The sequence below is a fragment of the Telmatherina bonti genome (genome assembly GCF_933228915.1).
Source record: "Telmatherina bonti genome assembly, chromosome: 2".
In the NCBI taxonomy this organism is placed as follows: Eukaryota; Metazoa; Chordata; class Actinopteri; order Atheriniformes; family Telmatherinidae; genus Telmatherina; species Telmatherina bonti.
This window is the reverse complement of record NC_136620.1, coordinates 12,159,153-12,281,048: the sequence shown is the minus strand read 5'-3', so window position 1 is coordinate 12,281,048 and position 121,896 is coordinate 12,159,153. Positions and strand designations below refer to the sequence as shown.

Here is a 121,896-nt window from a genome sequence, read left to right as displayed (position 1 = left end):
AGATTACATACCCTGTTTAGTAAATCTGGGCCTAAAGGTGCTGCACAGAGACATTGCAGAGCACAAGAGGAACGCTGTGTTTCCTCTCGGTTCCTGTGACAAGCCGCCATATTATGTTTAATAGACAAAAGCACAGTTTACTTGTTGGGTGAGAGCACATCCTTGTTTGTCTGTTGCAGCCTGGATGCTTTTATAACTACAAACCCCTGAAATTGCTTTAAGACTTTTAAAACTGATGGTGGGTTTTATAGTCTGTTCCTCAAATTTTTAAAGTAAATAAACCTCAAGAAGTACCAAATGTATTTCAATTTTGTTTTCTTTGCTAAATCCATAACATTTGTTTCTTGTTTTTATTCCATTGTTCACATTCAGAGAATACCAAAGCTACCAAAAGAGAGAGCATAGCCGTCTTTTCCCCGTAGAACGTACCCACATACATAGTTGGGTTTATGTTGGTTTGCTTCTCCGTCTCTTCTTCCAGTCCTTCCAACTAGTAGAGGTATTTGGTGAAGGAAATATGTATATATTATATTTACTCTGTTGTATTATTGTATTAATCAGTTTTTCATTTCACATGTGAAATGTTCTTGTGATGAGTCTCTCTTCACAGTAAAGGTTGCAGGTTCCTGATGAGTACAAACCAACACAGGCTGGACTGGAAATGCTCAGCTTTTTAAATCAGACTGATAAAAACTTCTTTTTCAGCTCAGCCAGCTTCACTCCCTTCTATCTGAAGGATGTGAAGTTCCTGCAAGACACAGCGTCCTTCAGTCTACTATCAGATAGAGGTCTATCAGTCCTCTCTCTCTTCACCCTTTGACCCTTTGCCTCCTTCTTGTTGAATGTCTTTATTGTCATTGCACGATTACAACGAAATTGGAAAAAGTGCAAACCGCAATAAGGTGCAACAAAAATATAAAATATCAAAAGTATAAAGGTATAAAAAACAGAGGTAAAATAGATACAAACATATAAGATTATTAACAAATAAAAATATAAAAATTAGTAGTAATAAATAGAAGAATGGAAGAGCATGCAGGACTTTCCACCCATCCAGCCACGCAGACATTGCATCTGATGGAGTTTGCCCCGTAATGAGCTCTGAGTTCATGACTGCAGCGTTTAATACCTTGATGGCATTGGCATAAAAAACATTTCTGAGTCTATGTGTCTTTGTTTTTAGTGTCTTGCAGTGTTTACCAGAAGGTAGCAGCTCAAAAGGTTTTTGTCCAGGGTGAGTTGGATCCCTGAGGATCTGTTTAGTCCTCCCAAGGCAGTGCTGGCTGTGCAGATCCTCCAGAGACGGTACAGAACAGCCAATGGTACAATACCAGCTGCGGAGACAACCCTCTGGAGCGCCTTCCTGTCTGCAGCTGGAGAACCACGCCCTGATGCGGAAGGTGAAGATGCTCTGGATGGAGCATCTGTAGAAGGACTCCAGCAGAGACTGGGACAGGTGGTTGTTCCTCAGGAGCTTTAGGAAAAAGAGTCACTGCTGGGCCTTCTTGATGGTGGCTCTGGTGTGGACACTCCACATGTACGTCCAGGATTCGGAGACTCTCTCCACACACTCTCCACCAATGAGCAGTGGCTGCAGGGCCATCCTGCCCCCTCCTGAAGTCCACGGTAAATGGACTGGTACTTATATAGTGCTTTTCTAGTCATGCAGACCACTCAAAGCGCTTTACACTACTTGTCACATTCACCCAATCACATGCACACTCATACAACACACTCATACCTCGAAAGACACATCGGAGGACAGCTTGGGGTTCAGTGTCTTGCCCCAGGACACTTCAGCATGGAATCGACCTCCCAACTTTCCAGTTGAAGGACGACTGCTCTTCCTCCTGAGCTACAGCCGCCCACAATGACCTCCTTGGTCTTAGAGGTGTTGAGGAGGAGGTTATTTTCCATGCACCACTTGTGCAGGCGCTCCACCTCCCTCCGATATGGAGCCTCATCCCCTCCTGAGATGAGCCCCACCACCGTTTTGTCATCTGCAAACTGCATTATGCGAGTGCTGCACCGAGTGGGTGGAGGAGGTGCACTCATGAGTGTAGAGGTTAAAGAGTAGGGGGCTCAGCACACAGCCCTGTGGAGAGCTGGTGGTGGAGGTGGAGGAAACGTGGAGGCCTACTCTCACTCTCTGGGGACGATCCATCAGGAAGTCTCTGATCCAGTATCTATCCTTACTGTTAGGTAAACCAGCTGCAGGGGGGGAGGACCACAGATCCTTTTTACACATTCTATAAAAGGGTTTGAGGGACATGTAGTCTGGGTTCAGACTTCAGACTGCCTGAGCTGACCCACTTCTGCCTGCAACACGGAGAGGAACTCTGAATCCCGATCTGTAGTTGCATTTTTCTCAACTTGCTAATAAATATTTTAACCTTAAACACGGGTGTGTGAGTACTCATTGCCAATACAAATTATCTTACTCAGAATAGGCCGAGGCCATGGCAATTTCTCAACAGTGGCCAGCATCCTTTAAGTCTTCCCCTGCTTGAGATGAGTGTAAATAAAAGTTTCCTACACTTTCAGACCACCTCTTACACACAAGGAACAAAGGAAACTAAACATCTAATGCAGTCAGTTTGATTCACAGCTATTCAGCTTCTTGGGGTGTTGATAAATATGAATGAGAATAGGCACTTCAAGTAACAACACGATTCAAAAAACATTTTTAGAATAATCCCCCCACATTGAAGGTTATAGGTAACATGATGCAACAGTTGCTGCGAGGCAAACTGTTTCATGAGCTGCTGTGGAAGCAAGTTGTTGAGGCCGTGGCTGCTTGCTTAGGAGGGAGGAAGGGGGATCAGGTCCACAGTTAAGAGCTGGGAAACTGATCTATACTGAAGGAAGACTTTTATTGACTTTGTGGGTTTTCCTCGAGTGCTTGACACCAAAACCTTCTGGGCATGTGGCGGAGGAGAGTGAGCGCACAAGACTGGTGGTTATGGACAAGTTTTCAATAAATTTAATAAATACAAAATCCAAACTCAGAACAATGGCAGGTGATGTAAACAGAGGATTTGGAAGAGGTAGTGACGGTCCTCAGACACCAGAGGCTCTGATGCACGTGCCGTAGTTTATGTAGTTCAAAGTTCATAGTCTTAATTTCTTAGTTCACAATTAAATCACATTTATAGACATATGAATGCAAAAACAGTCATTTTAAAGCATTTTTCTCTTTTTCTTAAAACTGTGGAGCCACAGTGTTCCCTGATTTGTTTGACACCAGAGGTTTGGTTGTATTTTTGCATACTCCCCAGCCACCTGAGATGTTCTACCTATGACTTTTCTTGCAGCTCTCAGCTCTTTCTAAGCATCAGCAAGGTTGTTCCTGGACAAAGCTCCCAGACAGCTGGCCATGAAAACAGCATTTCTAATTCTTTCACCATTTCTTGTCGCACAGTTTCATCACACATTACTGCATTCTCCTTCGTTCAACTTGTTTCTTTTGAAAGAAAAATCTACTGAAACTGTGTTTTCTTCAGTCAATGCAGTTATTATGTGGAGCTTAACCTTATTAACATACATGGGAGTCTCAGGGTTTAACTGCTGGGATGCTGGGATGCAACCTCAGCTTCTGTAGGCGTACAGACTTTCTGAGCTTGGATTCTAACAAACCTCAGTGGAAATGAAGAATTAAAATAAATCAACGTTTACCAAGCTTCTATGATGTTATGTGAGATTTGAGTTTCATGGTGGAAAAGGTTGATCATATCATGGAACATAAAACTGTCCTGTGTGGTCAAACAGCACATGCAAGAAGCATCTAATCCAGCATTGACCAAAGACACCATCACTCTCAGCCACAGAAACACAGTCGCTGGCAGAAAATTATTATTATAAATAAATTCATAATACCTTACACAACAGCAGTTTGTTGGTTGCCAAGGTTACGAGTCAGTGGGAGGTTTTACTTGCTCTTCATATCATTGCACCAGAAGCTGTATTCTGACATCATGACCACTTGTCTCATATCATGCAGGGTAGTTGCAAGTTCAGCAGTAAATCCTTTGGCCTGATTTGGATGGTATGTTTGGACCCGTCTCACCTCCCACATCTATCAGGTCTCATCAGACTGGGAGTCATGTGAACCTCTTGGACTTGTTCTTTGAGGCTTTTTCTGAGCAGCCCCTTCCAGAGTCAGTGTGATCCAGCTGTCTAAAGACATGGTGCAGACATTTTCGGTGTTAGCTGCATGGCTATCATGGTATAGGGTTTTTGTGAAGTCTTTAGTTCTTGTTTCCTGTCTTAATTTGTAGTTTTTCCTGTTTGGCTCCTGTGTGTATCCTTTCCTGTTTTGCTTCTTATTCTTTAGCTCATGGTTTGACTTAATCATTTACTTCACCTTTTTCTTATTAGTTCCTTAGTGTATTTATCCTCCTTGGTTCTCAGTTTCCTTTGTCAGATCATCACCTATCATTTTCCTCCGTCCTGGTTCATTCTATTTTGGATTATATGTTGAATTAAAACCACTATTTTTGTATTCCGTCTGCCTCCTGCCTCTCTGTCCTGCATTTCGTCCACACATCTCGCAAACCCTGGTTTCATTTTGCATCCAGTCACATAGTGGCATAGTAATTTGGTGACACTGGGCAGTAGAGGGTCAAAAGTAAAACCGATGTAAAAGTGCCAGAAATTGCAGTCCCAAGCAATTTTCACAATGTTGCGGGGGGCAAGGGGCCCCCTGGATCACTCTGGGCCCAGGGCCTTGTGCACCTGTAATCCGGCCCTGGTAATAATGACCTGCCAGGCAAAGAAGACCCAGAACAGGGACACCCTCCCAGGATGTCATTAACCCAGGCTTTCCACCAGATAATACCTGAAAAAAGGGTAATAAGAGGGACAAATGGATTTATAAAGTTAGAGAAGCTGAAGGTGACAAAGAGGAAGAGGGAGAATGAAGAGATGAGGGTGAGAGAAGGAGCTGAGATATAGCAGGGATGGATTAATAAGAAGGCTGAATAAATGAGGGATGAGAACAGGAATAGGTAAGGAAGTGAAAGAGACTCAGTAGAGGAAGTGAAGCAGGTATATGGTAGCTCACCTGGTGATTAGAGGCGTGGTCCTGCTTCCACACCTAAGTAACCTGTACCTTGTTATTCATGCTTGACATAAGTGACTTGGAGTCATTTTTGTAGCGTATAGTTGTTCATTAATGTCATATGAAACTGCTGTGATTATGATGCTTAAATAAACAACATTTTAAACAATTTGTAATATTTTGAAAGGCAGATAGAAGTTTTTATATTGTCACACATGACAAGTGTCTACACCACTAACATTGCATGTGTACTGAATATTCACATTATTGGATTATTTGGGAATAGTGAGAACTTCACTTACAGTTTGAAAAGTGATTCATAAAAAAACTGAACTTTTTTATTTCAGATGTTGGAAACTATGTCAGCAGTGAAGTTAATAAAAACCTGCTAATGCTTTATTTGATGCTGATAAAAACCTCCAGACTGATAGATGGTTAGGAAAGGTTCAAGGAGCCTCTCTGACTGCTTCATCTTCATTGTAAAAGGAAAATTACCTCAGATTTTTATACTTGCATCTCCATTTCTCACATCTCACATCCTGCTGTCAAATGCCAATGCCTTCAAAGACTCGCTTGTTTGCCCAGCCAGCGCCTTCGTTCCTGCCCCGCTTTCAACACTACCTCTCTGTTCTCCTCCTTCGTCTTTTCCCTCCTTCCTTCGCCCCTCTTTCTACTGCACTATTCAAATTTAATCCATTTTCTTTGCCAACCTCGCAAGAGATGCAGCAGGAACAGATTAAATAAAAACATTGCAAATAAGAGAATTAAGAGGAATCTGCTTCCACTCCACCCACATTGATCTGACAGAAAGTAGCTCCTTTTAAAACTTATTTCCATTGAAACTACACGACTGACATGTTTTTGTAAAGGCTCTGAATGCACAGTGTTTAAGACTGCGCGGCTGGGCTGTTCATCTGATTAAATATGCAGATCTTGCAGAATGTTTCACCCCCAGATTTTGCTTTATTTCTTGAATAGATTATCTTTATGTGAGTTAATGTAATTTGCGCTGTGACTTTGTTCTTTATTAACTTTTAGGGTGATGAAGAGCAGCTCTAACACAACTTCATGATGTGGACTGTCCACATATATATATATATATATATATATATATATATATATATATATATATATATATATATATATGTATAAAAGGACTCTTTAACCCTATAAAGCCAAACGTATCATATTTGATACACAAAGTTTCTGAGACATTATGCATCACTTTATGGTAAAAACTTTTGTGGTGTAAAATCACATTGAACACAATCAGTCACACCAGGAAGCACTAAACCCCATAATCATTTATACATACCACATATTAATTAATGGTAAAACCTCTTTCAGCCTCCCCCCAAAGAAATGATTAATTTCTTCGTAACATTAAGTAAAAGGAGCAAATAAAGACCTCATTCATTCATTCATTATTCTGACCGCTTAATCCGATGAGGGGTTGCAGGGAAGCTGGAACCTATCCCAGCAGTCTTTTGGGCGAAGGGCGGGGTACACCCTGGACGGGTTGCCAGTCCATCACAGGGAATAAAGACCTCAATTTTAAAAAATATTTTCTTACGATTTTTTTATGGGTCAGCCTTTAAAAAGTTAAGTTGTCTTTGAAAAAGACTTAATGTTTAAATAGTTACATTTTAGCAACCTATAAAAGTTGTATGAGGAATCAGAAATGATGTGTTAACCCTCCTGTTACGCCCGTTTCTCAGGAACAGCAAAAATGTTCCTGGGTCAGTATGACAGTATAGCTACCCAAATGTGTCAAAAACCAAACAGAAGTCTAAAAAACATACTTTATATCTTGTTATCAACTCTATTACTTACCGTTTTAATAAGTATTTAGAGGAGTGGTGTTCTTTACTTCTCACAAATCAAGGCTGAAAGAGTGTAATTCATTTGTTTTTGTTTTTTTATGCAAGTTAAAAACTTTTCTTTGGAAAGACTGACACATAAAACACAATTGTTTTCAATTTTATTTTTCTTTTTTAAAAATGTTATATTTATATATATTTTTAAATGTAGTTTTTATATCGTTACGGTCACGTTATCTTAAAATCAAGACAAATGACTTTTAAGAATTTGTTTTTGTCACTTTTCCTGCTGCATTTATGGGGATGCCCACCGTTTTTCCTGTTTTTATCACACAGGGAAGCGAAAAGCTGTTTCTTAACTTTCTTCATAACCTGAATCTTCAGACTCAGAATTGACCTCAAGATTGTCTTCATCTTCAGACATGTCCTCAACTATTTCACAAGATGAATGAAATCCTTTAGTAGAGCCATGACTTCCATTCAGAGGATTTTGAAAAGCTCGTTCCTCCTGCAACATCAGTTCCAGCTCCAGCCGTCGTCAGTCAGGGCAGGAGATGTTGGTTGATCCCACCCAGGCTTACCATCAGTCAGAACTGCCTATTAATGAAGAATGTGGATGGAAACATGTAAAACATTAAAAATACTGCAACATGTTGTAGGCGTCTGTTCAGATTTGGCCAGGGAACATTTCCTGTTTATTTTTCTACTGCTTTCTAGACATTACAGAGCTCGAGTTTATGACGAGTTTACAACAAATGTTTGTTATTTGATTCAGTCGTCCACTCAAATCTATAAAAACCAAAGAATTATGTTTTATTGGCTTACAATTAAAATGCTATTAATGGAGATGAATTACTTACAAGGCCTCTAATTGGATTAATTAATAATACATATGAAGTCATATTTCATGGTGAAACTTTCTGCTTTAATAAATATTATTCAAGAAATTTTCTCTGTTTCAGTTTGCCTTAAAAACTTTGAAAACTCTGGTAATTAAAGGGTTAATATGAGCATCTCTGCTTGAATATTAAGTTTAAAGTTTTGATCTCTTTGAAGATGAAAGTCGTAGTGACAAATCCTTCGACCTCAGTCGGGGCTTGCAGTGTGGACGGCGCTCTGAACACAGCGGCTGGTGTGGAGGCTGAACAGAAGCCTTCAGTTCCTCTGAGGCAGCTGGGCTGGCTCCCAGCCCCGACTGCATCGCCCCAACTAATGCTAAATCAAACTCACCTCACATCTACAAGATGCTCTGGCACAGCACAGAGCAACACACACACACACACACACACACACACACACACACACACACACACACACACACACACACACAGGTGTGCTGGTGCATTCATGTGTACACCTGAAATAAACAGTCAGAGACACTTCTTGGATATGAACAAAGAATGTGCACAGAGAAGCAAACAAACAGGAGCACAGGCACCCACACACACTCCCACACACACAAATGAACTGAGCAGAGAAGAGCAGAGCTTCGATATGCACAACAATAGCTTTTTGATCGTGTTCTGATAATCTGAAAGATGCTAAGAACTGAAGATAAAAGCCTGATTTGGCTTTTAGCAAACAAAAAACCTGTTTGCTGCATGAAGTTTTACAACTCATCATGTCTTTTAACTCCTATTAATGCCATTAGCGTGTGTATGTGTGTGTAAGTGTGTGTTGCCAGAATGGGTCACAGATAATTGTTTAAAGAAAACAACAAAAATGACTGACCTCATTTTCCATAAAACCACATCTCCACTTTACAGGTCAGCACCGCCACTTAGCTTAATAATGGTTCATCTTGACACAAAGCCTCACCTATAATAGATTTTATGATATAAAAACATTTTCTTTGATTGTGAAAAGATAACGCCATTGTGTTTCCATCAGGAAAAGCCTCCTGGGTTGGTGAGCTGCAAATATATCAGGTTTCTGACAAGCTCTTTGTGGGTGTGATGAGATGTGGAAACAGTTTCTGTTATTCCTCACCCAGAATCTGGGTTCATTTCAGGTCAGGGTCATGCCCCCCCCCCCCCCCCCCCCCCGTTTCAGACAGAACACATCACATAGCGTCTGTTCGGCCATTAAAGAAAGATATACAGAGCTGCACTGCTCAGATGCTTTTAAAGAAGTCTCTGATATGATTTCATTCCAGAGGTGAGCTTCTCTGCAGGAACATATTTCTTCTCGTGTCCAGTCAGAGCTGCACCGATGCTGATGCCACAGCGGACCACAGACCTCAGCCTCCTTAAAATCTGTAAAATCTCCCCTGAAATCTAACTGAGGGAAGACGGTTGCTGCCTTTTCATGCATTCGTTTTCTCAACCTCTTAGTCTAAAATGGCTTTCTACTTGCAGCGGAGGATTTGCCACAGCTTTTCGAAGCCCTTCTACCTAATTTTCCTTTCTAATTCATAAACTCTGCATTTCATGGTTGTTCTGAAAATGAACCAGTCACATGACCCCATAAATCATGTCCAGAATGCTTTAATGCAAAAACGGTGTTACCATTACACTTTTACAAAATACATTTATATAAAAACAAAAACACCTCATAAGAGCGCAAAATTTTTTTGTGCAATATTGAGGTTTTTCAAAATGTAGCTGTTTCCATCACCAATTTATTATTCCAATATTTAGGTTTTGAATAATTCTAGGTTTAATGGAAGCACAGCTGATATCATAGCCAGACTGTGGACTAACATTTAGGACATGTTCACATCAGCCTTTTTGATTTGAATCCGAGTCCGTTTGCTTGGAAAGTCCGCTTCATTCAGGGAAATGTGACGGCGCCAAACGGAGTTTGATTTGGATCAAAGAAGCAGTCCGCCAACAAACGCAAGTCTTGGTTCGTATCAAGCAGACCAAATACAGGAAGCGGACCAAAAAAACAATCACTTCTTGCATCTGGCTTAGTATTGCATTGTGGGTAAATACATAGCGATAGCATTATAGATGCCTTGTCTGTTGTTCATACTGCATCCATTGTTGCAGCGTATTTCTGAGGAAATACTTGCATAAGACACAATAAAAAACCCAAAAACAGCGATAGTTTTGTCTCAATGTTTAGTTCTCATGTGGAGGAAACAGTTTTCTTCTTTACACGGGTCTTGTCCACTTTTTTTAGTGGGAATGGAAATATATTATTCTCATGGTTTGGCTCGTTTGACTAAAGCGCAGCGTGAACACGATCTCAGTCTGCATGTATACAACCTCCTACAACTGATCCGAGTCCCCACTCGGACCGAGTCTGAATGCATCCTGTCATGAGGTTATGTTTTGCTGTGTCCTTTGATCCTGGTTTCCTGTTTTATTTCGTCGGTTGTTCCTGTTTTGCCTTTGTTTGTGTTCAGTAGTTCACCTGGGTTCATTCAGTTAATCCGTTTCACCTGCGTCTCGTTGTGTTCTGTGTATTTATACCCCTCAGTTTTTGTCTTGAGTTGCTTGATCATTGTGTTAGTCCCCTGAGTTCCTTTGGTTGGAATAAATCAGTCTTGAATCTGCATCCCTGTTTGCTCGTCTCTGCATTTGGGTCCACACCACATCCCCACTGCCACCGCGACAAAAACCACCTGAAATGTGACAAGGTCTCTGCAGTCTTTATTCATGTTGCATCCTGTTTACTGTACATACTGTAACATCATCCTGCTGTAATCATGTATAAACACTACAGATCCTTCCCAGTAACATCACATTGTTTATGCCACCATGATGGGTGGTAAAAGGTTTGCTGGTATTCTGCTCCTGCTACAGCGACTGTTAACTAGCTGTTAACTCATCCTAGACGGTTCAAACAGACTCAGACGAATATAATTAACAAGTGAATTGACAGCAAAATGAATGGTTTACAAATGGTTATTGGCTTATAAATATGTGTTGAAAGTATCCCAAACAAAGTATTTCATCTTTGTGTAAAGGGTGAGGAAGAAAGCAGCAGTTACAGTAATGTACCAGTTAGGGTGTGTTCAGACCAAACCAAGCGTTTTGAGCGTCAGTAGAGATATGGCATTGTTTTATTAAATAAATAAAGGTAGAGAATGTTGTCATAGGGCAGTTAGTCAGTGTTAATGCAACAAGAGCCGCACTCAGCAGAGAGCCGCCGCCGCCCCCAAAGCGTTGCTAGGCAACGTATCCTGCTACGTTGCCAAATCAGTAACATTCAGCTTTTTAGCAAGGAATGGTTATCCTAAATATTGAACGGAGTAATGGCATCTCAGCCCCGTGTCTGGGTTCACCACAGGAATCCTCCAGGAGCTGCGAATCCTCCAAGAGCAATCGCTCTGATTGGTTGACGCCCCGCGTCGAGCAGCCAAAGTTCAGCTTTGTCCACCTCTGGCTTTTGACGCGCGAAACGCCAACGCCCAAAACACTAAAAAAAAAAAATTCAGATGTCACTACAGATGTCTGATAATATATCACTTTTTCAGTAACATCACCTTTATGCAAGATGCACATATTATATATCAAACTCTTCAGCTAAGTCTCATCTAACACAAAATGACAAAATATAAGACATATAATGTTTTGCAGTTAATTTAGTTTGTTGATATTGGTATTGAAAATCAAGAGTTGGACCTAATTGGTAAATCATATATAGGTATAAAAAAAAAAAAAAAAAAAAAGAAGCCAAGATCGAACACACCGAGATGTTACATTAGAATTATTGTTATTAAACTGTTTTATGACAGTTTTGTTAATTGGCACCACAAAAGAAAATATAAGTATAACTTTTGATTAATACTGAAAATTGTTTCAAACTTAAGATGGGGATGAAAAGTTGCTGCATTTTTCTACTTAAGGAAAGACTAAATAGACCTCAGTTAGATGTCTGTCTGTATGTTAACAACAGACTGATGTGATGTCTACTCTGTTTTGCAGTGTTTAAGTAACACATTGTCTTTTCTTTTTAATAGATAAATGGATTAAAAATGAGACCAGCTCACCAAAATTATTCTTAGAGTACAAAACAAAATTTGCAAGAAACTTACCACCATCACAGCTGAGAGCGCTCCACCAGCTTCCAGTTATCTGGTGTGATGGCAACAAGGGACTTAGCCGTCATTCAGGGTCAGTGTGAAGTCTGGAAAAGGACCATTTGGACCCTCTACAATCCACAGGCCACTGTATTTTTTTTTTACAGTGTATTTTATTTATTTATTTAGTTTAATGTGTACCTTGTAGCATAAATGTTGTTTGTCCGTTTGAACGCCTCTTGTCGACTTGGTAGAACACACAAGAGACAAAAAACTAGTATTTTTGTACATACTTGACATACAAAACCTGTTTCTAATTCTTTGTCCATGTCTGCAGATGTGTTTTAGCTCTCCTCACTTGTGTGAAAATTCTTTTGAAAAGTAACCGTATCTATTAAAACGACATTTGGAGGATTGAGTTGCAACATGAAGCCACATGCATGACCCTTTCTCCAAACTCCTGACATTTCAGATACGTTTAATTTTAGTTGCTGTTTTCTTGTGCTTTCAGGGAAATTTCTCGTTTTAGGTAAAGAAAACATCATTTGTGTTAAACTAGAGAGGTTTGACAAACAGTTACAAAAAGTTATTATATGATAATAACAATCATTTTCTGCATAACAAGCGGTCAACTCTCACTAAACTGATAAAACATGGACAGTGTGTTACAGCTGGTTGTACAGATAATGTCATCCCAACTCGACATCCAGGAGGAATATTTGATTCTGATCTTAGTTATTCTGCTGCGGTGTCATTCAGTCGTTCCAGCTCAAGACAATCACTGAAACCATGTCGTTTCTGTCAGCTGCTCACTTACGAAGGTCATGTTGTCGATTCTCACCTCGTCTGCTGTGACTCATTGTACCCAGGTGTCAGTCACAGCTCCATCCACCATCTTGGATAGAATCGACTACAGCAGCAGCCACTGTAGTGTGAGGACATGTCTGATGTCCTGCTGATGGCGGCAGGTGTCTGTGACCTCATCAGCGCTCAGTCTGCTTTGTTTTGTAAGAAATAAACAGAAAAGAACATGTTTTGTCTCTTAGTTTAAAGTGGCATTTACTATGTCTGAGATTGTTTGTGTACACTGTAAAAAATATTTTCCTAACTTCAGGTGAGCACACAGCTGCAAGGTGAACGTTTACAACGGCTTGATGCCACCCACGTCTCCGAGTCTCCATGTCAGCTGAAAGTAAAAGTCAAAGTGGTCAAAATGTTATGAGAAACAGAACTGCAGACACAACGCTGATGGCGTCACAGTTTTCAGGAGAAACCATCCAGTTTGATCAAGCAGAGCTGAAGCACAATGATGCATTTGATATGAGGGAACTTTAATGTCACACATTTACTGCAAAAACAGATCAAGCCCAGGATTCCCAGAACAGAACAACCTCCATCCTCTACTATATCTTACTGGTTTTCCTCTACTTCACAGAGTTTTGGGATATTTCTGCAGGTGTTTTTACCACAAGCACAAACAAAAGCAACCCAACTCCCACATGGTGGGGGGGAGGGGGTCTTTACGTCTAACCCCAAAATCACTAATCCTGCTCTTAACATACTAGACTCTGGTCACTTCGTGATTTACTTGTATATTTATTCTGTCAAAAAGATGGATATTATATTGCAATGTTTGCATATTTACACACATTTAAACCATTTTAGAAATTCTAACCCTTTCATAGACATTTATGTTCATGTACTGATTGTTAAAGAATCATAAAGTTGCAATGAAACATTTGAGTCGCTGCTCTGGAAGCACACACACCAGTCACTTCAGGTTTACCTTGTTGGTAGCAGGTTAGACCCCTTTTCCCTCCAGAACGGCCTCCATCCTGGGTGTCACAGATTCAGAAACATGTTGGAAACATTCCACTGATGTTTTGCTCCATGTAAACACAGTAGGCGTCGGCTGTGCATCCATGTAGAGAAGCTCCAGTTCCACCGCATCCCGAAGCTGCTCTGTTGGGTTGAGACCTGGTGACTGTTGAGGTCATTAGAGCAGCGTTATTCAACCACTGTGCCGTGACACACTAGTGTGCCGTGAGAGATCATCAGGTGTGAGAAATTGTCCAATTTCACCTGATTGGTCTAAAAAGCAGCTCTGTCTTCATCCAAAGAGGCCCAGGTGAAAGAAAATAAAATTCTTTTTTTTTTTGTGTTTATCTTATTTCTATTCAAGACACTTTGACAAGATGACTTTTTATTAATAATAGAAAGAAAAAAAAATACATGAAAAAAGAAAAGTAAAAAAAACATTTTGGTTTGTGGTGTGCCTTGACTGTATTCAGTGAAAAAAGTTGTGCCTTGGCTGAAAAAAGGTTGAAAAACACTGCATTAGAGTACAGTAAAGGCAATCCTTTTGCAATCATTTCGCTTCATTGTTGATTATTTCATGTATTTATTATCATCTTCCAACAACTTAAGTAGCACTCTCTGACACGTTGCACGTGAATATAGACTGCTGTTACAAAGTGATTTGTTCATATGGGATAAAAAAAGTTTAACCCCAAATCTGAATCTAACTCAGGTGAGTTCACTTTAGCGACACTCACACTGCAGGTCTTATAGCTAAGTCCTGACTTCCTGTTCGTATTACATTTAAATGTGACCCGCCTGAAGTGATGCGTATGCGTAGTTAAACAATGACGTCAAGCAGAGAACAGTGTTTACGGAAACAAACATGGAGGTAATGTCGTCTACAGGCTTCTGTGTGTAAGGCGGGAGTTGTATAATTTGTGCAGGTCCTGGTAAAAAGGCTGAAGAGGAGAAGGTTGCTGTGATGTCCCACCTCGGATGCGGCGTCAGAGTCAGGAGTGGTGGGATCAGGATGCGAGTGGTGTCACGCGGCTGGAACTCTTCCAAAACTTTAGAAGGTCATGAAATACCTTTCACACATATGTCAACATATCGTCTTAAGACTTTTAAAGTGCGCCGCGTCGATCAGGATGAATCTGGAGAAGTAAGTTCAGGAGGGGGCGGTGCTGCTTGGCAACAGGGGCGGGTTACCGCAGTTTGGTGAAACTATTTGGCATCGCCAAATCCTGTTTGCTCTGAAGTCCATGCCTTTAGCAGAGCTGTGCATCATGTCTTTAAAGCTATATGCCCAACTGCCTCCAGGTAAACCATCTCCAGGAGCTCCAGAATGACTAAATCGCATAGAATGCGAGCAAAGATCAGATACGTATGGGCTTAGGAAAACATCGCCAAGCGACCTGGGGCGCATTTGAAAACAATCAGATTTATGTTGTTTAGACAGTCATAAAACAATCAGAAAAAAGATGCATAGGGGGAAAAAATCTGATTCAGGTCACTTCAGTCTGAACGTTGGTGTGTTTGTTTTTCCTCTTTTCCTTCAGCTTATGTGTTTTTTTTTTTGTTTTTTTTTGTTTTTTTTTTAAACTTCCCCAGATATCTGTCAGTTTTCTGTAATTGGAGATGCTGCAGGTGGTGTTTAGTTTCCTCACACCTGTAGCAGCTGTTTGCTTGTTTTTAAAGATTAAATGTCGTCTACTGTTGATTTTTACCTGTATGTCTGGTTTCTGTAATGAATTATTGTGAGGACCTGGAAGTTCAGCCACACACAAGGAGCTGTAAACGATAACCAGTTTATTTGTGAATAAGGAATGTGAGATGAGACTTAGAGGATCAATCCAGGTGAATGAGCAGCTGTTAGAGTCCAGGCTTCAGAGACAGGGTCAGGATGGAGGCAGGAGGTGAAGATTGTCATGATTTGGGTTTTTCCTGTGCTTTGTTTTTGGGCTTCCTGTTTTATTTTGTAGTTTTTCCTGTCTTGGTTCTTGGTTAGCTTCTTAGATTTCCTGTTCATTGATTTGGTTCACCTGGGTTCATTTAGTTCATTTGTTTCACCTGTTTCTCGTTCGGTTTTTCCTGTGTATTTATACCACTCATGTTCACTCATTGTTGGCTGGATCATTTTGTACCTCAGTTTAGTTTGTCTGTTCTGAGTTCCCTGGGTTCCTCTGAGGAGAATAAATCTGTCTGAGTTCTGCATACCGGCTTCCCTCATCTCTGCAATTGGGTCCACACCACATCCCCACTGCTTCCGTGACAGAAGATTATGGCAAAGTACTTATCCAGGATGAAAGACAAAGCTCGGGGATCCAAAGACAAAGCAAGGGTCTGTGACCAGAAAATCCAAGAAACTAGAGGTGCCCGTTGTGGGCAAGGAGAGTAATCCTGGGACGTGAAGCAGTAGGTCGGCAACTGGAGACGATCCGTAGAACGCTGGAAAACAACTAGACATGAATCTGCTGCTAATCTGGCAGAGAGGAAGAGATTGGAAAGAGTTTAAGGAGGTTGTGAGACATGAAAACCAGGTGAACTGAATGAAACTGATGAGAACAGCAGAGGCAAGTAGGAAGCTACAGGTGGATGGAGTTTCCACTGATGAGAGCCAGCAGATCAGGGAAAAAGTTTCTCCCTTTTCCTTCTTCTTTCTTTTTTTTTTCTTTCCCGTTTACGTTCTTTTCTTTGTCCCTAATGATGGACGACCCTCTTGTCCATCATTAATATCCTGCAAATAAAAAACTAAAGAATAATGCTTACATTTTCAAGAGAAGCTCAGTATAATAAAGCTCGTCTTGGTAAAGCAAATTTGTTCGGCACAACACCGGAGCCAGACCAGCATTCTGCCTGCAAAGATGCTGAACACGAGAAGAAAAACAAAAAAAAAAAAAAAAAATAAACGTGTTGCTGAAAGCAGCTGAATAAAAGTCTGACAGCTCGGTGCTGTTTGTTGATGTCTAAAGGTCCTCTCCTAATATGTGAGACAGCGCTGCACTGAGGAGGGAAGCCTTTATTACCCCCTTCATTGGGGCTTTCATGTGACATTTATCAGTCCTTCTTGCCCTTCATTACTTCCCTGGTAAAAGGTCAGGCAGGCTGGTGAGGGTCCTCTCAGGTGTCCCCCCCCCCAGCTCGACCTGAAACATCTGCTACCCAGCAGCACATGGGGATAGAGCTTCATTACCTGTGTGCTTACATGCTGAGAAATCTTTGTCTTCCACTCAGAAGACACTGGAGAGAAGGGCGAGGATGAAATGAGGAATTTCACGCTTTTTTTTTTTTTTTTTTTTTTTTGTTGCTCAGGAAGACGTGACGCACAGATCTATCTGGTTCCTCACAGAGGACTTCTCACTGAGGTGGGGAGGCTGATGCCCGGATAGCTTGGTGGTGGAAGTGGAGAGGGGGGTGATGGTGATGGAGGCTGAACTTCCTGTCTGTCTCTGCATCCCAGTGCATTGAGAAATAACTGAGCGCAGTGAAAGCCGCGCATTCATGCAGGGACCTTGGCTGGCGCTGCTGAAGCCTGGAGGCTGATTCTGCAGCATCACTTAGCTGCAAGCAGGAGACACAATAGGAAGAGAGAGAAAAAACAGGAAACAAAAGCAGAGAAGGAAGGAGGGAAATAGCGAGTGACGCGCGCAGATCTGGAGTCGGTTTAATTCCTTCCCAGCAGAACCAGCGCATGTGGATGCTTTTTTTTCTTCTTTAAACCAATTTAAAACTTTCAACTTTTAGTCTTAAAGCTCCTGCTTTCATTGAAAACTCCATAAAAACTTGGGTAAAATAGACTTTTTAGCGGCTGGTTTGCGTGCGTCGGGCGCACGGGAAGTATCCAGGGGTGTAGCCGCGGTGCTCGCGCTGGAGACGTTGTGTGTTGTGTTGAGCGATCTCGTGAGTGCGTGAGAGCGTGCGTGTGGCAGAGGGAGGTGGAGGATCAGCCGGAGTGGCCGACTATTCAGAAGGATGCTGGAGGGCAATGCCTGCAGAAAGAGAGGATGAGATTTGTCGAAAGGCGCTGGAACTGCTCTCCGACCTGTGCTCCAAGGGGGAGGTGCAGGACGACAACTGCCTGGATTTCATCTACTACTTCAGGGACCTGGCCAGACCGCGATACACGGACTCAGGTTAGTCTCCACGCTTCTCCCAGCAGAGTTGTGCCGTCTTCAAACCGCGCTCCAGATGTGGATGAACAACTTTTTGGTTTCAGAGAAGCAGTGAGTAGACTTTAAATACAAAGGGGAACCAACTTAAATTAATCTACCACTGCAGAAGAAGCACAGAAAATGTTATAAAATACTGAAGACGCGCAAGTTTTGCGCCAAACTGAATGCACTATTGTGCTTTCATAACTGAGCAACAAAAAGTATTTGGATCTTTAAAGAAGCTTTGCATCAAAGGGTGTGTAATTTCAACCATCCATTCGTGTATTAGTGGCAATTCTGGCAGTAAAATGAAAGAAAACCCATTTTTTCTGCTGGTGAAAGTGCACAAACATCCTGTTTAACATGTTTCAGCTTCACTGGAAATCTAAAAGGAGAAGGAACTTGTTGCTTGTGTCCATTAGCACCAGAGAAGCTCACAAAGCGCTCCAGATCCATATGTTTGTTTGGTCCATTCACAACCCAGACTGAATGGGAGTGCTGGTTTAATTTCTCTTTTTCACTTAGGCAGCCAGAGAGAGAGAGAGAGAGAGAGAGAGAGAGAGGGAAAGTGATAGAGAGCCCCACCCATTATTCCTCCTAACTCTCAGAGCTGTGCAGACATAGATGTGGAAACAAACCAAAGACAGATGAGCTCTGTATTATCATTGATTTTAGACTTCAGGTCTGGAACAGCTGCTTGAAGTTTCTACATATGGAAATTGTAGAAAAAGGCATCACCTGTAAAACTAGAGAAAGAATCCGAACCATGAAGATCACATGGATATTACCAAAGGAAGGTTCATAGATGGTTTTCTATCTCCTGTGGTTCCATTAAGCCACTCCTCTTCTCTCTTCTGGGATCAAATGTTCCGTTTAATGTTCACATGTGGAAGCAGTCATATCAGCATATATAGGTTATCAGCATATAGTCACCATGTAGATGCATGTAAATTCTGTAAAAAAGAAAGTAGTTTCCGTTCTCTTTTTCACCGCTACATGAATGTAGACATTTTTGGTGAATAGCCGGAACCTCCAAACATGTTACAATCCATTATTAAACATGTATGATGAAGAGGAGATTCATGCTCCCAGATTAGTTCCCCAGAGATGCTGTGACCCACTTTTGACTACTATAAATGCACATACATACAGTTTGATTCACGAGAACCAACTGTCCCTCCGAACACTGCGGGGGAGGCTGGAGCTTTTGATTATCAAAGTTTTCACATTTTGGCAGCTTCATAGTGTACATCCGGCCGACTCCCAAACAAGTGGCACACAGGCAAAAGGCGTCACAGGAGAAGCTGCTTTTTCCATTTGCGCTATATAATTGACCCATGTGAGATAATGATCCGTGCGGTTTATTATCATTTAAATCAGCCATTATCATCAATCTTGAATCAATTACAGAATTTCCGGTACATTATAGAAATCACTTGCTTCTGTACATTACATGACATTATAATCTCCACTCTGGATGTGGGCGGCAGGTCGGTACAGGGGTCAAGATGTCTCCACCCATCACGCTGATAATGAAACAAATGTAAGATATTTAAAACAAAAAGGCTTATTTAACAGATGTTCAATGAAATATTCTGATTTCGGCTCTGTGATGGTCTGGCAACCTGAGCAGAGTGTATCTGCTTCTAGCCCAATGATTGCTGGGATAGGTTCCAGCTTCTCACAACCCTTAATTAGATGAAGTGGTTAAGAAAAAGGATGGAGGAATGGAGGAAGGGACGAACGGAGGAATAGACAGATAGATGGAAAGGTGATAGATGGATGGATGGATGAATGGACAGATGGTAGGATGGACGGACAGATGGATGGATGGATGGATGGACAGACGGACAGATAGAGGGATGGACGGACGGATGAATGGATGGTTGGACAGATGGATGGATAGATGGATGGATGGATGGATGGATGGATAGATGGCCAGATGGATAGATGGATGGATGGATGGAAGTATGGATGGATGGATGGATGGACAGATGGATGGATATATGGATGGATGGCCAGATGGATGGATAGATGGATGGATGGATGGATGGATAGATGAATAGATGGATGGATGGGTGGATAGATGGATAGATGGATGGATGGACAGATGGATAGATGGACAGATGGATGGATGGATGGATGGATAGATGGACAGATGGATGGATGGATGGATGCATGTATGGATGTATGGATGGATGTTATAGAAAATGAATGGATGGATGAATATTCTGGTCTGAAAGTCAACTCTTCTAAAGGTTAAGTCATGAAAACTGTGCAGAAGTTCTGGCCTGTAACTATAAATGCAGGGGCGATCAAAGCTGATCAAAGCAGCTGACTTACAGGTTTCCTTGTGTCCTGCTCCAACTCACATGGCTTCCATTAAATGGATCCAAAAGGTAATGGAGTGCTGCACTTTTGAGGCAGTTGTGCTGCAGCAGGGAAACATAGAAAAGCAGCAGGTTTGTGTCCCTCAAGGACCCAAGCTCGACACCCCTAAACTCATGCATTGCCATTTATAACTTATCAATTGTTCAAATTTCCCCCTTAAACAAGCGATGAAATAACAACACCTGCCATTAATGTCGTCATTTTGATCATGTTAAATGTTATAAAGTCAACAATGTAATAAGTTGACAAAAATTGGTTTTTTTTCAAACTTTCCTTTCCATTTAGATCAGAACAAACAGCAGGGGTTTCTTCAACAAGGATGATTTTACAAATTTCAACACACTAAAAAGTTATGGTAAAGACTGGGTCCGGAAACGAAAAATATACTTTGTCAACCCAGCTGTTGGAGACAAGTAAATGTACCAATTTTTAAAATTGGTACATTTTGTGCCTTCTTCACTACTTTTATAAGAACAGTTCTGCATCACTTTGAAGAAAAAAAAACTGTCTAGTTCTGGTACAGAAATACTCTTAAATCCTGCATGGAAATGTAGAATGGTGGGAGGAAAATGGTGGGTCTGGAGAAAACCCAGGTGGTCACGGAGAAAGAGCACCTGTGAAAATCTCACCAAATACCTACTTGTTGCAAAGGGGACAATTAAATCCATCAGCATGCAGCAGGGACCTACCTGTTCTCACTTTCACCCATCTTATATGCCTCAAAATCGAAGGAAGGTGTTTATGTAAAGTACAATTTCCTGTTGGTCTAGCAAATGGATGACTGAATACATTTCCAAACAAGCTATTTTCAGCAATAAAATGTGACCTTCTACCACAGTCGCCCCTTTTTTCTGCTCATAGATTGCAGCAGAGGCTTTGGTATTTCAGTAATTTGCAATCTGTCATGGTGCTGCTCCCTTCATAAAATCTGACACAACATCAGGAACAGCTAAGAACTCAAAACGATCTTAGATGATGAAATTTCAATGTCAACAGACGGCACAATGACGGCTAATTTCTATTGTTCCAGAAGCATGGACCTATTTCAGCCTTATGTCTTCATTTCCAATGAGGTGCTTGTCATACGATGCATTCAGCTGGACATGTGGTGTCTTTATTCATTTTGTCTGATAGCTTTAGTCCTATAAAGTCAAACGTAGCATCATTGATACGCAAAGTTTCAGAGATGTTTTGCATCACTTAATGATAAAAATTTTGCTCAAAATCCTGTTGAACATAATCTGATACTTGTTTCTGCCCCCGAATGGAGACCAGGAAGCACAAGATTACACTATAATTTAATTTTATCATTTGATTTATTTATTTCAAACACAGCTCTGCACAACCTCACATCACAACAAAACAAAGTATTTAAAAACCCATCTTAGTGCACCGCCATGATAGAAAAGGAAGCATGAAAACTATAATCTAATCTAATCTAATCTAATCTAATCTAATCTAATCTAATCTAATATAATATAATATAAATCAATTAAATATAAGATGATAATTTTGTCATGTCATATGGTAATAAATGAGAAAAAAATCTGACCAAAAAATTGGTTACATTTTTTTAAGGCCCATGTAAAAACCTCACATTCAAAAATCTGGACTTTTCTTACCAATATTTCTTGGGTTGGACTTTGAAGGGTTAAGCTAGCTTACCATGCAGTATACTGGTGTTTGCAATGGTCTAACTGGAAAGCATGACTGCTACACTGATTTGTGTTGTTGGGGGACACTCAGCAGAAATTGTTTGTGTGTTCATGACAAGCAGTTTCCTCCAATAGCAACTGCTGTTTTTCTTCTTTTTTTTTTATCAACATTTTTTTTTTTTTTTTTTTTAAAGCACAGACCATTTTCTAAACAGTTTCTTCAGAGGACTTCCCCAAAACACACAATAAGGTTCCAATAACTAGAGACCAAAGCAACTAAAGTTATATTTTCTCCTAGCAGTATCAGATTTATACTGGTTTACCAAGACTTTTAGAAAATACAGCAAAATTATTAATGATACTAGTGATATGTTAACTGTACCACTTACTTACCATTAATGATGCCCTGAACTGAATGAAACAGTTGCAGTCAGTAAAAACTGATATACAACTCCCTTAAAAGACTGGATCCAATCATAAAATTAATCCAAAGGATAAATAATGGATTTTTATATGAAAACAATCATGCTTTACTCCTCCTGCACCACTGTTTAAGTGGCCTACTGGCTTCACCATGAGCCCCCCAGGTGTGGGTGCTATATTGCTAAAACAACCACAAAGCCTAGTTTTTGGAATAATATTTAATTTAATCAAAACAATTATTTTCTAGAGCCTCTCTCGATAAAAATCCTTTCAGATTTAAAATAGTTTTTTTTTTCAGATGTCAGGGATTTAGGTCAGTGATTCCATGAATTTGACCAAAACAAGCTGGTGGTTCTTCCTGTGCGCTGCAGATGTAAATGCAAAATTATTGTAATATCATGCAAAGAAAGCGCCGTGTGTATTTCTCCAGGTGGCTCACAGCCGTTTTTGTCAGTCTTTCTCTGCCAGAACAGGTTTGCTATAAATACATTCATGTTCTATGTTAAATTCCAGACCCTAAAAGGTTTAGTCACCCACGGGTGAGGAATGTAATTATCTTACTAAATCATCTGAAACAATGTGCCTGATTATCTACTGCAGCTTCATTCAGCATGATAATATGCAAAGCGGATTATATACTTATTTCCATAAATCTTTACAAATATGGAATAAAGTAATAAATTGCATTCTTTTAAATTTTATTTCTTTTTTGTTAGCTTTTACAGACTTTCTTTTGTTCTTCCTTACAGGAGGAAATGTTCCTAAACTTCCTAAAATGCATAATTTATTAATTTCATACCAATAATGATACTTAGGTATCAACCTGTAGGTTCAGGCATCTGCTGATATGAGTATCAATCCAATACCTGTGTTATTGTATTAAGATGTCTATTAAATTGATCATTTCAATAAATTATATTTTATAGCCTTTTCAAATGGCCGGAACCCATGCTAGGTTAAAATATAAAACATCAAATATAAATAAGTCCCATTGAGTGGGACTCAAAACTTACTAGATAAATAAAGAAATAAAAAACATAGTAAAAAGAGATTTTGATCTATGTAATGTTGATTAACCACATTTTAATTGCACAACAATAGTTGCCCCAAAATCAGCATTTATTAAGTTTAAATGTATTTTACTTGACGGCTAAATCAGGTAAGAGACACAGACAGTAACAAGCTCCAGTAATGTCTGGGAAGATGCCTTTAATTGTGTTTCGGTTCAAAACTGTAGAAAAAGAGTAAAAACACTCTGAACCAGAGGTGAAGAGACCTAAAAGTTAAAGTGCCATTTGAAGTGCTTTCCTCCGACAGTTCCAGCTGTTACGACATGTTAGAGCACTTTAAACCTTTTCATCCTCTCTCTTCATTAATACGTGTTGACATGTGACAGTAAACCAGGGAGGCATCAGTCTGCGGCAACTCTGAACATTTCCTTTTTAGTTTAGTTTCCTTTCCTTTCTCCAGCTCTGCCTGCAGCTGTGAGCGCTTCCAGATGGGGGAGAGGACTATGGAAGCAACCGCTGCAGAATATGTAACTCTTTCCTCACCCACCCTCCAGGTGGGTGTTCATCTCAAGCTGGGCTTTTCTAACAAGAGTCGTGAGCTTGAGAGTCTGATGTCATATCTTAGCTGTTGGTAGGACTGCGTTGAAGATGTCTGATGTTTCTCGAGGTGGAACCACTAACCCAATGTGGGGATCATGGCCCCCAGTGCTTCAATGATTACTGGTACTGCTGTTGCCTTCAACTTGCAGGCTTTCTCCCATTCTTCTGAGTCTGTAGTGTCTAACAGAAAGCCTTAGTTTGATGCTCCAATCCCTCGTAATGCACACCAAAAAAGCCAAAAAGAAAAAAAAAAACAAAACTCCACAGTATCCACGGGATTCAGGTGAATATTAAATTAACTAGTCTAAACAAGTTATCTTCAGTTCAAATAAAAATTAAATGACATGCATTCCAAATACATCAAAAACAAACACAAAGTGCCGATATTCACAACTTAAATTCTTAATACAAAAGATTGTATTTAGGCTCCTACAGAATCCTTAGTATTTCTCCAGTTTCTTGTGTTCCTTTTTCCTGACATCGCCATGGCTACACTGAAAACTACAGCATTCCTTTGCTGTTTATCCATGACCAAGTCCGGTTGGTTGGCCACCACCATTTTTTTTTTTTTTATTTGAAAGTCCCACATGAGCTTAGCTCTCTCCTTCTCCACCACTTTGGAAAGATGGCTTAGGGGTCTCAAGGCTAGATCTACTTTCTTATAGCGTTCCATGCAATTTTTTTTATTTACAGTATCTATCTGTAAACGTACCATTAAACAATGTTTATTCTGTTCTTTTAATTGTCCTGTTTGCTCTTGTGTACTTGCAGTTATTGGCACTTTAGTTACTTGTTAAATTACTTTACTGAAATTCAAATTACTTCACATACGTACATGTGGACGTGGGCACACAAAACGCTCTCTGGCACACCTCTTCTGACAACCTCACCTTTGTCTACAAACCTACATATAAACAGGATAAAGTATCCTGCAGGGCTACAGCACCGTTTGCAGCATCTTTAGTTTATCCAGATCAGCTGCTGAAACTTGTTTGCTTGTAGAATTAGCAGGATTTCCCTGCTGGAGGCTGCATGATTTGCATGAACGGCACTGAGCAGAACCTTTATTCTGAAATGTAAAACACTGGAAAAGGAAGTGCTCATTAATTTTCAGGGTTGACACACGTTTTGTAGCACGAAGCAGAGATGTTGAGTAGATTTAAATAAAAATAACCAGTGAATCCCATCAGTTCCTGCACGGCTTGAGTGCATGGATTATCTAAACAGAGCCAGTTGTAGTAGAAGCTGTCCATCACGTCCTGTCTTTAGAGGAGGGCGGCTCACTGAGCTACCTGTACAGTATCGCAGATGGTATTTTACACGCAACAGACTTTGCGTCTAAACGTGGTAACTTCAGCAGTAGTTTAAAAAAAAAAGACCTCAGCCTTGTCCAGAAAAATAAGTTTGAGAATTTTAAAGCTAAACTGTCTATGTAAAAGACCCATTCATTTCTGCTGGAGAACCACAACCTGCATCACCTCCTCAACCCATGCAGACCTTCGTGAGTTAATTGCATGTAAAGACATACAAGCAGATTCTGGTCAAAAATATTTACAACATTTCTCATTTTCCCAGAAAATGCTCAAAGTTCTTGCTGACGGCATCTAGCATGCTTTGGTGTCGGACAGCAATGTGTTTTGTATTGTAGACCAGATGAGTTTGATCCAAAGCATAGTCATGGGAACACTTCAGTTTGAAAGTTGAAATGAAGGAAGTACTTTCATCTCTTGGTGCCTTAAGTTGAGGAATTGATTAGATGTCAGGAGAACTATGTTAGGTTTCATTACACCCTTGATTGTATTTCCGAGGTATTGTTGCTGAGCAACATAACATTATTAGATATTTGGTTTAGAAATCTTTGAGCCTCTAGTGATATTCTTGAGTGAGCTCCATAAAGTTAATGAGTTCTCTTCTTTTCTTCCTTTTCCATGTACCCTCAGTCCTTTGAAAATTGTGCCTGCAGGATATTTTTGCCACTCATGGACCCTCAAACTCTCATTCCCTTTAACCTCAGTCACTGTCTAATTGTTTCTTATTGACCCAGGGCTGACTTAGATGTCGCCGCTGAGAGAACTGAACTCGGCTCTCTGGAGAAAGGTCAACTGAACATACAACTGTTTAATGAGATGGCCCCAGGCTGCCTGTAGCAAGCCTCACACTCAGCAAAAAAAAAAAAAAAAAAAAAAAAATTCAGTAATCCTGTCCGATCATTGGAGCACTCTGCCTCTGCTGGCATTATGTTTGCAACAGGAGGGTTTGCAGGTAATGCGAGGGCTTCTGTGCAATGATGTCAGTATGACCAGAGGTTGTGGTTTAAACTGAAACTGACATGTTTACAGTTTGACTTTGTGTAAATGTAACAGTGAAGGGTGAAGGATCTCCACTTAAGGTCAAACATCCATCTGAGCATTTTCTGTAGCTGCTCTATTCCATTCAGGAAGCGAGAGAGCTTGGAAGAGAGGCGGGGTATAACCTGGACAAGCTGCCAATTGACCCTAAGAGGCTATCGACAAAAGTACGGACATTTAGAAGATCCACCTCATTAAAATGACACAAGCAAGGAAACAAGGGAAAAGAAAAACCTAAAGTTGACTTTCCAACCTGATTTCTTAGTTGGATACATGTATTGCTTGTGCTTAGGAGTTCAATAATAAAGTCATATGTTGTTATTGGATCCTTTTCTTTTAAGTGTGCAGCAATATGAAGAAAAATGCTGCAAGTTTTAGTTTACTAAACTTAAAATCAGTAAGTTTGATTTTAACAGTAACTTATTCCCTGTACACAGTAGTAGTTCAAATATTTATCATAATTCTCCAATTAAATAGCCTAATAATGTAGTGAATTGAGATCTTTTAACAGAGGAAGATGAACATTTCAGGATTTATTTGGGAAAAGGAAACAAGTCAGCACTATAAACCTGAAAGCTGTGTGATCCTGTTTACGCTCTGAACACAGTCGACAATATTTGATTTCACTAGGAATGTTCAATTTTGTTTTTTTTAATTTTTTTTACTGATATCCGATACACCGATTTTGTCCAACTCTTAATTTCCAATACCAATGTCAGCCAATACCAATATTTTTGGAGTGAGTTGAACCAAACAAACAAAAATATCTTAAAAACTATCCATGAAATCTTTTTTTTTTGTTCTTTTGAGTTAGAGGAGATGTAGCTTTAAGAGTTTGATATTCAAGATATGCATCTTGTGTCTTTAAAAATCTAAAAATCACCACAGCTAATTTCCGATCTTGCATTTCATTACTGATTTTGACTGATAATATTGGTAGACCTATAATATCAACCAGCTCTAATTTTCAGCATAAGTAAGCAAGAACTTGTCCGGCCCTAATAGGTAAATTGGTTCAAATCCAGTTTGTCAAACCAGAGAACTGACTATGTAATATTGTACAGCTTGAATATTCACTGAACCTGCCTGTTGTTGACTTTGTGTTTCTAGATGTTAACCTTGTTCACCTGTGATGTCTTTCAAGTATAAATGTATCCAAATATTGTGTAATTTTAAGACTTTTATATTTTACAAACCAAAAATAGCTGGTTATGTGTTATAAATTTTGTGTAAACCATCCATTCAATGCTTTTTTTTTTTTTTACTAAACAACTGGCTTCACATATGTTTGTCAGCTTTGAACTGAGACACTATGTTCATTTGAACAAACATATGAGGGCTAGGTCGTCTTTTAAAATCACAAATGTATTTGTGAAATACGTCTTAGGTTATAAGGCATTAAAAAATAGAAAATTCTTATATGTTGGATAAAACAACTAAAGATCAGGCTGTGTTAGTGATGTTTAAGCGAGTACTGCAGGTTATTAACTCAATAGCCTTTCTGGAAATGAACAGAAATAAACTGAGTGTCTTTGATCGGAGTCCACCAGCTCAGAGATGCGTCTAATGGGCACTTAATGAATCTTCTTCAGAGGCAGAGGGACTTATGTATCTAGTCATCAGCAGTGATACCTGCCTCCACAGAATTTAATAGAGAAAGAACTAAAATAAAACAAGCCTATAGGCCAAACCAACAAGTAAAACCAACAAATAATAGAGCTCCTTCCAGCCAACTTCAGCTGCTGTGATGTTTGTGTGGGTATTATGATGATGTATTAGGTCAATAATAAGAAATAAAAGGAAGCAGAGAGCATGCAGAACACTTAACAGCAATCCAGGGAATAGTGTGGCCTAAAGGCAGAGCAGATGGGTTTCAGTTGTACAGTTGTTTTCAACTTTCATGGATGAGACACTCACAGACATTATATCAGTGCTGGTTTTTATATTTTCACAAAAAAATTTCTTGCTGTATTGAACATAACGTCAGATAGAGACAGACAAATAACTATTTCAATTTTGGTCATCATTGTGACTTCCTGCTTGTTGTGTTGTAAATATAAATTACACCCTTCCATCACAGCAACATGCGTCACACACAAAACTTAGTTATATTTATCTAGATTTTTTTATTGTTATACATTACAGTTTATGATATTTTGTTTTTATGTTATACTCTTTAAGGAGGTAAGTCCTAAATCCATGACTACAGACAGATGAATTTGACTTGCAGTTTATATAGAAAACTGTGGTGGCCCAGAAATGTCACAGCAATAAAAACCACAACACAACATAATTAGCCACAACACAATAGATGCAGCAGAAGTTACACCACATTAAATGAGCAACAGCCAAACACTAGAAGAAGTGAGTGGCAACAGAAGTAATCAGCTCCAACCAACAATAGCACTTTATTTACACATCACAGTTAACATTTATAATAGCACCAAAAACTTTTTTATTCATCACTTCTTTTTTATTTTACTGACTTCGCAAGGGTTTTTCAAAATTATCTCACTTTTCATCCATTCGGGCTAAACTTCCAACAAAAAACAAAAAATGTCATTTTTATTTTTGTAGGGTTTTTTGTTTGGTGTGGCTAACTGTGCAGTATTGTGATTAACTGTCTAGTGTTGAGGCTAACTGTGCATAGTTGTGGCTAATTGTGTAGTGTTGAGGCTAGTTGTGTAGTGCTGTGGCTAAAAGAGCTGTGTTATAGCTAACTGTGCAGTGTTGTGATTAACTGGTTAGTATTGAGGCTAACTATGTAGTATTGTGGCTTTAGTATTGTGGTTTAACTGTTGCCAACTGGTTTACTGTGGCCTGGTTAACTGTGGCTGGTTATTGATTGTTACTGAAGGTGTAGTGTTGTGGCTAACAATGTATTGTTATTGCTAACTGTGCAATGTTGTAGTGTTGTGTCTAACAATGTATTATTATGGCTAACTGTGCAGTGTTGTGGTTAACAGTTTGGTGTTGAGGCTAATCGTGTAGCGTTGTGGCTAATTTTGTGTTGTGGACAACTTTTCAGAGTTTGACTAACTGTGTAGCGTTGTGGTGAACAATGTGGTGAGATAGCTAACAGTGCAGATATGTTGTCAGTTGTGTAGTGTTGAGGCTAATTGTGTAGTATTGTGGCTAACAATGTATTGTTTTGGCTAACTGTGCAGTGTTGTGGCTAACTATGTATTGTTATGGCTAACTGTGCAGTGTTGTGGTTAACTGTTTAGTGTTGTGGCTAATTGTGTAGTCAGGTAGTTAAGTGTGGTACTATGGTTTTTGTATTTTTGTGACATTTCTGGGCCTCTGTAGAAATAAGAAACAGTAATCACAACTAACTCAGGGCGACCAGCTGAACTTGGACTAAAAAAAGGACACAACACAAGCAAAAGCACAGAATGGATTGAATCACTGATAAAAATCAAAGAGAGTCACAATGAACAAAACAATAGTCTGGCACTCAACAAAGGAAACCTGGAGCACTGTGGGATTAATGATGAATGAGGAGCAGATGTGACAACCAGCAACTGGGGACCAGGTGTGACAGAGGGACAATAAACACAATGGATTGTCTAGGATATAAACTCTAAATAATAAAGGAAGTAAAAGTTAAGTAGAATACAAACTAAACCAGAATAAGATAAGGAAAGAATTGTGACTCAACAAAACAAATTTGCTCAGAATCTGACATTAATGTCATACTCAGCCAACCTCTCATTAACAGCTCACCATATTCTGTATTTCAATCAAGAGCTCTTTACGTCAGTTTAAAGCAGTAATATCTACACAGAGCTTTACATCTGTATATTGTCAGGTATCCTGCAGTGGCTCTGCTGCACCGTTAGTAAATGGCCTGGAAAACATAACATCATCATTTTCCGTAATAAAGATGGCTAGTTAAACATGGCTAGAAGAGGCTAAAAGAGCGAAATGGAGTAGATACAGGATTTTAGAAAGTTATAAAAACAAAGCATATATTTGTCACTCACCCCTACAAACTAAGCTGTCTTTAGTTAATTATCTCATTGGATCCCACAACATCTTTAATGGGACCAGGCACATCTTCTACGTCTTAAGGCTTCATATACATTTTAGCTTCCCAACTGTAAATTCTTTTTTAACTTCATCTGGCAGCAGAGGGTTAATGATTTTTTTTTTTTTTTTTAAATGACCACAGGCACATTTATACATGTGCATGCAAAATGTAAGCAGTAATAGTTACTGCAGCTGCTTATTAAAAGAAGACTTGCAGCGCACCAAGAAGACTTGCACTCCACAAGAAGATAATCCTTCTCATCCTGTAGATATGCGTCAATGAATGGAAAGACATCTGATAGGAATCGTGCCTGAAGGTGCTGCACCACTATGTCACTGCAAATCTTCACAGAGCACAGAGGAGGCAGAAAGATCACAAAGTAAATCAGTAGCTGTAGAAGCGAAGAATGCAAATGATTTGACGAGCTACACGGCTGAGGACTAGACACGAGAAAGGTTTGCATGTACTGGAGTGGCCTTTGTGCACCGATACAATCTTTAAAAAACAGAAGTCAATCCTGTTTACTGCTCAGGTAGACCGGAGTTAATAGCTGTCTGGAAGCAAAGCTCATGTGAAGGACTTCTTCAATTAATAACTTCCAGCATGGCGAGTTCAAGAATTATTAGAAAATACCTGGAAAGAACAAACATCACATATAAAATACAATGTGGCTAATCATTTCTTTATCTATCAAAGGTTGTCTTCAACCAGTCAAAGACTGGTTTAAATAAAGGTATTCATTTAGAAATTTAGAGTAATTTTTTTTTTTTTTTTTTTTGGGGAAAGGTCTTTATTGTTTTTCTGTAGTGTTTTAGAGGCATTACTCTCATGCAGAGCTGCCCCCAGCCACGTTTGGTGACAGAGGTGGGATTATAGTTTGGTAACTATAATCCCATGATATTGTTTGGCACAATTAGGTTTTCTATAATGTTTAAAAGTTTGGCAAATTTATTGTTATTGTGTTCCAGTTAGACAAAGAGAAAAGAACATTCTGGATGAGTAGACCAAGGTGAGCTGCATGTGGGTCTGATGTGAATATCTGATGGGATTTTATCCAAAATATGTCTGGATTTGATCATATAAATATTAGCTTGACTGCTGCAAACAAATATATAACTCACCTGTTTACCGCTGTTGTTCATCTGCTGCTGTTGGCTGGGCGACTTGTAGCTCAAAGCTACAGAACATCTACAACAGGGGTGTCTAAAGTCGGTCCTCGAGAGCCGCTGCCCCGGAGGTTTCAGTGCATCACTGCATTAACACACCTGAATAGATCCAACAGTCTTTGAAGTTCTGCATAATGACTTATTCATTCAGTCTGAGCAGGGATACATGGAAAACCTGCAGGATTGTGGCCCTTGTGGACCGGAGCTGGACACCCCTGATTTACAAAGTTACACCACTGCGTTTAGCTTGTTGTGTCATTTCATATAAAGTGGCATAAACTGTATTTTAACTATGACTTTTATTCACTGATATAATAACCGGGTTTAACTGTAACATTTAGTAATAATTTTATCATCAAATTAATGATTACTAATAATGATAATGACGATATGAAAAGCAGTGATATGACAAATAAATGGCTAAACATTCATTTTTCATCAAGTGCTGAAGATATGAGTAAAAAAAAAAAACCTCTGCAGCTGCTTCTAGAAACTTCTAAAGTACTTTCTTGGTGAATATGGAGAGATGTAAAGATCTACCTGCTGCTGAGGAGTACGCGCAAAACATGTAGCTGCAGTACACACACCAAAACTTAATGAAACTTAATAAATCATCATACTTTTGAGATTCTGCATCACTAATATATGAGGCTGAACCACAGTTTTACAGTTGTACAGCAGCATTAGGAGGAAACTCTGCTTTATTTCAGCTCAGCTAGCCTGCAGTTGGAACCAAATGACAAGTTAAACAGTATTTTAACATTAAACAACATTCCTCCACACTGAGGCTTTTCTTCTTTACTCTATAAAAGCCAATCCTTAGCTTATGAACAACTTGTTGATGTCTGTCGATACAGTATATCTGTTTCCACCCGAGATGCGGCCTCAAGACTGTTGTCACACTCAAAGTCAACTTATAGCTGCTGTTGTTGAATGATGCAGACAGCTCTGCAACAAATCAGCTCCTGCCATGAAAACAAAGATTAGAGTCTGCAAAGAATAGATTACGACTGTGAGCGCTGATTTCTCCAGGGAATCTGTTGACCAATCACAGAAGCAACATTCCTGCTGCAGACAAAGCGAGAAAAACGGCAAAGTACAGATTATGTTAATGAATGAAATATTCAGTATCATTGCCATGTTATCAAAACACGAGAAGAGATAATTTATAACTGTGTTTAATGAAATGTGTGTGTTTCAGGTTTATGCGTAAGGAGAAATATTGTTGTGTCAGAAGCAGCACTGGTTGTAATATATTTGCTCCAAAACATGACAGCAAATCAAACCAGTCAGTAAATTTCAAAGTTAATTTCAAGTCGTCGAGACTGAAAATGTAATATTTAATTTTCAATTAATTTTAAAAGCATTTTCTAAGATGTGTGTTACAATAAAAACATATAGACATCCTTTGATTGCAGTTTTATCGTAGTCGATGCTGGTTTTACATTGAACACTGACATGCTGCTAACAACATACAAGACAGGAAAGATTGAATCTTGACTATTCCTTTTTATAGTGTAAAAATAAAAGGTAATGTAAATGATATTTTGTTTATAAAACAAATTGGCAGCAGCAGCAGATGTGGCATTTATGTGCCTTCAATGATCTTTTAACTTTTCATTTTTCAAATTTCTTTTATAGTTGGCATTCTTTTGTCATTTCTTCGTAACAAGGCTTGTTTTACAGTATCGGTAACAGTTTAACAGTAATAACAGCAGGAACGCGTCACTGAAAGAGTTGTGTTTAAAAGATTAAACATGTGGAAGTGACAGGAATAATTAGCTTCCACCAAGGGTGCAGTGGCCTCTCTTTCTGCCGACGTTGCTACCCATCCCATCTAAAGAAAGCTTTTACAAACATCAGCTAGCTGAGGGCATGTTGTTTGTTTAGGCAGCGTCTCATCAAAGGGAGATTTAGTCCAAATCAATCGAAGAAGTTATCTCTCTCAGTTGACTTTGGGGTTATAAGCTTGAGGTGATTCAGAGGAAGGACAATCCATTCCAACTGGTGGACAATGAAAATTGGCCTCCGATTTCTTCTACACGTGTTCCACGTGATGAAACGCACACATGACTGCGCTTGAAATGCTTACTGAAATTCCTTCTAAGATGTTCTTTTGCTATTGACCCTTTTTTCCTGCCCTCTCCACCACAACCAGCTGAGGTAGATTTGTTCAAATGTGCCACGCTTACTCCAGATGGGGAGTAACGGGGTTAAACTGAACAAGCTAAGGAACAACATAACATAAATCCCGATGCCAGGAGTTTGATTATTACTGTATGTCGTATGTAATAAGATCCCTCTATGTGCAGTTTATTAACTTTTTAAATCTTTCTTGCATGTGAGTAGGTGTTACAAACCCCCAGCTTGCCAGTGAAAAAGCGGAGAGGTTTGTAAGCATTAAACCTACAAATAAGTTCTTTTAAATAAAACATGTTTATTTGCAGGCATTGAATTTACCCGTGACAAGGCAGGAATGAAGGACCAAAAAAAAAAAAAAAGTTGTAACACGCTTTACCTGCTACAAGTCACAACTACTATGTCACCCAGAACAACAAGTCAAGTTACAACAAGTAACCACAGATCCTTGAGACAGGCTACAAAACACCCCTACTGGGCTTACAAACACAAAGATACAAAGTACAAATCTCTACTACACCACAAAACCACTTTCCAGGCTGACAACCAAGGCAAAGTGAGGCAAAGCAATCAACTCTCAGCTGCCCTGATTGTTAGCCAGCCTGCTCCTTAAATAGGGCCGACGAGCTGGGCCCAGCTGGAGAGGATGAAAAGTCAGCCAATCCTGGACAGGGGATGGTACAGCCAGCCAACCACAGGAACGGAGCGGTGCAACCAGTCGCAGGAAGGAGTTAGAGCCGCTGGCCAATGGCCTAGATGGAATCACACAGTCAGTTTTGCATGAGGTGGTTGAGGGACGTAACAGTAGGACCTGATCGATATATTTGACCCATGACTGTAATACACACAATAAAGTATTATGTCAATAATTTATCATAACTGTGGTATTTAGTCTTGTAATTTGGAAGTACCAACATATCCATGGACCCCAAAGAGGTCAAAGATACAGTAGATAAGATTACTGACTTCTAGTGCTAAAAATAGCTATAGAAAAATTTTGCAGTATGGAGTTTGCCAAGCACAGATGTTAATGGTCGTCACTGGCTACTGTCACCGGTGGCAACCCAGAAAGCAAGTTATGATGAAACTTTGAGCATGTTAACCTTGACTTGAGGGAATCTTGGTCAAGTCATAAGAAAAGTCCTCATCACATCGCACTCTGCTATTGGCTTCTCCCAGCCGACAGTAGCTCAGCTTCCATTATTTCTTTTTCACAAAATAAAAGGGATATTTGTAAAATTTCTACAAACTACAATTGTGAGTTTCAATGTTGTTTTGTACATAAGAAGAAATTCTAAAACACGGTTATTTGGACGAGATTTTACGAGAATTCCAGTTCGCCAGGCTACCATTTAGCATTGTTTCAGGGTTTTCCACTTGCTGATGTCCTAAGGCTTGTTTATAGCCCGTTTCCTTCCTCTTTCATTGGGAAACTCTGCATTTAACTGATGATTGCTGTCAAAGAGGATGGTTACATTTACTCTTTATTCATTCATTCATTCATTCATTTTCTGAACCGCTTAATCCAATTCTGGGTCGCGGGGAAGCTGGAGCCCATCCCAGCTGGCTTTGGGCGACAGGCAGGGTACACCCTGGACAGCTCGCCAGTCCATCGCAGATTTACTCTTTAATCACTTGTAAAAATATTTCCATCTACTCTCTCCATACCACACTATCTTTACCTGATATAATCTGATCACATATCCTGCTGCTATACATTACATCTGGAGACACGTAAACGTAAAATAAGTGATTCCATTACACTTTTGCAATATACTTTTATATCAAAACGTCTGACAAACCACCTCATGAGAGCATAAAAGGTTTTAGAAAGATTTGAAAGGTTTTTTAAATGTAGGTGTTTTCTTTACCAGTTTGTTATCGTGATATTTTGATTTTGAACAATTTTAAGGGTAATGGAAGCACAGCTAGTGTCTCCTCACACCCCATGTGTTTTTTCCCACTGAGACTGAACCTAGATAAAACTGAGAAGTTAAAATATTCAGTCAGTAGACCAGTGGATTTCAACTTCCACATGAACTCAGACAGCCGTTTTCCTCCACAGTGCTTCTCCTTAGCAGCAGCAGGAATGCTCCTTTCCTTAAATACCTACGCTTCATTAAGAAGCTCAAACTTCTGGCTTCAGTCGAGTAAAATAACTAGCTTTTTGTCAGCAGTTGCCATGGTGATTCCAGGTGTCAGTTGTCTATTGATGATGGTTTTTTGTTGAGGGCTCTGGGCAGAGATGTTTGGACTACATTGAACCAACTCAGAGCAGCTGAAAACGCAGTTTCTCAGCTCAGAGTGAGTTAACCCAGAGTTTCCTTTTAGACTCAGAGTAAGTTGACCCTCCTGTCTGAAACAGGCCCCTGGTAATTACTTCAATATATTGGAAATGTGTGCTGTCTTCTTCTATGAGCCTTTTAAGGTGTTACCTATTCCAAACGGTGGTTTGGCACCTTTCAAACAAAGCTGGTACTGCAGTTTTAACGTCCCCAGGGTTCTTACCTCACACAGTTACATGTCCATCCAGCGACACCATTGCAAAGGTGGTGGCACCATGTATGCCGACCCAGAACAAGTCAATGTAAATGGCCCTTTCTAAGAGACTAAAAAAAATGTTATTTCAGTAAATTGATCAGATACCATTAGAACCACAGTTTTTAATTATATATGAATAAATTCATGATTCTGCAGTTATGGCATATGTGTGACCATGATTGCAGATGCAGCCTTAGTGGTGCTAAATGGGAATTAGTCAAAAACAAGACCAACATTGATCAGTTACAAGGGTTTATCTCTTCACACCATTTGGTTGTTTGGATGAAATCATTGGAATATATTTGGTACTATTTGCAACCCATCAGTTCAAGTTTAGCACAGTCCGTCAGTGAAAGTCTGCACCTTTCTGTCATCAGTGACATCAAAAGGATGTGTGTCTCCCTAAAAGTGATTTCTCTCAAGGCCATTTGCTCTTTTGTCACAATCCGCACGCCACCAACAAGAATGGGCAGAACCCAGTTCAGGGAGGGCATCCATCTGCCTGGACTGGTTGGGATTAAGAGGGCAGGGTAGAGAGACCAGCATGCACTGCAACTTTTATCCATGAAGACCTGCAGAAAGAGGAGAAACACAATATTGATGCAATACTGTTGTATGTTTCCACATGGAAGATAAGGAGCAGAATGATGAAAAGAAAGTGCTCAATGCATCATGGGACATCCCTCAGCAGGCTAAGTCTATGGCAGCATAACTTAGGAATGGTTAGACCCCCGCCCCCCAACTATAAGACTTATCAAAAAGGAAGGTCACTGATGCATTTTGGACCATTTAGAGCTTCATACACCAGTAACAGAACCACAAGTCTATTCTCTGACGGACAGCAGCCAGAGTAAAGACCTCAGAACTGCACTTATGTGGTCCACTTTCTTGGTCTTTGAGAGGAATCGAGCAGCAGAGTCGTGAATCAGCTGCAGGTGTCTAATAGATTTAATTAGATAGCCCTATAAAACACAGTTACAGTAATCAAGCTTAAAAAGATGATATCATAGACCAGGTAGAAAATCCAGTTTCACAGTACAGGTCTCAGGGATGACAAAGAAACAGGAAGTAATCACAAAAAACAAACCAACAAAAAAAAAAAAACTAAAGAAATACAAACTAAACCAGAGTAGGAAAAAAAAAAATCATGACTCGGTAGATAGATTTTTGTAAATTTAATCAAATCATAAAATGTTTCAGTTCTTTCAGTGATTTGCACACATTCATACAGCCTTTCTGAGTCAAAAAATTCTTTATTTTCCACCTACTGCAAACAGATGAATGCATGCCAGGGTCTCGCTCAAGACACTCTGGCATGTGGACTGGGGAGACCAGGGATCCAACCATGTACCCTCAGACAACAGCTCCTCCTCCAGAGCGACATGATGCTTTCAAAAGGATGAAAATCAACCACAAAGCGGAGAACTGATTTTAAATAGTCTTTTTTTTTTTAATCCGCAAACTGCTTAAATGCCAAGAACATTCCAGGCTGACGAAACATTTGCCACTTAGTTAGAATACAGTCTTATTGACTAATTCTGCTTCAAAGATATGACAATAAATTCATTAAACTTTCTACTTTCACCACTTTTCCATGCATACTTGCATAAAGAACAACCTGCCCCACAGCAGACAGTTGTACTCATTAAAACCTTCCTGACCTTTTTTTTTAATTATAATTGTTGACTTCCTTCAGTGAGGAGTGAGCTTTCTGATTAACAGAATCCAATTAACTGGCGCTGGCTCTGTAGAGTACAGCTCTCGCCGTCTTGATTGCACCATGCAAAAGGAACTGAGCAGAAACACCCAGTGGCTTTAAAAAGGCGCCATAAAAAGGCGTTCTCTGCTCATTTTATGAACCAAGATTAGCAAAGGGGGAACAACAGTACTTTTGCCTTTTTTTAAAAAAATTTAAATAAGAGGAAGTTGAATGCAAACAAGAAAACACAGAGTTGTTTTTATTTCCACACAAAAGCTGTGCCAGCTGAAAACACCAGCGGCGATACTGTACTGGGACACACCGCAGATCATTTCTGAAATGAATTCATCAGCAGATCCTTCCCAAAGCAGAGATGTGCTCTAGAACAGCGAAGCTGTCTCATTTCACCAATCACAGTGCTGACTGTGCTGTAATTATGACAAGCATATAACGTGGCCCTTCGTTGACATATTCACACTTTTAGGGGTTTTCTCATTTTATTTACCATAAATCTGTTCACGTCGCTTTGATATAAAAAAGAAAAAAAGAACTAAATGTAGGGATTGCCTGCTATGAAGTGAAAAATAAATGTGAATAATGAAAAGTACAAGTTTACATTTCTATCTTTTAATGAGATTTAATCTCAGAAAATAATAAACATTAAATAAATTAAGTTCCATCTTATGGACATTTTTACTTAAATGAAATTATAATTTAAACTGTTAACATGGATTACAACTGTGCACATCATATTACTATATTCATAATTTAGTTTTATCACTACTGAGCTACAAGCTGTAATTATTTTAAGATCCTTAATGTTTTCTTAGTTGTCTTCATGACCACCTGATTCAGTAGTCTGTGTTAAAAAGTATTAAATCAAAGACTGTGTTGTAAAAGATGCAGCATGTGCTTATATTTGTCAACACTGATCTCAAAACCACTAGTGATTTGTCCCAGTATGTGTTTATAGATAGCATGATGGTTTCCTGGAAACAGAAGTGCGGTATATCAGGGTGCCGTATGGGAAGCCAGTCTCACTTCATGTGCTGAACTTTCCCAGTCGAGTTGTTGTGTGAAAGACAAAACTGTGAGTTCAGAGTGTTGCAAGTGACATGTCCTGATGTTAGGTAAGCATGGTCATTACATGGCACTTGTGACAACATACTCTTTTCAACTTGTTTTAAATCAACGGACTGACTTGTCTAAAAATGAACTTTTACTTTAAGCTGATTGAATTCGGGTCCCATATGAATAGTAACTGGCAGGAAATAGACCCAAAAGCAGCACCAGAGGTTTAGTCGAGTTAACAGTTCCTGAAAGCAGCACAGGAGATCCAGGCAAATTAACAGTCTTTATTAGATTTGCTTTGAGTTGAATGTTTTGTGTTGGGGTTGAACTCTGGTTTCCAGCGTGCCAAGCAGAGTAAATATCCTCTAGGCTTCCTGAGTAGGCAAGAAGCAAAAGTGGTGTCAGAGAAGAAAACCACTAACTCACAGGTGGTGGTCCTCCAGGACAGAAATCCAGAAGACTCTGGAGTGCAGGTTCCATTGGTGAGACAAAGGACGTTAGTCACGATCAGGACGGTAACAGGCAGGCAGTTCAGGATAGAGTGCATGAAGGTCAGGCATGAACGCAATGAGTGAGTGGGGGAGGCTGCATATATTGTCATAAATGTTACATGTTCGTATGTCAAACCTTGGACTAGCTGGCTTGAACCTTGAATTTCCCCTCAGGGATGAATAAAGTATCTTTGATTTGATATAAATAGGCTAAACTGGTGATGAACATGTGGCAGTGGCAGGTGAGGGCAGGTAACTGATGAGAGGTGTGGCTTAGCAGCAAAGCAGAAAGAGGCAGGGCTAGTTGTGACAATAAATGGTGAGGACATTTTGACCAGATCTATTAGGATCCCAGTTTGCAAATAATAATTGGCATGTGCAATATAGAATTTTGCATGTGGGACTGAACCACAGTTTGCAGGTGATTTACTAAGAGGGATTGTGTAGATGGTTGGAAGATGCGAGCCTGTTGGAGGCATGGTTTGTAGCATGGGGAGTTTGAAAAAAAAATTCAATCCTGTAAAATTGGAGAATAAATAAATAAATAAATGAATAAGAAAAATAAATAAATAAATTCATAAATAAATAAATCATCCACTGACCCAAAATATTTTGCCACAAGCTTGGTAATTATGCCTTTGTTGTCACAGACATGCGGCACACTCAGCAAATGTTTTATGATTTCTACCCATGCTCAGTGTCTGTGGGGGGACAAGCTGCAGTTCAGTCACCTGCCCCTGTTGATCTGGACAATCCAGTTGCAGCAACAAAATAAAAAAAAAGGAAAACAAAAAAAAAAGAGTGCGAGGAAATCTATAACCGGCCATCTGACGACATATTGCATGTCTCTTACAACACATCTGAAAAACAGGATTGGGAGATCCCAGATTTGACAACTATGATACTCTGTAATGATGCAGATGCAAAGAAAAAGTGCAGACTTGTGTGCAGTTTTTTCATTGTAGTTAGACTTGACTCTTCTTCCTCCTGGCTCCAAATCCATCCTGATTTCCTCCAGAAACTCCAAAATGCTGGATAAGCCATACGTTTGGAGTATTGTTTTCTCATTCCTCCTAAACATACTCACACAGGGGTAAACAATACATTCTTTGTGTGTATTTGCTTCATTTTGTTGTATCCTTCTTCTGACAATGACCACAGACCTGTGCATAATTAGCCACACTGTTTGCTTGACCTCTTGAAACGTGTTAAATACAGGCGCAGTTTCAATCGGCAAAATCGCTCTTGGGTTTCATAATCACATTGCAGGTGCCAAATTAATATATTTACATGAAGAATAATGTGTATATTTATTGTGGCAGATGTACCGACTGGATTGAAAGATTTTGAAAGACGCACCCTCGGTGCAGGCTGTTAGTGAATCAGTTTGCAGACGTTTCGGCCTAGTGTTGGCCTCGATGTGCTCATTGTTGCACCTTTTTGACATGTAGTTGCTCGACTGATTGCGAGAACTTTCCAGCCTTGATGACTACAACCGGTTCAGACCTGATATTAGCTGATGTGGAGTTTAAAAGTTAATCAATACGTTTCAGTTGTAAACTTTCGGAGTCAAGAGTTCAGAATGATGAAAACTGAACTTTAATCCAAACCTGCTGCGTTTTTCTTTTTTTTTTCCTGTTATCTTAAAAGGCTAATGTGTGATATATAGCAGATCAAATATGTATCATAACCTGAGAAAATAGGCTTTTTTTTTGGATCACTGGGCAGGACGGATGCTATATTGTTGACATGTTCAGTATCTAGAAATGACGACCTTACTGTCTTTACTGTCAAGTGCAACATGGGCAAAAACATGAATCAAACAAGTGGAAATGGATTCTGGACACACTGCATTCATGTTCACAGCCACCTGCTTTACTGAAGACGCCAATGATAGTTGTTGCCATGGAGACCGTTCAGCTCTGTAATCTCCGCATCTTGTGCCATTTGATTACAAGGTGCATATCACTGCTAGATATAGATGATTATTGGCATGTTCAGCATATACTGTACCGGTGTACAAGGAACCTCCTGAAATAATCAGACTGTTTTACTCAACAGTTTTACTTTGTGAAAAAAATAATGCGTTCTTCAAAATAACGTAAAATTAAAAAGTGTCTTAATATCGTCTACATTTAAAAGATTCAATACCTTTTATTTTTAAACTGAGTTGTTCATTTGTTTTGTCTGTTTGTTTTGGTCTTTGCAGCACTTTGACTTGCATGTTTGCACAACAGATATTAAAACGATTTAGCTCCGTTAGTTTCTCCATAAAGTGTCCTGTGTTTTTCTTGTGTGCTTAAAATTTCTATCCAATCAATTCACGTGAGCTGCTTTTGTCTCACAGAGTACCGATGTCCTGTTATTGTGTTGAAATGTCTAATTTAACACGGTGTGGGATGTTAGAAGTATTTATAATTATGACTATCAGAGGAATTACACAATTTACAAAACACCAAAAACAATCATTTGTTATTTTTTGACGGCAGAATTAGGTGGGAAAAGTCTTTTTTTCTTGAACCTCTTAGACAGAACACTAATGGCATCCATAAATTATCTGATCTCACACGGGGCTAAGCACTCTCTGCGCTACCATTAGGGGAAGCTCTCAGCTATTTTCAGACAAACAATAAACATTGTAAAGAAGAATTCTGCCTAAACGAAAGCCAACACAAACATGATGTGTGAAAACACATTTAGGCGTCATCATGTCATGAGTAAATAACCTTCCTTCGACATGGTGAAAGCTCAATATTTCACTGGTAAAGTCTGTTTTATGGCATGTGCTAAAATATTCAGACATTTTGTCTTTTGGCTCTAATGCAGAATGACAAGCGGCAAAGAAAGATGTGGTTACAGAGAACACTGTCGTTGCTCCGAAAACATCATCTTACCTAAGCAGATAGCCAAAGTTTTCTGAAAGGCTGTCTCCCATGAAGGAGCATTACGTGTCTGACACGGCTGTGCTTTTACCCAGCAGTCAGAGAGAAGCCCCTCCTCTGCTCATGGAAAAACAACACTCTTCTGCATTGATCCTAAATATCCATCAATCTTTGAGTCTGCTTCTGAATATATTAATGTAGAGGCTAAAACGATTCATCATAACGTATAACAGAATGTACAAAATCAAAGTGTTTTTTTGCTATCAAAAACAATTTGCATGTTTCCACCTCAAACCTGGTGGTTTTGTAACCTTTTCAACCCATTTGTCTATTTGAAATCTCACATCAATGCTAAAGTATTTTAATTAGTTCTTATTTCTTGTTGCTGCACAACATTCCCCACTCTTTTCTTTCCATATTAGTGTTAATGGTGCATAATCCTTAGAAATACTGTGGAGCAAACTGTGTTTTTCCATCAAAATGAATGTTGTACAGTGTGTGTCTGCAAGTGCATCAGATTCTTTTGCATGATGCAGTACCTGTGTGAAAACATTAACCTGTGGACGTGGAAACAACTACAGGACTGTAGGTTCTGTTGTCCATGTAAACATTTACATCAGTGTTCCTCATCGCATGCGGTTCACTGACTCTTGACTTGTGGCTCATGAAGCAGCCACTGGCTTTTTGAAAATACGATCTAAACAAGTCATAATGATCCTCACCGGTGCAGTTCTCTCCACTAACAAGAGCTGCAGGCTGCTTGCAGAAACCTTGCTGTCGTAACGGCCCTAACTGACCCTGTCAGAGTTGCCAGTTTTGGCTAATTTCAGCTGCAACTAACTCTGCCAAAGAGCTGCTCCATTGGTAGCTCCGTATATATAATGAAAAAGAAACACCCACATTCTGGAGGCATTATTGTATTTTCACCATATACTGTTGCATAAGAATGTCGTTACTCCGTGCAATATTTAGGATAACGGTTCCTTGCTAAAAAGCTGAATGTTACTGATTTGGCAACGTAGTTGGATACGTAGTGTGGGAACCAAGCGGCAACCTCCAGTGGTTAAAAGTGAAGCCTATGTGGAAGTGCATAAAACTGCAGTTCCCCCTTCATCCACTAGGGGCTGCAAAACAGAGCAAATCCCCATAGACTCCCATGTTAAAAAGACCAACTTCACAGCAGAAATAAACATGTTTACAACCTGGTTAAAAAATACATTTTCGGTTTATAGGTCAGGTTTACCTTCATGACAACTGTGGGGGGAGTGAAGTTTTTTCTAACTCGCCCATTGTAAAGTAATTTAATCTCGAAGTTCGGCAAATTTAGGAGCGTATCCTTTTGATTGACAGGTACCAATCTCCGGCCTCAAGTCAGAAGAACATAGAACAACCGCGGTTTTAAGCCGGTTAACAACGTGACTTAGCTTTAGCCGGCTTACCTCCGTTAGCTGGTTAGACCCTGTTATCTCGGGGTTAGCTCGGTTAGTTCTTAGCTACAGAAAGCTCAGAGTTCGCTCGATGTCAATCATCCACCATGACGGTCACGGCTGCCCTCTCATCTCCACCTCTTTGCCCATATTTGTATTTTCCGTGTGAGACGACACGCATGACGCTGCCAACATGGCATGGTATTAGTATATTGAGTGCGTCTCTTGTCAAACTAACAGTGAGCATCACTGGTTTAGAGTATCATGTTGTATAAGATTTGCAGCCAGAGGAAGGTATGCTACGCTATCACCAACAAGTTGTTACTGCGTACTTTACAATTTGTGATGATCACACCAAGCAGAATTACTGTGTTTGTGCAGCAAATGACTAAGAAACTCCTTTTGGTCTTCCCGCTAACTGCATCACATGAAAATGTCCTTGTCTGAGATTGATGGTTGTCAATTCCCTCTCATTTTGCTGTAACTATTGTGCTTTTTTCTGTGAAACAGGGATTGAAGAGAATGACCACAGTTTCAGAGGCTTGATCTGATGTCAGAGCTTTAGACACACAGCTATTGGTCACATAGATGATTCCTTCTCAGACTGCCACTGTAGAGATCTGGAGAATAATCTAAAAAGAATTTGAAAGTCTGTAACTTTCTTTTCTGTAATCTCCTTAAGCAAGTCCTACGAAGCTTTGACAGACACAGAAAATTGCAAAACTTTAGTGGTGAATTTATTTTCGGAGATTCATAATAAATACAGCCTATCCTTACAGGAGCTCTACTGTAAGTTTGTCTGTTCCATCATTCTCCCGCTGACCACCTGCCTTCTCTCTCCAGATGTATCGGTGAGCCTGTTGTCCCTGCTGGTGACCACCTGTGGTCTGGCGCTCTTCAGCGTCTCCCTCTTTGTTTCATGGAAGTTGTGCTGGGTGCCACTCAGCGGCCGTTTCCTCCCCGATGTCCTCAAGGGGGCACACTTCTTGGGAGGAGACCAACAACCTGTCCTCACAGAGGTAAGAATGACTTCACAAGCACTGGTATCTAGGATTTAGAGTTTTATGGTGCTACATTCCTAAATAATCCTGTAAAAACAGCTTTGATCTTGTAGCAGTGTAGCAGTAAGTACTGATCTGTGGTCTGTTTGCGTCAAAAGTCTGCCTTCTTTCCATGCAACATATTTGGGCTCATACAGTGCATGATATCACCCTTACACTCTGTTTGTGTCTGACCTGCGAAGTCACATGACACCTAAAGGCCATTTCTTAATCAAGACGATTCTGATGTTCGACCAAGGCTAATATAACCTGCTAAATTCTCGTTTTTATTGTGCTTCATCATGAGCAAAGAAAAGTACGTTTAGCAAGCACATCAGTTACATTTTGAGCAAAATCTTTTTCCACTGTGAGCAACATCTAATCTGAGCAAACTAAGTCCATTCCGTGCACACAGCACTCACGTTTGTGTGCAGTCACACGCGCACACACACACACACACACACACACACACACACACAATGCAGCGTATGTGCTCAGTGCTATCAACACACTCTATCAACACAGTGTAGCGCTAGTAATGTGTCACAACTCCAACCAATCACAAGCCTCAGATAGAGTCGTCCTGATTGGCTACTTCGCAGCGTCCCGACTACTCTGTGAAAGGTGTCATCCTTTTCTGATGGCGGTCGCTCAAGTCAGTTTTCCTGCCTGTCTGCTCAGAGTATACGGCACTGAGACAGCCAACACGAGGAGAAATATTCATTGTATATTATATATAACATACACTTTAGAAAATTGGATAAAAAAAATATAAAACTAACCAAACATGTGACAACATGACCAACTTCTCATGACTCCCTCCGTCTTAGTTATGGAACAAATTCTATTTAAACTAAATGTCAGGACGGCGGTGAAGGTGTGGTCCCAAACGCAGAGATGATGGAACAGGGATGTAGGTTTAAGACTGATTTTAATTTAAACAGAGGAACTCAGGGGACTAACACAATAAAAATGATCCAGCACCTGGGAACTGAAAACCAGGAGTATATATACAGACAACATATGAGACACAGGTATAATGACTTAGCTGAAGACCAGGTGATCTAATGAACAGAAACAAAGGTTAAACAAGAAACAAGACAAGTGAACTAAACAGGGATACTACAAAATAAAACAGGAAACCAGAAACGAGGACATACAAAGAGTCCAAACCCTGACACTAAAAGCCACTCCTGGAGGTTTGTGCACATCTACCACACACTGTTCGTACATCCAGCAAATACAATAAGTATAATTCATCATTTCTTCAAGAAAACCTTCCCTCAAAAAACAGAAATATATTAAACATGTCTGTTGTACTTGCAGATATTTAATGTTGTTTTTATTGCATGCACTGTTATCTGGCTAATGTGCCGCAACCAGAAACCACAGGTTGCAAAAACTGACCAGTACTGATAGAACAGATCAATAGATTTAACTTTTCACTGCAGGTTGCCTGGAAACATTAATGATAACATGTTAGAATAGCTGTAGGAGCCAACAGTTTATTGTTTTGAGTGTTTTTCAGTGTAAATGAGTCATTTTTCTGCAAGAATATTCCTAGCAGCATAAACTGTAATATGTGTTGTCCAGGTGGATGGGGAAGAAAGGGAGTACAGCGAGGATGGCTGTGTGAAGGAGCCGTCAGGCCCCCTGTCGGCTGTGGCTGTTCCAGAGTCTGCTCTAAAGATAAGCCACACATCACCTGACATCCCGCTGGAGACCCAGACCAAGGTGGAGAAAAACCAGATTCACACTCTGGCCAGGGACAGGGTTCAAAGGCAGATTACGGAGCCCACGTCATCTGTACGGTTGGTACACCACTCCCCTAGGGTTCTGTCTGCTTTTTGATGTTGTTGGGGGGATTAAGTGCAGATAGGAGCACAGATGGGTTTCAGAGATGCTTTATCGGGAAGTTGGCATCCACAACACATCAGGCCTCAGGGGATCCAGTTGCCATTTCACCAAATGTAATTCAAGTTTAGCGAATTATGAATGGAAGCTGCTTTATATCCAATGTTTTATAAAATCAAATGACTTTTATTTTACAGGCACAACTCCATCCGCCGTCAGTTGAACTTGTCCAATCCTGACTTCAATCCTGCCCAGTTCCAGCGCCAAGACTCTCTCTCCGGTTTGGGCCGGATCAAGCCAGAACTGTATAAGCAGCGGTCAATGGACGCAGAAGACGGCCGACGGGCCGACAGCTGTGGGCGTCTTCACTTCATCCTGAAGTTTGACTTTGACCTGGAACAGCTGATTGTGAAGGTCCACAAGGCCCAGGATCTTCCAGCCAAGGACTTCTCAGGAACTTCCGATCCTTATGTCAAGATCTACCTGCTGCCTGACCGCAAAACCAAGCACCAGACCAAGGTGCACCGCAAGACTCTCAACCCTGTGTTTGACGAGGTGTTCCTCTTTCCTGTGGCGTACTCCGAGCTGTCAAACCGCAAGCTGCACTTCAGCGTTTATGACTTTGACAGGTTCTCCCGCCATGATTTGATCGGCCAAGTGGTGGTGGACAACTTCCTGGATCTGGCTGACTTTCCCCGGGAGACAAAGCTGTGCCGTGACATAGATTATGTAACCTCGGTGAGAACTTTATTCCATTTCCTTTGATTCTATCTCCTTCTCTACATGACTGGATTTTTATGATTACCAAACAGGTTTCAAAGGTTCCATCCAACTAATCTGCTAAACTATACCAATATCTATTTAGTCTTAATAACATTTTTTTCCACACAAACAATTAGAAAGACCACCAGCAGTGTGGAAAATGCATCAGCAGTGTTATATCTCATTTGCTCTCCAAGTGGAATTCATCTGTGATTTTGAGAGGCAGAGACATAAAAATATACTTAGACACAGTTAATGTTTGATGAAAGCAGTAGGAAACACTTGGGGGTGCTGACCCAGATCTAGACTCACATAAGACTGGGATTGGCTTGACAGAGCTACAGCGACACTGTCTATATTACATTATTCACTTGGATAGATCTATGGAGCCGGAGGTTAGATCCTCCTGCCAGGATGTCCCTCATGGTTTGCGGATTGCATTTAGGCGCGACTCATTTATCGGCTGTTGGCATAAGATCCCCATCCTGAGGAATCATGAATATGTTTACCTATAATCTGTTTAACAAGTAAAAAATGTTGTAAATAAGGTTGATTATTTTGCACATTGAGTAAATCTTGTGTCAAGAATCACAAAAAGGGTTTCATATATCATAATGCAGCTGCTCCTTACCACAAGCGTTGCTCTGGTGCACAAAGAAGCTTGAAAATCAAGTACTTTTAAAAACCTTGATATATTTATGAGTACTTCTTTTTCTAATGAAGTTCCATCTGATTTTGTTGAGCTTCTACCAAACTAACATCACTTCTACCTTCGGGTGCAGGAATGCATGAAAGTGTTATACTGTACTACTAATAATGTACTAGACTTGACACTTCACCGCTTTCCTGTGTGTTCACCCCTCAGCCATGGAAATTAATCATTTCAGATTCTTTTTTCCAAACAAAAATGCACTAGTGAGAGTAATAAGGCCATTTGAAAGTACATATGCTTAAATGGGGAACATAACTGAGTCAAGGATACTGAATAGATATGTTTTCAGTTAACAGCACTTTGTTTCTTGTGCTTTGTGCATGTTGAATTGCTTTTGCAGCTTCATTTGCCGTTTGTCATTCTGGTTTCACTGAAGGCTGAATTGGGTGGCTGTCTCTTTTATTTATTTATTTTTTTATGGCGGCAGTGTATTCATTGTTACAGCATCATAGTCATAGTGGATTCATCTTCTTGATTATTCCCTCCAACTAGACTAGACTAAAGTCAGATGAACAGAAATGACAGACAATTAATTAAAGAGTCATGGACATCAGCAAGTGCAACATGCATTAATAAGTTCCAAATTAAATTGCCTGACATTTATGAGAAAATTACCAGACAGACAATTTTACACAACAATGCTAAACAATAGTTATCTCGGCACTGGTGGGGGGGGGGGGGGGGGGGTCGTTGTTGAGAGCTGACACTTTTCAAAGTCATTCAATTCCCTCACCTACAAGTCTTCCAACGCTGTGAAAACAAAATGTGATGTTGTAACCATAGAAACAGAGCAGTATAAGAGCAATATAAGAGCGTGCTGTCAATGATGCGTACCTCTCATTTAGAAGCACAATGTTGTGTGGAGGTCCTGCTATGGACTGCCGACCTGTTGGGGTTTTACCCTGCCTCCCGCCCAGTGATGGCTGGGATCGGCTCCAGCTTCCAAGCGGCCCGTAATTGGAACAAACAGAGAGGAAAATAGATGGATATCGTGTGGCATGCATGTTGCATGTGTTGTTAGGAAACAGTGAAATAGAAAAGTGTTGATGTCATGAGGGGAAATTAGTTGGTAGTTTGTGGTCTATAACAGCATGGACTCGGGCTGGTTGTAGAAGTAGGAGCTAACATGTGGAAATTGGCCCAGCTCAGTTCCAATCCTGTTCTCAGGCAGGTAAGCAGTGTTGAACCTTTGTCTCTTAGCTTGAGCGATCCTGTAACAAACCTACTTTTATATATTTAGTAAAATTAAAGATTTTCTTAAGCCTTACTTATATTTCTCTGTCTATCTGTGTCGTTTATGTAAAACAATAGAAGTGGAAATATGTTTTGAAAAGGCACTTTGAAACGGTTATTTAGCTACATTTAGCTTCAAACTTTTAAACTATCAATATATGTGTTACAGTCATATAAATATTCACTCCTAAAGGATTTTCTCTTTATATTTTCCTCTTTTGGTGATCATTGTACACTTTGGTGGATATACTCAACATGGACTTTTGCCATATTCTTTTGAATTAACTTAGTTTGTTACCAGCTAAAGCAAACTATTTAGGTTCATTTTATTTTCAGTGCAGGTACAATATTTTGTGCAGATTGACTTTTAATAAAGGAGCACATACATACGCCTTTATAAAGAATGAAAAAAACGAAGAGAAATGCACTTTTTCTCATATTTTTCTTGCATTTTTCTGGCTTATTGTTCTTTCACTGCTACAGAGTTGTGCCGCTGGGGATTAAAGGACAAATGTAAGGCAGAGGCTTATTTATTTTATTTTTAAGAGGATTTGAGACATGCATTTACAACACGGCTGTTCCTCGAAAGTAATTTTGTTCAACACAGATGTTTGTTTGCAAACATTGTTTTAACTTCATTAAGACTCAGTTTCCAATCACATCTAAATGAGGTCAGTATGAGGCATAACATGTGAAGTCTAGTCCTGTCTCCTGCATCCAAGTCAGACAAGTCCAATATCTAAATATAATGTCTTATTTCACCACAAATTGCAATCAAGTTGGCTCCAGCTTGGCATGTGCAACTTTAGCTAGTCTGATCTTTTACATTTTCAGTCAAAGTAATGTCAGACACATTTCTTAATTTTTTTTGTTACATTTTAAAAAAAATCCTTATTCTTTTTGATTGGAATCCAAGTCTGTTTGCAAGGAAAGCTCACTTCGTTGGAGGAAATGTGAATGTGCAAAACAAATTGATTTGGATTAAAGAAGTGGACTCAGCCCACCTACAAAAGCAGGTCTCGGTCCATTTCAAACTGCCCAAATGCAGGAAGTGGACCACAAAACAAAGTGCATTGTGGGTGTAGCAGACAATCTGGGTTGCTTAAATCCAGTCCTTAAGCTCTACTATCCTCCAAGACACCTTAAACAAATGGCTAAATTTCTCCATCCGCATGTCATTCAGCCTCAATACGAGCCATTCACTTGATCCAATCAAAGGATGGCTTAGCCAAAGTAGTGTTGCTGCTAGCTAAGTGAACAAACTGTTTGTACAGTGGTTTACTAAATATGAAACTGAGGCATCAAAATACAAGCATCACCAGATTTTTGTTTTGTGTTGTGTGTTTGTAAATTTGCATCAGGCGTCGTTTTTCTGTTTAGAACGTTTGGCGTGTTTGGAAAGCTGACATTGCACAGCAGAGTTCTGATGCACATGAAGAAGTGGATTCAGGAAGCAGCGTAGAAATTATGTGGCAGACATGGAAACTGTTCTTGATAAATGAGAAAGTTTTCTTCTTCATTGTTTGCCTCGCCTTCTCTTTCAGTAATCCTTACTGCAGTGCCACTTCAGGCGAGGAGGTTTTAACGTTATTCATTAGGTTCAGTTTATCTGACTCACTTAAGCGCAGTGTGAAAGCAGACTTGGACCAGAGGAATGTTGTAATGTTTGCTTTAAGTACCCAGTCGTATCAAACTAGTAGACTTTTAGGTATGAAAATGACTTTACATTAGTGTTGATTGATTTTTCAGAGATCTTTTTTCTATAATAATAACTTCACTCATTATTGCTTTTCCTGCTTGGTTGCTGAGTTTTGGTCACCTAGTAGTTTGGTGGATTAGGAGTATATATACTAGGGCTGCATGATTCTGGATAAAATGAGAATCCTGATTTTTTTTTTTTTTTGCTTAGAATTGAGATCACAATTCTCTTAGGATTTTTTTCCAACATGAATATTTATTGCACATATTACCGGCACATTAACTTTGCAACAGCTGACACTGAACATGAAAACAATAAATGTCTCTCTTGTCTTCTCTTACACACACAACCTTTGAATAATTTTAATAGTTACAATTTTGAACAATATTTTTTTCTGTGCATAGGGTGATGAGAGGTCGGTATGTTTCCTGAAATATAAAGAATAGGAGGGTCAGACATGAAGCTAGAAATTTCACACAGCCATCCTTTGGTTATATGTAATATTCTGACATTTAACAATGGAGGACAAAAGTGATTTATGCAATGTGGGTCTAAAGGTATTTAAAATCTACTTTTTTAAAGTGATAGTCTATTTCAATGGCAAAAAAAAAAACTTTAAAAAAAAAAACCCAACAGAGCAGAGCTTATTCATCGTGCTAAACATATTTAGGGTGGTTTTAACTCACCTTTTATTTCTCCCACAACATTATTCCTCTCTCCTACAACGTCCATTACATTACACGCATATGGCCAATTATGCAAATTAGGCAATGATGTCATTCAGCGACTTTTAGAATGGCCAATAGCTACTTTCTTTACTTTAGACCAGCAAAGTGACCCAAAAGAGACACTTTGGCAGAGTTACTTCTTTTTGTTGTTGTTTATTTGTTTGTTTTTTGTAGTTTTCTTACTTTTGGTTTATTTTTAGTCAAAGTAAAACATGAATGTTTTTGGCAAAAGCATAACTTTTTTAACTACTTACTGGACAGACAGTTTAAACTGGACATTAACCATCTAAATGGACCAAACAGAGACAACAGAAATGATGTTAGTTTACATCCCACTCTGTTAACCAGGGTGGGATCAGCGGTGGATTTGCACATGCACTATTCATTTTGACTGTGCACGTAGACTTGTGCAGGTGTCCTCTCTGCTCCTCTGACTGGCTCGGAGTGCTTTATGACGGGACGGGCTTCTGTTGCTCATTCGTGACAGTCACTGCTAAACAATATGTGCTTTCAAGTCAGTCGCCAAAACACCAGAAACGTCTCCAATAACTCCAGTAAAAGTCGGTAGATTTGTCGCTGGTCGCTTTTAACAAAAAAAAGTCGCCAAGGGGGTTTGGGAAGTCGCCAGATTTAGCGAGAAAGTCGGACAGTTTTTTTTCCTACCAGCTGGCATCTGAGTCCTGTGGTTTAAGGATCCACCATTGTCATTTGTTGAGGGAAAAAGAGGGTGCGCTTGTTTTGATGCAGGTAATGTCCCAGTTCAAAATGCGGTACATTCGTGGTCTTTTTTTTTTTTTTTTATAATCGTCTTCATTGGAAAACGAGATAGTATACAAGTATGAATCGAGGTCGCGATTTTTTAACAATTAATTGTGCAGCTCTAATATATACTATATACTGCTATTGTTTGAAACATAAATTGCACTCATATTGACTTTTGTGCATACTGTATGTCTATTGTATAAAATGCTAAAACATATCCGAGTACAGTACAGGTTGTATTGTCAGAAAATGAAAGAGGATTAGGAAATCGGCTCTGTGTAGTGTTACACTGAAAACGCTAAAGCCATCGCTTTGTGCTGATTTATGATTCAAAATGAAAAAATGAACAATAAGGTTGATGTTTGTAGTTTTCTTGCAGATGTTTGATGTCTCAAGATATAGATCTGTTACGGTGACTTAAAGAAATATGTAAATGTGAAGTTCCTCTTCTCACTCTCTCACTGTCCCCAGCAGAACTGGGTTACCTCCCTTGGGATTACAGGGAAGGACCCCGGCTGGTCCACTCCTTAGTATCTGTGCATGCATATTAATCATGGCTCCTGGCACGGAGCAAGCTGCTGCCCATTTCTGGCCATATGCACCATGTTGTAATGTATGTATATTTCTTAATTACATGCACAAAAAAAAAGAAAGGAAATTGGGTTAATCTTCTAAGGGTAGAGTATTCATTATCACATCAGTCATGGGAGCACAGTGTTGTACAAACATTGAACTTCATTTAAAGCTGGGATAGGTATCTTGCTTGGAGACATTTTTTTTTTTTTTTACTCTGGGTGAAGTGGTTCCTTGTTCTAATAGTTGTCTAGACATTTTGCATTCATTAACAATAAGAAATCTAGTTAGATCCCTCAGTTTACTGTGAATCTGTAAAGACTCTGACCAATCCAAACGTTTGGACCGAAATGAAGTTGTTTCATTTCTTATATCTCGTAAGCTTCTTATCCTGGCTCCCCTCCTCCCCCTCCCACAGCGCATACCTGATAGCCACACCCTGCATATAAATACCGTGTTCGGATGAAAACACAAAGTAATGAAGAAGAAACTCGGAAGGCAAACATGGCTGAGAAAATGCAGGAAGGATTTCCCGACCCGGCTCGGTTTATTTGCCTCCTCCTGCTAAACAGCCGAGAAAGAGAAAGTTGTTGGTGGAAAAAGCTGAAAACTAGAAAAACACTGGGAGAGAGCAAACCTCTGCCAAGAGCTTTAAAAAATTCCTGGATCCAAACAATGATCTGGATCACCACCAAAATTAAATCAGTTCTCCCTTTTCAGATTTCCAACTATTCCTGAAAATGCATTTAAAATCCATCCATAACTTTTTGACTTATCTTGAACACAAACAGATAAACGCTGGTAAAAACATAACCTCCTTGGTGGAGGTAAGAACAAAGCCTTGGATCACACAAGAAGTGAAACCAGAGGGGGAGGAGCCGAGAGAGGGTGCCACTTTTACATCTTGCTAGCTCCCCAACATTACCTACCCCAGCTTTAAGTACTGAAGTAAAAAAAATTGTGTCAAGCACCAGGCCATGTGTCCAGAAAGAGCTTAAACCTATTACCGCTGGGTGGCAGACGTGTGAATTGTCCGTCAAGAGTTGGCCATTGTTCGTCAATAATCAACCACAACACAACCAACTGCCACTTCAAAGCAAAGTGAAAAACTGGGGAAATTACACACATATAATCAGCTCTCACCCCCCTCCCATCTCCTCTGGGTAGTGCGGGTGTTCATCTTGAGGACCCAAACTCAAACGTTTGGGTCCTCTACCAGAGTCCTGAGAGCTTGAGGGTCCTACCCAGTATCTTAGCTGTTCCTAGGACTGCAGTCCTCTGGATGGAGATGTCTGATATTGATGTTTCTCCAGGTATTTGTTAGAGCCACTTCTCCAGTGTGGGGGACACGTCCACACTACGGTTACCACTGTGGCTTTCACCTTTCAGGCCTTCTCCAGTTCCAGTTGAGGCCTTTGTACTTCTCCAGTTTCTCGTGTTCCTTTTTCCTGAACATTGGGGATGGATATATCAATCATTACAGCTTTTCTCTGCTGCTTTGGCATAATAACTAGTGGCAGCTTGGTTGACCATCACCATTTTGTGAGTCAGAATCTGGAAGTCCAACAGGAACTTACCCCTTTCATTCTCCACCATCTTGGAAGGTGTTTTCCACTGGGCCTTAGGGGTCTCCAGTCCATATTCTGCATATGTGTTTCTATACCGTCTGTATGTGGTGAGTTCCATGTATTCTACTCCACCAGTATCTTTCCCTTATGGTGAGGTGCTGGATTGTTCCAGGGGTCCTGCCTAGTATGGTAACTCTGGGCCTGTTGGTTTGTTGTGGTATGTTTCTGTTTTCCTTTTCAGCACATTTTATGCCAGATGCACTTGTTTTACACATGTTTTATGCCCTGCAAAGAAGCAGGGTACATCCTGGATCGGTCACCAGTCCATCAGAGGGTCCACAGAGAACCAAACAACCTCCTAGGAAGAATTTACAGTGAACAAGACATGCATGTTAGGTTAATTGGTGCATGCATCCACACAGAAAGGACCCCCATCCCCTGGCTGAGCCTGAAAGTAGCTCTGTCTGCAAGGCTAACCAACACACCACTGTGCAGCCCACTTTTAAGCTATCATACACATTCATTGCCCATATAGACACAATATGGGGCAATGCGATTTGCCCGTGGACACTTCAGCATGTAGTCAGGGGAAGCCAACAACTTTCTAGTTGGTAGACGGCTGCTCTTCTGCAATTTTATATGGTCTATATGTCAAATATGAATATTAATGAACTCAGCTTTTAGCTTTTACTGTCTAAGCTCTGGATTCATGTTAGCACCTAAGTGTTAATCCATGTACTGTTAATTAGTGAGACATTAATTAAAAACCTCTTCTGACAACCACATGCATCTGTGCTGGCTCGGGAGGGAATCCTCTGCCTTACATTTGTCCTTTAATCCCCAGCGGCACATTTCAGTAGCAGTGAAAGAACAAGTTCTGCCCTCTGCTGATGTAAGAAATTTTAAGATGGGCATATGCTCTGATGTGATTCATCTAAAGTGTTTGCATCTGTCCAAACCTAATTTCAATAACCTCTTTACACTGAGACCTTTGTGGTCCTTTGCAATCTTTTGGGATGCATTGATTCACCCGTCAGAGGAAGTGAGAGTCTTTAGCTTCGTGGTTATTATTGATGAACAACAGACTCTCCTTGTTGATTAAATTAACAGACAGTAAATGGCAAATGAGGCCTTTAAGCTCATAAGAGACAAGACTGCATAGTGTAAACAGAAAAAAAAGAACAAAAAAAAACGCATCTTACTGGCTTGATTTGAGGTTTTCTTAGATCTTTTGTTATGTAGACTGATAACTAAATATATGAAGGTAAAGTGTTTATTTTGGCATTTAATGTGGAAAGTGAACTTAAAGCTCACTAATTATCCCTGGCTCAGATTGAAGCAACAAATTATTTACCTCATCGCTTTTGTCAAATGAATCCCTGCCTATCGATCGTTATTCCAACATTTCACCTGCTCACCTGTAAAACACTGGTAAATGTAATTATTCCAGGATGTGATGATTCTTGCCATTCTGGATTGGAGTGCACGTTTGGATGTGCTTCGTCCAAACCTTTCCTTGGCTTTCTTTGTTCAGCTGATGTTTTTGGCAGATTAAAGACATAGAAGAACATGAAAACACTGTAACCTGCAGCTCTAGCAGGACCGGTCAATACTATTGATTGCTGTGTGGTTGGCCTGTAATTAGGACCTTGATGAATGGGGTCAGCATGTGCATATAGTGTGTGTGTGTGTGTGTGTGTGTGTGTGTGTGTGTGTATTATTAATTCATCAAAGGATGATCCCATTTTGCAACAAGGTTAAATTGTACCCAAGCTCTCATCCTGTGCTCTTATTGACAAAGTTACGAATATGATCGTCAACATGAACTTTCGCAAAGGAAATGTGCTATTTTAAATGGTAGATATTGGATCATTTAGTCAAATTTATCAAGGAATACTTTTTACATTAATAAGCAAAGAAGTGGTTAGCTTAGAAATAACCGCTATGCATATTGTAGCCTTCCACTTGCCAACTAGCAGGTTGTCGAAGAATTGTATAATTACTCTATCAGAAGGAGACTTAAGAGCGGGAAGTATCACCCCGCACCTAATACAGACCTGGAGGAGCATGATCCCCGTCTAATTCACGCATCGTACCAAAGCACAGATCGAAAGAGACTCTCGCATATAGAAAGAATATTTATTTATATATGTACAGAATATAGCAAGGAGCAGACCCGGGTTGAATTGCACCTGAAGAGCCTTGAGTCCCTCTTCTTATAAAATACACACCTCCTCCTTCCTTCTTGCTAACACACACATATTTGAATGTAACATTGAAAATACACACTTCCGGACAGACCATCTCACTCTGAGGATAAACACACTTGTGACTTCTGGTATTTTGTTTGTCTTACACGTTGGCAGCTTCCCACTGTAACCAGTTTCATCTGGTCTATGTACTCTCCAAAAGCTCATCTTCACCTTAACTGTTTTTTATGCTGTGACTTCAAATACTCCAACTGGATAACTTTAATTAACTACAAGGTAATACATCTTTTAGACTCATTAAAAACATACAAGAAGCTAAGATTACGTCACATAAAGGAAAGATAAAGAATACATTTAATGTGGTGGTCCAGTCGTATGAAAAGACCTTCAGAAACCAGCAGCTGGGCTCGCTCGGTAACTCCAGAGCTCACTTTCGCTTTCTTTGCAGCTCATGCACACTTTAACTGATGAGATCATGTGCATGAAACAGAGACTTCATACAATAGGAAGAAATGGTGTCTGTAAACATTTATTATTTGAAAGCTGCCATTATTCTGGATCTTTATACTTGAACAAAGCAGCAGTTTTTTATGTGACAGTCTCAGTTTTCTTCCCTGCCAGTTATGAAGGCTCCTGTAGCTTAGCCTGATTCTGCCAGGGTGTATTTATCTCTTCAGCTGAAGTTCAGTAGAGGCTGTGATTTATTTACTTCCGCCATGTTCACTTAAACACATATCCAGTGTTGTGTTCTCCTGATCAGCTCCTATGTAATGGTGTTAAGGGGAGTTTATTTTATAACTTCAATTTGGATAACCTTGCCAACTGTCATAAGCTGCGTTTCAAACCATTTTTTAACGAAATGGAAGCAATATTTGTGAGTTTCGACAAACATTTGCAACTTGTAGGTGTTTCCATTGAACAGTGTTTAGTGTATAAGCCTCAGTTCTCGTAAAATCCCATCCGGTTATCCAAGTTGGGGCTTTCTACTTGCTATGGAGAATTTACAGCTTTGCAATGCTTTTCTCCATAATTTTCATTTCTAAAATTCAGAAATTTGCTATTGTTTGTTCCACACCGCGTCATCTTTACTGGAAATGAACTGGTCACGACACGTAAATACAAAGTGTTTCTATTACACTTTTGTGATACATTTCTATATCGAAACATCTGAAAAACCATCTCATGAGAGCATAAAAACTTTTTAGTGAAATTTGACTCTTTTTTTTTTTAAATGTAGGTGTTTCCATTAGCTCTTTTTTTTTTTTTTTTTTTTTTTTTGCAATATTTAGTTTATGCACAGTTATAATTGCAATGGAGCCTTAGCTTTGTGCATGACACATAAAAGGCCTGCCAGTGGTGTTCTACCTTAATGCAGTGACTCTCAAACATTTTGAACCATGAGAAGCAAAGAAAACATACGTTGGTGTTTGCAACCCCCCACCACCTCAAAACTACTGCGCGAATAATGGTGTGATACATCAAATGGGTCATCTTGCAACGATCCTCTAAACTTTAAGCCCAAAAAACTGTCAGGATAACATTGTTTTCAGTGGTTTACCACTGTGAAAGGGTACTTACTTAAAATCAGCTTCTCTCATGGAGAAAATATATTAAATTCAGTTTTTTAATATGACCTTTTGTTTATGCGTTAATGTGTTAAAAACTAAGGTGCTGTTGCCTCGTGGAGTTTAAGGACAGGGTTTCAGATCTAAGTCAAGATTCAATACAATCTGTTGGTTTTACGTAACAAGACCATTTATTGTGCATGACCTCATACTGATGTATCTTTAAAGTGCTCTGAGATGTCATTGCTGTGAAGTGGTGCGATACAGATGAAGCTGAATGTAATGAAAATAACTTCACAGATTTATCTCTGCATTCATGGTAATGCATAATTTGGACCGCCTTGGTAAAAAAAAAAAAAGTCACAAGTTTATTTGATAAATGTTGGTTGTATATGTTTTACAATTTTCTGACAACCTCTTGAAATATTTTGCAACCGTCACAGGGGTCCCCACCCCCAGTTTGAGAACCACTGTCTTAGTATAATAGTGGTCCAAATTGTGTCCAAACGTTTAATAACCTGAACACTGTTCAGTTTAAATGTGACTCTTTTTATTTTTTTATTTTATTTATTTATTTAATTTTTATTTTGACTCTTTATTTCTGATTTAAAACTAAACACAAACTTGTGGCTTAACCTTTACAAATAAACTTAAATTTTTTGCTCGGCTGTATCACATTTTTCTTCAAAAATCTTCTATAAGACCTTGTATTTTTGTGCACATGTTCGTCCACACAAACAACATCAAACCAAAAGCACAGATGAGAAATTTGCCAGTAATTCAGCAAATAAATGTAACTGCGTGTACAAATAAATAAAGAATGCATGTGGCATTAGGGAACTAATTAATGAAAGATGCAGTTGTTTCTCTCTGTGAGAAAAGAAAGCTTTTCCTTAGTTTGTATTTAGAGCATAATCAACACGAGACTCTGCGGTCTGGTCTCCTTTTTCTTGACTTAACTAGTTCTATACAACACAAACTGGAATCGCTTGATGACAGAAAAAAACACAAGAAGAATTTGTTTTTCTTGTCGGCGCAAAGCAGAAACTAAAAGGGATTATTCAGATTCATGAGAAACGACTCGCTCTTAAAACTAAAGTCGCTGCTTAATCTCAAAGAATGCAATGAACATATTTTTACTAGGGTCTGCGCATACATACAGAAAAAGATGAGAAGATGGAGGATGAATAAAGGCGGATGAATAAAGGGAACAATAGGGGAATGATGGAGTCAGTTCATGGCCTTGTTTATGAAAGACGCAGTGAGAGAAGGGCTCGTCGATAAGTCAGGCTGCTCCTGCAGGAGAGCAGGTGTTGGTATTATAATTGGAGAAGATGGACTGTCCACACTCTCTCTGCTTTATTGGGCTGCTTTAGAGATCCAGTGTAATTTCATTGGCAGAGCACAAGTGACCATAATCCTGACCGCAGGCTTTATTTGAGTGCTTATATGAGTAGTGACTGTCATTCTATAGCCTTAAAATCGAACTCTGTAGTCTGAGTGTGTGTGTGTGTGTGTGTGTGTGTGATGGGAAGAAGGATATCACATTATCAGTGGAGAGCTAAAGGGCTTGTTTATCCACCGTCTCTGTACATGCCCACCATGTGTCGGCGTGCAAATCCATATGTTTCTGCCAGGCTTTGTGTGTGTTTTCCTTTTGAGACACGATGAGCTGCACACGCCATTAAAGCCAGGGCGATGATGAAGCATCGGGGGTGGGTTCTGCTCCAGCGACACACAAGATGAATCACGTCATCACTCAGTTTGAATGTCACAGATCCTGAACAACGATCGCTTGCGTACGTGTGCACGTTGTGTGATGCGTTGTGTGTTTGTGCACTTGCAGACGCGCAGACGCTGTCATCTCTGATGAATTAAGTCATTTGAATCAATTTGATTTTCAGCAATATTGAGCAGAATACTCAGAGCAGCAGGTTTCTAATGTGCATAAGTGTTTCGAAGCTGCCCCAGTGCCCCGACACCAATTTATCTTAATCAGCATAAGGAGAAGCGCCTCAAGATCTTGGAGAAACACTACATTCACTACATATCACCTTTGATAAAAGAAATTCTGTCCAATTGGTTGCTTTTGACAAATTTAAGCACAAAAAATTCTGTAACATCCTGAAAATATTGAAAACATTCTGCTACTCTGCAGTTCAGACAGTTGCAAGTGTTCTGCAAAAACCCTTCAAACTGAACAGTTTTCGCTCCTGTAGCTGAGATATCCTTGCAGAGAGCTGTGTGTAAGCCCCCCCTGTGCGTGACGAACGTGTCAAACTAGAAACAAACCAGAGGTTCTCCTGCAACCTTTCTAGTCCATGCTTGTGCTTCAGGAGTGCGAGGCTCACTTTCACACCGTCGCGCGTTATTTTCAGACGTGTTAATTGGGAAAAAGGCTTGGGATCTTAGTTAAGGAGTTGTGAACACTTGAGCCGGAAACAGACGTAGTTCAATCCCACAAGTTTGAGCACACGTCTGTATCATTTAAAATAGTCCGGGCATGATATTGTTTTGATATGAGACATAATAAATAAAGATGAGTCATGCAGCTCCTGCATGAAACTGATGTAATTATATTTGGTTTCCAAGGATTCCTGTCTGAGGTATGATCTATATCAGAGGGGTAGGCAGGTGTCACCTCTGTATGATGTTATAATGCACTTTCCTTCGAGTTAAACTTAACTCACTTTGGTTTAAATACAAGTCCAAGAACCCCTGAAAGAGATGCCGTTTAGTCTTTATGTTGTTATGCTTTATGCTTTTCATTATCTGTCTTATACTTTCATCCCTCAACCTTTGGATTCTGTCTCTACAGTTCAGTATGTGAATAGTAGTATGTGAATATCTGCGACTGCAGCAGTGACTCTCCAAAGTGAGTTAAACTTTCATATAAGAATGTTGCTTCGGTATTAAAATAAAAATGAGATGTATTTCTTTATAGGACAATGTGGATCTTGGAGAGCTGATGTTCTCGTTGTGTTACCTCCCCACGGCTGGCAGACTCACCATCACCATGATCAAAGCCAGAAATCTGAAAGCCATGGACATCACTGGAGCCTCAGGTGGGTTGCCGAGCAAGAGTTGAGTGTTTCGATTAACAGGGGGGGTCGCGAGATACAGAACAATAAATGCTTTATTGTTTTGAATAGGACTGTGGAGGTACACAGGTTCACTGTGACTTATATACTTTAGAGGGTAACTGTTCTGCACACTTTCAGCACACAATCGTACACACATAAAAAGAAATATCAAATCCTGAAACTTCATGTTTATAGTGCTGAAAAGCCTGTCATCCACCCCCATGTCTTTACATTTCTTTATACCAGATGCTTTTGGACTCTTTCAAAGTGGTTGTGAGTGAATATTCTCCAGCTTTTCTGAAGGCCTTTTAATGTTTTCTTTGTGTAACTTGTACGTTTTTACTCTTTTGAAGTCCACTTCTTTTACCTGAAGATTTGCAGAGGAATGTGTTTTGTTGTTAGTTGAGCCACTTAACAATGGCATGAAGTTAGCTTGTTACCAAGCAGCGTTTGCACATCACAGATAGCTAAGAGTTACTTTTCAGTGGCAATGTTTTCTGCACTTTGTTACCCGCAGCGAGTCAAAACTTCTTTGAATTTCCAGCTGCATCAGTAAAAAAATTAAAAGCACAGTTTGACAGAAATCACGCTTCATTTTTATGCAATCCAAGTGATTCCTAAGTAGCTATTAGTGGAAAACATGGTAAATGTCAGCATGGCGTGTAAGGCTGCAATGATTTGTTGACAAAGTCGTCGACAAAGAAAATTCTTTGACGCAAAATTTCATTGTCGACACATTACCCTATAAACGCCTGTAACGGCTTTGCTAATAAAACGCTGCTCCAGGCAACTTAACACCATTCACCAACCACGGCTTTTCAGACAGAATAAGAACTCTAAACAACAAGCAAACGACGCAAAGCACAACAGGAACTGCTGGGGGCAGTGTTGTCATTTTGTGCAGCATCTTTGTTTAAACAACAAAGAAGAAACTGACGGCGGAGCAACCTATTTCCAAAGTTTGGGGATATTTCACCCTAAACAAAGTGTCAAACAGGTGAAATGTGTCGTCTGCCACGCAGAGTTGGCGTAACCACGGCAACACGACAAGTCATGCATGAGCATCTGGAAGAAAAGCACCCTGGAGTCATGGTTTCCAGCATTCCTGATGGTAAAGTTAGCATTAGCGAGTAGCGATGTGCTGTTGTTACCTCTGCCAAAGAGATCATGTTTTTACCTCCGTTTATCTGTTTGTTTGTGTTCAAGATAACTCAAAAAGTTATGGATAGATTTTCATGAAATTGTCAGGAATTGTTTGAAATGTGAAAAGGAAGAAGTGATTTAATTTAGGTGGATCACTGTTTGAATTCAGAAATGTTTTTAAAGGATTCTGGCCCTTGTTTACCTACAAAACAGGCTTTTTCATTATGTAAATCATCATTTTAATCCAATTCTACAAAAATTTTAGATGTTAAAATATTTTATTTATTTTGTTTTCCTTTTGAGGCAAATTCTGTATAACTTGGATATGACACTATAACTAAGTTTGAATGTTTAAAAATAAATTAGTAGTAAGCTGTAAAGCTTAAATTTAATATTCAACTGGTTCAGGAGTCGTTCTTTTAACTTACTAAAGGACATGATGTTGTGACCGACTGGGAATCAGGGGGACATTCATATGATGCAAATGAATGGAGTTAAAACATACTGGAGCCTTTAAAAAGAGCTGCGTCAACTGGAAGCACAGATGGTGGGCAGGACAGAAATAATCGTGACTAATCAAAAAAATTATTTTCAGATTAGTTGACTATTAGAATAATCGTTAATTGTAGCCCTAACGGCGTGAAATTTTTTCTTTAAAGCGTTTCAGACAAGTGGACAAGAAGAGAAATTAAGAAGTCCTGACACGGGACCTGAAAGATTTAACTCATCCTTAAGTTTATCCACTGAGACCTCATTAGTAAGGGCTTCTGTATAAAGTTGGCTGTCTGGTCATTATTAACCCTTTTATGCATGATTTTCTTATTTTTAAAAAAAAAAAAAAACAGTGACACTTCTACAACCATGTACAATGATGCTTTTATTTTTAAACCTTTTTAGAAAAGAGCGCCCTTTTACAGCCGAAGGCATGAGATACATTTAGTACAAAACATCTTTGCACACACTTGAACGGTGGTTCTCAAACTTGAGCCACGACAGCCAAAACAAAAATTGGTGGTGTTCATGACCCCCCAAAACCAATAGACATTTGATTATTTGTGTGATATATAAGATGTATCATCCCGCTGTAAGCTTTCATTGTAATGCTGGAAAACTGTCTGAATCTTCATAAATAAGGAAGATAATGTGGTTTTTAGTGGATTTGGTTCGTTGCTGTGACAAGGACCTTACACACTTTGTCACAAATTATGTCAAATGAAAATTTTTAATATGATGTGATCTTTGTCGGCTATGTGTTAATTTGTTAAAAAATTAGGTGCTAATTTAACAGATTTATCTCTGTGCTAATGGTTTGATTTTGACAACCTGAATAAACATCCCAAATTTATATAATTATAGGCTTTATAATTTTTAACTATTATTTGGTGATCCTCAGTTTGATAAAAACCACTGCACCAAAATGGAAACCAATCTTAACATGTAGCAAACCAAAATCACCACAACAGGTGAATTTCAGGTTAAAACGACCAGCCATGACCACCCAAACAAAACCAAGTTCAAACCCAAAACAATTATTTCTTCTGCCAAGGTGGAGGTTTTTTTTTAGTGGCGAATGTCTGTCTATGAGCAACATTAGAAAAAAAGTTATGGACAATTTTTTGGTAAATTTTCAGGAAGTATCAGAAATAGAATTAGGAGTAAGTGGATAATTTTGGGGGCATCTCCTAATGACAACAGTCTGGCCTCATTTTGGCCATTTTATTCAATCTTCTGTTGTTTTATACTTTCAATCTAATCCAACCCACTTTATTTATAAAGCACATTTTTTAAAACAGAATGTCACCAAAGTGCTGCACAAAGTCGTATATCACAAAATAAAAATAACATGAAATAGTAATGTCATTAGAATAATAAAAACAGGTAAAACAATTAAAAAAACCTAAATACCAATGAAATAATAAAAAGGAAAAATAAAACTAATAAAAAACATAGAGGACCACACATCTCACACAGTTAAAAGCCAAAGAATAAAAGTGGGCCTTTAGACTTTGTGCGGACACACATATGAAGTGATAAACCTTCCCAAGGATCAGCTTAAATGCTCAAAGGGGAAGTTGTTCTCCATCTCAACCCACTCATCACCACATTTGGGTTACACAGATGTAAATGATTCAGCATGTTTGAGTGTTTCCACATAATGAAGCTGACTTTTACTGAAAAATTAAGCTATGTGTGTATTTCCAGCTTCAGTGAAAGCATGAGCGCAGCTAGCAAAGCTGATCCAGGAGAAGCTTGTGAAATGTTTTGGTTTCTTTTCTTCATGTTCTCAAAACACCTAAAAACCTTAAACTGCATCTTAAACTGATCTCACACTGTCTCTGTCCAGATCCATATGTGAAAGTGTCCTTGATGTGTGACGGACGACGGCTAAAGAAGAGGAAGACTTCGACCAAGCGTAACACACTGAACCCAGTGTACAACGAAGCCATTGTGTTTGATGTTCCTCCTGAGAACATTGACCAGATCAGCCTTCTCATAGCAGTCATGGATTATGATCGGTTTGTACATTTTACTGCGTCCGTGTGGCACATTCACCAGCTGACAGCTGAACTCCAAAAGGTACTGATATTTGCTGTTTTGCAGGGTTGGACACAATGAGGTGATTGGGGTGTGTAGGGTTGGTACTGAGGCGGAAGGTCTGGGACGAGACCACTGGAATGAGATGCTTACATACCCGCGTAAACCCATTGCACACTGGCACCCACTCATAGAGGTATGGCCTGCTTTCTGTACTGTGGCAGTAAATTTGAGTTAACGTGTAATGTGATCCGTGTTTTGTCTCTTTGCCTGTTGGACAACTTCTTTGCCAAAGACCGTTGTTGCTTTAGTTGTACAGTTTGATGCTGGTCATCTGAATGTTTAGGTGGACATTTAGTCCCACTCTCCACCGTTTCCTTAAACACCTCACACTTTCAATACCCTGTCATTCGTCATTGGCAGTCTTATTTACTGCAAAGGAGGGTCAAAGAGTCCAAAAGCAGAAAGGAGGCGGGAATTAACATTAACACACATTAACGTGCGGCCGGACTGGCTAAAAATAACAAGAGGCTGGGTGTAAATATACAGATTTTATGATAGGTTATGCTATACGCCAGATAAAAAACCCTGATTTAGGTCTTTATTTTAAATTTTTTTTAATTCTTTCTGTTTAAACTAAGCAATTATTGCTTATTGTTCCTTAAAGGAAACAGCCAACATGTAAAAATATATATATATATATCACCACAATTAAAAAAAGCTCATGCTACAGTATGACAACAAGTTAACACCTTAATTCAGTTTGTCACTATGAAAACATGCTAATTAGGTATCGTTCAGTGAAAAGTACATGTAAAAGGTTGTAATTTGGGCTCAATAAAATTATTGGACCTGAGAATATAGTACTGAATATAGTACAAGACAATCTTCTAAATCAATCAGTCAACAAATGCCATATTCAGAGTTGTGGAAAAATAAAATGAGATAATGGAAATTTATGAATATTTATCAACTAAGAATCTGGAATACATGTACATATAATCCAGGCATTTCATTTGGTGAATATGAATAGGTATCAATGCAAAATGTTTGATTTTTGTAGTGGGATGTGCTAAAAAATTAATAAAAAATAAAAAGTAATGGAATTACCATGACTATAGATTAAAACTTACTCTGAATGAATCACAGCTGATATTTGCACCTACTGTGATTCAGACAAACAAAGAAAAAGAAAACGACACTAGCAACCCACCTCATGGCTGCTGAATCACCACCCACAGTGTTCCTTTCAGCCATTCAGAAATTAATTTAACCATTCACAAATTAAGTCGAAGCAAAACTTAAACATGAAATGGTCATGAGGTCAAAAAAGAGATAAACACGTACTTGAGCTCAAACAAATGAAAGATACTGAACCATAAAAGTCACTTTAATGCTTCATTTCCATACAAATGGGTCTCATACAGTATTCCATGTCGCTATGTTGTATATTCAATTTTGAGACTCTGTGGGAAAAGTAACTAGCAATATAACAATTACATAACAAAAAATAAAATAAAATAAAAGAAATCTGCACAACCCTTGTGTGTTCTCATATTGCTGTGATTGCCACAACTGAGGCTCAGCTTTGAGAGATGGAGAGACAGAGGGAGAGGTGGCTGCATTCACCGAGCTGTTTCTATTTCTGAATTCCCAACCCACACTCATTAAAAAAACAGGGCATGCTAAAACAGATGCTGGACTGATTCATGTAAATTCATGTTGAGTTGTCAAAGCTAAACATATTGCTATTCAGCTGAAGGGGTCAGAAGCTAAAACACCTCAAAACCGGATTGCTGTCCGGTTAAATGTAACGCTGAGGATCAGCTGTCACATGCATTAGCTGCCAGCTAAAATTAGCCTTTTTTCTCCTTTGAAGAGTTTAAAGACTTCTACTTTTCTTAGAAGTGTGTTGACATGCTTCACATCGGTTATTGACTGTAATGGTTAGCAAGCAGCTAGCGTGCTAAGTCAGAGGCTGTTAAAACTGCTCTTCATGTGGTCCACTGATGAAAAACCCTCTTTAGACATCATTAATTCTTTACTACAGAAGGTCTGCTCATTACAAAAGAGGTTAGGGCCTCTAGGAACATTATTCTGTCAATGAAGATGTTATTTGATGTATATTTTGCCTTTATTCAAAATATGGGCAGGTAATATACAATTAATCTTATTTATTTAATAATGCTAACAAGAAGGTTATATTTGTTGTGCGGCTCAAAGTTATGCTAATATGTAACAATTATTTATTCACTAAAGATATCTAAACCCATCTTGAAAAATCCACAATGACAATATTTATTAGTGATGGCACTATTGATTAGTATTAATGAACTGAGTTTTGTATTACGTTGCATATCCAAAGTAATGCCAGAGCTCTTCTAATATTACCATTTAGCATTTTCCTCAAGCATTTTTGTTTCCAACTTTTAGATAATATATATCTTCATCTTCATCTTCATCTTCATCTTCATCTTCTGCCGCTTATCCGGGGTCAGGTTGCGGGGGCAGCAGCCTAAGCAGGGAAGCCCAGACTTCCTTCTCCCCAGCCACATTTGCCAACTCTGCGGGGGGGATCCCGAGGCGTTCCCAGGCCAGCCAAGAGATAGAATTCCCTCCAGCGTGTCCTGGGTCTTCCCCGGGGTCTCCTCCCAGAGAGACGTGCCTGGAACACCTCACCGGGTAGGCGTCCAGGAGGCATCCTGACCAGATGCCCGAGCCACCTCAATTGGTTCCTCTCGATGCGGAGGAGCAGCGGCTCTACTCTGAGCCCCTCCCGGATGACCGAGCTCCTCACCCTATCTCTAAGGGTGAGCCCGGCCACCCTGCGGAGGAAACCCATTTCAGCCGCCTGTATACGAGATCTCGTTCTTTCGGTCACGACCCACAGCTCATGACCATAGGTGAGGGTAGGAACGTAGATCGACTGGTAAATCAAGAGCTTCGCCTTCTGGCTCAGCTCCTTCTTCACCACGACAGACCGGCGCAGAGTCCGCATTACTGCAGACGCCGCACCGATCCGTCTGTCGATCTCGCGCTCATTCCTTCCCTCACTCGTGAACAAGACCCCGAGATATTTAAACTCCTCCACTTGAGGCAAGACCTCACTCCCGACCCGGAGAGGGCAATCCACCCTATTCCGGCTGAGGACCACGGTCTCAGATTTGGAGGTGCTGATTCTCATCCCAGCCGCTTCACACTCGGCGGCGAATCGCTCAAGCGAGAGCTGAAGACCACGACCAGATGAAGCCAACAGGACCACGTCATCTGCAAAAAGCAGGGACCCAATCCTGAGGCCACCAAGTCGGATCCCCTTAACACCTCGGCTGCGCCTAGAAATTCTGTCCATATAAGTTATGAACAGAATCGGTGATAAAGGGCAGCCTTGGCGGAGTCCAACCCTCACCGGAAACGAATCTGACTTACTACCGGCAATGCGGACCAAGCTCTGACACCTGTCGTACAGGGACCGGACAGCTCGTACAAGGGGGTCCGGTACCCCATACTCCCGGAGTACCCCCCACAGGAGCCCCCGGGGGACACGGTCAAATGCCTTCTCCAGGTCCACAAAGCACATGTAGACTGGTTGGGCAAACTCCCATGCCCTCTCCAGGACCCCAAAGAGGGTATAGAGCTGGTCCACTGTTCCGTGACCAGGATGGAAACCACACTGCTCCTCCTCAATCCAGGATTCGACTATCCGGCGGACCCTCCTCTCCAGCACCCCTGAATAGACCTTACCAGGGAGGCTGAGGAGTGTGATTCCCCTGTAATTGGAACACACCCTCCGGTCCCCCTTCTTAAAAAGGGGGACCACCACCCCAGTCTGCCAATCCAGTGGTACTGTCTCCGATGTCCACGCGATGCTGCAGAGGCGCGTCAGCCAGGACAGCCCCACAGCATCCACAGCCTTAAGGAACTCCGGGCGGATCTCATCCACCCCCGGGGCCTTGCCGCCAAGGAGCTTTTTGACCACCTCAGCGACTTCAGCCCCAGAGATAGGAGAGTCCACCCCTGAGTCCACCAGCTCTGCTTCCTCATCAGAAGACGTGTTTGTAGGATTGAGGAGGTCTTCGAAGTATTCCCTCCACCGACCCACTATGTCCCGAGTTGAGGTCAGCAGCTCCCCACCTCCACTGTACACAGTATTGATGGAGCACTGCTTCCCCCTCCTGAGCCGCCAGATGGTGGACCAGAATCTCCTCGAAGCCATCCGGAAGTCTTTCTCCATGGCCTCGCCGGACTCCTCCCATGCCCGAGTTTTTGCCTCGGCAACAGCCGAAGCCGCATGCCACTTAGCCCGTCGGTGCCCATCAGCTGCCTCCAGAGTCCCACAGGCCAAGAAAGCCCGATAGGACTCCTTCTTCAGCTTGACGGCATCCTTCACTGCTGGTGTCCACCAACGAGTCCTGGGATTACGACCTTACAGCCACAGCTCCGGCTGGCCGCCCCAGCAATAGAGGCACGGAACACAGCCCATTTGGACTCAATGTCCCCCGCCTCACTCGGGACATGGTTGAAGCTCTGCTGAAGGTGGGAGTTGAAGTTCGCTCTGACAGGGGACTCAGCCAGACGTTTCCAGCAGACCCTCACAACACGTTTGGGCCTGCCAGATCTGACCGGCAGGGCCAGATCCTCCCCCACCATCTGAGCCAACTCACCACCAGGTGGTGATCAGTTGAAAGCTCCGCCCCCCTCTTCACCCAAGTGTCCAAGGCATGTGGCCGCAGGTCCGACGATACGACTACAAAATCGATCATCAAACTGCGGCCCAGGGAATCCTGATGCCAGGTGTACATATGGACACTCTTATGTTGGAACATGTTGTTCGTTATGGACAATCCATGACGAGCACAGAAGTCCAATAACAAAACACCATTTGGGTTCAGAGGGGGGGGACCATGCCTCCCAATCACTCCCCTCCAGGTCTCACTGTCATTGCCTACGTGAGCATTGAAGTCCCCCAGCAGAACAATGGAGTCCCCAGAAGGAGCACCCTCCAGCACTCCCTCCAAGGACTCCAGAAAGGGTGGGTACTCTGAACTGCTGTTCGGCGCATAAGCACAGACAACAGTCAGGACCCGTCCCCCCACCCGGAGGCAGAGGGAAACTACCCTTTCATCCACCGGGGTAAACCCCAACGTGCAGGCACCAAGCTGGGGGCTGATGAGAATGCCCACACCTGCTTGGCGCCTCTCACCATGAGCAACTCCAGAGTGGAAAAAAGTCCAGCCCCTTTCGAGGGTACTGGTTCCAGAGCCCAAGCCATGCGTCGAGGTGAGTCCAACTATATCTAGCCGGAACCGCTCAACCTCGCGCACAAGCTCAGGCTCCTTCCCCACCAGAAAGGTGGGGAAGCCAGCTTCTGCAGCCGGGGATCGGACCGCCAGGGTCCCTGCCTCTTGCTGCCGCCCAGCTCACATTGCACCCGACCCCAACGGCTCCTCCCGCAGATGGTGAGCCCACGGGAGGTGGGGCCCATGTAACCCTTTTGAGCTGAGCCCGACCGGGCCCCATGGGCGAAGGCCCGGCCACCAGACGCTCGCTCTCGTACCCCACCTCCAGGCCTGGCTCCAGAGGGGGGTCCTGGTTCATGCCCAGGTCGGTCGTCATCATAGAGGTCTATGAGCCGTGCTTGGTCTGGTCCTTCCCCTAGACACCCGTTTGCCATGGGTGACCCTACCAGGGGCATAAAGCCCCCGACAACATAGCTGCTAGGATCTTCGGGACGCACAAACCCCTCCACCACGATAAGGTGACGGCTCAGGGAGGGGATAATATATATCCCCTCCCTGAGCCTCCCTAATATATATATAAATATTTATTATAAACATACCTTTTTAAAACTCATTCAATAATGTAATTAAAATATCCGGACATTTCAAAGCAAAAGAATCATATAAAATATTTCATCAGACTTGTGACTTCTGTGAAAGTGCTTGAAGCAATTACATAAAAAAAAAAAATGTCAGAACTCTGATAAGAAACTAGTATCCTTATCAGACAGAATTCAAACTCCAATAAATAAAGCTATTTAGACAATTAACCATGGTGTTATGCAACAGCTTTGGGGCCCGACTTGTTGGTACTGTTTTCATTTGCATTTACATTCAAAGCAGTTGGAAGCTAAAATTAAGACTGATATTTTTCATACTTGCATTTCTTTTTACCTTTGATGTTTTGATTATGGTTTTATAAATTATCATTTCATATAAACTTAGTATACATCTTATACTTTGGTCAAATAAATGTATACCATGTTGTAACTGCAATGATATACATTGTGGGAAAACATTAATAATTAGTGACTATCAGTGTGAAAACATTTCCTCATTGGCTTTACTTCTCAGGCCCAGTGGTTATGTTGTCTTTATTTATGCAGTAAATATCTGCAGACAGAAGATAATTTTCCTTTGTTTATGTTTTCCTTATGAACAATCTGCCTCCCTTTGGTAGAAGAAAATTATACTGGCTTTCTTTTTGTCCATTCACTCCTCCCAGTGAACATCTCCGTGCTTTAGCAAACTTCAGATCAAGATTAGATGAAACATTGCTGTTACACTGTGTTTACTCCGTTTGGATGGATTTTAAGTATCGGTGAAGGGTTAGCGACCCTGATATTTTCAAACGTTTTAAGACCAGTGGAGGTCTCTTGTATAGCACTAACACAAACATAGTGTACACACTCACATGCATGCACACACACACACACACACACACACACACACACACACACACACACACACACACACACACACACACACACACACAGTGATGGTCTGTCAAACCCTCTTCAGAAGCAGTTTTCGTCTAAACCCATTAACAGCAGCTCTGTAACTCCTGCAGCAGGGTCTGGAAGTCTAAGTAATGGCTTATCTGTGTTTCCTTAAAACCTCCACACAGAAGCCCTGAGGGAGCCTGGATATTTCACACATGGACACACTCGTTCAAACACACACAAATCTAAAACACATACATTAATACATAAAGAATACAGTATTGTGCTTCACAGAGATGGCTGAATATATTTTAACAAATAAATCTCAACACAGTCAACAGGCCTCTTTTTCCCTCCACACATACTAGTTGTGATATACACACATACATTTAAGCTTTATTGCTTTTCTGAAGTGTTGGACTGACCCACACTGACCTCAGCAATACAGACTGAGACCATCAATAATTCATAAGCTTGATCTCTTCAACCACGGCTGCAAACACACACACTCACACACCAGAAACATGACCAAAAAACAACAAAATGCTCCTGAATTCCCCGCGGTAATTTCAAGGCAGGTCTGATGTTACTGGGTGGAAAGTAAAGAATATACAGAGAGCTGAGAGCTCGGTTGCTGCCACTTTGTCACATGAATGAGTGGCTGAACAGCAGAGAGGCACACCGCAGGGACCACTCGCTCACAGAGAGGCTTTGAGCTAAAGTATCTCGCTTTTCGATCTCTCTGGCTCAGGTTAAAATGCATTATCAGGAGTTTTTATTATCAGCCTGCTGTAGAGCAGCTTTATTTCCGAGCCAAAAAAACCACATCAACAATAAAAACTAAATAAAATAAATCTGTCTGGGGAGGGATTTTGCATGTTTTGTTTATGTATTTATTTTTTACTGGTTAAAAATGCCCAAACGCTTCCTCACATCTGGCTTGTGGGCGCAGTAGGAAAGAATTTAATCTGTATTCGGACCTACATCAAATGACTGCAGTAACTGTGTGTTTATTGGCTCCAGCTTCAGTCAGTATTGATGGGAACACAACATCTGGTGGCACATGATGGTTTTCAATGAGGGTGCTAAAATGCACAGTTGACCTTTTCTTTCCAGTTACAGGTTTGTAACGTTTTACAGCGAAACCCTGGAGTTAATGGCGACAAGTCAAAAATGAAGCAGATTGATTTTACCATCTGTTCACAGATCAGTATTAATCCTGCAAGAGGCTGAGGTCTGCAAGGTCATCAGCCTAATAGTGAAGATCTAATACAGGTTACAGGTTTTTCCCCGAGGGGTGGGCAGTGATTACTGGGGAACACTCTTTACTTTAATGTAGAACTATGTCACTTTTTGACAGTAACATGTGGCTCGTTCTGATGGTACACTAACATTTACTATGCACATTCCTGGAGCGATTAGCGTCCCAAAGCAGGGAAATCATAATTAGAAGCTTTTTTTTCTCTTTGGGCACTGCCTCACTTTACAGCGGCAGTTTTGCTTTATGGCACCATGTCACAAACCAGATTATCAACACACTCACCATAATTAATACGTTTCCACTCACTGGACAACAAATAAATATACTATACAACTGAATGTAATGTCATTACACAACTTTGCCTTTGCGATAAATGGGAAGAGCAATGATACAAGTATATTTTGTTGAGGATTTACATGATATAATTATGATTATATGTCGTTTTATAACTATTTTGTAGAGTACATTCAAATTAATCATACAAAATTCTAAATATCACAAATTAACAAAAAAGTATTGTTGCATATTTGTCGAGGTGTAATACTGTTTTTTTTTAAAAATGTTGTATTGTTCTTTTTAGTAATCCATGCATGAAAGGGTTAATGAACTTTTAGTTTATGTATTTACTTTTCAATGAGGCTTGAAGTTCATAAAAGTGTCTCCATGGTACTTTGAATTTGGCAAATGTGGATTTGATTTAGAACTTGTTGTGTTTGTTTTGTGTCATTTCTGTGCAATAAAACTATTAATCTTTACATCAATTTATAGATCTACAAATAGGTATCAGCCATGTTTTTGTCCCATATTTGCATAACACACTAACAGCAAGTCATTAAGGGAGTACCAGCACTTTGTTCCACTTACATATATGTGTATATATATACTTACATATATGAGTGTATATATATATATATATATATATATATATATATATATATATATATATATATATATATATATATATATATATATATATATATATATATACATACACATATATGTAAGTGGAACAAAACAAAGTGCTGGTACTCCCTTAATGACTTGCTGTCAGTGTGTTCTGCAAATAACACACTATATATAGTATATATGTATATATATACACTATATATACATATATTATATATATATATATATATATATATATATATATATATATATATATATATATATATATATATATATATATATATATATATATGAACATTTGTAATATTTTTTTTATGAATGCAGACTTTTAGTTAAAAAATTTCTTAACTTTTGTTGTTCTTTCTCAGTGGGTCGGCCAGGGTGCGACAGTGAGTGGAAGCCAAGGAGGGTCCACCAATTCCCTGAAGACCCCACCTTCACCATGACCGCACAACACACAACACACAAGCCTCAGGGTGGTAAAACGACGGAACAACAGATACCCTTACTTAGATGTTTAAACATTCAGTACAAGGTGTGACTAACAAGTGAGTGCAGTAGTATCATCTGCTATAGGCTGTTACTAAAACTGATGTTTGAAGTATTTTTGTTGTGGTGAAACTGCTGCAAAGACTAATTCCCACCTCTTACTTCCTTCTGTGTTGTCACAACCAAAAAAAAAGCAAAAAAAAAAAAAAAAATCTAAAAACACTTAACATTCCAAGTGAACTAATCCAGTTGTTTTATTTGTAAAATCAAACCTTTAGGGTATTTACAGGTTAAGTTAACATGTTTAGCTTATTTACTTTTTCTGTTTTCTTTTTTTTTTTTTTTTTTCGTAAATTGCCGGTTTGTGGACCAAAATATTTTTGTTTTCTGGCTGTAGCTGTTGATTTGTGTGAGTGGTGTGCTATCATAGACAAAATGTTTAACAAACATAAATTGTTAGGTGAGTAACAGCATTTAAAAATGGAAAACATCCCTGTTCAGATACAAAAATGTTAAAAATTTAAGCTCTTTTGGGTATTTCTTAAACTGCTGTGCGGCCCGTTCAACGACTGCACGAAGTCTTGCTGCCATCACCAGAGCGGTCACGAACAATGAAGATTTTAGTGTAAACCTTAGTTTTACCTCAGTGGGAGACTTCCTCGCAGAACAGTTCTTGTGACAAAAACATATTTGTACCAAAAGAAGCTGTACCAGAGCGAATATGATGTCTCATTTGGTGCATGTTAAATTGTCATACTTTGTTAGCAGGGTGTGGTCAAAATAAAGGAAACACAAGTTGAATGGTTGTCATCAGTGGTTTCTCTGGCAGGAAAACAGTCCAGTCTTGCCTGAATCAACAAAATGTTGTCATGTTTGCCTAACCCATAAGAATCCAGCATGACATATATAATGCCTACAGTTTGTGAGACATTTGGCATCACTTTATGGTACAAGTTTTATTAAAATCCTGTGGAGCACAGTGTGATTATTGTCTTCTGCACCTTAATAGACACCAGAAAGCAGAAGATTACACTAAAAAATGAGACAAATCACATGGTAATAAATGGTAAATATTCCTAAATAATTAGATGTTTTTTAAATTTACATTTTATTAAAGGGACAAATAAAGGCCTTATATAAAAAGAATTGGACTTCTGTGATCATTTTTCATGTGCTGGGTCTTTATGGGTTCATATTGGCTCATTCTAATTAAAAAAGGTCCTAAGAGATTTCTGAAACTCAATATTTGGCAAAAATTGCTTTGATTGATTTTTTTTTTCTTTTTCAATCATGTGTTCAAAACAACAATGTAAACAACATAATTACATGCCATCATTAACATTTGTTTATTTACACATCCTGCTTATAAAGAGCAACATTATTGGTCCTGTTTCAGTTTAATGAATCCACCTGCTGCTTGGATTTCTCTGCCATGTTCCTCCAGGGAAACATCTGCCACAGCCGCTGATTTACGCCTGCTTATTTCATAAATGTGCCATTAAATCCTGGGTAGGTTTTCACTGAAAACAGCTGCCTGCTGCCTGGAAATGAAGCTGGGGGAATCACTGGAGACACACAGGGAAGATGCAAAATAACGTCCTGAAAGATACTAAAGCTTCCCCTGAGAACAAACAGCAGAGTTAACTGATTGTCTTAGTGGTAGAAGAAATACTATTCACACTGCAGCTGAGATAAAATCAATTATTGCAGCTTCAGGTGCTGGTTCTTTTTTTTTTTTTTTTTTTTTTGCAAATTCCTCTACACCTAATTCCCGCCTAATTTGATTTCATGCAAATAACTAACACAGTTTAGATGTTATGGTTCATGGAGATCTGTGCAAAAGAGAAAAATGTAATTGTTGAAAAATAAAGATATTTCTGCCATCATCTCAAATTTCACAAGTCAGCGGCTTAGATATTCTAGTGAAAGTTTTATTTTTTTGCAACTTGTCTGAATACGGATTTGTTTGTATTTTCAACCTGCGCAGTGACATCGCCGTGTTCCCGGATGCCAAACTCATGTTGGAGTAAGCTGTAGTGGTTTCCAGTGGCTGCAGAATGACTGTGGATGTAGATGTGGTGGATCTAACCATGATCTCATGAAGCTAATGGGGGTCCAGTGCCTTTTCGACTTTGCCATTCAGTTGTCAAGTGCAGGTTGAGGCAGAAGTTCTTCACACAAGAGCCGATCACTCTGAATCCTGCTGCCAGCTATGATCAGTCCTCTTTTTGTCGTGAATGAAGTCGACTACACGTTGGTCCACTCAGGGCTTTGCCCTGTCACTTAAATGACACTTCATGTCTTTTTTTAAATGGGACCATGCCCTGTGGGTTTTCATTTAGTTTTCTTTTCTTTAGATACCAGTCTTTGTATTTAACACCATCATACCTAAAGTTTGCTTACTTGTTTATAGATATGGTGCATGCATTATTTTTCTGAGTCATTTTTAAGCCTTTTTTTTTGCTGAGCTACTGCACATATTGTAAACACGACACTGTACTTTACCTTTACCTGTCCATTTAAATGTTATTAATAAATATTTCTTCATATAGTACGGACTGGTTTATATTAAGTGTGAAATTTGAGGAGAAAATGTCTGAAAGACAGATTGAAGGAGACGGTAAACACATTTTTCACCCCCTCCGACCTTGTTTCCCCCCTCTTCACACCTCCACTGCGAGCTCTCCCAACATGTCGCTGTGACTGAAAGACCTATGAAGATTTTCTGACACACGCTTTGTGTGACGCCGTCATAGATGCTAACGTAGGCACTCCCGGCAGCTGTAACGCTGAAGGGCAAAAAATTACCATGTCTTTGAGGATATGTGGGGACATATTTATCAGCTTCAGCAAGGATCTGCAAAGTTATCATTTCACAGGAAAAGCAAGTGGTTCGAGCAGCACTGAAGAGACATCGCTTCGATTTTTGAAGGTACCGCACAAGGTGAGCCCCAGAGCCACGTTTCCACGTGCTGAAGCCAGTCAGAACCAGGTTTAATCAGAGCTTTTCTCTCTGAAAAGCTTCCTGCTGCAGCTGCTAGAAGCAAGGATGATGAGAGCTGGAAGAAATGACTGCAGTAAGTTAAAGAGAAGACATTGTGAGAGTCCTGGAGGAGCTGTGAGAAGTATCTGAATTTGTCACTAGTCCACTCTCATGTTTAACACTTTCATGCATGAATGAATAAGACACAATGCAACATACTTTAAAATACTGTATTTTATCTCTACAGACACATGCAAAGATACTTTTTTGTTTGTTAGTTATATTTAGAATTGATCATGGTTTATGATTTATTTTAATTCTTTTATAAAATATAGCTATAATTTTTTTCCTATTTATTGCAAAGGCAAACTTGCGTAATTACATTATGTTCAATTACATCATGTGTTTATTTATTCTCCAGTGATTGGAAACATATAGGATGACTCATTAACATCCACTGAAGTGGTTTATTTACAAAAATACCATCCTCATTCATGAACACGCAAAAAGAAAATTGTAAATAGGTGTCAACTAAATGGCCACCATGCATGAAAGGGTTCAGTATGTATATTGTATGACTTGAAACTAGACAAACTTCTGCAAGCAGAAACATTCCTAAACCACCACAAAGGCTTGAATACTTTCAGCTAGTAGAAAGCAAGGCATTGGCATGGCAGATTTCTTTATTCATACCTGGATTTGTCTGCAGATGTCTCGTTTCCAGTCTGCACTCAAACACGGCTGCTATTCACAGTTTCAGGAATCTCAAGGCAACATTAACAGTCTTTACTTTTACTTTTTTTTTTTCTTAACTGTGTCCTTGCCAAATGCTGGGCTGAAGTACAAAAGCGAGGATCCAGGTGGCGATGCCCACTGCAGAGCTTTCGCCTCTTGAAGTTCGCTGCCTGGAAACCCACCTGCCTTACCTTTTAATGTATCAGCATGATGCAGCTGAAGTGCCTTTTGGATGGTTGAGCAGCATGTGAAGACCTCCTGCCTTCCTTTTTCTGATGGATGAGAGTGAAAAGTTCTTGTTTAACAGCTACCGACGTCATTCCCAGGCCCAGCAGCATAAGCAGAGCTCAGTTTGGTCCTATCAAGGCTGCAATCCAGCAGGTTTTCCATGTTTTCCTGCTCCAAAACGCCTAAATCTAATTTAAATGGATGCAACGGTCAATCAGGTGCTGTACAAGGATGAAAACCAGCTGGATTTGCTGCCTTGTAGGTGGGTACAGCTGCCATACATGAACCATCGTCTGAAAATATGTAGCACAATTATCGCGTCATTGTCACAAATCACACCGTATGTGCCAAAAACTGCAACACAGTTTATATAAATGCAATCAAACTGCAAGAGAAACATATTTTTTAAGCATATTGAAGTTAAATTAACTGCAAACTACAAAGCCTCAAAGTATTTGAGAGAACCTCACTGCAGATGGGATTCCCAGTAAGTGGGTGAAATAGTTCACAGTAGGAGGCTACCTTCCAAAAAAGACAAACTGCCGACTGAGTTTATACATAAAAAATGGATTCCAGTTCTTCTACAACTACACAGACAAAGCCTGGTGCAGTTAAGAAAAAAATAAAAAGAAGTTGCATTTATTAGAGGACATCACTCAAATATGGCTTTTAATTCATTATATAAATCACAGTCCCATATCTCCTTTTTGAGTGAAATATAATGTGATTTTTTTTGTATTTGTTTGAAAGTTTTTGCAGCTTAATAACATAAAAGAGAAAAAACATGAAAGGTCAGCAGCGTATTAAATCTTCAACCAGCTTAGCTGACATTTGCCCCTTTCATATTAATTTGGCATGCGTAAGCACTGGTCTGTACCTTTGCTGCTCCAAGCTGTTGTGTTGTCAGCTTGCAGAGATGGAAACAGGGAGAAAACAATGGTGCAAAGCCTAGAAATCAATGTCTGTACAGTAACTTTGGTCCAATGATGCATCTGCCTCTGGTGCTGTTGTCAGGTTGCGTTCCTCTGATTGGGACAAGAAAGCAGGGTTTTAATAATGCCTATGTGTTTTAGTTATATTCTGTCCACTGCACGTACGTGACTTCCACGGCATAACAGATAGCTAAACATTTCATATGGCCTTGTTTTCTTGTTTTTCTTTTTATTATTGTTTGTTTTTTGTTTTTTTTGTTTGTTTTTTTTTGTTGCATGTATCTAATAAATTCAGTTCCATAACTTATTGGCCTAAATGACAATAGAGGTAGCTGGGATATTGCAAAGACATCATAAAAAGAGAATTTTAATAACAAGAAGAAAAACAGCTGTTTCTGTTCAAAAATAGAGCAGCCAGGTTATTAAACCCTCAAAGAAATGTTGCACTTCAAGACCAAAATTACCAGACAGAAAGACCCGCTAAATATTTTTTCTTTTTTTTTGTCTTGTCCAGCATTTAAGCAAGCAGAATGATAGTAGGAATGCTGTGTTCTGCTGAGCAAATTTACTCTGCCAAAGGGAGCTTTATAGATATAATGCTCCCCTTGATATTCTGGATTCTTGTTTTTATTTCTCTATTTATTTTGCACAATTGTTTGTATTACAAAGTTTGTATTGCTGGACCGGACCCGAGAGGATAGAAGAAGGACAAAAAGAGAATCAAAAAGCAGAGAAAAAAGAAAGATGCAGAGAGATAGAGAGATAGAGACAGACAGACAGAAAGAAAGAATGAGAAAGAGAAAAACCTACATACATATGCATATACATACGCACACATACACACCCGCCTATATGTACACATATATACCGACACATATACATATTAGATTCATGTTCACTCTGTGGGGGGATGAAGCCATCACCTGTCAGGAGAACCAGAAACTCACAAGCTAAATCTAAAAAAATATAGAAAGAAAACTACCTAGTGTTAGGAAATAAACCTGCAGGACAACTATGTGACTGTGTCACATGCAGAACATACAAAGTGGAACATGTTCAGAGAAGAGCAAACGTGCCAACGTGAACATAGTTAACTTTACCTGCACAGAGCTGCAGCCATGCATTTTTAATTAATTTTTTAAAATGTTCCAGTCAAGCTATTATCTAAGCTAAACTTAGCATACAAAGTCTTTCCAATGTCATAAAGCATCTTAGCTAAACATATCATACCAAGTATATCCAATGTTATAAAGCATCTTAGCTAAACTTAGCATACCAAGTCTTTCCAATGTCATAAAGCATCTTAGCTAAACATATCATACCAAGTATTTCCAATGTTATAAAGCATCTCAGCTAAACTTAGCATACCAAGTCTTTCCAATGTCATAAAACATCTTAGCTAAACTTAGCATACCAAGTCTTTCCAATGTCATAAAGCATCTTAGCTAAACTTAGCATACCAAGTCTTTCCAATGTCATAAAGCATCTTAGCTAAACTTAGCATACCAAGTCTTTCCAATGTCATAAAACATCTTAGCTAAACTTAGCATACCAAGTCTTTCCAATGTCATAAAGCATCTTAGCTAAACTTAGCATACCAAGTCTTTCCAATGTCATAAAGCATCTTAGCTAAACTTAGCATACCAAGTCTTTTCAATGTCATAAAGCATCTTAGCTAAACTTAGCATACCAAGTCTTTTCAATGTCATAAAGCATCTTAGCTAAACTTAGCATACCAAGTCTTTTCAATGTCATAAAGCTTGAGTAAGTCTTCAAATGCTGTTCAGCAATCAGAAAAGCACTTCAGGTGGAGCGTGCTGACGCTTTATTGCTGAGACAGCTGGGCCTGAAGCCAACCACGTTCAAGAGGTCAAAGTCATACGAATCTCAGCTCAGGTCAAGCTTTCATGTGTGTTTGCCACAGTGATTCTGTCTAACACCCCTTCCCTGGAGACTGCTCACATTGACTATCTGCATGGGAAGATTTCCAGTCCCTCATCAGTTTTTCTGCCTCAGCGATGAAAAACTCCTCCAGCCATCACTGTAAATGTGTCTTTTATCAGTGTATTGGTATTTCGTATTTACACATAACTGATAATCTGTTAGCCCTGCGATGGACTGGCGAGCTGTCCAGGGTGTACCCTGCCTATCGCCCAAAGCCAGCTGGGATAGGCTCCAGCTTCCCCGCGACCCTGAATTGGAATAAGCGGTTCGGAAAATGAATGAATGAATGAATGAATGAATGATAATCTGTTATTATTGAACTTTTTCTGAACTTTTTTCAGCTCTGCTATGGGAGATTACAAGCAGAGTTTAGCTATGACCCCTACACACACCTGGAGGTAATGGAAAGTACTTTGAGTGGTACAAAACAGTTATGGATTCCAGTTTTAGGAATGAGGAAGTTAAATGGATCTGAAAGCAGTAATGATCAGTAAAAGCAAAGGGTGAAGTCCATTTTGTCATTTAGTTGGTTGACCACACAACACAAAACACAAAAGACATGTATGTAAAGTTAAGACATCTTAAGATACGTTGGTGTATCTCAGAACAGACTCGTCTTTATAAAGATGTTTTACTAGAAAATGGAAAAAGTGGCCAGCTTTTCAGAAAATGCATGTCTGAACAACCCTGATATAAACAAGCTCATGTTCATTTCACATGTTAAAAGGAAGTCTTCCAAATAACTCATTGGGGTGATGGTGATGGTTGGGGAGGTTTTGTCTTGTGTCCACAAATACACAAGACAACACCTTGAAATACAAGCCTTTTGAATTAACTGAATTATGTCAGTTAATAAAGTGCTATTAACATCAATGCTCACAAGTTAGCTTCACTTGTTCAAGCTAACATGATGGTTATTTGGTAGATGGTCACTTAGCAAATATCCACTGAGACGCTAAGATAGATGCTGCCATGACGATACGTACCTGTTAAATTATAATTTCTCCTTGAAAAGTAATTAAACAAAAACAAAGGGACATTTAAAAGGGATGAAAACATCATCACCCTGCAGATAATCTTGCAAGCATCAATAGTGTGCTGAGAAAAAAAGAGTGAGTACAGTACAAATACAGTTGCAAATGCATCCCCATTCCCTCCTAGGGTCAGGCCACCCCATGCATGAGTCAGGGACAGAACCCAGGACCCCGCACGCCCAAGAGCCACCCACCACCCCAGGGAAGGCCTGGCCCAGCACCAGGGAAAGCGAGGCCAGCCAGGACAGCCACCCGCCACAGGCCAGCTTCCACCCCAGTGCCCCGGCCAGCCATGCCAGAGACCACAATGCCCCCCAATGGACCCCTAACGGACTCCCCATCAGCTCACGACCCCATTTCTCCCCCAGCCAGCCCCCAATCCCTATACCTCCCTAAGCACACCCCAACCCTCCAACCCCCTTTCCCCACACTTATTTACTTCTGAAAAAAAACCCTAAAATCAGACAATGTTGAGATTTTAAAAGTGGAGGAATGTGTTCTCACCCACTGGTCCTCATAGATACACATGCAGCTGATAACACGCTGATGTAACATCCTTCCTTTCTTCTTTTCTCCCTTTCCTTCCATTCTTCCTTCCTTTCCTTTCTTTCTGTCTACCTTTCCTTACTCCTTTCTTCTACTTCCTTTTCTTTCTGCCTTCCTTCTTTTCTTCATTCAGTATTGATCAGATGTTATTTCACAGATCAGGGGGCTGTTGTTGCACAGCCTACTAAATCAGTGAAGAAACATGAAGTAAATATTGAAAAAAAAGAGAAAACAAATAAAGTGAGTAAAAAATAATTAAACAATATTCAGATTGTTGTTCTGCAGTTGACAGTGGTACAACAGAGCAAAACAACTCTCTACACAAGAGATAGCTGCAACAAGAAAGGAGGCCGATAGTAGAAAATCTCGGTGGGAACAGAAATATGCCTCCGCGAGGAGTCTGCTGATAACTCAACACAATGCTGACACAGTAGTTATGTTGATATTGACAAGATTATCAATCATTTGGATTCCCATTCCTAAGCAGCGGTCGAGTGTGTGAGGCTGGATAGCACTTAGAAATAAAAAGCATTAGTGAAGACAAAGTGCATCTTGGATGTAATTTGGCCTATCAACAGGCAATAGGAATGATTCAACAGTGAAACATCTTCAGGCTGCATATGAAGCCAATTTGTCCACCTAATTTATCCCTCTTGAGCTCTCAAAAGCAATTTTGAGAAGTTGCTGTAAAGTACTTTTAGAGAGGCGTGTATTGCTCTGTGAATATTTTGCAATCCCTGCTCTTATCTGTGCACGCTGCTGTGGACGAGCAAAGTGAGCTCTAAACATGTTTCAGAAAGGGTTGAGCTTTGCCAAAGGATGTAAACTATTGTTTGTTAAAATGTCCTCCATATTAAACTGCTGCTGTAAATTATGTCAAATCAAGAACTTTCCTTAGAGACAGTTGCTTGCTTTGGGGGTGTTTTGCAGCAGAAAGACTGCAGTTGGGCCACTGGCATATGATCTGAACCTTTGGATGCAATGATGCCCCTTTTTCTTCATTTCCTAAGCAGCGAGCTGTCATCATTTGCAAAATAGCAGAGGAGCAGACGAAGACCACAATAGCAACAGCAAATGTGAATTTATCAAGGTGACCTGCAGGCTGGTTCAGCAGGTGGAGGAGCTCATTGGGTTCACCTGGGGTTTTCAGTTCCAAGAAACAGAATCCAGGAAGCAGTTTGGCAAAGCTGGCGACTGGCCGGTGAAGATTATAATTACCGTCGACACTGAAACCCTGTGTGTCCAAATAAATCTTGTATCGAAAAGAGACAAACATTCCCCTAAAATCATACTTTCAGAGAAATACTGGAAGTTTTCTGCTTGGTCTGAGGTTGGCTGATCGGAGCCATGTCCTTACATAGCAGCGTCATCATGAAAGGCTAAAGGACTCTCCAGATCTGCATAGACCCTTCTCAGGGACATCACATTGTTTGTTTCAGCGCCATGTTGGTGGCAAAGCTAGCTTCCACTATCAAGTGGCTGTTCATTTGCTATTAACTGTTTGTCATCAAGGATGCCTCTTGCAGACTTCACACTTCCCAAACCAGTTCAGCAATTATGTGCTCAGGTCCTTATTGGTGATCATTGGATTTACCAAAATCCCTGTTTATAAACCTCCAAAACTGCCAACTGACACAGAAATTGATTGATGTAGTTTAACATGGAATTTACAATTACTGTCAAACAAGTAGTCGCACTTCACAGGGGAAGAATTAAATGCGTGGAAGTTCATTCATTTATTATCCTAACCGCTTAATCCGATAAAGGGTTGGGAGGAAGCTGAAGCCTATCCCAGCAGTCTTTGGGTGAAAGGCAGGGTACACCCTGGACAGCTCACCAGTCCACTGCAGGGCAGCTTGCAGGTTGATGAAGGCTTGTCAGTATTTCGTGGAAGGATGAAAAGCAGACCTCGTGGAAAGTGGCGCAAACAAAGTATTTCCTCTTCATGTCACAGCAGACGCAGATGAAGCTAATGCAATGCAAAAATGGGCGATATCTCAATGTTATTAAGAGTGAACGCTTTAATTTTTCACTTCCCAGCCACCGTACAGAATGCAAACTCCACATAGAAAGAGGCCTGTTTTAACCCCTCCCCAGTCAAGGTTTGAACCAGTGACCTTCTGGCTGCGAGTCAGTACATTTCAAGAAGGATCCACAGCATGGTTGGATGGCTATAAACCCGATATAAGTCACACTGTTTCATGTGTTAATCAGACCTTAATCACAGATATTACAGAAATGTTTAAGTCATGCAGAGAATAAAAATGTCTCACATCTGTATTGAAAAGTTTCATTATTAATCAATCAGTCAATGTATTATTTATATACAAGCAGTATAACCTCACAGTGAGACACCAGCATATTTGGCTCAGCTGTTACATTTTAAAGCAAAACTAATAAAACAGAAATGATGAGTTGTCAGCAAGCCAGCTGCTGATTGCTGTTGGCTGTTTTACATGTCTGCAGTGTAGCGATGAAAAGTGGTGGCAGGTTTCCTCTCTCTGTCTCCAGACATGGACATGGAGACCCGTCCAGCTCAGTGGGTTTAACTCGGGACAACATAAGCAGGGATTGCTGAATCTTTTCTCCAACTTAGTGAAGTGAAATCTGCAAAACAAATCAAATTATTTTATAGAACAAGAAATAAAAGGTTGAAAATAAAGTGAAACATTTAGACTTTAAAATGTCTGAATAGAAATGTTCCCTCTTCACATGTTTACATCTGGCTTTAGGGTCTGATGGGGGAAGTTTTAGACATCTTGTCTCAATCCAATGCTAATTATTGTATGTGTTCCTGTGATCATGCAAAGTGCAAGAAAAATGTCCAACAACACAAATCAGTATTTAGACCTAAATTTGACCATAATATCATTCAACATTGTTCACTGTACACTGAACAACCGAACAACTTTTAGTTTCACTGGTTTTACTGGTTTAGTTTCTACAGGCTACAGAACAGAGCAAATAAAGGGAAAATTAAATATTCTAATATAAAAACTAATTGTTATATGTCATAAAATATGTTTAGATTGCAGCATAACTGATTAGTAAGAAAGGATTATTGTGCAATGTGCTGATTTTGGCCAAGAAAATTTACTGGGAGTGTGTGGACTATTGCACAGATGTGTGATTGGAGGCATGTGAATTCTAAATGAGTAAGGCTTTTTAAAGGAGGGATCACACGTTCAACAATAAGAAGACGGGTCAGGGAGGGGCTATAGGTCAGTTATTAAAGTTGGTGCCCATCCAGCAGCCTGAAAGCTTGGGGGAAGAAAGAATTGAGTCTGATGGTTTTGGTACAGATACTGCAGAACCTTATCCCTGAAGACAGTAAGTAAAACAGTCCACGATGGGGATGTGTGGGGTCCCTGATGAAGCTCTGAGTTGTGGTCAGGTTGTGTTTCTGTAGATGGAGAGGTGGGGGGGCAACATTATCCAAATGATCTTTTCTGCTGTCCTCAGCACCCAGAGAAGTTATTGTGTTCAGTTCCAACCACTGCACACCCCTAGACAATAAGCCAGAAAACTTTAACTGGTGAGGGAGAAGCCATCAGTGCCCCTACTACCACGTGTTGCCCCCACGTAGTACACCCAAAAAGGACCAGCCAGTAGATACATGTTACCTCCCTTCCTTTGGACCCTTTTGAACAAGGTAATTCAAATAATTTAAAGACCTCCTGTCTTGGTTCATCTAGAGCTGGGAATAAGTTTTCGATTTCCTTTGGTCCAGTTTCCTTTCACACTGCACTTTACTGAAATGAACCAAACTTCCTGGCAAACATCTTGTACTCACTACAACTGTTAAACAGGTGGTGCTATTCCACAAATCATCTACTGAGCAACAAGAAAGAATAAAATCAAGCTCATCAATTAGCTGAGAAAAACTTGTTTACCGCAACCGTACAATGCAGAAACATCAAGTTCATGCAGTTTTGGGGCTTTTCTGATTTTACTTCGGTGTTTGTTTGAGAAAGTTTTCAGTCTGAGCAGCAGAAGAGGCAGTGAGGTACCTGACATGTGCTACGATGCATCCTACACCTCTTCCCCTCCATAGTACCCTGGATACCCCGTATCTTTTCACACTGCAAGCAAAGTGGACCAGAGTTCGTTTCCAGGTGGATGTTTTCAGGCAACCATAGTTCACTTTCCTGATCTCACCAGTTTGAACACACATTCACACTGCTCCAAACAAACGGTACTATCTATGGAAATGGATGGGAGTTCATTTAAAGAAGATCAAACAGCGTCAATGTGAATGGACCCTTAGAGAGAGAAAGACCATTTCTCACTACAACGTAGCCCTGATACAGTCTTGCCCACCCTCTGACCACCCCATTCACATGAAGTGAAATTTGAGCATAAGTTTCACTTAACGGTTCGGTTGCTTTGCCCATGTTTATCACAAGTAGCAGTCTGACTGTTACACAACTGTATCTCTACTTTATACTTTGTGGTTATATTTTAAGGTCCAGGCAGAAACTATAATTTGCCCCAAAACTACAAAATCAGCACTAACTTAAATGCATCAATGTGCAGAATTTTGACAGAGAGAGGTGGCTCCAGAAAACAGTATTCAGTCCCTCATCATAAAAGACGGTTATGGTTGGGACTGTTGTTAATTTTGCTTATGCAGACATGTAGGTGTTCAGTTAGAGGCTTAATTTGAACGCACTCCCACACACTCTTGCTTGGTGCTGTTTTTTTTCCCAATTCCCAATTCAACAAAACAGACTGGTTTAATTCACTTAAGTTGAACATTTACTGACATTTGGAGGCAAACTAGAATTATACAAAGGTGCAAATTTGTCAACAAATACGGAGTTCAGAAGATTGATTTTTGGACTTTTGCAAGTGTTCATAATACAAAATCCCAGGTTATCCCTCTGGACTGTGTAAGAGCTTGTGGTCAACTTGGTGGCTTGATTAATAGTTTTAATTAACCTCAAAAACCAGTAAAACCAGGGGTGTAGATTAGATTAGCGTTGGGTTGTGATACTGTTAAAGGAGAGTAAAAGCTGGAGACAGGGAGCTGATTCCAACAGGGTTAGGTAAATGATGCCCCATTTTTATCATCTCATCTAAATAGAGTCTAGTCCCTCTGCATTTGAGTGTTTTTGATCTCAGAATAACAAGAAAAAAAAAAAAAAGGGGGGGGGGGGGGGGGGTGTAGTGCTGGGATCATCCCACCAGTAAGTAGTTGAGGAGCAAGAGAAAGTTGAAAGAGCTGCAAAGGAGGTCACTTAGTCTATAACCGCATCATTCCCAGTGGGATTCTGAGCATCAGCTGCAATGCACAAAAACACACACATTCACACACTGTAATTGCTCAGGCATGCTAATGGTACCATGATCGAGTTCTATTTTCTTCTTCCTGTCAGAGAGCTGCGAGTTACGAGCTTGTTTGTGATCTGTGTGTGGAAAAGATGCGGAAACAGTGACGCAAACATTCGTTGCTACAAAACAGAAACATCAGCGATTGAAAATCTACAAATACAAAGACAATTTCATCATTTTGACATTATTCAAGCTCCTGTCAGGCCAGTAACAAATCCTGAGAGCAAGTAATGTCTTTTAAAGCGGCATTTTTCTTTTTAAATTAGCTATTTGTGTAATGCTGAGCAAATTTTTTTAGTATAATAAAAAAATGTATTCCACTTTATACCATTTATCATTGAGTTTTTTGTTTAACTCACACATTTTAGGCCATGAGATGCCCCTCTACATTTCCCAAATACACTTCTGTTATTTTGCATGCATTGATAATATATTATATTTTATGGAACATAATTAGTTTAATAATGGTTACAAATATTTTAGGATTTACAAATGTAAACCAGTTTGCAAACGTGTGTTCAAATCCACACAAATAAAGCAATTACATACGCACATGTTACAAATTCCACAAACAATAATATTCAGCATGCAGCTGTTTCATTTTAACCTGACAAATATTGTCATATTCATGGTCAAAATGTTAAAATGTGTGTGCACACATTGCCTGATGGACCAGAATCCATTACATTTGTAAACACAGTGACCTGTGAAGTTTTTAGATTCCTTTCACACATCCAGACTCCTCAAAGTTAGACAAAGGCTCGATACATTTAAGTGCAAGTGGAACAGCTGGAATTCCCTCTGCATGCAGAAACTACAGCTCAAGAGCTGCTGCTAACTCCAGGGTGCACCCACCTGCTACAAGCCAAAAGGAGGGGAGGCTGAGGAAGGGTAGAGGGACGTTGTGAGAGCCCAGACCAAGGCCAACAATTATCGAGGCCGCCCAAAGGTCCAGTGTCACCCCACTCACACCCCACCCTATCACACACACTCACACTCTTACAAACATTAAAATAATACTTATAATAATACCAACAATAGTGATAGTAACAGTAATACTAGTGATAATAATCATGATATTTCTGTTCATATACATGTTACGGGGTTCTGTGCTGTTCCCAATGAATGAAGGGAACGTCATGGCTCTGTTGAGGTGGTTTATTTACAATTCCTCCCAAATGCAGCAATGCATACAGTAATCCAGAGAAATATGTACTATATCTACAATATGTACAATATGTAAAAGGTCTGACCATAATTTTTCTAAATGCCAGCTTTGCAATTCTCAAACCAACCTACTTTCCACACTGTTTAGCTCCAAATGATCGCATTATAAACCCGTAGCTCCTCCTCTAACAGGAAGGGTACAAATTATCAGGGAAAATAAGGTTTTTCTTAGATGACATTTGTTCTGCATAACAAATATACATACCAAAACAATCCATAATGGATATACATTTTAACAACCCCCACATCATAGCAATCAACTTTATACAGGTAAAAATAAACAGGCTAATCTACACAATGTGGCATTTCAGTGCGTCACATGATGCCAACATCACTGCCGCATTGCAGCACACGTCTTCATCTTAAACGCGGTGCAAACATTGCCTCAGTTTACACAAATGACCAACAAACGTGGTGACATATGGAAAGCAAACAGCACATTCGATAACAAGACTGTTATATGCGCACCCCTAATAGTCTGCAACTCTTGTTCGAATGTTGGGAATGTGGCTGTTTTGCAGCGTTGCGGGTGGTTTGCTAGTGGCGTGCCGGTGCTAGAGTCAACAGGTAAGTCCAATAGTGTGTGTGTGTGTGTGGAATGATGTGTGTGACGTTGGTTGGTGGGACGCATGACAAGGCCTCCTTTTCACAATACACATTATCTTTTTTCATTAAGCTGGTGGCTTATTAAATGCAACATGCATCATGTAAGTTCTGGAAGATGGCAAGTGACAGTATATAAGTATGTGAACCATAGACCATATAAGAAAGATGGATGGAGCCTCCAGCAGTTAAAAGTGAAGCCTGTGCGGAAGTACCTCCCTTAGCTGGTTAGCTCTTATTATCTCCGGGTTAGCTCGGTTAGCTCTTAGCTACAGGCAGTTCAGAATTTGCTCGATGTCAATAAACCACTATGACGCTAACAGCCCACCTCTCAGCTCCACCTCTTTGACCATAAATATATTTTCCGGGCGAGATGACATGCATGCCCCTGCCAAGATGGTGGTGGTAAGAACCCCCCAATGAGCTTCAATTCATCTCTTTAGAAACCTATGGGTGACGTCATGGAGGCTCTGTCCATCTTTTTTAGACAGTCTATGATGTGAACACGGAGGATATAAAAGTACGAATACATTTTTAAATAATGTTTCCTGTCATTGTCAATAAGACATTTTTTTATTGCGGTACTAAAATCTTTCAGAGAAATTAAAAAAATATAAATGTGCGCAGCTTTTCCAATAAACTCCAAAACAAAATCTTTTAAAAGTTGCAGGAAAATCTGGTAAATTTAGCACCTGATATTTGAGAGCATTTACTGCAAGTGTGTCCTGAGGTGCTGCTTTTTACCTGTATTTTTGCTGAGATTTCTCGTAGTTCCTGAACTTTCTTATCTTGAATCTTTTCAAATTTGTGTGATATCATGACACACAAAACACTCAAAGCACAACGCCACCAGTAAGAAACCAACAAGAAGCTCGCTGGTTTCAGCCCCAGCTAGGGGGAGGTTTGAACAGTGGTCTTTCTGTGGGGAGTTTGCATTTCATCTCCGGGTACTCTGGCTGCGTCCCACTCACAAGACATGCATGTTAAGTTGATCACTTCTAACATGCAAGTTCCGTTGGTAACAATCGGCTGCTCTGTTGAGAGTTTCATCATGCTGTATATATATTTTATCAGTTTCCACTGAGCACCATACACACTGTCTTTCCCAAAAACAAGTAGCTGTGCTGCTTACACCTGAGCCGGATGCTCTGCTCATATAGGATCCTTATCAACCTGGAGTCAGTGGGTTTTTCTCAATTCAGGGTCTGCACACTTCTAAGTATGCAGACTGCGTAGGCAATTAAGTGTTCTACGTTGTCTGCACACAACTAAGTGCGCTTACTTGCCAGTAAAATAAGACGGGCTATCTAGTGTACAAAAATAACCCATAGTGCTCCAGTCCTCCGTTGCCTAGCAATCACATATGCCAAGTTTATTTAATTACTGATTCCATTCTTCCTCAAAAAGACACAAAAATATTTTTAAAATGACAGAAAATGGTGCCAATTTAAATTAGATTTATTTTCATCTTCCTTTGTGGTTAAATTACAAACATGAAGGAGGCGGTTTAGACGAGCTCTCCTCTGGCAGACAGCTTATCCTGTCAAGCTGACGTTAACTTCAGTGAAAAATAATCCTTGCTAGACACATATACAGTCATCCTCATATGTATTCATACCCTCCCATTAAAGAAGGAGTGAAACAGCTGCCTGGGAAATAAGCTGGAATGGACTGAAGTAATAATAAATAAAAGTTTTATGAAAATCATTATTTTCATTTTTTTCTCATTTTGGTTATGATAAAAAAAAGCATGTTACATCACTCATAAACTAATATCTTTAAAAAAAAAAAATCCTTTGATATTTCCACTACAGTCAGATGTTTTCTGTTCCTCTCCGTCAGACTTCTGCACCCGTTGACAGGTATTTTGTCCCACTGTTGCTCTAATTTGTCCAGGACCATTTTGTTTGTTTTTTTGTTTTTGTCTTTAACTCAATTAAATGACAGAGTCTAATATCACCGATTTATAATTTAGCACATTTTTAATTATTATTCCTTATTTCAGTCTCCAGTTATCTGAGTGACTGTAATAAATTCAGCCTTTTCTTTAATGAAAGGGGACAAAGACATCTGAGGACGACTGTAGTTAAATTTAATTGTGGTTATGGGACACAATACTGCTGTCCTCCCAGTTTGTCTGCTAATCTGGAGCCAAAAGAAGTGTGGATTTGAAGGGTGGACTTGAAGGAGCCTTAGAATTGAGACAGCACTTGGCGCGCCACTATGACGCATGCAGCTGACGAATCCGCACTTGAAAGTGTGCAGAACCTGAACTGAGACACAGTCCTAGTGTGCCTCTCTAGTTAGGCTGGAACATAACCTTGACTAAGGCCTTCTCAGTTTTTTGCACTACATATATCCCCATGCATCGACTCACGGATTACACCACTCATACCAACTTTTATAGGCTTGACAATTTTGCAAATAATTATATTATCTCTTAGAAACCTCCTGGTTCTTGCCTTCCATCTTTGTTGCAGCTTTGAGTAAGGTTGTAACAAGTGGGGTCTTGTCCGGGATTTGATCCTGGGGTTACTCAGAACTGAGTGTAAGTGATGTTGCTGTTGGTACTGCATATGGACCTCATAGTGGTTTAACATTGAGTGTTTTGTTGTTATTGGTTTTTTTTTTTTGGTTTTTTTTTAAAGTTAAAGTTTATCTCAGACACATTACTTTGTCACTGAAAAATAGACTTTGGGCCTTGTGTAGACCTTGCAGTGTTTTCCTGTACTTGGATTCTAATGCCAAGGTTCTTAACCCTTCTGACCATGAGGCCTAACTTTTCTATTACAAGGGGCCAATTTAATTTTACTGCAGCAAAAAAACGACCTAAAATGGCCAGAAAATGATGCAGTGATTAAATACATTTAATTACATTAAAATAAAATTCTTAATAATAAAATTCTCTTGAAAAAACTTTACTGACACAAAAGACATTTCATTTGTACCCCATTTTCTTTTCCTTATTATCCCCTCTGTGGTTTCTAGATGTTCCTTCTAATTCCAATCCAAGTTTTGCTCGAGAAGTCTGGTTGATTTGGGATGCTGTGAATACAAAAACTAATTCTGAGCCAGATTACAGAAGTGAACGCCGGTACACCTAAAACCCAAAGTCTTGGTTTGCTTCATGTGAGCCAAATACAGGAAGTGGACCACAACCCAAAGGGCATTGAGTTGAAACAACCATAACATAACCATAACATGTGTGCAGGATGAAGAAATGGCTGGCTGGAAGAAATGGTCAATGGTCAGATGTGGAAGAACAGGTAAACGTTCTGACAGGAATGTGGTCAACCTAAAACCACTCGGATCGGATGCAGCTCCATATTTTGCTCTGACATGGTGGAAACAGAAGCTGTTCTGAATGAACCAATGGATGAATAAGTGATCTTCTTGTCTTGTCTTTCCTTCACTAATGCTTGATGCTGTGGCACCTCCATGGAATGTGCAGTGTGAATGCAGGCCAGAAGGATGTTACAACCCACAACTGAACCAAGTTCCTAATCTTACTGTTTCTACTGTATCTAGCAAACTCTGCTGTGAATGCACCATCACTGTTGACGGCTTCTAAACTAGCTCGCATTAGCTCTATTTCCAAAATACAAAATGGTTTGGGATCACATCCATCTTCTTTTTTGTGTGTGTTTGTCTTAGAAATCATGGTTACTTTTATTTTTGTCATTCAACATGACAAAAAAAGAGTGATGTACTATCTAGTTTAAACGTTTGATATTAATATTTAAAGGTGCCTGCAAGTTAAATATTAAATCAGCTTCATCAGTTTGCACAACATGTCAGGTTTACACACATTTGTTTTGGTTCTGTTTTCCTCTGTGCTGTGTCATCCTACTCCAGATGCTGCAGTGTCCCAGATTCTCCAAGGGCAGTATGCTAGTTTATCTTTAAACTATAAAAAGAGAAATGCTAAGCAGGAATATTCAAAGTTATTTTGTTTCACTGCATTGCTGCAGAGTTCTCCCTTTGCCCATTTATCAGATGACTTATCATTTGTTGCTTGTCCTTGAAGAGCAAATGTTGCATAGTGAGAGGTCTTCTCAGAAATAACCATCTAAACAGTTGGGACTTCAGTCCTTGCAAACTTCTAGACAGATGTAAGATTATAACATCTCATGATGCTATTTGGTTGTAGATCTGTTAAAATCAAAATTCGCCTTAACCATTTGTTGCCATTTCTGAATGATTTATATCAATAAACATGTCCCTGTGCGTGGTGGCAGTGACTACAGTGACAGAGCTGTTGCAGTTCGAGGCCAGATAAATGCAGAGGTTTGCGACAGGAAGGGCATCCCGTTTAAAACATGTACCAAAGGTTCAACTGTGTGATGATTCACTGTTGCGACCCCTTCAGAGGGACAAACCAAAAGGGAAACAACTTATATCCCTGTGCATAATACAATATCACAAATACGCATAGTTGGAAGTCCTGGTAAGATATAATGGCCCATAAGACCAACAAATTCAGCAGTTTACTTTTTTACACATTAACAGCACTGATCACCTTAACAATGAAGATGTTACTAGTGGTGATTGGATATGAAAGATCAAAGCATGTAGAAAAACAAGATTTGTGTAGCTGGAGAAGGCTTTCATTTTAACTTCTGGTAAAAAAAAACAACAACAAAAAAATGTCTCCTTTTCCAGTAAACTTGTTTTGTTTTTTCTCACAGCAACCCGAAGAAGAAACGTAAAGCCACTGGTCATGGGTGGTAACATGTGCAGCTAGTTCAGTTGCCACTTAATTCAGTTCAGTTCAACTTTACTGTTGAACTGTTTAACTCTTGTTTACCACAGGACTCCATCTTGATTTTGGCTATTTCATTCACCTCGTACTACATGTATCTTTTTGATCTTTTTGGATTCTTTTGAGGCAGTCAGGACATGCGGCGTGACCATGATACACATAGAAACCACAGACCTGCACCGCGCACACACTATGTGCAGGCTGATGACGTATTTTCATCCATCAGGGCGGCTGTAGCTCAGGAGGAAGAGCAGTTGTCCTTCAACTGGTAAGTTGGGGGATCGATTCCAGGCTTCCCCTGAAACGCCGAAGTGTCCTAGGGCAAGACACTGAACCCCAAAACTGCCCCCCCGATGTGCCTATCGGGGTATGAGTGTGTGTGTGTGAATGGGTGAATGTGACAAGTAGTGTAAAGCGCTTTGAGTGGTCTGTATGACTAGAAAAGCGCTATAGAAGTACAAGTCCATTTACCATTTACATGTCCCAGCAGTAGTACACAATAACTAAACAAAACAAGAAATCCTCATATAACATGAATGGGGGGATGGGGGGGGGGTGTCCATAACATTGCTAAACAACACCTGAAATAGATGTTAATGCCTTATTATTTCCTGTCATCTCAGGGTACATTACAGACACATCAGTTCTAGCCAGTAAATAATAACTAGAATGATTAAGGAAACCTGAATGTTGACTTTGATCCAATCTTCCATCCTGAGCATGCACAAAGCCGCAGTGACTCAAGACCTGCCTCATTTTTAGATCAGGTTGAGATGTAGGCCTACAATTTTCTAAGTTGATTGGGTCTAAAACACTTGTAAGTATATAATAGCCTAGAGTATCTGAAACTTGAAACAGAATAAAGAGGAAGTGAAGAGGTCCCATTTACGCTTTCCACTTCATTTACAAAGTACTGACCTGTTGCTCCAAATTTTTCCCACTGAGATCCAAATAATATTCCCTTATGTCACGATGCATGAGGAAGAAGGGCCCAAACGCAGGACGACTGGCTGGAGATTTGAGAAATATTTTATTTGAAGAAAGTAAAAAGCACTTAAAAACAGGATAAAAAAAACCAACTTCAAATTAAATAACAAAACTCAACAGACCAGGATCAGCTCCAGTCCTCCAGGACATCAATCCTGCAGGTTTTCGACGTGTCCTTTCTCCAGCACACCTGATGACAACTATCCCCTTGCAGAGGAAAATGTAAATGGGATTAGAAAAAAATGTAGTGCACATGCCAGGGCTCTAGTGGGCAGTAAAACTTTAATGACACACCCAAGTGTGTCACATCCTCATAAACACAACACAACAGAAGCTTTGCATGCTAACCGCTAGTTGTCTAATGCGTGTAACCTCTGAGTCTTCGCTCATGGCATGAAGGTTCTAGGTTTTGGTTAACCAGATGAAAAAAAAAATCTAAACATATGGCTTCACAGACATGACACAGAGGTCTGCCATTCTTGTATTTTTCGCTGGCTGCAAGCTGGCCATTGATAGTGAGTGCATCACTAAGATAATCATAAAGATTATCATAACAAAGTCAAGTTATTGTCATTAAAAGTTTTACTTGTGCTTAGTTTTACCCCTAACTTAACTTTCTAACATCACACCAGTTTGGCTTCCCATGATAGATTTTAAGTTTCTTTTGTTACTAATTTATAATTGGTTTTGGGCCTCCTTATCATTCAGGATCTATTTTTACTCTCTAGGACCATCAGATCCTCTGGTGCTGGTCTTCTAGTCTTTCCTAAGGTCGGGACCCGTACCCATGGGGAGGCATCTTTTCAACATTATGGCCCCTATCTCTGGAACAGCCTGCTAGAGGACCTCAGGGCAGCAGAAAACATTATTGTTTTTAAGAGCAGCTCAAAACTAATCTTTTTAATTTGGCTTTTACTTCGTATTTATTGTCTCATTGCAGATATTTCATTTATTTATTTTTAGCCAACTCCTTTTATTTGTTTTAAATGTTAGTTATATTTTATAATTGATATTACTGTTTTGTTTTTTTTTTATATTTATTGTTTTAACCCTTCTTGCTTTTCCAAAGACAGACTCCTCTAGCCTATTGGATTTTCTGGACACATACCCTTACCTTATTTTTGGACCCCCAAACCTCGCCTATTGTCCTAGCTAAGTCTGCTATGTTGTTATCTTGACCTCTTGTCTCCCTCCTGACCCTGTCTCTGGAACCAGGACTCTCTCTTGTCTTGTCCAGGTTGTTTTAAAACCAAAAAAAATGAGACCACATGACCTTGTTTTTCGAAAACAAATCCATCCACACATATCCGCAGAACCACGTTTTTAAGCACATTCATATTCAAGCATCAAACCTTCAGGCAGCAGTAGCGCCTCTGATCCTATCCAATAACATCTCGCGATGCCCCTTAATAAAGACATGAAACATACCTCAATCATCACATGTATAGGTGGCGGAAAATACTTGCCCTTAATGTCGTCTTTCTCCATTGGGTGTTTATGTGGAGCGGTATTTGAGCTTGTAAAAACAAACAAACACAAAGCGCCCTGACGACAGATAGTCCATGCGGTTAAAACAAAAGTCGCTCATGTGACGTCATGGTATTTTTGTTGCAGACGGTGACGTTTCAAAACATGTGCAGAGTAATCGGAAATCTTCGCTTTGGTCAGAAGATTTTGATTGTGTTTGATTACATGAATCTGCGTTTTTGTGTGGATGACAGGCCAAATTGGAGAAAAATATCTTCGTTTTGTGAGATAGCCTGCTTGTAAAGGCCTCAGCTGCTCACGAACCTTGAACTTCTGCCCCTTAGCCTCATCTCTCATTTCTCCTTTTCTAGTTAACAGTTTTTTCTTCACAACTCTTTATTCGTATGTGGCTGAATTTACGGGTACAGTTCTCCTTTACAAAAAGTGTTTTTTTGAAAATATGACTCGAATGTCTGACCACTGATTGAAGTGTCTGAACACCATGTTCCTAATAACTCTTTTCATCTCCCTCACACTACCATAGGCATAGTCACACTCATAATGCATTTTTATGTACCTATAAATCTTTGCCTCTCCAGAGAAGTGCTGATCCCAGGGGTCCCATACTTTTATCCTGCCCTTTGTCCCTTTGGTAGTGCACTTTAGTATGCAGGGGGTGCAAAGCATTTGCCTAAAGAATGTGAGAAAGTTGTAGTTTTGGGAGAGCAGAAACATGATCAAAAAGGGCAAAGAAGCTAAATGTGTTGCTGTATTAGGCAGGAACAGATACTGGACAAGGGCTACCCTCATCTAAAACTGATATTGAAAGAAATATGATGACATTTTTATAATAAAATAGCTTAAAATTAGAATGAACCTCTGGATAAAATTGGTAACATTATAAGGATTCACTGAGTGAAGGGTGTCAAAAAATTTCCCCCGGAAAATAAAACTTCTTAGGGTAAAAGTTTCTCCCATACACACTGAAGGGACACAGAGGGACCCAATCAGTTATGAAATCATACAGACTTTTCCTTTAAAACCCTCATTAGCCTCTGCTTAACGAGACTGTTGTTATATTTCAGTTAAAATGCTTAGGACATGCTTTTATAACTGCTAGTATGAATTTGTCTAGTTCGACATGGAAGTACAACCTATGAGCTGGCTGTACCTGGAAGGAGCGAACCCATCAACTGAGGGGGGTTGTCGTGTTTTCATAATAACTATAAGAAAAAGGGGGGAGATGTAATAAAAACTATTTTACATCTGACAAAGATTCCCAAAAATTCTGTTTTTATATTCAAATAATTTTCACTGCCAAATACATTTACTCAAGTGGTGTCGCTCCATTCCATGTCTTTTTCTTCTGTTGGTGTGCAAATATGTTTTATTAGTTTGTCTTGATACCAACGCTGTGTCACATGGACGGGGTGGAATAAACATGCTCTGGAAAATGTCAGTTTTTGATTAAAGTAACAGTTTTAATAATTTGTGATCTTCTCTCCTGGTTCGATGTGGAAGTGATGACAAACACCTGCTGCCAGTCACAGAAACTCCACAACTCAGTGAGCATAAGTATGATGCACGACTGATGAAATGAAGACGAAAAACCAAACAGATTCAGAAAACCTTTCTAGGATGTATCATTTTAATATTGTTTATCATTTTCCATCATGGAAAATAGGGTTGTGGTTGTTCAAAACTCTCTCTTTAAAGAAAAGAAAAGCCTACATATAGGAGTATGGTGTCGTTACATATGTGATTAGTTTACAGTGAAACATATATTTACATTTCAAAAGTACAGTGTAAAGTAGTGAAAATACTGACAATCTTTTGCTTTGGAGTTTATCTAAACTTTCAACAAATGAGCAAATTACAAGTTAAAAACTTGTGTCGCATTTAAAATAAAAAATCTTTTTAACTTTTTCATAAATTACCCCCAAAACTCAAATCCCAGAAGTCTTTTTTTAACGTCTACCTTTTCAAAAAGCATCATTCAGTCAGTCATACAGATTCTTTTTATTCCTTCAATCACTTGGAATTAAAAAAAACAAACCATGAGCTTTAGAAAGTAGGTGAGGTGGAAATATCCGAGCCAAGTCATCAAAAGGTTCATCACGGTGTGAGATGCATCCCGAGATAAACACTTCCGTGAGTCTTCAAAGTTGCGCTTGGCACCACGGGATCTGCCACAAAGTGCTTCTGCTGTGTTTGAAGCCAAAAAGCTTGTCTAATTGTTTCTCTCACTGCATGAGCTGAAACACCATGCCCACAACCCAGGAGCTGCAAAACATCATTCAATATTGATCATCAGTAGATAAAAAGCTATCATATTTTATCTAATCTCGATTATTTATGGCACTTATTGTCCTGTTGTATTGTACAATTTGCGTTGAAATGCAGCTGATGTTAAAACAGACTGTTCTGCCATAACAGTGTTTTCATCTGCAAGAACGTATTTATATATTAGTAGCTTATAAAGTTACTAATACCTGATATACCTCCACAGATGCCTGGTTGGGTTGAGCCTGCTGTAAGATGAGATGGCATGACATTCATCAGATAAACTCATGCATTACGGAGCCAAATCAGCTAATGGTTAGTTGCACATACTTCAAGTTTGTACTTTATCATGTGATGTTTGGAAGAAACAGATGTGACAATATGTTTGACCAGGACAAAACCAAGTTAGGTCTGTTGATCTTTTTATTTTTCTACTTTTAGACACCATATGGACCTACTGGTGCAGTGGCCTTTCTGTGTGGAGTCTGCATGCTCTCCCTGTGTATGTGGATGTGTACACAGACATACATGCCAGGTTAATTGGATACTCTAATTTGTTCCAAGGAGTGTGCTTGAATGGTTGTTTGTGTCTATGTGTGACCCTGTGATGGATTGGTGACCTGTCAAGGGTGTATTCTGCCTCTCGCCTGATGATTGCTGGGATAGTTGGACTGAGCGCTTCCGAAAATGACTGAATGAATGAATCGAAGTCGGTCTGACTCACGGGATTCTGCATTATTATGCCTCCATCTAGTGGTGGGAACTTGTAACTTCACAAATTTAGGGTTAATCACAGAAATATTTGAAAATTGAGCTCCAAAATGTATGATCAGAAAAACAAAACAGGAGCTTGACTGAGAAATCAGCTGTGTGTTTGTAAATGAAACGACAGAAATGTGTAGACATTTGTTTACACAGTACAGAACTCACTGTCGGCACACTCTTACACACCTCTAGTGGCGCTTTAAAATCAATCAGTACAACACAAATGATGTGCTGTGTCTTGTCGAGGTGCGCTCACTTTTACAGGTTTTTTTTTTTGTTGTTTTTTTTTTAACTGCTGTTGATATTAATGAGTGGAAGAATCTCTGCATTTTCTTCTGGGTAATTTTCTTATCTTTTTGTCTTTGTGTTTCTCATTTCTAATACATAACATAACACACATTTTCCACCAAAAATCTGTATTTTTCCGGGCTCACATATCTACTTAGAGTTAGACATACAGGTACTGACTATGGACTGGATAGGAAAGAAATTACATATAAATACTGTGTTTATGTCTGATTTTGCCTGAATTTGAATGAAAAAGAGAAAATGAAAGTGCTGTGCAGAGAGATGTTTCTTACTGTATCCACCGTGTTTTGAGTGTTTTCTGTCATAAAAAGACATAATTGCTATAAAATTGCAGCTCCAGGTATTTCAGCGCTTTTGTGTCACCTGAAGGGAGAAACAGAGCAAAATCTCATGAATTGAACATCAGAACAACATAAACGTGTCCCATGTGCTGTGGTAATGTGTGATCCCGTGCATGTTCTGCAGTTAATGTCACATTCAATGTCAGTCTTGATTTAAGGCAGAAGGGGTAAGGCTGTGTGCTCATATTTTCTCCAATAAAAACACTCAACTAAAGATGTAAAGTCATTTTAGAAAACAGATTAAGTCACCATCAGTTGTTTTTCCTGCTCCATAATTGAACAAATTAAAGATATATTTTCTTTTTAACACTCCTTCTCCAGTCTGCATTTAAACCATTAGATAAGTTTAATGATGCAAAACACAAATAAATTAAAGATTAATGACAAAACCAGCTCAGTGATTTTATATTTTCACATTTGCATCTTTTATTGTAAAGTTGGCGTCTTACAAAATAGTCATGTGATCCAGAGGTGGAGGAAAAGAGTTAAGAAACAGGAAGAAGTTTGAGAAAACAGCAACAGAAAACAACTTTGGTGATGACACTTTTTATTTCAACAGAAAAAAAACAGCAACATTTTTTGCCGAAGAGTACCAAAAAAAAAAGGTTTTTACACATCACCGTTGTCATAGCAACACAGTAAAAAAGCGCAACGAAAACAAAACAGGAACACAGAGTGTTGCAGCCGAAGGCCTCAGAAAGAGTCTGCTGCGTGTAGATACATCTAAATCCTCCACTGTGTCGGCGGTCAGAACAAAGCAGCCGTGCAGCACAGCACATGTGCACGACACAAAACTCCGAGGCTTCATCTGGAAAGTAACGAAGGCAGATACAGTCATCCAGCTACCTGTTTGAGACAACTACCACAGCTGATCAAGCGTGATGCCAAAATCAAACATTGCACATGCTAAAATAAAATTCTCTGATAGTGACGGCTATCGCGGGTTCAATGCTACATCAGCTGAAACGACCGAGAAACAGCAGAACAGTATATAAAGACTAATTTCAACAGTATAAAACATCTCATGTGTCTGTTTAAATGGAAAGTGGTTTTTAGTAATTACATAGCAGTGTCACTTATATATGTGGTTAGATAACATTTTACAGTACATCCAGAAGTCTGAAGGAACTTCCCATGGAAGCGTCTGTGTCCTGCAAAAACACCACTTCATTTTCAATCAGTCCATCTGTTAAACCGACGGCTGTGAAAAGGTCACACACTGCGGTGATGGATCTGACCTGTTCTGCTGAGATGATGCAGATTTTAAGATTTTCCAGCATTCCTGAAAGCTCAACAGCAAAGATTTGGTTTTACAGATGTGAACATTGAAAAGTCACTATTCGTATGAAAGAGCACGAATTTCCCTTCAGAGTCCAATCATTGATTTGGAAAAACACACTGAAAACACACACTTTTTTCTCTTACAGGAGCAGTTTGATGTCTCATTGTAAGATGAGAAAATGTTGACATCAGAACAAAGACGTGAAACAGCTGAAAGCTGCTGGTCTGACTCCTTGGGTTTGGTTTGGTTTAAAAAGAGATGCTTTGCTGTGACGCCATGATACGGTGCAACATGCACACACTGCATGATTCGGTGTGACATGCACACACTGCATGATGCGGTGTGACACATACACACACTGCATGATGCAGTGCGACATGCACACACTGCATGATGCGGTGCGACATGCACACACTGCATGATGCGGTGCGACATGCACACACTGCATGATGCGGTGCGACATGCACACACTGCATGATGCGGTGCGACATGCACACACTGCATGATTCGGTGCGACATGCACACACTGCATGATGCGGTGCGACATGCACACACTGCATGATGCGGTGCGACATGCACACACTGCATGATGCGGTGCGACATGCACACACTGCATGATGCGGTGCGACATGCACACACTGCATGATTCGGTGCAACATGCACACACTGCATGATGCAGTGCGACATGCACACACTGCATGATGCGGTGCGACATGCACACACTGCATGATTCGGTGCAACATGCACACACTGCATGATTCGGTGCGACATGCACACACTGCATGATGCAGTGCAACATGCACACACTGCATGATGCAGTGCAACATGCACACACTGTATGATTCGGGGCAACACATACACACACTGCATGATGCGGTGTGACACATACACACACTGCATGATGCAGTGCAACATGCACACACTGCATGATGCGGTGCAACATGCACACACTGTATGATGCGGTGTGACACATACACACACTGCATGATGCGGTGTGACACATACACACACTGCATGATGCAGTGCAACATGCACACACTGCATGATGCGGTGCAACATGCACACACTGTATGATGCGGTGTGACACATACACACACTGTATGATGCGGTGTGACACATACACACACTGCATGATGCGGTGTGACACATACACACACTGCATGATGCGGTGCAACATGCAAACATTGCATGATGTTGTGCAACATGCAAACATTGCATGATGTTGTGCAACATGCAAACACTGCATGATGCGGTGCAACATGCACACACTGCATGATGTGGTGCAACATGCAAACACTGCATGATGTGGTGCAACATGCACACACTGCATGATGTGGTGCAACATGCAAACACTGCATGATGCGGTGCAACATGCAAACACTGCATGATGCGGTGCAACATGCACACACTGCATGATTTGGTGCAACATGCACACACTGCATGATGCGGTGCAACATGCAAACATTGCATGATGTTGTGCAACATGCAAACACTGCATGATGCAGTGCAACATGCACACACACTGCATGATGCGGTGCAAAACAAATTAGAGTATCCAATTAACCTGGCATGTATGTCTGTGTACACATACACAGGGAGAGCATGCAGACTCCACACAGAAAGGCCACTGGCAAACAGTGTTTTAATGTGAATTAGTGAACTTTGCGGGTTGTGGTGGAGAAATATGCATTTTGTTGACTAGTTTTATCTTTTATAATTAAAAATTTAATTTAAAATTTAAGGGATTTGGGAACAGACAGCCCAGTTATCCCAAACTGGGAGCCTCATCTGAACTACCAGCACTAATATCTCTCCTTTTGTTAATACATTTAAATTGGAAGAGATATTGTTCATCTGCATCATTCAAAAAGGATATTCATATCCATCCTGGGAGTGTTTATTGTTCAGCCAGAGGCCTGAAAATAATCACAGGCTCAGAAAAGGTTTAGAGAAACTCACTTTAAAACCTTTTAATGCCTACATGAACATAATCAGTCGCTTTAAAGGAATCATTTGTGCAGAAAGTTGCAGAAAATCTGTTTTTTTTTAAGCAAACAAGACATAAATCTGGGACTGTGAAGGATTTTCCTCAGAAAACATAAAAGAACAAAGGTCAAACTTCATTCACATCTCATCCAGCTTCAGGCAGATGTTTACGCTATTTATTTTCCTCCGATTCCTCAGAAACAGTTCGGTTTGTTTTGGCTTTGCAGGACACAGACGTTACTGTCTAATACTTCCACTGTGGTCTAAAATAAAAAGTCAGCCCTGTTTTCTAATTTTCTACAATGGCTTCACTAAACTGCAAGTCACCTCCTCCTGCTTTGCTCTCCTCTCCTTTCTCTTGTCTAAACTCTCGACATCCTCACATCCCTTCATACAAGTAAACCAGTTGCTGTTGTCACATCTGTTTCGTCCTGCTGCGCCGCTCCTCTCCGTAGCGCCGCAGTGCCCCCTAGCAGGGATGGACGTTGCAGGCACGGATCTCCTTCCGGCTCTGACAGCCCTTTCCCCTGTTCTTGGGCCTCATGACGCGCTGCTGGGTCCCTCCTCCACATGGTTTGGTGCAGTCTGTCCAGCTGCTCCACGGCTGCATCCTGCAGCCTGCAAACGACAACAGAGGCAGAGCTGCATGTTTATCCACAGCTGTACTGACCGGCAGCTGGAACGCAGCTCGGAAACAACATCTCACATTTTCTTGTTTTGTTTTTAGGTTTCCGTGTTGTTGAACTGATTAACGTGTTCTCCATGCTTGTGTGTTTTTGCCTGTTAGCGTGTGATGTGTGCAGCTGCTGATCACCAACCTGGCTGTTCCTCCACTGCTGCATCTCGGCCCTGTTTGCCGCGTCTCCTCCTCTTTCCTCCTCCTCCTCCTCCTCTCTCTTCTCTGGGTTTTGTCCTGCATTTCCTGATCTTGCATTTCTTCCGCTGGATGGTCTCTGGACAAGCGCTGCCTCCAAACTGCGGCTCCAGTTTGACCATACGGGTACGGATGGTGTGTCCTTTACCGCAGGACTTGTTGCACTCGGACCACTCGGACCACTCTGACACCATGCAGTCCACAGCTGGATGAAGAGCAGAGGATGAAGGACAATAACAGAATGAAAAAGAAAAGTTAGAGTTGGGAAAAAACAAACACAAGCAGTAAATTTCATGTCATACAGTTCATTGTCATGGAAGTAAACCTTCTAAACAGGAAAATCATTTAGGATGCATTCACATCATGACAGTCCACTGGACTCGGTCCAACTGGGGACTCAGCTCAGTAGTAGGGGGGTGTATCCAGTATCCAGCTAAACCAGTAGAATAACGTCTCCCCATTCCCACCACAGGTGGCGCTGCACTAGTATTTAACAAAAGAGGACAAGACCCACATGAAGAAGAAAATTCAGTTTCATTTGCTTGCGAGTTAAACATGGAGACAAAACTATGGCTGTTTTAGGTTTTTTATTGTGTCTTATGCAAGTATACTGCAGAAATACTCTGCAACAACAGATGCAGTATGAACACCAGACGAGGCAGAGGACTCCGAACGCCATCGCTATGTGTTTACCCACAATGCAATGCTGGGCCAAATACAGGAAGTGACTTTTTTTGTATTCCGCTTCCTGTATTTGGTCCTCTTGAAATGGACCGAGACCTGCGTTTGTCTTTGATCCGGATCAGAATTGGTTTGGTGCATTCACATTTCCCCAAACGAATCGTACTTTCCGGGCAAACGGACTCAGATTCGAATCAAAAAGCCTGATGTGCATGTGTCCTAAAACAGCGAGCTCACACACTCCGCGCTCATTTCTGCATGATCAGAGCAGGGAAACATGTTTCCTCAGTGAATACATCATTTCACGGACAACACACTCGCACCTTTAATGTAGTCTGAAAACAATCCAACAACTGAACCGAGTGACAGAATCGTGTTTCATGTGAAGAGAAATGGCTGGATTTACATTTTCCTGTGTCCTGTTGCCAAGCCCAGTCCAGCACTACGGGAATGATCAACGGTTGATTCATATTTAACAATTGTTCATTTTTGTTGTTCTTTTGCTCATAGAGTGTAATTATTTATTTATTTATTTATTTATTATATTTTGCAGATTTCATCGTGTGAACCGATCAGCCGATCTTGTTGACATCAGTGTACTTATCCGGGCTTGACTCCTCTTAATGTCAGTGTGGTTTTGAGACATTTTACTCTAGAAACCCACCATTCTGTCAGTTTTATCTCAATCCTGCTTTTTTATTTGGCTGTAGAGGTCCAATCCATATTTACTGGTCTGTTTTCAGAAAATACCAGAAGCGCATCTCTGCTTGGAAGCCTCGGTGTCAAAACGTGTTGAGAAAAAAACTGCAGCTTAACGTGGTGAAATGATTTTTTTTTTTTTTTTATCTGCTGAAGGCCTTAAATGCAAAGCATGGATGTGCATCCACATGCTAAATTAAGCCTAATTACTTTGGATTCATTCAGCAGAAGTTGGTCAGAATAAATGCAGGAATGTGCATTTTCCTGAACACCTCAAGCTTTTCTAATTGTGCTCTCAGGATTTCATCCAAACATTTGATTTGGAGCTATTTGTCCACCGTTCGAGTTTCTGCTCAAAGGCTTTTTTCTTTTCTGTGTCATTTCCTCACCGTATAAGTTTTTACTTCCTTCAACATGACAAATGGCCCCTCATAAAGCAATATCTGAGGAGGAGTGGCGGGGGCATGTTAAATAATTACTGAAATGCTCTGTGGGGACGAAGAATACGTTTCAGTCTGAATCACAAAAATGGGAACAGCTCTGAGTTATGTGATTTATGCCTGGGAAATGTGGCAGCTTCAAGTCCTGGAGGAAGTCACTGACATGGTGATGAAACGTCCTCTGAGTTGGTAGAAAATGATGCATTTAATAGTTTTAATCAACGTTTGTATTAATTCCAACTTGGTTCAGGCAGACTGAAGCTCTGAGAAAGACATGTATGTGATGTTACGTAACCCGTTAAAAGGCGTGGCGCCACCGCTGCGTCATTCATCATGAAAGTTTTTCTCATCTATCTGAGCCTCATTGCAATGCACCATCTTCATTTAGTAACATCTACTAATATTTACACATTTTCACAAATAGTTACGATAAATATAAAAGTATGTAAAAGATTGTTGCGTTCTGGGTTTGTATTTTTCAAGAAGAGGCTCAAAAATTGGATGCAAGGCTGAAACATTTTCTAATGTTTAAACAATTAAATATTTTATTTGTTTGTGACTCAGACACCTTTCTGTTTCTTTAAATGGTGTCTGAATCTCTTACAGAGACTTTTATACACTTTCACTCAAAACTGAATGCAGCATGAAGTGTTTTATAAAGTGCAAATGTAGAAACTAAACACAAAATACAACAAACTCTGGCCTGTCTGTTCTCACTGACATCAACCAGAAGCCAAACTGTCGGGAGGAGTGCTGGAGGTGTGGACCTAAATGCAGAGTAGAGGCCAGGGGTGCAGAGTCAAGCAGGTTTTGTTTTAAGCCACAGGAACACAGAACACAGGGGAGTCAACGCAATGAACCCGCAAAGTAAAAACAACAGGTGAGGGAGTAAAGGTGAAACTAATGAACAGGAACAAGGCTAAACAAGACAAAGAGCAAAACAGGAAACCAAAACACACATCATGACACAAACGGGCTGACAAACTGAGGATATGCTGTTATTTCTTAACTCAAAAATCATCCCAGTAGTTTTAAGGATCTGAAAAATCAAAATACGATTTCCAATATCATTAATTCATATGAAGAAAATCAAGATGATATTCTCGAGTGAAATTTTAAAGTACTTTCCGTTTACTGACATCACCAAGTTTCAGAGCTTATAACTGGAGAACTGCAGGGTCAAAAGTTTGGCTGTCAGACAGCGAATCTTCTGTTCCTGATAAAACTGTGCTGTAAAAAATGACATGTTGGAATGATTTCAGGGACATTATTTTTTTCTGTATTCAAACACTGGGTCCTCCTGGAGTAAAGGACTACAACTGATCATAGAACAGACCAATGATGGGAGATCATGACCACCAAACAGGCATGAAGCTGTGTTAGCTTTATTGCTAGCTGTAGCACCTTTTCCACACATTGTGCTTAAAATAAATGACTTGGCTCGATGGCCGGGAATCTGTCCTTTTCTAACCAGGTCGATGCCGTGGCTAGAGGACATTTATAATCCGGGGTCCAAAGTTTCAGGTCAGTAAAATCATGGAATAAAAAAGCATAAAAGTGAACGAGCTGAAACACCAAAACCAGCAGGTGTGTCACATCTTGTTTATGTAGTAAACAAGAAAAACAACCTTTCAATGTTTTGTATAAGTCATGACAGTGAACAAGAGATTTTTACATCATCAGTCCTCATTTGAGCCACAAACCTGTCATGTTTTTGCCACCCTGATCTCCTGGCGCTCATCATTGGTAACTCGATCCACCTGCTGGCTTCCTAATTGCCTCTGCTACCTCATTCAGTTCACCTGGTTTCCTTTTCTCTCACTGCCTACTTAAGCTCCCTCCAATCCCTCCTTCTCTGCCAGATAATAATCAGACCTATGTCTAGTTTTGTTCCAGCGTTCTACGGATTGTTCCTCAGTTGCCGACCCTCTGCTTCATGCCCCTGGATTACCCTCCTTGCCTTGCCCTCGACGGACACCGTTACCTTTCGGATCTTCTGGTTACCGACCCTGCCTGTCTTTGGATCTCTGAGCCTTGTCGTTGCCTGGACAAGTATTTTGCCATCCTGTTTACCTCCCAGCTGTTGCCTGGTTTCTTCTGCAGACCATTCCCCCGGACTGATCTTCTGTTCATACTCCTCCACCAATAAACTGGTCATTTGTCCAGAACTCCCTGTGTGTGGCTGTATTAAGGATCCTCAGGGTAACTCATTACACAAACCTAAATACGTCATCTGTCATCAAATAGTGTCACATCAGTCAACAATGTGTTTGAAACTAGCGACCAAAGAAAGCCCAGACTGTAGAGGCAGAAATAAAGCACTCACGGCACTCAGGCAGCATGCACTTCTCCGTCTGCTCCAGCTCCTCGCTGCACTCTGCAGGATCCGACTTCAGCATCCTCTGACGGGTTCGGATGCCCCGTCCACACGTCACGCTGCACTCACTCCAGTCCGACCAGGGCGACAGCATGCAGGGGATGGTGTCTGCCGGTACACAGCAGCAGCACACGTTTAGAGTGAAGAGTTTCTGCCATTTGCTTGATCTATCCTGAAAACACTGATGTCAACTCACGGCATTCGGGCATCATGCACTTCTCCACCTCAGCCACCTCCGTTTTACACATGGATCCATCTATCGGAGGCATCTTCACCATGCGCTCACGTCTTCTCATGCCAAGCCCACAGGTGACACTGCAAGGGTCCCACTCCCCCCACTCTGTCACAACGCAGCTACTGGGAGCTGTGGGAAGCACAGGTGGTATAAAATGCACTGAAATTTCATTTTCACTCAATAAACAAAGAGGTTTAACAAATGTGGCCGAAATTAGACATAAAAATGCATGAAAATGTGAAGTTCCTCACGGGCGTAAGCATCAAGTACTGATATGTAAGAAACGGTGGTCTCAGAGGAGGTGGGTTTATTACGAGCTTGGAAGCCTGGCTCAGGCCAGACGATGTTCTGGGATTTTGTAGTCCAGCAAAGGGCATAAACCTGTATGAGTAGGTAGAAAATACTGTCCAGACTCAGATGTTACTCTTTGTTCATACATGTTCATCACGTCCACAGTGCTGGTACCAGGTTCGACTCTTTCTACTCTCAGACCTCCCTTAAAACTTTATCACGTAGACTGAACAAACTGGTGGAAATATTCCTGAAAGGTTTCGCACCGTGTTGACTTGAAAGCATCGCAAGGTTGCTTCATATTTGTCGGCTGCACTTTCATGATGATGGTTATGATTCACTCACTGGATATTTTCTATTTTTCGGACCATTTCTGGAAACTCCACAGATGGTGTTGTGTGAAAATGCTACATTCCAAACAGCCTTACAGTGGAGATAATCCCAACACCACCATGCATCCCTGAAGCAGATCATATAATACAGTGGCTTCCAAACTGGGGGGGCGGAGGCTAAATAAAACTTGGGAGTTTTTACACTGGATGAATTTGTAAAAAGTACTCATAGGAAAGGATGATAACTGTACAAGAGAGGCAACAAGTAATAAAAAAGAGAAAAATCTATGAAAGAAGCATATCTGTCCCTGATTGACAAGTAACAGCAATAATCAGACTGTGGTCTCATTATAAGTGGGTTATAATGAGACCACAGTCTTTTGCATGTATCAAAATATTATCATATAATGAAGGGCAGCAGCCCTGCTTAGGCTGCTGCCCCCGCGACCCGACCCCGGATAAGCGGCAGAAGATGGATGGATGGATGGATGAATGGATGGATAATGAAGTATAAAGCCAAACAAGTTACACCACCACTTGGGTACTTTTCATCCTGAACACAAAGAAAAACCTGCAGGTTACTTCAGAAATAAACTATCCAACTATCATATACAGCAAAGTTGTTTCACTAAAGCAGCGTCGTCTCATAGAAAACTCCACTCACCTAAAGTAGTTTGCAGAGATTCCTGGTTTAAAATGTTTCACACTGAAGCAGAAGAATGGATAATAATACTGACACGGTTTTAATTCTAGTTACTTACAATACAGCTACTAAAACTAAAGACGCATTTCTTCGTATGTTTCTTTGGTTCATGTGACAAGAGGGGGGGGGCTCAACATTATTGTCATCGATGAAAAGGGGCCATGCAGAAAAAGTTTGGAAACCACCAATATATTATGATGTTCTACTGCTAGTATTGACAATAAATGTGATGTAAAATATCATTAAAAGATCATGATATATCATAATTATAGTTAATAGTATACTGTAATCCCTTAACATAGCCTGACCCTTACAGCTTTAAATAAACCTAAATTTCATGAAGCCCACAGATAAATTCTGGCATTTATCTATTTCTGTCATTAACTCTGCAAAATGCAATGAATGTTGTAAAATAACAAACGGTTTATGTTTGAGTGTTATCTAAAACAAGCTTTTAACACAGAGACGTTGCAGCTGATTTAAAATACAACCCATAAATGACTTGTTTTAGCTTTGATTTACTGAAGTTGTTTAACTTTAGTGCACACGCAGCATTAATGAAGACTGACTCACAGCATTCATCGTTGACAACACACTTCTCAGTTTCCTCAGTCTGGAACTGGCAGAGCGAGCCGTCCTCGGGATACTGTTTGACGTATCGCTCTCTCGACCTCATCCCCATCCCACAGGACACACTGCAGGCCGACCAGCTGATCCACTCCGACATCATGCACGCCGACGGCTCTGTTCAGCAGGAAGAGAAACAACGTAAAGGAGCTGCAAGCATCTCCGTGGTCCCAGAAGAGACAGGTGGTCTAACAAAAAACACGTCATTTTCATGTCCCATATTTAATAAAAGAAAAGAAAGACAAAAAGAGAAGCAAATGTGCGAATCGGCGGCATCACTGGTTTGAACTGAAAGAACGGTAACAAGTCAGAACAGCCGGCTTTTTTATTCGTTGTGATTGAAGGGGTTTATACAGAATCAATAAATAGATTTTTAATTATTAGTCATTAAAAATATGAGGACATAATATCCACATGAGGATCCAATTTCATAAAACAGAAGTAGGTCTGGTTACAAAATGTATACACACACCCTGGAACAAACACACACACTGGTTTAAACCATCTGTTTGTCAGTTTATAAGCTTTAATATGTTGGATGTAATTACATCTAGCAGCAGCAACATGCTGGCGTTACATGCCAACGGGAAAGAGGTCAATCTAACATAAAGACAACATTATGATTCACACAATTCTACACTAATAAAACTAAGGATGTTAGTGTCATATTAAGTTTCTGCATTAAATCTCCCTAAATATTCAACTGTAGAAGCCTAACGACCGTCATGACCATTAAAGTGTTTTAATTCACTTTTATGCTGGTGTTTCATGAGGTTTTAGCGTGTTACACATGTGGTTTTCACTGAATTATGCCTCCTGATGCAAATTATTGTTAAAGTGAAACACTGCCTGTGCCATCTATTTTTAACCCTTTCATGCATGCATTAATAAAAAATAATGCAACATTTGTTTAAATACAGTATTTTACCTCACAGGCATATGCAATAATACTTTTTTAATAATATATTATAATATATAGTATAAAATATTCATAAGCTATTATATCATTTTAATTATATGACGTGAATATGTCATAAAATATAGCTGGATTATTTTTTTCCCTATTTATACCAAAGGCAAACCTATGTAAGAACAATGTATGCATTTATGTTTAGTTATATTATATATTCATTTATTCTTCAGTGAGTGGTAATGTATCGGATGACTAACTAACATCCACTGATGTGATTACAAATATACCTTCCTTATTCAAGAATATGCAAGAAAAAAGCATTTAAATGGGTGTGTACTATAGTGGCCACTACGCATGAAAGGGTTAACCTTATAAGGTCATGGTCTACCATTTAGAGGTAAATTTGCAGTAACTTTGATTAATTTCTTTTAAAACATTGTCGAAATAAGCCTCCCTGAGCATTTCTACCAGTTGGTTTATAACACTGCTGCTCCTAATTTCAACCATTTCACCAGTGGTGTAGTGGTCCTTCGAGAAGTGGGTATACTCCAGGTTTTTGCCATTTTTAGAAATAAACAGAGAAAAAGAAGCCCAGAAAAACACTGTTTCAGAAAAAGTGACATATAAAACTGTTTTTTTTTTTTTTTCCTCGAAAAATCCATCTTGCTCCTTGTCACATAATTCCTGCTCTTTGGCCTCAGGACCCCAGCAATACTAAAAGGCAGAGTTGCTACTTTTACCATCTTCATCCAAAACTGTTCCAGTATTGTATCCAGGTCAATTTCCCAAATGAGATCTGTTTTCCCCCCTCCAGCTGTGCTGCAACCCCATCCGGCTTCCACTGGAGATAAAGTATGCTCTCAACACAATGACATCAGGGCGTCAGGCTCATAGACATATATTCATATATCTTCATTATGTCTATGTTCAGGTTAAAGTTAACACAGCTGATGGCTAACTGCAACAGTGTAGCATCAGTAACCTTAGCTGAGCTGCTGGGCCACATAGGTACATGTGTAGGGACGTTTGTAATCATAAAAGAAGTATCACATGGGGTTTAGAAGAAGGTATACTCAATACTGACTGAAAAATAAGTTGGTATACTCTGTATACCTGTGTAGACCCTGGACTACACCACTTCTTTATAACATCTCAATCATTTGTTAAAGAGCATTTATTTTGTTAGTTCTTTCCTTTTTGTAAAGACTACAGTCATTTGACTGTGAACATGATCTTAGTATATGCTTTTTATGACGCTTTGGAGACTTTGTTTCTCATTAAGCTTTCCGTTTGATTGTTGTCACATGAAAACACACAATTGTGCTAAGTTGGGCTCCGGAGGCATTTATCTGACATGTAAAAGAGATATTCATATGTGCAACGAGGGGGAGAAAAACTCAAGCCCACTACATGTGTAGCATCATAAACACATTTGCAGATTCTGTTTGGCCTGGTGTGAACTTTAGGTAACGTGGATTAAACTGCTAACTCAGCTTTGATATGTGGGAGGCCTCACAGCCGGATCAGCAAAGTTTACCGACCCATGATGAACCTAAAGTTCATTCTTTGTTACGCTGGATCTTCTCAGCCTGGCATGGATTTTTATTTTATTCCTCCTCGTGAAACGTTAAAAGAAATTTGGCACAGCTGTTTCCAAACAGCTTGGCTTCACATTGGAAATAAAAAACAACTCAACTATTTCTGGTCAGCGCACACAGAACTGTGTGCCACAGCCTCCCACAGGAACTGACTTATCACCGGTCCAATGCATAAAAACATTTTTAAAAATAAGGAGATAAAAGTTTCAACTGAGAAAGCAAATATTTATATAGAAAGATGACTTTTGCATTTTTGTATTCACTTCTGTGTCTGTCAGTGGGGTGGGTGGACTTGGCCTTCATCCAAAGCAGGGTTAATTGTAAGAATGTGATTAATAGAGCTTATAAACTGCACAGCCATGTGATATTTCCCCCTGCATTGTTCATACTTTTCATCTCATTACATACTGACATGAAATACTATAAAGAAAGAAAGAAAGAAAGAAAGAAAGAAAGAAATGAATAAATAAATAAATGTAAAAGAACAGATGTGTTGAAAATAAGAAATATGAACTACAAATTCTGAGCTTTCATCAAAACTACATATCAATTAACATTTTTATTATTTACAGAGGTAAAGTGTTTATTTCAGAGGTGCATGATCTTTTCATACTTTACATTTGCTGTCTATATTTCATATCATGTGTCTCTATGTGTCTAAATGAAATAACAAGTCCCCAACAAGAGTCATGTGGAAGAGAAATTAATATGTGCAGCAAAGGAAGAACAACCCAGGCCCACTGCAAGTGTAATAAACACAGTTGCAGATTGTTTTTGGCCAGGTGTGACACAGGAGTGTTAACCATTGTTGCGTTTCATTTGGAGTTCTTTGGCTAATTTTTATAATTGTGTCCCGTGACGGACTGGCGATCTGTCCAGGGTGTAGCCTGCCTCTCGCCCAATGATTGCTTGGATAGGATCCAGCTTCCCCGTGACCCTTAATTAGACTAAGTGGTTAAAAAAAAGGGTTAAATTAAAGTATAGATGTAATAATCAAGTAATAATCTATTGACAATGTTTATATTAGCATTTTTTTTTCTGATGAAAATGAGGCAAAGACTAAAAAGTTACTGTCAAGAACCAAAACTCTGACAAAATGTACCACTTTAGACAACTTATAAAATGTGACAAATGTACTCAGGAGAAGCAAGACCCACTGGAAACCTCTGTGAAGCTACTTTCACTTGTGAAAATACAATAAAACTCTGAGCAGGCCATCACGTTAGCTATAATGCTATAATGTTAGCTTTAGGCAAGCATGCTAATGCTAACGTGTGATCATGTGCTATAGGGACGTCTGCAAAGCAGCAAACTTAAAGGTTAGACAGCTGTTATGTTTAAAGATTTTAACAAATATAATAGGTGTTAACACAAAACTACTTTTTTTCTTTTTTAAAAATCCTGTCAGTCAGGTCACAGAAGACATCAAATGAATACAGAGGGCTTCAGACTGCAGCTTAGCTGCACGAAACATGCAGAGGGTACCAAATATCAGGCAAAGAAAAATCCTCATGATTAAAATAATCATACCTTTGACATATTTCAAGTAAAAAAAGTTTTGTAGTGTTCTTTTTCTGCAGTTCACCTATTGTCTGCATCTAAAATCCCAACAAAGGCTCTGCAACAGCTGCTAACACCACAAAGCAGTCGTGCAGCCAGCCGTGGCTCTGACATGACACGTAACATCATGTCTCATTTCAGAGCTACAAATAATGACTTCCAATATTTAAAGGGAACTTTTTAAAAATAAAGCATTATGTTACTCCTGCCGTGACTAAAACTAGACTAGACCACAACTCACATTATTCAGACCACTGAATCATGAATAAAAATAAATTACATTATAGAATAAAGCATACTTTAATATCTACACAACATCACTCTGATGAAATCTCTGTGGCAAAAACACAGACTGTACACTTCCAAAACCCAAAATCAAACCAGGGACATTTAGATCTTCACTCTTCCAGCTGAGCCATTTCGGCTTTAGAAACTATTCTCAGTGTTCATCATCACAGAGGATTCATGACACGACTACATGAACTCATGTCCTTAAGTTTCAAGCGGCTGCACCCACACGTTTAACCTGATAGTTCCACTTAGCTGCTCAGATTTGAGTCTGTTCAGTCAGATCAAAGTCTGAAGAGTCATTTTTAAAGAGCTCTCAAAGAGAAACGGCTTCAACTCCTTCTTTAATAAGGCAAGTTGCCTGAGGGACAGTCCCGGCCACAGCAGGGACCTGAGGGAGCTGATGTAAATACGTATGACCTCGGCTTGTATCAGCTGAAAAGTGAGCCGCCAGCTTCTCAGCCTTAACAAGGCTCCACTCTGCTGGGTGTTTTTTATAACTATTAGCCGGCATGACGCTTCAAGATCTCCTTATTCTCCACTAGAGAGGCATTGTCCAAGCCTAACTGCCTTTTACAAGCGTCTCCTTCCAACACGTCTTCTGAGAGCAGCGCCCTTATGCAGATAGCATATCAAAGGCAAGAAAAGGAAGTCTGTCAAGAGGAAACCATTATGTGAGAGTAGACTTAGCTAATTGGATTTTTTTTCCCTGTAATGATCAATGAAATCTGAGAAAGTTGAAATGGATTTTTCCTTTTACTCACAACACTTGACTCATATTTTCTGACTAAGTGAGAATGGTGTTCCTTACTGGCTGTGGCTTAATAAAGCAGAACTAAGTGAATCATTAATAAAAGATACAGGTATCTCCAGCTCAGATGAGACCTCCAGAGAGCTAAAGGCTTTCTGAGGAATATTAATCACCCTCATAGTCGCTTTCCGTCCTGCACCAGCATGAGCTCTGCAATTATCAATCTCCCACCACACACTAACGGAGCGCTAAATGAAAACAAAGGAGCGGCGCTCAGGAACAAAAAGCTATCTGTGTTGCTGTGTGATAATCGATAAGAGGAGTAGCGAAGTATGCCGGTGTCTGTGAGGAGCTTCTTCAGCCTTGAATAGTTTCACTTGTCTCATGACTGGTAGACATCCTGGGAGTAAAGGAAGCGGAGACAGGAGGGAGGACGACAGATGCTGGCATTTGCTCCAAACTGGCAACTTCACTGGAAATTTGATCAGAACTACTCGGGTTGTGTGTGTGTGTGTGTGTTTGCTGTTGGATTTAGGATTGTTTCTTGTAATAAAAGAGAACAAATTGATTGCAATTAGATGGAAACTTATAAGAGAGACACAAAGAGAAAGGAACTTTAAACCACCAACATGTCTGTCGTTGTTTTCTGTTTTTACGGTGATCTGCGAACCACAGCTTTGTTTGCATCTGAGGCTTCATATCCAGCATCTGAATCTTCATCACACTCCTGAACGTACACAATCCTACATGTACGTTAACAACTTATAATACTGGACGCATGGTGGTTTTATTTCTTTCTGTCAGACAGAAATACAAAGAAATCTAGACTGCAAGAAGCTGCTCAGATTTAAGGGCTAATCCAGATAATCTTTCATGTTTTAGTGAGCTAATTAAGGCATTGGATATTTACTCTATGTAATCTGGGATTTACTCTGTTTTGTAACATGATTCAAGCTTATGAGGTTCAGATTTCTGTGGCCTTCATGGTTTTAAAGCGACACTGTGTTTTACAGCCGGCGCATGGCTGCAGATCCTCTATAATCAAAGAGGTGTTGCCTGCTTTGTTTTGTTTCACCTGTCTGTTCACACGCACTGTAATCCTTCATTACAACAGCCTTAATTGTAATGCGACGGCTGCACTGAGGAATTTCTGGATTCAAATGATTTCACCAGGCGGTGCAATAATAATGACGGAGCGGCTTAGTTGCCTCATTATAGATTCTATTGGATTCCGCCATAATGAACCACCCCGAGTCCCTGAGTTGTGTTTTGTCAGGATGAGATGAATACCTAAACTTTAATCTGCTTATTATTTTAAGGATTCACTGATCAGTTGTAAACAGTAACAACCCGAACTCAAAGAAGATTAAATGTAGGAAAAGCAAGTCTGTGAATGAGTGATGTAGACGAAGCTTTCTGCTCCTACTCTCCAGCAGCACGATGCCCCCCCCCCACTACGCAGGTAGAGAGGCACAACACAGAGTCTTGTTGTTGCAGTAGCTAAACTCCCAGAGCGCAATCTGATCAAGCATTCAGAGGATGCAAGTCACGGAGGCCCCAGACCACATCCCCACAAGACCCAAAGTATCAGCCGTCAGCTCTCCGGTGCCAGACACCCCGGTACGTCCCAGGATGTTTGCCCTCCACGCCCCGACAGGTCCGAGCTGGTTTGGAAACACAGAGGTTCTCCACAACATCAGATGAAATTTGATTTTTTATTGTGATAATAAACTAATGTAGCTTTTTATCTTGAGGAAGATGAGATAAACTAGCACAATCTGAGCATAAAAACTGGGCTTGCTGTTCTACAACTGTAGAAAATGTGAAAATACAATCACTGGTTTATATTTCAAGGTTGCGGTCATGACTGTTAGCTTATTTTATTTCATTTCATAATTTCGGTTTCTTTTACCTCATTTCAAGTTTTCAGCTTAGTTTTGTTTCCATTTTGAGCAGCGGCTGTCTCTTTGTTTCAGCCAGGACCTTGAGATAACCGATGTTGTTTTATCATCAAAAAAACATGTCAGTTTACTCGTCATAATGAAATAAATCTCTTGTAAAATTGATCCTGCAGTATTAAAGACTCCATTTAAGCACAGCGGCTTTGAGCCTGTTTAAGCATAAATTGCAGGCGTCTGATAAAAACAAGGTTTCCATAAGTCTTAATGTTCTTCAGTGAGACAAAGCTTTCCGTTGCGTCCCTGTTAGGAGGGAATTAAAGAGCAGCGACTTTCAGTCTAATGAGAAAAACAAGGACTTATCTGAATCTGTGTTCTGATTCTTTAGCTCTGGTCATTTTACACCCAAATAAATATTATTCATTCACAGTCAAACAGCTGAGAATGTACATTATCTTTAAATTCTTCACGTGTCTTTGTGTGTGTGTGTGTGTGTGTGTGTGTGTGTGTGTGTGTGTGTGTGTGAATTTACCCTCCATGCTGCATCCTGGGCCCATGCAGGGCTGGAAATCCTGTGTGTGCGGACACGGCACACTGAGATCCAGTTGAGCCTTCAGCATCCTTTGCCTCATCCTGCGACCTTTGTCACATGTAGCACTACTACACGCTGACCACGGAGACCAGGCAGAGTAGATGCATGTTTCTGGTGTGTCGTCTGATGGGAGAAGGTGGACATTCAGGGATTTTATTTCATTACAACATAATCTGGGGAATGACTGCAGTGAAGTGGTCAATCCTGATGGTTCAGTTTGCATTTTCCAAACATGTTCCTCTGTTTCACGGAGTTAAGCAGCTCAACTCGTCTTCCAGGTGTAGAGGGAGGGGTGAGAGATTACATAACACAGTGTCTTAAGGAGATTACCGCAGGTAGTGGACCACAAGAGGCCAACTAAGTGACATCCAAGCGAGAATGGAAGCAGCAAAGGGGATTGAGCTTGAGAGAAAGAGATGAGTGTGATTTGTGAATGTCTTGTCCAATTATCAGTGGTTGCAGGGGTACTGACTTCAAATTAAAAATGCTCTCTCAGGGCTTCAGAGAGCCAGAGAAAAGGCGCGGGAGAGTATACTGTCATGCCGCAGGGACAAACCTGAGTGAGCCCAATTCTCTGGGATAACATGTAATGACAGAGGCCAATGAGCGAAGAGAGGAGCTGCAGACACAAAGAGGAAGCCAAGGGGAGAGGTGGTGGCTTGATGTGTAAGTGAAAGTGCCGAAGCTCGAGGCAGACCTGGGGGAACAGCCTAAATGGAAACTTGCCTTTTTAGTGTCATTTTGCACCGAGCAAAGAAAAAAGAAAAAGTGAGGACAGGTTCAGGAACAGAGGGGGGTTGGATGGAGGAGGGAGGGAAGGAAATGGTCTGTGACTGACTGGGAAAGACATTTATTAGGCAGTGGGGGGGTCTTGGGTAAGGATGCAAAACCCTGCAAACTACCTAAAGCTCTACCAGTAAAAACTATGCATGAAGCTCCAGATGCACGGCACAAACACCGTGATGCAGAAGCCTGTCATGGTTGGTTGTTCAAGAGACAGGTGCTGCTGAAAAACCTTCAGCTAAAGCAAATCGCTATGTAGCACCAGTAAACCCAGTTAATGGGCCCGTTGAGTGTTTGCCTGAGACATTTCCCTCAACCAATGTGTAAATGTGTATGAATGTTTGGTGCAGCACTGTTGGTGTGGATTGGCTGCCACTTTCCCATCGATCTGCAGGGCAGTGATGACTACACACGTACAATATGATCACCAAGCATGTATGTGGCCAGAATGAATAATGGATTCCTGTAAACCACTTTGGTGTAGATCAGAAGGAGGAGGAGTTGTCATTCAAACAGAACTTGGAGGATCAATTCCAGGCTTTACGAAACTACATGCATAAATGTCCTTTGGGAAGACTCTGAACCCTGCGTTTTGGGGTATGAGTGTGTGTGAATGGGTCACTGTAGCTGCGTTTCCATTATATCTGGAACTGCAAAAACCTAAATACTGCAATGAAAAAAATATAGATATATAATGGAAACACCTACAATTAGAAAATGCTCTAAAATATCATTAAAGGTTTTTTACCTTCTCATAAAGTGGTTTTTCAGATGTTTTGATATAGAAATATATTGCAAAAGTGTAATGGAAACAACTCTTCCACATTAATGTGTTTTTACTTTTAAATGTAAGGTAGTTTTCATGAGAATCTCTTTAGTATGAAAAGCAGGTGAAGCAGCAGGCGAAGCAGCAGTTGAAGCAGCAGATGAAAAAGCAGATAAAGCAGCAGGTGAAGCAGAATGTGAAGCAGCAGGTGAAGCAGCAGGTGATACAACAGTTGAAGCAGCAGGTGGAGCAGCAGGTGAAGCAGCAGGTGATACAACAGTTGAAGCAGCAGGTGAAGCAGCAGGCGAAGCAGCAGTTGAAGCAGCAGATGAAAAAGCAGATAAAGCAGCAGGTGAAGCAGAATGTGAAGCAGCAGGTGATACAACAGTTGAAGCAGCAGGTGGAGCAGCAGGTGAAGCAGAATGTGAAGCAGCAGGTGATACAACAGTTGAAGCAGCAGGTGGAGCAGCAGGTGAAGCAGCAGGTGAAGCAGCAGGTGATACAACAGTTGAAGCAGCAGGTGGAGCAGCAGGTGAAGCAGCAGGTGAAGCAGGAGGTGAAACAGCAGGTGAAGCAACAGTTGAAGCAGCAGATGAAAAAGCAGGTGAAGCAGAATGTGAAGCAGCAGGTGAAACAGCAGGTGATACAACAGTTGAAGCAGCAGGTGAAGCAGCAGGTGAAACAGCAGGTGATACAACAGTTGAAGCAGCAGGTGAAGCAGCAGGTGAAACAGCAGGTGAAACAGCAGATAAAGCAGCAGGTGAAGCAGCAGGTGAAGCAGCAGGTGAAACAGCAGGTGAAGCAGAATGTGAAGCAGCAGGTGAAACAGCAGGTGATACAACAGTTGAAGCAGCAGGTGAAGCAGCAGGTGAAAGAGCAGGTGATACAACAGTTGAAGCAGTAGGTGAAGCAGCAGGTGAAGCAGCAGATGAAAAAGCAGGTGAAGCAGAATGTGAAGCAGCAGGTGAAACAGCAGGTGATACAACAGTTGAAGCAGCAGGTGAAGCAGCAGGTGATACAACAGTTAAAGCAGCAGGTGAAGCAGCAGGTGATACAACAGCTGAAGCAGCAGTTGAAGCAGCAGTTGAAGCAGCAGATGAAAAAGCAGGTGAAGCAGAATGTGAAGCAGCAGGTGATACAACAGTTGAAGCAGCAGGTGAAGCAGCAGGTGAAACAGCAGGTGATACAACAGTTGAAGCAGTAGGTGAAGCAGCAGGTGAA

At 40.2% G+C, this 121,896-nt stretch overlaps 2 protein-coding genes across 2 annotated transcripts in view; one reads left to right on the top strand and one right to left on the bottom strand.

Moving 5' to 3' along the window:
- Positions 1-17,621: 17,621 nt before the first annotated feature.
- syt9b (synaptotagmin IXb) lies at positions 17,622-74,476 on the top strand (the record flags this gene model as incomplete). The annotated part of the gene is made up of 8 exons (XM_079259148.1): positions 17,622-17,784; positions 44,522-44,697; positions 46,312-46,529; positions 46,770-47,310; positions 61,329-61,449; positions 64,955-65,126; positions 65,212-65,341; positions 74,399-74,476. The coding sequence occupies exons 1-8, from the start codon at positions 17,637-17,639 to the stop codon at positions 74,474-74,476; spliced, it is 1,584 nt and encodes a 527-aa protein (XP_079115274.1). The 5' UTR covers positions 17,622-17,636.
- Positions 74,477-104,736: 30,260 nt separating this feature from the next.
- Positions 104,737-121,896, bottom strand: part of spon1b (spondin 1b) — a gene marked incomplete at both ends in the record, with an annotated part of 156,405 nt that continues 139,245 nt past the window's right edge. Inside the window, 6 exons of the mRNA XM_079247060.1 lie at positions 104,737-104,885; positions 105,086-105,346; positions 109,288-109,446; positions 109,535-109,702; positions 111,473-111,643; positions 119,067-119,249. Of these exons, the coding sequence (XP_079103186.1) occupies positions 104,737-104,885; positions 105,086-105,346; positions 109,288-109,446; positions 109,535-109,702; positions 111,473-111,643; positions 119,067-119,249 (1,091 nt within the window). The remainder of the gene's footprint in view (positions 104,886-105,085; positions 105,347-109,287; positions 109,447-109,534; positions 109,703-111,472; positions 111,644-119,066; positions 119,250-121,896) is intronic.